Source organism: Carcharhinus amblyrhynchos, chromosome 27, assembly GCF_965287045.1.
Source record: "Carcharhinus amblyrhynchos chromosome 27, sCarAmb.v2.hapA, whole genome shotgun sequence".
Taxonomy (NCBI): Eukaryota; Metazoa; Chordata; class Chondrichthyes; order Carcharhiniformes; family Carcharhinidae; genus Carcharhinus; species Carcharhinus amblyrhynchos.
This window is the reverse complement of record NC_137350.1, coordinates 5,442,490-5,586,668: the sequence shown is the minus strand read 5'-3', so window position 1 is coordinate 5,586,668 and position 144,179 is coordinate 5,442,490. Positions and strand designations below refer to the sequence as shown.

The following is a 144,179-nucleotide window of genomic DNA, read 5'->3' as shown; positions in this document are numbered from 1 at the left end:
TTGCCTCTCATCCTTTGTCTCTCCAGGGAGAAAAGACCGAGCTCCCTCAATCTATCCTCATAAGGAATGCCACCCAATCCAGGCAACATCCTTGCAAACCTCCTCTGCACCCTTTCAATACCTTCCACATCCTTCTTGTAGTGAGGCGACCAGAACTGAGCACAGTACTCCAAGTGGGGTCTGACAAGGGTCTTATAAAGGTGCAGCACTATCTCCCAACTCCTAAACTCAATCCCTCGATTAATGAGGGCCAGTACACTATACGCCTTCTCGGCAATGCTGAGAGATGGAAGAGAGCAGTGCTCTGTGAAGGAACTGGTGGCTGAATGTGCAGCATTGTATCTCTCCTCAGATGCACCCTGTGGCCAATGAGCAGGCATCATTAGACATGGCTGGCATGGTGGCCCAGTGGTTAGCACGGCCACCTCACCATGCCAGGGATCCCAAGTTTGATTCCCAACTTGGGTCACTGGCTGTGTGGAGTTTTCACATTCTCCCCGTATCTGTGTGGGTTTCCTCTGGGTGCTCCAGATTCCTTCCTCAGTCTAAAGGTGTGCCGGTTAGGTGGTTTGGCCATGCTAAATTGCCACTCAGTGTCAAAGGGACAAGTTAAAGTAAATGCATGGGGGTATGAGGATACGGCCTGGGTGGGAATGTGGTCAGTGCAGACTTGATGGGCCAAATGGCCTCCTTCTACTCTGTAGGGATTCTATGATGTCTTCCGGGATTACCCCTTATCCTGAGGATCCAACTCTAAGTATCGAGCTCCCTCAAACATCTCCATCACCTGGGAGTGACTCAAAATGTAAGAGTCATGTGAGATCCCTGACTACTTGGCATAAACATGCTGGATCTGCTCTCTGTGATCATAAATTAGCTGGATGATCAGAGAGTGGATTCCTTTTCTGTCTAATGAACCTGACTGATTGCTGCCGGGGAGTCTCAAGGCTACACGCGTGCACTCGATGGTACTCTGCACTTGCAGGAAGCCTGAGATCGCAGCCGATCCCACAGATCTGCCAGATGGTCTTGTGTCATCCATGTGGAAGTGGATGTAAGGATGAGCTTCACCTCAAAAGGGGGTTGGTCACCTCCCTGTGCATTTGTGTGTTGTATCGTTGATTGTGAGATTGCGCAAAGGGTCAGTGGCAAAAAAGTTCAGTGTAGTTGTCAAAGAAACAGGCACGGGATGTCCTCCCCGCCTGGATAGTGTGAGTGCCTCACTGAGTATGTGGCAAATATGAGCTACCACCTCCCGAGACAAACAAAGGGGTCTACAGGGTTTTACTACAGGCCTCCCAACAGCCAGCAGGAGATACAGGATATGGGCAGATTATGGATACAAATCATTGACAATGTCTTTCATACATATTCATATATGGGCTGAGTGTCCAGGTGCTTGGCCACACCAAACATCTTCATGTGCATCTTGTCCCCTCCTTGCCACCATCTGGCTCTTCCTGGGGTTTCGCTGTCTCTTGTTCCTTGTGGCGATGGCTTTTCCTGAGCTGTACCTATCAGCAAAGGGGCCTTTCTCTCCTCATTCTAACAGAGCTAACAACAAGGGGTATAATGGGTAGTATGAGCGATTTTGGGCCTCATCTCTTAGGAAGGATTGAAGGAGGTCCAGAAGATGATCCCGGGAATGAAAAGCTTGATGTATGAGGAGCGTTTGAGGCGGTGTTGTCTGCAGCTTGCATTCTCCACTCTTCCTTGTACCTGTGAATGGATACAATTAAGGAATCAATAGTGGTTCCCAGTGAATGGGCTCCCTCCATAGGTAAAGCAGGAACGCCATGGATTTTCCATCAGTCTGCACATTGCACACCAAGGCCACCCCTCTACAGGATGAAATAATAGAATCATTAGGGTGGTGATAGCACAGAAGGAGACCATTTGGTCCATTGTTTCCATACTAACTCTTTTCTAGTTTGGTTCACATAGTTCCATACCTGGTGTGCCCTCTAGTTCTGCACTATTTTCAGATAACTGTCCAATTATCTTTCAAAATCCAAGACTAAATCTGCTTAACTGAACTCTCAGACGGTACATTCCAGTTCCTAACCACACGCTGCGTATGGAGTTTTTTCCTCATGTTGCCCTTGTTCCTTTTGCCAATTGGTGCCCCCCCATCACCCCCCCCAATCCTGCCCCCCCACCCCACCAGCTCTCAATCCTTCTGCCAAGATGGGCAGTCTCTCCCTTTCTGTTGAGAACGTGACCAATTTTGAACATCGCTGTCAAATCTCCCCCCTTTGCACCTCATCTGAAAAATGCCAACTCCAGCAGTGCGGTGCTCACTCAGCGCGCGCTGGACTGTCAAAGGTCAGCTTTTGTGGCCAACTCTCGGGAGGGGGATTCGAACCTACAACCTTGTGACTCAGACGTGTGGCTATTACCAACTGCGCCGCAGCTGGCGACAATCCCCAGCATTTTCAGAGGAAAAAGGAAATCAAGAAGTGTTAAATCTCCTTCTCAATCTTTTTAACTGTTTGGTCTTTGAGTAACAAATTGAACACTTTATATACACTGGGTACTGATATTTAAATCATGATGTGGAAAGGATGCACCCAATGGATTAAAAATTGCATAATGTTATTTTGAAATGACTTGGATTCAGAAACTTTTGTTAAATTGATGAGTGGAGTTCCTCAGGAATCAGTGTTGGGACCACAACTCTTTACTTTATACAGCAATGATCTGCATGAAGGGACTGAGGGCAAGTTTGCAGATGATACAAAGATAGATGGAGGGACAGGTAGTATTGAAGAGGCTGGAAGGTTGCAGAAGGACTTGGACAGGTTAGGAGAATGGGCAAAGTCTCTGGTTTTGGGACTTTTTTTCTTTCTTTTGTGACATCTACTCCCTGCAACTTCCATCTATCAGCGTCCAACTTAAAACTAAACTCTTTCTAACTTAGTGTGGTCCCTGGTTGCTATGCAACAACCTAGTTTTTTCTTTAAATCTGTTTACTTTCACATCATAAACCATTTGATTACAATGTAGGAACAGTTTAAAGTGATCAAAATCCACAGATGCACAGGCACCTTTGCTTAACATGAAGCTAACTGAACTTTTAACCCTTTCAAATAAATTAACTTACTTAACGTATCAGGAGCAATTCAGAGAATTTTCATTTGACTGTTTCCTGGATAATCTTCTGAGGAAAGGCTGATCTGTTGGAATTTAAAAGAATGATAGGTGATCTTCCTAAAATATACAAGAGCCTGAGGGGAGGTGACAGCGCAGATATTGAAAGGATGTTTCCCTTATGAAAGAGATGATCCCATTGACTATCATTGGATTGAATGGTGGGGCAGGTTTGAGGGGCTGAATGGCCCACTACAGCTCCTAATATGTATGTCACTCGCATCAACTTTACTTGTGGTTCTGGTGTGATGCCCATTAACTTCTGCATGTTTATAGTGAGATTGACAGGTGAAGACCAGGATTGAGGCTGGGAGAATGCTATTCTTTGAGCTCAGGGATGTATTATGAGGGAGGTAGACGGATCAGTAGGGGAACCAAGAATGCTTCACTTTCTGAAATATACCAAGTTTACCAAGCTGAAGATTGCAAATGTCTGCTGCTCAATCCCTTGTCTTGTGGATAATGTTTAAGAGTTTATTTTAAGTCATGTTCTCTGTAGCTCTCAGCTCTCACTGTGGCACTGGGTTGTCAACTGGGAGCCCTTTTATTGCTCCTTCAGTGGTTTAAATGGGGGCTGTTTACTTTGGGAATGAGTTTTATGACCCTGCATTGTCAGGAGGAAGAGTGTTTGCAGGCCAGATGACAGGAGCTCTATCATTTTCAGCTCTGAGCTGCAGGTTTTGTTTCTCAGAAGAGACATCAAGCAGGAAAGAAGTCTCTCTCTCTCTGGTTTTGGAAAATTCTGCTGGTTAGCTGAGTACCTTCTTGCATTGAGAATCTGCTGTTGGTGGCTTGTTCCTGGTGTTCTGGGAAACTGTTCTGACTTCAAACTGTTCTGAGTGTTTTAACAGAACTGCAGCATTCAACCAAAGGACTCAGTTCCAGTATCACGTGAGCATTAGTCTTTGCTGAGTTAAACCTATGGAAGGGTTTTGTCTAAAAGAACTTTTAGTTCGATTGGAACATTTTAGATAATTTTTTAAGAATTATATATATTGAGGTTGTTTTGGTTTTGTTTGTAATTGATAAAAGTTATTGCTAATTTTCTTTCCATACATGCTAACTGTATTCCTAAATAAGCTTTGTTTGATAAAAGCTCCCTGGTGCATCTTTTGAATCATTCTTGAGATGAAACCGATCATACTTTACCCTAACCAAATTCAAAGTGCAAAAATTATGATCCAAGTGGGTTCCATAAAACAGTTTGGAGTTTCTGACCTGAACTGTAACAATAATGTGAAACAGATAAGATCTTGGATTTAAAGACAACTGGCTCTGAGGCAAGATCGAAGGATGACTATCGGTTACCAAGTACAAATGACAAAGGAGCCAAGTCAGTTGCAGACATGCAATGTTAATCTCTGAGGCTCATTAGTAACGTAAATAGTCTCCCAACTGATGGAGCAGGTTCTGAGCTGATAGATTCCACAGATTGAAAATGCTGAGCGTGCTGGAACAGTTTGCTCCATCTGTGTCTGTCATCAGGAAGCCTTGCAGCAAACCACTCAGCAGCTGATCGAAGAATTCCTTCTCAATGTTCCTGTGCTGACAAACGTCTCCCACCATTCCTCTCTGCTGTGACAAACCTTGTTCACCAACCAACCTGTTCCAAAATCCACTGCTAACAACCCCATTGGCCAACCACTGGTTGCAATCATGATACACCCGAGCAATGACCATTCAGCCCCAGACTGGTACAGTCCCCCACGCTGGTACAGTGCCCCATACTGGTACAGTGCCCCATACTGGTACAGTGCCTCCTGATGGTACAGTGCCCCACAGTGGTATAGTGCCTCCTGATGGTACAGTGCCCCATACTGGTACAGTACCCCATACTGGTACAGTGCCTCCTGATGGTACAGTGCCCCATACTGGTACAGTACCCCTTAGTGGTACAGTGCCTCCTGATGGTACAGTGCCCCATACTGATACAGTGCCCCATACTGGTACAGTACCCCATACTGGTACAGTGCTCCATACTGATACAGTACCCCATACTGGTACAGTGCCCCATACTGATACAGTGCCCCATACTGGTACAGTACCCCATACTGGTACAGTGGTCCATACTGATACAGTACCCCATACTGGTACAGTGCCCCATACTGATACAGTGCCCCATACTGGTACAGTGCCCCATACTGGTACAGTGCTCCATACTGATACAGTACCCCATACTGGTACAGTGCTCCATACTGATACAGTACCCCATACTGGTACAGTGCCCCATACTGATACAGTGCCCCATACTGGTACAGTGCCCCATACTGATACAGTACCCCATACTGGTACAGTGCCCCATACTGGTACAGTGCTCCATGCTGGTACAGTGCCCCATACTGGTACAGTACTCCATACTGGTACAGTGCTCCATGCTGGTACAGTGCCCCATGCTGGTACAGTGCTCCATACTGGTACAGTGCTCCATGCTGGTACAGTGCCCCATACTGGTACAGTGCTCCATGCTGGTACAGTGCCCCATACTGGTACAGTGCCCCATACTGGTACAGTGCTCCATGCTGGTACAGTGCCCCATACTGGTACAGTGCTCCATGCTGGTACAGTGCCCCATACTGGTACAGTGCTCCATGCTGGTACAGTGCCCCATACTGGTACAGTGCTCCATGCTGGTACAGTGCCCCATACTGGTACAGTGCTCCATGCTGGTACAGTGCCCCATACTGGTACAGTGCTCCATGCTGGTACAGTGCTCCATACTGGTACAGTGCTCCATGCTGGTACAGTGCCCCATACTGGTACAGTGCTCCATGCTGGTACAGTGCCCCATACTGGTACAGTGCCCCATACTGATACAGTGCCCCATGCTGGTACAGTGCACCATACTGGTACAGTGCCCCTTGCTGGTACAGTGCCCCATACTGGTACAGTGCCCCATGCTGGTACAGTGCCCCATACTGGTACAGTGCTCCATACTGGTACAGTGCTCCATGCTGGTACAGTGCCCATACTGGTACAGTACCCCATACTGGTACAGTACCCCATACTGGTACAGTGCCCCATACTGGTACAGTGCCCCATGCTGGTACAGTGCTCCATGCTGGTACAGTGCCCCATGCTGGTACAGTGCTCCATACTGGTACAGTGCCCCTTGCTGGTACAGTTGCCATCCAATATGGATCAGACCGGAGTCTGGGAATGAGTTACCTTCCGATACATTGCTTGAATTTCCTGGCTGGTTTTGGTTCAGTGCTGTGGGTGTGGATGCTTGACAATTTGTTGGGCTGCTCAGTGAGACTCACTCCCACACTGGGCAGGATGTGTAGAAAGAGGTCATCACTTTATTAAAACACAATGGGGTGGAACACAGGAACATTAGAATGGGAATAGGCCATTCAGCCCATCGAGCCTGCTCCGCCATTCAATATGATCATGGCTGATCAGACATTCCAATGCCTTTTATCCACAGTAGCCTCATAACCCTTTACATTATTGTTAATCACAAATCTATAAACCTTTGCTTCAAACAATACTCAGTGACTGAGCTCCCAGAGCCCCTGGGGAGAATTACAAAGATTCACAACCCTCTGTGAATAAATGGGGCCAATTTTCCTATTCCAGCAGGGGTGAGGGGCAGATCATGGAAAGGTCCTTTGACCTTGGGCAGGATTTTCTGGCTTTAGGGCAGCGCGGATGGAAAATCCCACCCAATTTCTCCTTATCTCGGCCCTAAGTGGCTTCTCCTTTAATTTGACATGATGCCCCCAGGTTCCAAACTCCCCAACAAATGGAAGCATCCTACTTGCACCTACCCTGTCTATTCCATTAAGGGTTTCAATGGGATCACCTCTCATTCTTTAAAACTCGAGAAAATATATTATCATTTCCTCCCCCTTTCAATGAAACATCCCCAACACATTCAACAATACAAAACGAGCAATCAATTCACAAAAACAGTCAGTAAGTCAGAGGATTTGGAGGGGTCTTCATTCTCTGAATGGTTGTCGGTGATCCTCAGGACCCTAATACTGGCACGGCCACTGGAGGCTCGAAAGAAAGATCCTGAGGCCAACTCAGAATACTGTCCTGCGAGCCTTGCCCAACCCCCTTTCGGGGTGGCTGTGCCCATAATATCAGGGCCCAGCGGGTCTCTTTCTTAGCATTTGACGCAACCTCTGGTGTCTTTGGTTTGGTGTGAATGTTGTGAATGGTTGTTTTTATCCAGAGTTCACATTATGATCTGAGCTTGACTCAGTGCTTGATTTAAAATTGAGCTGCTGTTTGTCTGAATTGGTTCCATTAGTATCAGGTTTACGGGAAAGTCCAACTCGATCTCAACGCAGTTCAGAATCTCTGCAGGGCTGCTCTTGGAGGATTGGTCCTTGTTCCCAACAGTAGATCTGCATGTCTCCTCGGTTTGGATGGCGTATGAGTTGGGTTTGGTCTGTGTTATAATCATGGCAGGAATCCTATTTTTGCCTGTAGTATAGTTTCTCGCCGGAGCTGCCTGTACCTGGCAAAAAGCACAGTAAGAAGTCTCACAACACCAGCTTAAATTCCAACAGGTTTATTTGGTAGCGCAAGTCACTAGCTTTTGGAGCGCTGCCCCTTCATCAGGGGAGTGGGAGTTCTGTTCACAAACAGGGCATATAAAGACACAAACTCAATTAATAATGGTTGGAATGCGAGTCTTTACAGGTAATCAAGTCTTAAAGGTACAGAAAATGTGAGTGAAGAGAGCATTAAGTACAGGTTAAAGAGATGTGAATTGTCTCCAGCCAGGATAGTTAGTGAGATTTTGCAAGCCCAGCCAAGTCATGGGGGTTACAGATAGTGTGACATGAACCCAAGATCCCGGTTGAGGCCATCCTCATGTGTGCGGAACTCAGCTATCAGTCAAGAATCTGCACATCCTGGTAAAAAACATAGTGTTTTGCCTTGTTTTTCCATTGTGTGACTCATTCTGTTGCTTTTTTTGGGAGGGTGTTTCTTTTAAGTTTGGTGAATTTACTAAGCCAAATGCTGTACATAGTTGATGTTTAATCATTAGTAATGGGGAGGTGATAGCCTTGTGGTATTATTGCTAAGACTATTAATCCAGAAACTCAGTAATCATAGTATCATAGAACCCCACAGTGCAGAAAGAGGCCCTTCAGCCCATCAAGTCTGCACCAAACACAATCCCACCCAGGCCCTACCCCCATATCCCTACATACTATACCCACTAATCCCTCTAACCTACACATCCCTGGACACTAAGGGGCAATTTCTTAGCATGGCCAATCAACCTAACCCGCACATCTTTGGACTGTGGGAAGAAACCGGAGCACCCAGAGGAAACCCACGCAGACACGAGGAGAATGTGCAAACTCCACACAGACAGTGACCCGAGCCGGGAATCAAACCCAGGATCCTGGAGCTGTGAAGCAGCAGTGCTAACCACTGTGCTACTGTGCTGCCTCAGTAATGATCTGGAGACCTGGGTTTGAATCCTATCACAGCAGATGGTGAGATTTGAATACAATAAAAAATATCTGAAATCTCAGCATCTAGGGATAGGCAATAAATGCTGGCCAGCCAGCAATGCCCATGTCCCACGAATGAACAAAAAAACACCGGAGAAACTTGTGTTGTTGAGTGAGTAGTATCCTTGTACATGAGCAAGAATTGACTTCAATGAAGATCACTCAGTGGTTACCTTTAACTAGTGCTTCATTATTTGCCCCAAACGCTCTGCAGGATGATATGGTGCGGACCAAATGTGCTGTATTCTGTTTCGAGAAGTTTTCAAACTCTTGAGATGTGAGCTGTGCTCCATTATCACTCACCAATCGCTCAGGGAAACCAAATCTACTGAAGATTTCTCCCAATCTCTGTTTTGATGACGTTGACTTCATGATGGCAACCTCTGCCCATTTTGAATGGGCATCAACTAGAACGAGAAACACATGCCCCTCAAAAGGTCCTCCATAATCTACGTGTACCAGATGCCAAGCCCCGTTTGGCCATTCCCATGGGTGCGATAGTGCTAATTGTGGCAGGTTTCACACTTTGGTCCAAGATGAACACATTCCCGCGTTCTCCTCTACTTTGGCATTGAAACCAGAAAAAAACTTCTCATTACCTCCTTCATTCCCACAATACCACAGCGATCTTTGTGTAATTGCTTTAATACACATTTCCGTAATAATGGTGGAATGATTCCTCTCATTCCTCAGAGGAAACACCCTGCTTGTACGGATAATTCAAGTCTTAGTGTGGGATCTGTCTTTTACTCCTGAGGTCTGGCCTCAAAGCACCATGTCCATTAACTCGGAAGGAACTGGATCACTTTGGTGACAGGTGTATTATCTGCCTGCTCAAATAGAATATGTTTCCACACAAACTATTTATCGATGCACAATTTGGTAAGGGTAGTTGGGAAAACCCATCTGCATTACCTTCAAGTGAAGGATTGATTGACAATATTTGATAGTATCTGTATATTTTTTTAGCCAACAATTTGCTACTAAACGTCCAGTCTTTGCACACCGATGGCAAATATGAATCTGTGTTTATGAAAATATGAAATATGAAAGTCAGATTTCTTTCGGTTAATAACCATTTTTGAATTGCTTTGCTCCTCAAGCCACAGACCAACCTACCCCACATCCTATCATTTAATACATCCTTGAACTTGTAGTGTTCTGCCAGTTTATTCAGTGTAGTCACAAATTGTACAATCGATTCCTCTCCTTGATTGTGCTTATGAAATCTAAACCTTTCTGCAGTGAGGAAAGGTTTTGGTGCATTTCTTTGAATGGCTTTGAGTCAGCTGTACCAGGCTCCCTCCCCAGTGCAATTATGCTCCAGAATGTAGGAACTTTTATACCCTCTGCTCTGTTGTTAACTTGAACAAAATAGCCAAGCCATTTTGTATGCAAGCTTTCTCGCTCTGTATTCTCGTCAAACAGTCCCATAGAACCAAACCTCCTGCCATTTCTCTGTTTATGGGAGGACCTGACTGTGCGCGGCATGCCATGAATTTGTAGCACTATCTTGCTTCCTTTCTCATAAAACAAGACAAACCCTGGCTCATCCTGTTTTCCATTCTGTTTTCTAAACTGCTGACCACCCGTCCCACTCCGACCCAGCTCTAAACCTGTTGTTGCAGGGTACTTGCAACTCACGGCTATTGAGGTCGTTGCAGGCGGAGCACGTGGCGAGCTTCACTCCAAAGTTATTTCCTTTGGAATTTTCGTTGATTCTGTTCTCCTTTGGGTGGCTGTCAGCATTGTCCGACCCCCTTGTCACTAGTTTGTGTATGGTTTTTCACAAAAGTGCAAGGAGGTTTGACAAAACTAAGACTTTTATTCAAATAATATTCGCACTAAAGGCTGTACAATTTGCAGAATTGCACAATTCCCCACACAAACAGTCAATGATATTTAACTTCTGACCACATCATGCTTGCATTCTCATAGAAACCCTACAGTGCAGAAAGAGGCCATTTGGCCCATCAAGTCTGCACCGACCACAATCCCACCCAGGCCCTATCCCCATATCCCTACATATTTACCCGCTAATCCCTCTAACCTACACATCTCAGGACACTAAGGGGCAATTTTAACACGGCCAATCAACCTAACCCGCACATCTTTGGATTGTGGGAGGAAACCCACGCAGACACGAGGAGAATGTGCAAACTCCACACAGACAGTGACCCAAGCCAGGAATCGAACCCAGGTCCCTGGAGCTGTGAAGCAGCAGTGCTAACCACTGTGCTCCCGTGCCGTCCTTAAAGTGCCCCTGTTTGGCTGCAATACTGCTGGTAAGCAATCACTAAACTTATTATAAATATATAACATCACTGACTGGAATAGCCATAAAAAGACTGTAGCTACAAGAGTAGGTCTGAAACTCAGAATACTGTGGTGAGTAACTTGCTTCCTGACTCATAGAATCCCTACAGTGCAGAAGGAGGCCATTTGGCCCATTGAGCCTACACTGACAACAATCCCATCCAGCCCCTCTCCCCATGTATTTATCCTGCTAATCCCCCTAAACTACACACCTTGGGACACTAAATCAATTTAGTATGGGCAAACAACCTAAGAGCACATCTTTGGACTGTGGGAGGAAAACGGAGCACCCAGAAGACACCCATGCAGACACGGGGAGAATGTGCAAACAGTCACCCGAGGCTGGAATTGAACCCGGGTCCCTGGTGAGGCAGCAGTGCTAACCACTCCCCAAAGTCTGTCCACCATCTACAAAGCACAAGTCAGGAGTGTGATGGAATATTCTCCGCTTGCCTGGATGGGTGCAGCTCCAACAACACTTAAGAAGCTTGACACCATCCAGGACAAATCAACCCATTTGATTGGCACACACCACATCCACCTCCTTAAATATTCACTCCCTCCACAACTGATGCACAGTGGCAGCACTGCTGCCAGCAGGATACACTGAAGCAACTTACAAAGCTCCTTTGACATCAGTTTTCAACCCACAATCTCTACCACCTAGGAGGACAAGGACAGCAGTTGCATGGGAATGTTGCCATCTACAAGTTCCCCTTTAAAATCACACACTCTTCTGACTTTGCCGTTCCCCCACTATTCGCTGGGACAAAATCCTGGAACTCCCTCCCTATCAGCACTGTGGGTGTACCTACACCACAAGTTCTGCAGCGGTTCAAGAAGGCAGCTCACCACCATTTTCTAAAGGGCAATTAGGGATGGGCAATAAATGCGGGCCTGGCTTGATGCCCAAATCCTGCAAAATAATAAAACATATTATTTTACATAATAAAACTGGGGCAGCACAGGAGCACAGTGGTTAGCACTGCTGCTTCACAGCTTCAGTGTCCTGGGTTCGATTCCCAGCTCAGGTCACTGTCTGTGTGGAGTTTGCACATTCTCCCCGTGTCTGCATGGGTTTCCTCCCACAGTCCAAAGATGTGTGGGTTAGGTTGGTTGGCTGTGCTAAGAAATTGCCCCTTAGTGCCCAGGGATGTGTAGGTTAGAGGGATTAGTGTGTGTAATATGTAGGGATATGGAGGTAGGGCCTGGGTGGGATTGTGGTCGGTGCAGACTCGATGGGCCGAAGGGCCTCTTTCTGCACTGTAGGGTTCTATGATTCCGTATGTTATCTGATAATAAGAGGCTGAGTAAAGGGCCTGTAGTCTCTGGAGATTAGAAGAATATGAGGTTATCTTTTAAAAACATACACCATTCTGAAGGGGTTTGACAGAATAGACACTGAGAGGTTGTTTCCACTGGCTGGAAGCTCTAAAACATGGGGACACAGTGTTAGGATAAGGAGACAACTACCTACACCTGAGATTAGGATAAAGTTCTTCACTCAAAGGACAGAATTTTCCAATCCTGTATTGGGTGGGACAGAACCTCATAAAGTGAGGCTGAAAAATCCCCACCCAAAGTGTTGCAAATTTTCGGGATTCTGCTGGATGTTTGAAGACATAGATGTTTGGCCTCTTGGGCAATTGAGGGAAATGGGGAATGGTCGGGAAAGTGGAGTTCATGTAGGAGATCAGCCATGATTGTATCCAACAGATGAACAGACTCCAGAGGTGATATAGTCCTGCTCCTATTTTTATGTTCTTACTTTTCTTTACAACATTTTCCACTTAAGATGCTGCTTTTAGTGTCTTGTAAATCTTAACTCTCAAATTCCTCTGCTCCTCCACGTCACCCAGCCTTCTGCTATAAGTATTTATCTTTCTGTGTCAGCTCACACTTGCTGCCATTAAACTCCATCTGCTGCTTTTCACACCCACTCTCTCATTTTATCAATTATTCTTGCTCCTTAATCCTTTGCTCTTCAGAATGATTGATTTTTCTTCCTGTTTTATTATCCACTGTAAATTTGGACTCCACTTCCCCCAAGCCTTGTCACAGAGTCATTAATGTTATTGAAGATGAATGGTCCCCCTCTCAAAATCATTCCTCAACTCTTTCTTTGGTCCACTTTCAAATGAAATTTGCCACCCTCTCCCAAATTTCATCCCCATTAATTTGCTTCAATTGTCCCAGCTCTGGTAACTTGTCCAGAAGTCTAAGGGAACTGTATACACTGCATTTCCACACTGTCACCCGGGACACTGTACCTGATGTAGCATCAAAGAGCTTCACCAAGCTGACTGAGTGAGAGAGTGAGTGAGTGAGAAAGTGAGTGAGCAAATGAGTGATGAGTGAGTGAGTGAGAAAGTGAGTGAGCGAATGAGTGAGCAAATGAGTGATGAGTGAGTGAGTGAGAAAGTATGAGTGAGAGAGAGAGTGAGTGAGTAAATGAGTGAGAGAGTGAGTGAGAAACAGTGAGTAAATGAGTTAGTGAGTGTGTGGGTGTAGATGAGTGAGTGTATGAATGAGTGAGCGAATGAATGAACGAATGAGTGATGAGTGAGTGAGTGAAAGAGAGAGAGTGAGTGAGTGAATGAGTGACAGAGTGAGAGAGTGAGTGAACAAATGAGTGACGAGTGAGTGAGAGAGTGAGTGAGTGAGTAAATGAATGAGTGTGAGTGAGGGAGTGAGTAAATGAGTGAGTGTGTGGGTATGAGTGAATGAATGTATGAATGAATGAGTGGACAAATGAGTGATGAGTGAATGAGTGAGTGAGTGAAAGAGAGTGAGTGAGTGAGTGAGTGAGAGAGAGTAAGTGAGTGAGTGAGTGATAGAGTGAGAGAATGATGAGTGACTGAGTGAGTGAATAAACTCAGCAGGCCTGGTAGCATCTGTGGAGAGAGAAACACAGTTACTGGCCGGAACTTTCCGGCTGTTCACACAGGTGGGATCTTCCAGTCCCGCTGATGGCGCATTCCTGATGTGGGAAACACGTTGTCGTGGTGAGAACAGAAGATTCCGCCATCGGCCGGCCAATGGCCAACTGCCTGCCCTGTCGCAAAACATGTGGTGGTTTGCGTGGAAAAGCCCACCCAGTGTTTTGAGTCCCCCCCGACTCTCCCTCAGAGCCTGAGCCTCGGGAACAGCCGGGGTAAAAGTTGGAAGTGAAACTACGATGAGGTTGGTGATATTTGAAGGGTTAGTGAGTGGCAGGGCTGTTAGGAGGGAGTTGGTGTTGAAGTGACTGCGAGACAGCTCTGTGTTTGTCACCGCGCTGGACAGCCTTCTTGTGCCTTCAGCTGTTTTCTTGGTCTGTCAATGTCCCCCAGTGAACAGAGATTGGAAGAGACAGGGATGAGAAGGAGGAGGGGACGTGCTTTATGCAGCCTGTGATGTTGGGCTTTAATCTTTTACAGTAAAGGATTTTTGCTCTTGGGAACAGCCAAACGTTTGATGCAAAATGAAGTTTAACCCTTTCACTCCCCTGCTTCCAGTCCAACATTCAATAGCTTATCTGTATCACAGTCAGACAAGGAAATGGGAGCAGAAGTAGGCCATTCAGCCACTTGAACCTGCTCCACCATTCAATAAGATTGTTTGCAATGAGTTTCACATTCCCATCTACCCCTGCTAGCCTTCGATTCCCTTCTCCAACAAGAATCTGTCTATCTCTGCTTTAAAAATGTTCAGTGGCCCAACTTCCATTGCTCTGAGGCAGAGAGGTTCCAAAGCCTCGCCACTCTCTGAGAGAATAAAACTCTCCTCATCTCTGTTAACACAGAACATAGAACTCTCTGTTAACATAGAACATAGAACATAGAACTCTCTGCTAACATAGAACATAGAACATAGAACTCTCTGCTAACATAGAACATAGAACTCTCTGCTAACATCGAACATAGAACTCTCTGCTAACATAGAACATAGAACTCTCTGTTAACATAGAACATAGAACTCTCTGTTAACATACAACATAGAACATAGAACTCTCTGTTAACATAGAACATAGAACTCTCTGTTAACATACAACATAGAACATAGAACTCTCTGTTAACATAGAACATAGAACTCTCTGTTAACATAGAACATAGAACTCTCTGTTAACACAAAACATAGAACTCTCTGTTAACATACAACATAGAACATAGAACTCTCTGTTAACATAGAACATAGAACTCTCTGTTAACATAGAACATAGAACATAGAACTCTCTGTTAACATAGAACATAGAACTCTCTGTTAACACAAAACATAGAACTCTCTGTTAACATAGAACATAGAACATAGAACTCTCTGTTAACATAGAACATAGAACTCTCTGTTAACATAGAACATAGAACATAGAACTCTCTGTTAACATAGAACATAGAACATAGAACTCTCTGTTAACATAGAACATAGAACTCTCTGTTAATACAGAACATGGAACTCTATAAGAGTGACCCATAATTTTAAAACAGTTCCCTCTAGTTCTGGGCTCCCCCACCAGAGGAAACATCCTTTCCATGTCTACCTTATTGATACTGTGCAGGATCTTATAGACTTCAATCAAATCACCCCTCACTCTTCTAAACTCCAGTGGAAATGAGTCCCAGTCTGTCTGACCTTTCCTCATAAGACAACCTGTTTAATATTTGATTTGATTTGAGTTGATTTATTATTGTTACATGTATTAGTATATGGTGAAAATTATTGTTTCTTGCATGCTATACAGACAAAGCATACCATTCATAGAGAAGGAAACGGGAGGGTGCAGAATGTAGCATTACAATCTTAGCTAGGGTGTAGAGAAAGATCAACTCAATGCAAGCAAGGCAAATCCATTCAAAAGTCTGATGGCAGCAGGGAAGAAGCTTTTCTTGAGTCAGCTGGTATATTTTTCCTGATGAAGAAGGTGGAAGAGAGAATGTCCGGGGGGCATGGGATTGTTAATTATGCTGGCTGCTTTTGCGAGGCAGTGGGAAGTGTAGACAGGGTCAATGGATGGGAGGCTGGTTTGCTGATGGATTGGGCTACATTCCCGAGCTTTTGTAGTTTCTCGCAGTCTTGGGCAGAGCAGGAGCCCATACCAAACTGCGATACAACCAGAACGAATGCTTTCTATGGTTCATCTGTAAAAGTTGGTGAGAGTTAGTGTCCTGAGATGTGTAGGTTAGAGGGATTTGTGGGTAAAATATGTAGAGATATGGGGATAGGGCTTGGGTGGGATTGTGGTCGGTGCAGACTCGATGGGCCGAATGGCCTCTTTGTGTATTGTAGGGTTTCTATAATTCTCTATGATTCTATGAGTTGGAGCTGACATGTCAAATTTCCTTAGTCTTCTGAGAAAGTAGAGGCGTTGGTGGGGCTTTCTTAACTATAATGTCAGCATGGGGGACCAGGACAGGTTGTTGGCGATCTGGACACCTAAAAACTCGAAGCTCTCGACCCTTTCTACTTCATCCCTGTTGATGTAGACGGGGGCATGTTCTCCTTTATGCTTCCTGAAATCGATGACAATCAATAATACAAGTATTAATAAATTAAACCTCCTCTGAAATGCCACTGACACATTTACGATCGAAACTGTGCACAGTTTGTCAGACATATCCCAGTATTCCCAGCCACATTTTATAGTTGGCCATTCCTTTCCAGGATTTCGGGTCGATTTTGGGTCAAATTGGTCACCGCCAGATATAGAATGTTCTGTCCCCTTCAGGACCTTGTCTGAATTCCTGGTGTCCAGCCGGAACTGGGAGGTTTAGCCCTTTCGTTTCAGGAAACCAAACAGAACAGACTGAAGTGGGATCTGAAAACCGGAAATGATAGTCCAGGATTCACCTCAGAACCTCAGTTTAGTGGGGACCTGGTTTGTATAAGCAGAATGACACACCCATCACAGTTCCAGCAAAGTGCAACCGGTCACAATTTGCCCTCCCCATAGCCCAGGTACAAAGAAAAGAGCAAACACACATTAATAAAGTGTCTTTTCTAACGTCAGGGCATATTAAAGCACTTTTCAGCCAATGAAGTATGTTTGAATTGTAGTCATTGATGCAATGTAGGAAACAAAGTTGTCATTTTTTACACAGCAAGATCCCACAAGTAGCAAAGAGATTAATAACCAGATAATCTGTTTTTTCTGATGGTTTGGTGACGGGTCAATATTGGCCAGCGCGCTAGAGAGAAAAGGTGCAGAGGAGATTTACAAGGATGTTGGGTGGCATGCCTTCTGAGGATAGGTTGAGGGAGCTCAGCCTCTTTTCCTCGGAGAGACGAAGGATGAGGGGTGACCTGATAGAGGTTTATAAGATGTTGAGAGGTATAGATCGAGTGGATTCTCAGAGGCTATTTCCCAGGGCTGAAATGGTCGCTACGAGAGGACACAGGTTTCAGGTGCTGGGGAGCAGATACAGAGGAGATGTCAGGGGTAAGTTTTTCACTCAGAGGGTGGTGACTGAGTGGAATCGGCTGCCGGCAATGGTGGTGGAGGCGGATTCAATAGGGTCTTTTAAGAGACTTTTAGATAAGTACATGGAACTTAGTAAGATAGTGGGTTATGAAATATTTGGCGTGTGTTAAATCTTATTTGTGAGTACATGGTTAGTGAACAAGCCTAGTAATCTCTAAGGTAGGGACATGTTCGGCACAACTTTGTGGGCCGAAGGGCCTGTATTGTGCTGTAGTTTTTCTATGTTTCTAACTCCCCTTGGAAAGGGACCATGGGATCATCTGCATCAGGGCAAAGAATTTAATATCTCATGCAAAAAGACAACACCTCCGACAGTTCAACACTTCCTCAGTACTACGACAGTGATGTGCCAGCCTAGATTGGCGCTGGACAGCCTAGACTAGTGAGTGGCCCTCCTTCATCTCAGTAGGCCCCAAGATTGAAATTGGGCTTGTTCACTAACTGTGAACCCATGAATAAGGTTTAACACACACCAAATATTTCATAACCGGTAACATAAAATACTTCACAACTTATAAATAGAATTATCATCCACTTTAGATAGAAAAACACAAATGAAATATTACACTTTGGACATGCACGATGCACACAGCCCTCACAGTCAATGCTGTGAGCAATCAGCACACGCCTCACTTCACTTGTCCTTGCTTTACATGTGAATCACTTCAGTCATACCAGCAGGAAAAAAATCTCCATGGATGGAAATCAGCAGAATGTGTCAAACCTACATGTGGACAACCATCAATAAAGTGTCTCATGGGGCCTCCAGGCTGCAGGTTGCCCAGCACTGGACTGAGACCATGCGCTCAAGTCTCCGCAGTGAGGTTTGAACCTATGACCTGCTGACTCAGATGCAATTGCTCTACTCTGACACTGGAGCTTACGTTGGTTTGATCAGACCTTTCAATTGACTCGCTCAAAGTTATTATAAACAAACTATTCCGCTGATAAGTCAAACACAAGCATTGACCCATCTTCAGCCCTTTTACATGCTTCTAAGAGCATAAGAAATAGGAGCAGGAGTTGGCCATCTAGCCCTTCGAGCCTGCCCCGCCATTCAATAAGATCATGGCTGATCTGAAGTGGATCAGTTCCACTTTCCCGCTTTCTCCCCATAACCCTTAATTCTCTTGTCTATCAGAATCTATCTACCCGTGACTTAAATATATTCAGCGAGGCAACCTCCACCACTTCAACGGGCAGAGAATTCCAGACACTCACCACTCTTTGAGTGAAGAAGTTCCTTCTCAACTCCGTTCTAAACTGTGCCCTCCCCCCCCTTATTCTGAGACTGTGCCCTCTAGTTCTGTTTTCCTTTTAAGCAGAAAGAATCTCTCTACCTCTACTCTATCCATCCCCTTCATTATCTTATATGTCTCTATAAGATCCTCCCTCAGCCTTCTAAACTCTAATGAGTACAGACCCAGTCTATACAATCTCTCATCTGGACCAGACAAAAATTTCTAGCATTCAGTTATTAATTTTAACCTTGGAATGTTTTGATACATTTGACATTCTGACCTCCAAAAAAAGAACTTTGAAAGTTTAAGTGAAAACTATTAATGATTATCTTAATGATTTGGATGAGAATATAGGAGGCATGGTTAGTAAGTTTGCAGATGACACCAAGATTGGTGGCAGAGTGAAGAGTGAAGAAGGTTATCTCGGATTGCAAAGGGATCTTGATCAATTGGGCCAATGGGCTGATGAATGGCAGATGGAGTTTAATTTAGATAAATGTGAGGTGATGCATTTTGGTAGATTGAACCAGGGCAGAACTTACTCAGTTAATGGTAGGGCACTGGGGAGAGTTACAGAACAAAGAGATCTAGGGGTACAGGTTCATAGCTCCTTGAAAGTGGAGTCACAGGTGGACAGAGTGGTGAAGAAGGCATTCGGCATGCTTGGTTTCATCAGTCAGAACATTGAATACAGGAGTTGGGACGTCTTGTTGAAGTTGTACAAGACATTGGTAAGGCCACTCTTGGAATACTGTGTACAGTTCTAGTCACCCTATTATAGAAAGGATATTATTAAACTAGAAAGAGTGCAGAAAAGATTTACTAGGATGCTACTGGGACTTGATGGATTGAGGTAGTAGTAGAGGTGGGAACAATTTTGTCTTTATATGGGTAAAATGGATAAACGGGGATAATGGCCAAACACGGGTAAGTGGGACAAGCTTAAAAAAAAAATGGGTGGGGGTATGAACAAGTAGGGCCTGTTTGCATGCTGTAAACCTCTGTGACTCTATGGCTCTAAATGCCCTGGTTTCAGCATTACTTGGCAGAAATTAGCATAATATTCAAATAATTACTCCAGAGCTGACAAGGGCTGAGGGAAGGAAGTGAAACTGTTACTTCCTTCCTACTGGCTGACCAGGAATTTCCCAGCGTTTCGAATACAGACGGAGCACAGCTCCATCAGAAGCACCTTCTCCAGGGAATTTCAGAATCCTAAAAAGATCAGAATTCACCGACAAGCAGACTGAAGAGTTGGATTTGTTGCCTAGACTGGCAGTTCAGCATTGTTAATGACAGTGCGTATCAAGTGAGTAGAACTTTGTACAAGTCAGGGCCTACCAGAGATTCCCTCTGCCTCATTTTTATGTTTTGTTTCGTTCAGCTGTAGAATTTATCTTTGCGGAATTGTAGACTTTCAGGAAGACTCATAGAACCAAAGTCCTGCTTTCCTTCTGTCTCTCCATCTTTTCACTCACCTTTTCTGGAGGCTCAGATTCATTTGCTGCCGTGATTAATGGCTGCCGTCTTCACAAAGGAAATCTTGCCTGTACACGGTGATGCATCTCAAGCATCTCTCAAAGGGCTTCCAGTGAAACTACTTATTTTCACACCACTAATCCTTACAATGCAGACAAAATCAGAGCTAATATCACACGTAATAAGATCCCATCAACGGCATTGAGATTAATAGTTACTCAGTCGGTTTTAGTGAGGTTGGTTAAGGATGAGGTGTTGGGTAGGACAATGGAAAAATGAACATAAGGTCAGAAGCGAGGCTGTTCACTGACAGTTGCCTAATATTCAGCTCCAGTCACATTTCTTCAGGATTAGAAGTAATTAATGTCCACATCATCCATCTGGCTTGGGCTCATAGAATCTAAGATTGACAACATCATGAAAGGAGACTATTTGGCCCGTCGGGTCTGTACTAGCTCTCTACAATGTAATTGAACTTCTCCCCTCCCCAGCTCTTTCCCTGTGGCCCTGGAAATATTCCTCTTCAGCTGTTAATTCAACTCCCTTTCCAATGCCTCGATGGAATCTGTCTCGGGCAGTGCATTCCAGAACCTGAACACTCACTGTATAAACATGCTTTCATCATTTCACCTCTGATTCTTTAGGTTAACACTTTAAATTGGTGTCCTCTGCTCCTCCAGTCTTCTGCCAATGGGCACAGTTTCTGTCTCTCTTTCTCCAGAGCCTGCATGATTTTGAACATCTCGATCAAATCTTCCTTCAATCTTCTCTTCTCTAAGGAGAACAGCCCCAGCTTCCCCAATCCATCCTTGTGTCAGAAATTCCTCCTAATCCGGAATCATTTTTGTCAATAATTCATGCGCTCTCACTGATATCTTCACATTTTTCTTAATGTGAGGCACCCAGAGTTGGCCCAAATAAAGCTGGGGAGGGGAGAAGTTCAACTGCATTGTAGAGAAACCAGGGTTTGTACAGGTTCATCATTCCTTCCTTGCTGTGGTATTGTATGTCTCTATTCATAAGACCGTAACAGATTGGAGCAGAAGTAAGCTATTTGGCCCACTGAGCCTGCTCCACCATTCAATAAGATCATCAATAATCCTCAACTCCATTTTCCCGCCTTATCCCCATGACCTTACTGATTAAAAATCTGTTTCTCAGCCTTGAACACACTTAACAACCCACCTCTACAGCCCTCTGCAGTAAAGAATTCCACAGATTCATCACTCTCTGAGAGAAGACCGTCATTGTGTATATCCACTTTCGCAACCAAATTCATTCCAGATTTTTATTGGATTTTACATTTCAACTAGGTCTCCAGAGCATTATCCTGGGCTACTAGACCAGTGACAATAATACTACACCACTGCCTCCTCCTGGTCGATGGGGGTAATGCAGTTGTTGTTTGTATGTGCATATAGCTCAGGTTCCTGCACTCATTTTAGAATTGAACTTTTTATTTTAAATTGTCTCTTTGTTTTCTTCCTACCAAAATGTCCTCTTGAAGCCAGTCATCATTCTCTTCACAAAGACAAATCCTCTCCAAATAACTGGATTGAGCCTTTTTCTGAGGCAATAGAAAGGCTTTTATTTTTATTTATTCGTGGGATGTGGGCATTCTCTTCACAATTTTGTATCACCTACCAGTTTAGAAATTGTGACCTTTTACACCCAAGTCTAAGTCGTTAATGTGTATCAAGAAAAGCTGTGGTCCTGCTACCTCCAGGAACTCTGTAGTTGACATTCGTCCAGTTTGAAAAATAATTATTCACCCTGTGGTGGTATGGCCCCTTTAAGGGGGTGATCCTTCGTGGATCATGTGACCAGGGTGAAGCCAATGGAGCATGAGCTCATGAACCTGGCCAATCAGGAGCGAGAGTGAGCATTCCCAGGGCTGGAGGTCTTCAGTTGGAGTCGAGGCATTGATTGGAGTTGATGGGTATGGAACCATAGAAAATTACAGCTCAGAAACAGGCCTTTTGGCCCTTCTTGTCTCTGCCAAACCATTTTTTGCCTAGTCCCACTGACCTGTATAGTGGTGTGGTCAAACCCTTTGCTGTATTTAGTTCTTCTCATCAATAAATCCTTTAGTTTGGGGCAACACAGTGGGTTAGCACTGCTGTCTCACAGTGCCAGGGACCCGGGTTCAGTTCTGGCTTGGGTCACTGTTGTGTGGAGTCTGCGCATTCTCCCTGTGTCTGTGTGGGTTTCCTTCATGTGCTCCAGTTTCCTCCCACAGTCTGAAAGACGTGCTGGTTGGGTGCATTGGCCATGCTAAGTTCTCCCTCAGTGTACCCGAACGGGCGTCAGGGTGTGGCACCTAGGGGATTTTCGCAGTAACTTCATTGCAGTGTTAATGTATGCCTACTTGAGACAATAATAAATAAACTTTAACGTTTAGTTAGTTATTTGCTATATCGGATCACCTTGAGTTATTACACATCCTTGTTCTGTTTCCTGGCAATACTGTATCCACGTTGCCAGCACCCCTTTTTTCGTTGACTTTACTGGCAAGCCAGTTATATGGCACCTTACATCTTCTGGAGGTCCTTAAACACAACAACAACTGCACTACCCCCGTCAGCCAGGAGGAGGCAGTGGTGTAGTAGTATTGTCACTGGTCTAGTAACCCAGGATAATGCTCTGGAGATTTAGCTAAAATGTGAAATCCAATAAAAACCTGGAATTAAAAACCTAATGATTACGGAACCATTGTCATTGACTTTTAAATGGCCTAGCAAGCTATCCATGGGGTATAAATACTGGCCCAGCCAGCGATACCCACATCCCATGAATAAATAAAAATAAAACCCTTTCTATTACCTCAGGTAAAGACTCAATCCCATTATTCGGACACAATTTGCCTTTAATAAATCCGTTGAATTTTAATTAATGACACTTGCTCAAGCGACTGTTAATTTTGTCTTGGTATATTTGAAGGTCTTATGAGGAAAGGCTGAGGGATTTGAGGTTATTTTCGTTAGAGAGAAGAAGGTTAAGAGGTGACCTAATTGAGGCATACAAGATGATCAGAGGGTTAGATAGGGTGGACAGTGAGAGCCTTTTTCCTCGGATGGTGATGGCTAACACGAGGGGACATAGCTTTAAATTAAGGGGTGATAATTATAGGATGGGTGTCAGAGGTAGGTTCTTTACTCAGAGGGTAGTAAGGGTGTGGAATGCCCTGCCTGCAGCAGCTGTGGACTCGCCAACTGTAAGGGCGTTCAAATGGTCAGTGGATCATCTTGTATGCCTCAATTAAGTCACCTCTCAACCTTCTTCTTTCTAACGAAAACAACCTCAAGTCCCTCAGCCTTTCCTCATAAGACCTCATAATGAGTAATCACCTCATAAGTCCTCATAAACAGGAGGAAGAGTATCCAGCCGAGGCTGTTTCCATAGTGAATAATTCCAGGAACAGGTTGCTAGTCTGTTGGAGTAGCTTGAGGGTGCATTACTCCAGATTAGGAGTCTCTTCTGCTCTTACCACCAGCATGTTTGGAAGGTTTTGCAGGTTGACAACCAGCCTGTTTGACTGTGTTATAAATGCACCTTCCTTGGCCTTGAACCTGGAGCTCCTGTCTCAGAGGCAGGGACTATCCGCTGCACCACTGGTTTTCGTTATAGCACCCCTGCCAAAACCAGTGAACTTTACAGTTGAACACCTTGCTGTAATCGCGACAAGCACGCATGATGTATCTGCTATGTCCCTCTTACTGACTGCAGTTCCCAGAATAAAATTGAGGATTTTTTTTATTGAGTGCTAATAGTTTCTGTGTTAACATGGTTTGGATTCTTAGAGCAGATTTGTCTGCTGTTGACAGCTTACCATTGTGTGATGAGATCACATGCTTCACTCCATATTTATTTATTAATTATAATATTTATTCAGGAACCTCTGTGGCGTGTGCGCAATGAATTTTTGCCCAAGGATGAATCGCATTATGGAGAAGACCTCAGGAAATGGGAGAGTTGTACAGTATCTGACATTTCACATTCCTACGGTGTCACCATCACTTCTAAATAATCTGTGAGGCTCGGGCGCTTGAGGTTTGACTGTTAAAGTGACAAAGAAAAGTTGTGTGTGTTGCTCTGTGACAGGCTGAATGGGAAAGGGAGAGACAGGCAGAGTTACAGATAGACAAAGGTTGAAGATAGTGTGACGGACAGACAGAGGAGGACCCATCAGAGACAGAGTGAGGGATTGAACGCAAACTAATTTGTTTCCACTGGAAATCCTTTGTTGGAAGTGTAGTCAATAACTTCACAAAAACTGTTCAAAGATACACCGATGTTCTAGCACCTTGCAGACAGACTTTGCTGATGTCTGCTCGTTCAGTACTGCCTGTGCTGGTCTCTCAATCTATCTTTGTGCTAACTGGCTTTTGATGGATCTCTCTGACTCCAGTTAATGACAGAAGTAAAGCCTTATTCACGGTGCAATCTCCACTGCCATTACTCTCACCTTTGCATCAGATTGACGAAGTGAAGCCTCACTCTCAGCTAGGTGCTCACAGTGCACTCCAGTGTTGAGGGAGAGCTGCCTTGTTGGATAAGTTGCCAATGAACAGGGGCCCTGCTGCATGTGGAATGAACAAGATTCTTTGGCAGAATTTGAAGAAGAGAGTTCCCCTGGTGACCTGCCCAACTCTCCTTATTTCAGATGTGAACCAGGAAATAAGGAACAATATTGTAATTGATGGAGGGTGACTCACTGCAGAGTAAACTATAAAGGCCAACAGAGTAATTATAGACAAAAACAGTGATGTGAGACTAGACTACAAGTGTGACTGCTCCTCTGGACTCCTGGGGTCCAACTGCTAGCCCCTCCTCTACCCATGGCCCACACCTCCCTGCTGATTGGCTCAGCTTATCACTGGAGTGATCCATAGGGTCTTTGTCAGTCACATGGCCCTGGGAACACACTACCCCGCACCCCACCCCCCCACCCCCCCTCCCGACTCCCCTTCCCCTTCAAGGGTCAAGGTGCTACAAAAATTAATTCTCATTTGATTGCCTTGGTTGAACCTATCCCTACTACACTCTAAAGCAGCGCATTCCAGATCCTAACCACTCGCCATACAAAGAACATTTGCCTCATGGTGCCGTTGCCTTGTTTGCTAATCACCGTAAGTCAATGTTTTCTTGTTCTCAATCCTTTCTCCCTGTCTACTCTGTCCAGACACTGCAGATTTTGAACACTTCCATCAAATCTCCTCTCACCCTTCTCTTCACGAAGGAGAACAGTCCCAGTTTCTCCAATGTATCCGCGTCACTGAAGATGGGCGGCATGATAGCACAATGATTAGCACTGCTGCTTCACATTTCCAGGGTCCTGGGTTCGATTCCTGGCTCGGGTCACTGTCTGTGTGGAGTTTGCACATTCTCCTCGTGTCTGCGTGGGTTTCCTCCGGGTGCTCTGGTTTCCTCCCACAGTCCAAAGATGTGGAGGTTAGGTTGATTGGCCGTGCTAAGAAATTGTCCCTTAGTGTCCTGGGATACGTAGATTAGAGGGATTAATGGGTGTAATATGCAGGGATAGGGGGTTAGGGCCTGGGTGGGATTGTGTTCAGTGCAAACTCGAAGGGCCTCTTTCTTCACTGTAGGATTCTATGGTTGGTTCACTGTATGTAAAATCCCAGTCACTATGAGAGAAGCTATCCCCTTTTGTATAAACTAGTTTAACCCCTTTTCCATTAACAGTATTGTCGCTGTCTATACAGACAGTGACCTATGGAAATTCCAGTCAATTACTCTTGGATTGACAGTAAGGTTGGCCATTCACACGTATTTCTATTGTTATGAGGAAGACTGTTTCTTTCTCATGTAGAAAGCCTACCATTCCTTAAAAGCTGCAAAATGTTCCTTCTCCAGGAAAGGTTTCTCTTTTGGGTAAGTTAGAATATCCCTACTTTAAATCACAGAACTTTTACCATCCATGGGAATCGGAGCAGGCGAGGGGCGGACAATGGAAAAGTCCGGTGACCTCGAGCGGGATTTTACAGTTTCAGGATGAGCGAGGCTGTAAAATCCCTACCATAGAGAATAGGAGCAGGAGGAGGCTATTCAGCCCTTCGAGTCTGCTCCACCATTCATTATGATCATGGCTGATTGTCCAACTCAATGGTCTGTTCCTGCCTTTCCTTCATATCCTTCGCCCCAAGAGCTACATCTATCTCCCTTCTCCCACTGTTCTTATAGTAAGTCTTGCTGTATTTTGTGGGCTCAGCTTTGGTCACACACAGTAAGCCCGTGCTTATATCCCGTTTACATTCGTACAATCCATCTACATCCCGCAATCCTCTTTTCCTGTGGTATATTGTCAGGAAGGCAATCCCCCCAAATTAATATATTGACCACCCCTGGTGCTATAAAACTCAAGTTGTTTCACTCATGGTAAAGGCGCCAGCAATATATCCCCAGATAGTATAATTACTGACCCATTAACTCCAGGCAATTGGAAAGAGGTATGAATGAACTTACCTGTTAGCATATGCAGCAAGATTCAAAAATGCAAGTATTTTCATTGTAACCTCTTCTGAACCAAATGCTGACCTCTACCTTTGATGCCCAAAGCCCTGAATAAAACCAGTTTTGTTGTTACCCTGGTCCACACTCACATCCAAAGGAGCCAGATTGGAAGGGATATACAGGTAGCTTCCTCAGTCACCCATCGCCGGGCCAGGCTGGACCACACCACCTGCCCGTGCTGCTGGTTTCTATGAGACTCTGAGTAGAGTGATCCTGGACAAACAAATAGAAAAACCCTGTTTCAAAGTCATCTCAGGCAGTAAATGAGACTAATGTGTTTTACATCCTGTTATATTTCTTTAATACAGAGGATTTAAGCTTGGGCTTTACACCTGAGACTAAAATCCAGAAGTTTACAACCTTCGATTAGAGTCTTAAAGGTTTGCAACATGGAAATAGGCCCTTCGGCCCAAATTTTCCATGCCACTCCATTTCTAATTTCACAGTACTAGATCGAATATAATCCATTTCCTGGTTGGTTTAACAAGCTATTCTGGAAAACTATATTGTATACATTCCAGGAATTCATCCTGCTCAGCAGGAGTACTGACTTGGTTAACCCAGTCTATATTAAGATTAAAGTTCCCCATGGTTACTGTATTACCCTTGTTGCATACACTGCTAATTCTGTGGTTAAAATCATGTCCCATAGGTGGCCCATAAATAATTCCATCGGTGTTTGCTGCTGGTTGCTGTTTCTTAGTTCCACCCAAACAGATCCTACATCTTAATTTTCCAAACCAAGATCCTCTCTCACAAATAAACTGATCTTATCCATTAATAACAGCACTACCCCATATCCTTTTCCTTTTTGCCGATCCAATCTAAATGTTGAGTATCTTTGAGTATTCGGTTCCCAGCCTTGGTCACCCCCGTCTCCATAATGGGAATTAGACCACACCTGTTTACCTTGTACCTGTGGCATCAACTCATCTATCTTCCTGTGAGTGCCACATGCACCCGGGTAGAGTGTCTTTGTAACATTTTCCTGTATTTTGACTCTATTTAATGCTGGTTTGTGTTTATTACTTTCCTTCCTACTATTGTCAGCTTTGTTTCTCTCCTATCTGAATTCCTGCTATGGCTTCCATCCCCCTGCTAGTTTATCCCTGCCCCAGCTCCACAAGCCAATCTCCCAGTGAGAGTATTGTTTCCTGATCTGCTAAGGTGTAACCCATCTGCCTTTCATAGCTTGTACTTGCCCCAGAGCCAGTCCTCAGAAACTTAAAGCCTGCCTTCATACACCCTCTCTCCAGCCCTCGTACACCATCTCACCAGCCCTCGTACACCCTCTCTCCAGCCCTCGTACACCCTCTCACCAGCCCTCGTACACCCTCTCTCCAGCCCTCGTACACCCTCTCACCAGCCCTCGTACACCATCTCACCAGCCCTCGTACACCCTCTCTCCAGCCCTCGTACACCATCTCACCAGCCCTCGTACACCATCTCACCAGCCCTCGTACACCATCTCTCCAGCCCTCGTACACCCTCTCTCCAGCCCTCGTACACCCTCTCTCCAGCCCTCGTACACCCTCTCTCCAGCCCTCGTACACCCTCTCTCCAGCCCTCGTACACCCTCTCACCAGCCCTCGTACACCCTCTCTCCAGCCCTCGTACACCCTCTCACCAGCCCTCGTACACCATCTCACCAGCCCTCGTACACCATCTCACCAGCCCTCGTACACCATCTCACCAGCCCTCGTACACCCTCTCACCAGCCCTCGTACACCATCTCACCAGCCCTCGTACACCATCTCACCAGCCCTCGTACACCATCTCACCAGCCCTCGTACACCATCTCACCAGCCCTCGTACACCCTCTCACCAGCCCTCGTACACCCTCTCACCAGCCCTCGTACACCCTCTCACCAGCCCTCGTACACCCTCTCACCAGCCCTCGTACACCATCTGACCAGCCCTCGTACACCATCTCACCAGCCCTCATTCACCCTCTCACCAGCCCTCGTACACCCTCTCTCCAGCCCTCGTACACCATCTCACCAGCCCTCGTACACCCTCTCACCAGCCCTCATTCACCCTCTCACCAGCCCTCGTACACCCTCTCACCAGCCCTCGTACACCCTCTCTCCAGCCCTCGTACACCCTCTCACCAGCCCTCGTACACCCTCTCTCCAGCCCTCGTACACCCTCTCTCCAGCCCTCGTACACCCTCTCTCCAGCCCTCGTACACCCTCTCTCCAGCCCTCGTACACCCTCTCTCCAGCCCTCGTACACCATCTCACCAGCCCTCGTACACCCTCTCACCAGCCCTCGTACACCCTCTCTCCAGCCCTCGTACACCCTCTCTCCAGCCCTCGTACACCCTCTCTCCAGCCCTCGTACACCCTCTCACCAGCCCTCGTACACCCTCTCTCCAGCCCTCGTACACCCTCTCTCCAGCCCTCGTACACCATCTCACCAGCCCTCGTACACCATCTCACCAGCCCTCGTACACCCTCTCACCAGCCCTCGTACACCATCTCACCAGCCCTCGTACACCCTCTCACCAGCCCTCGTACACCCTCTCTCCAGCCCTCGTACACCCTCTCTCCAGCCCTCGTACACCCTCTCTCCAGCCCTCGTACACCCTCTCTCCAGCCCTCGTACACCCTCTCACCAGCCTTCTATAAGGTCACCTTCCAGACAGAAGCTGGCAGCACCCAGTTCCAACTCTCCAAACCCCTCCCGGCATTTAGAACCATAGAAAATTCCAGCTCAGAAACAGGCCTTTTGGCCCTTCTTGTTTGTGCCGAACCATTTTTTGCCTAGTCCCACTGACCTGCACCTGGACCATATCCCTCCACACCCCTCTTATCCATGAACCCGTCCAAGTTTTTCTTAAATGTTAAAAGTGAGCCCGCATTTATCCGGCAGCTCATTCCACACTCCCACCACTCTCTGTGTGAAGAATCCCCCCCTAATATTCCCTTTAAACTTTTCTCCTTTCCCCCTTAACCCATTCCCTCTGGTTTTTTTCTCCCCTAGCCTCAGTGGAAAAAGCCTGCTTGCATTCACTCTATCTATACCCATCATAATCTTATACACCTCTATTAAATCTCCCCTCATTCTTCTACGCTCCATGGAATAAAGTCCTAACCTATTCAATCTCTCTCTGTAACTCAGCTTCTCAAGTCCCAGCAACATCCTTGTGAACCTTCTCTGCGTCTTTCAACCTTATTTACATCCTTCCTGTAACTAGGTGACCAAAACTGTACACAATACTCTAAATTCAGTCTCACCAGTGCCTTATACAACCTTACCATAACACTCCAACTTTTATACTCGATACTCCGATTTATAAAGGCCAATGTACCAAAAGCACTCTTTATGACCACTATCCACCTGTGACGTCACTTTTAGGGAATTCTGTACCTGTATTCCCAGATCCCTCTGTTCAACGGCACTCTTCAGAGTCCTACCATTTACCCTGTACGTTCTACTTTGGTTTGTCCTTCCGGTTTCATAGAAAGCGGCCCATCGAGTCTGCACTGACCACAATCCCACCCAGGCCTCTGCCTCCATATCCCTACAAATTTACCCGTTAATCCCTCTAACCTACGCATCTCAGGACACTAAGGGGCAATTTTAGCATGGCCAATGAACCTAACCTGTACATCTTTGGACTGTGGGAGGAAACCGGAGTACCCGGAGGAATCCCATGCAGACACGAGGAGAATGTGTAAACTTCACACTGACAGTGACCCGAGCCGGGAATCGAACCCAGGTCCCTGGCGCTGTGAAGCAGCAGTGCTAACCACCGTGCTGCCCGTTCCTCCCACAGTCTGAAAATGTGTGGGTTAGATGGATTGGCCATGATAAATTGCTCTTTAGTTTCAGAGGGGAGCTAGGTAGGGTAAATGCATGGGGGGATTGGGCATGTACTGTGGTCAGTACAAACGCAAAAGGCTGAATGGCCTCCTTCTGCACTGTAGGATTCTATGATGCGCGGAAATCTCCTGGGGATAACTGGGAATGTTTGACACACGCTTCCTCCCTTTCATTAGAACCCAGGAACTCGTCAAGAACAGGTCCACAGATATTTGGCTTCACTTCAAACCCCACCTTCAGGTACAGTAAGGCAGAGATGGGTCAGATTTCACGAGATGGACCTTGCAATTACTTCTGATTAAAGCATTAATCACGTCCCAATTAATGACATTTATTAGAACTTTTTACAAACATTTTGCCAACTTCAGACAATTGGAAACAATTTATTCTGAGCTGTATCATTAATCAAATCTGATTAAAGATCCTGTAACAAGAACCTTGTCAGGAGCTCAAAATGATAAATGGTGTACTCTGCAGCACTGGATCAATCAGATCTTTTACCGACACACACACACACACACACACACACACACACACACACACACACACACACACACACACACACACACACACACAGAGAGAAGGACATTCATGAATTTGTACTGTTGATATCCAAACTCATCAGTTCTCTTACTCGAGGATGACTAGTAGTCACTTTGCCAGGACATTAGCTTTGTCTGAAAAGCTGGCAAACATTGCATTGTTTCTGATTTCTGGTTGGCGAGATATACCTAACTGAACCCTGTTCCTTTCTTATTTTCTTCCCCTTTACATTCGACGCTAACTTGTCCTGTGTTTACTGAGCTGTGGCGTAATATATACTGAAAAGCCGCACTGTCTTCAGGCCCCGTTTCAGGTTGGGAAAATGTGCGGTCGATTGCAAAACCATGTCATAATCTCTGACAGACAACTTGTCGCAAAACACAAGCTCAGCTCAACAAGCTAAGGAATGGTCCTATAATCCTTTAACACACCTGCCCTGGGAATGATGAATGGGACAGTGCAGAGAAAGAGAGAGAGCTTCACTTTTCATCTGACCTGACTTGTGTTTGTCCTAATTTCCATCCTCCATCAGGTTGGCTGCATGCATCCTACCTCACCCTAAGTCACATTTACCCATCGCTCCTGCGCTCACTGCCCCACATTGGGGATTTTCGCAGTAACTTCATTGCAGTGTGAATGTGATTAATAAATATAATTTGGCCTCCAGCCAGCAATGCCTCAATTTGGAAATCCTCTTTTTGAATTCCTCCCTAATCTTGTACTCTGGGGGCTGGATTTGCCCATTCCAAATCAGGGACACCCTGAATCAGATAGGCTTTTCAAAAGTGCATGGGTCCCGATCCTATTCCCAATTCAAGTTGCCGGTGATTTTCTAAAATGTAGGAAAAGGTGTGTGACACGGACATGCACCCAGCAGTCTTGATGTTGTCAACTTCATTTCAGAGCTTCTGGGCTTATTGTCATTCACATGCGTTCTCTAAGGGTGGCACAGTGGTTAACACTGCTGCCTCACAGCTCCAGGGACCCGGGTTCGATTCCCGGCTTGGGTCACCACCTGTGTGGAGCCTGTGTTTCCTCAGGGTGTTCCAGTTTCATAGAAACCCTACAGTGCAGAAAGAGGCCATTTGGCCCATCGAGTCTGCACCGACCACGATCCCACCCAGGCCCTAACCCTACCCCCTGTATTAATTAAATATGCTTTTAACACATTGGGCTTTGTTCTTAAAGAATAAGTCATCATTAAATTAACCAACATTGCGGCAGTGGAAAAGTCTTCTGATGCATTAGAGTATGTCATCCAATGGATAAAGTACTCTTCTGCATAGAGCACAGAATAATTAGATTAAATGAAATAGAGTCAGGAGTAAGCCATTCAGCCCCTCAATCTTGCTCTGCCATTTATGACAATCATGGCTGATGTGATTATGACCTTAACTCCACATTTTCATTTGTCACCCTTAACCCTTGACTCTCTTGTTCAACGAAACTCAGCCATGAATGTATTCAATAACTCGGCCTCCACTGTCTGCTGGAGAAGAGAACTCCAAAGACTAACCACCCATTGAGAGAAGCCGTTCCTCCTCTGTTGCATCATAAACTGGAAACGGCTGATTTTTAAACTGTGCCCCTAAATTTAGATTCCTCCACGAGGAGACACACTGCTTCCATTTCCTCTGTGGGCCTGCTTTGGCAAAGACAGCCTCAACTCCAGCCTGTCCGCACCTTCCTGCTGTAAAGACGGCATGGATGAATTGCTGGGAAGGAGGTGGGTCAATGAGGTGGGAAGTGGCCTCACTCATGAGTCCTGATTCCAGGATGAAAATCTGACCTCTTGTCTCTGTAACATCTTCTGGCCTTCCTACCCCGTGAGATCTTTGTTCTTATCCAGTACTGGCTTTATCAGCATCCCTGATTTTCAACTCTCCATGACAGCTGTCCCTTCAGCTGCTGAGGTCCCAAGCTTTGGGGGTCCTTTTCTAAAAGATTTAACCTTGCTGTCAAGATGATTCTTAAAAACTACCTCAGTGACTCATGTCCTCATCATCCGTCCGAACGTGTGCTCGATGTCAAGCTGTGTCCTTTGGAATGTTTCATTGCAGGACAGCTGCTATTCAAATGTAATTTTACACACCACCCTCAGTGAGAGACCCCACCTCTGATTCCCCCCTCACTGAGTATTCAAATCTCATCAACCTCATGTTACACCCACGATCTGATGATAGGTTTGGAAAGACAGGAATCATTCAAGATGATCTTCCAGGGAGCGCAAAGGCAAGTATAACCCAGGGGAAGAGGGATACACCTAGCAGTGCCAGACATTGCTCCAGGTTGACACTATGAATGTTTGATGGGGACAGTGTAGGGGGAGCTTTACTCTGTATCTAACACCATGCTGTACCTGCCCTGGGAGCATTTGATGGGTCAGTGTAGAGGGAGCTTTACTCTGTAATCTAACCCCGTGCTGTACCTGTCCTGGGAGTGTTTGATGGGGGACAGTGTAGAGGGAGCTTTACTCTGTATCTAACCCCGTGTTGAACCTGTCCTGGGAGTGTTTGATGGGGACAGTGTAGAGGGAGCTTTACTCTGTATCTAACCCCGTGCTGTACCTGTCCTGGGAGTGTTTGATGGGGGACAGTGTAGAGGGAGCCTTACTCTGTATCTAACCCCGTGCTGTACCTGTCCTGGGAGTGTTTGATGGGGACAGTGTAGAAGGAGCTTTACTTTGTATCTAACACTGTGCTGTACCTGTCCTGGGAGTGTTTGATGGGGACAGTGTAGAGGAAGCTTTACTTTGTATCGAACTCCGTGCTGTACCTGTCCTGGGAGTGTTTGGTGGGGACAGTGTAGAGAGAGCTTTACTTTGTATCTAACCCCGTGCTGTACCTGTCCTGGGAGTGTTTGGTGGGGACAGTGTAGAGAGAGCTTTACTTTGTATCTAACCCCGTGCTGTACCTGTCCTGGGAGTGTTTGGTGGGGACAGTGTAGAGAGAGCTTTATTTTGTATCTAACCCGTGCTGTACCTGTCCTGGGAGTGTTTGATAGGGGACAGTGTTGAGGGAGCTTCACCAGGCAAGACTGTTCCCTTCCTGTTGGCGAACATTTCAGTGGTCACGGGCATTCGGCCTCTGATCTTTGGGTAAACGTTCTCCAAGGCGACCTTCACGACATATGATAGCCAAGTTCCACACACATGAGGACAGCCTCAACCGGGATCTTGGATTCATGTCGCACTCTCTGTAATCCCCATGACTTGCCTGAACTTGCAACATCTCACTTACTGTCCTGTCTGGAGACAACATGCATCTCTTTAACCTGTGCTAATGCCATCTCCACTCACATTGTCTGCATCTTTAAGACTTGAATAGCAGGTTAGCTGTAAAGATTCGCATTCTAATCAGTATTCTGTAAACTGTGTGTGAGTTTATATGCCCTGTTTGTGATCAGAACTCTCCACTCATCTGACAAAGGAACAGCGTTCCGAAAACTAGTGGCGTTTACTACCAAATAAACCTGTTGGACTTTAACCTGGTGTGGTGAGACTTCTTACTGTGTTTGATGGGGACAGTGTAGCGGGAGCTTTGCTTTGTATCAAACCCCGTGCTGTACCTGTCTTGGGAGTGTTTGATGGGGGACAGTATAGAGGGAGCTTTACTCTGTATCTAACCCCATGCTGTACCTGTCCTGGGAGTGTTTGATGGGGGACAGTGTAGAGGGAGCTTCACTCTGTATCTAACCCCGCACTGTACCTGTCCTGGGAGAGTTTGATGGGACAGTTTTCACCTCTAATAAAGGTGAGTGTATGCCCAGGTCTTTTCCTTTCCTGGGAGATTTCTTTGAATATCTTCTTAATATCTTCTTTATACACATTCTTCTGAATGTGGCGGTGCCAAAGTTGACACAGAGGGGACCAATTCTGACATATTAGTGGTTAATCCTGTTGATTATTGGTGTTACCTGGATGTGGGGCTTATCGTGCCTGTGTCACGCCAGTTATTGGAGTGTCTACAGACTGCTTAGTAGCTGTAATGTGTATAGAATCGCACCCAGTTAGTGCTGACACTTGGCTGGCTATGTTAAGGATATTTTTCACATGGCTTGGAGCTGTTGTCTAGGTTTGAGGATTATATTATGGAGAATCTGTGCAATTAAAGGTCCAGCCAAGGGGAGGCCATTTAGTATTCTTACTGTCCTGTCCAGCTGGTTGCTGCTCTGAGACATGCAGGAATGTGGCTTCACGTCAGAATCCCTTGGGAAGCAGAGTGGAGGATGTTTGTTTCCCTCCGGGATCAGTTGCAGATGGGTGCCTCCTTCCTCTACAGGCGATGACTGTCCAAGATCAACTATTTTCATTCTCACTCAGGGTCCAAATGACTTTCCCTTCGAGGCTCAGACTGACCCAGTTTGCCGGTACTGAAAGTGCTGCGCAATCCTTCTCTGTCTGACAAGAACTTTTGCCCATTCCTAACCCCTGCTGCTCCTACCCGGAGAATGTCGGGTGGGAGAAGGCAGCAGGACTTTGGGTCTGTAGCTCAGGTAACAACGATTCTGCCTCTGAGCCCTAAAGATTTTGGCCTTGATCAAGCGTAACAACCTGTGCTGACCCTCCAGCATGGAAACGCTGTGAAAGATACTGTTTCCAGGTGAGACATTGAACTGAGTCTTGCCTGCCCTTCCAAGTGAATGTGAAAGATATCCCGGTAATATTTTGACGGAGAGCAGGGGAATTATTCCTGGCTCCAGGACAACATTTCTGCCAAATCTACAACATTAAATAACTTGCTCGTTTCCAAATTGCTGCTTTTGAGATCTTGCAGCGCGCAAATTGACTCCCACGTCACAGCAGTGACTACATTTCCGAAATTGTGCTTCACTGGCCGCTTTGGGATATCCCGTGGCCACGAGAAGTGGAAAAGCATATCTTTCCTTCCCTGGATCTAAGCAATGCTGTATCTGTTCAGGGATACTTCAGAACAGTGAGCCTGTAGTTTAATTGCCGAGTGCAGTCAGAGAATTAATTCCTAGTTCGAAACACACAACTGGTGTTTAACTTAAGGAACAACTGGATGAATACAGGAATAGGATGGGAATGGAAGGATATGGATTCTGTAAGTGCATACAAAGAACAAAGAACAAAAACAGCCCGGGAAACAGGCCCTTCGGCCCAACGAGCCCGCACCGCCATTTTAACATTACCGTCCCCCCTCCACCCATGACCCTTATCTATTGTTTTATGGCCATCCACATTGAGGGAAACTAACTTAGGGACAATTTATTACTTCCAATCAGCCTAACAGCACATCTTTGGGGTGTGGGAGGAAACCGGAGCACCCGGAGAAAACCCACGCAAGCACGGGGAGAATGCGCAAACTCCCACAGACACCGGCCCAAATCCATGTGTCTGCACAGCAAACAGTGATGGTCACTGAGCTGTCATCTTGCCCAGTATCTGGTCCAGTTTAGGTACACACTAACGACATGAAGCACTAGGCCAATCTCGAACAATCAAGAGCAGCCCCAGTACGACCCATCGCGTGTATGCCCTTCGTTGGACAACAAGGCGGACCGACTTAAAACCTGTGAATGAAAAGGAAAAAAAAATTATTATCATACTATACCCATTTACATTACCAGGGACGTCCCAATGCTAATGAACCTTATTTAAAACAATCTCCTATATCCCTCCATCTCCAACCCAGTCATGTGCCTGTCTAAGTTACTCTTAAACAACTCTAGCGTGCCTGCCTCCACCACCTTACTTGGCAGAGCATTCCATACCCCCACTACCCTCTGTGTGAAAAACCTCCCTCTAATATCTGTGTTGTACCTCTCCCCCCTCACCTTAAGTCCATGGCTCCTCGTCCTACGTGACTCTATTATAGGAAATAGCTTACCTCTGTTTACTCTATCTATACCCTTCATAATCTTATATACCTCTATTAGATCCCCCCTCAGTCGGCGTCTTTCAAGGGAAAAGAGCCCCAATTTCTTCAATCTTTCCTCATAACCCAGTCCTTCCATACCAGGCAACATCCTGGTAAACCTCCTCTGCACTCTCTCCAGAGTCTCCATGTCCTTCCAGTAGTAAGGCGACCAGAACTGGACGCAGTACTCTAAATGTGGCCTAACCAACGTTCTATACAACTGCAACATTAGACTCCAGCTCTTATATTCTATACCCCTTCCTATAAAGGCTAACATACCATAGGCTTTCTTCACAACCTTCTCCACTTGTACTGCCACCTTCAAAGACTTGCACCCCCAGGTCTTGCTGTGATTCCATACTCCTTATGGGCTTACCCTTTATCATATAACTCCCCCCTACATTATTCTGGCCAAAATGCATCACCTCATATTTATCCGGATTAAACTCCATTTGCCATGTATCTGCCCAAAATACCAGCCTATCAATGTCCCGTTGTATTGCCAGACACTGCTCCTCACTGCCCGCCAATCCAGCCACCCCGGTGTCATCAGCAAATTTGCTGATCACACCACCTACTCCCTCTTCCAATCATTTATATATACTACAAAGAGGAGAGGTCCCAGTACTGAGTCCTGCAGCACACCACGAGTGACAGACCTCCAGCTAGAAAAGGACCCCTCCACTACTACTCTCTGTCTCCTCTTTGCAAGCCAGTTCTCAATCCATACAGATACCTGGCCACGTATCCCATGAGCCCTAATCTTTTCTACCAACCTACCATGAGGGACTTTGTCAAACGCCTTACTGAAATCCATATAGACGACATCAACGGCTCGTTCTTCGTCGACCGTTTTTGTCACATGGTCTACTCTTGAGTAGGTTTCAGAATCTCTGTTTTCTATTGACAAACTTTCAAAGCTCCCGCGCTGCCAGATTCCCGCCTGTGAGACGGGACTGTATTGCCGGAATTTCACCTCCTCGCCTGCCCGAGGCTCATTAGATCCCACGGAGAATGCCGCTCTGCGAGGCTCGCTCACCCCGATTCCAGGGCCGGTGTGCCAGTATTCCGGCCTGTGTGTTGTCAGGCTGTCCAAGCGTGGAGCGTTGGAAATCTTTGATCCAGTCTCACCTGGCATACGCTTCCAAAGACATGTGGCACAAATGCTGGAATAGCCACATGCCTGTCACAAACTTGTGGGCACATGGCTACAAACAGAGATGTACGCCCACATAGCCACGTGTCCACACAAACACCCCACAACGATAACCATGCACAGACATGCAAACGTGCAAAGACTACTCACTGCCTTCAGATACTAAGAGGAGGGGTAGGCTTTCCCTGGATGCCAGGACTGGCCATGATTAGTGCCAGTTGTGGCAAGTAGCTCCCATTTACTGACATTTAGGTTACTAGCTCGAGGCAAACAAATATTGCAGTAGGTGCATTAAAGAGACTTCAGGTGAATTGCTTCAGGAGAGAGTAACAGATGCCTGTTGGTTGTCCTTATCCAATATCGTGGTTGGTGCATCTACAGTTGGATGTGTGTGTAGACCTTCCCGTGATAACTAAAACAATTATACATTGACAAAGACTGAGCCTGAAACTAACCTGTTCCTGAAAACAGATATCAGTCAAAGGGAATAAAGTCACAGACTCTCCTGGTTCTCCCTAGACTCCCACATTGAACTACTTTATATACTTTTACCATGATCCCTCTGGACAGCTTGTTTAATTATCAATTTAATTATCAACAGGCGGCACAGTGGTTAGCACTGCTACCTCACAGTGTCAAGGACCCAGTTTTGATTCCTGCCTTGGGTCACTGTCTGCGTGGAGTTTGCGCGTTCTCCCCATGTCTGCGTGGGTTTCCTCCAGGTGCTCCGATTTCCTCCCACAGTCTGTATGACGTGCTGGTTAGATGCATTGGCCGTGCTAAATTCTCCCTCAGTGAATCCAAACAGGGACCGGAGTGTGGCAACTAGGGGATTTTCACAGTAACTTCATTGCAGTGTTAATGAAAGCCTACTTGTGACGAATCATAGAATCATAGAACCCTGCAGTGCAGAAAGAGGCACTTCGGCCCATCGAGTCTGCACCGAACACAATCCCCCCCAGATCCTACCCCCATATCCCTACACATTATACCCACTAATCCCTCTAATGTACACACCTCAGGACACTGAGGGGCAATTTCTTAGCACGGCCAATCAACCTAACCCACACGTCTTTGTACTGTGGGAGGAAACCAGAGCACCCGGAGGAAACCCACGCAGGCACGAGGAGAATGTACGAACTCCACACAGACAGTGACCTGAGCCGGGAATCAAACCCAGGACTCTGGAGCTGTGAAGCAGCAGTGCTAACCCACTGTGCTACCATGCCGCCCACGGTAATACTGTCTGGAATTAAGGGAATGGCGTGGGGTTGGACCTGTGTAAGATGCTTTGTCACAGAGTCAGTGCAGACTCGATGGGCCGAATGGCTTCCTTCAGCACTGTAGAGATTCTATGATTTTAAAGCATGCGTTTTATTGGAGCACAAATTCAATGTTAATATCTGTGCCCCATTTTAAAGCTTAGCTCATGCTTGTCAAACAATATGGCCTGGAGGCCAGCGTGGTTCATGAATGCCCCTAATGTAGCACGCAGAGGGCGATTTAACCGTCATTAAATACAGTGGAAGGCTCCTCCAATCACAGACTATTCCTCTCCTTCATTCTCTGCTAATAGGCTCCTGCGTGGGCTCCCAAAGAGGGGATGGTGAGAGTGGCAGGGGGAGAGACTGCCGTGCCATGCTGAGCTGTGCCATACCAGGTGGGGGATATGGAGACACACCGCTGGGTCAGCCTGAGTGGGAGATAGAGAGGATGGGTGCAATGGTATGTCCGGTGTTGGAGATCAAGACTCATTGTTTAGGGATATGGGAGCAAGAGTGTGAGTATAGAAGGTTATATATTTAATTATACTATATTAAATTACATTTAATTATACATATAAAATTATACCTTATATATTTAAATGATTGCAGATTGCTTGAAAAGTTGATTACATGATTGGATGGTGCTGTCATTAGGGTGTTGCACAGGCTCTGATTTAGTTCTCTGTACAGGCAAAAGCTCTAAAATAAATAAACCTGTAGTGTGTTATTCTGAATCTCCATGTGCAAATCACATCTTTTCTTTTTGTTTAAAACCCATAACCCCAAGGTGGTTAGGATATTACGAAGGAAAATGAGGGAGATTGAGAGAGTAAATGTAAGAGTGAGGGAGAGGGGGAACAGTGTGATGATACTGTGCCTTCAAGAAATGTATTTTAATCATGTTTCTTTGCAGGTTTTTTTCAAGCAGCTCCTAGCATTTCATTTTGGCACCAAGATGTCTGCATCAGTGTCTCTAATTGTTACTGGAGCATTATAGTTACACGTACCCACCCTCACCCCCATACACCCACAGACAGTTATATGCACAGTGGGCCCGATTTTGCCATTGCGTCATTCTAGTTTTTGGACACAAAATCTTAGTGAAATTGGTGGTGTGGAGAGGAGGGATACCCAGGTGGTCCTTTGGTGAGTTGGGGAGGTGGCGAGGGGGGGGGGGGTGGTGGTGGAGGGGAGGGAGGGCCAGATCATTCTCTGGTGAGGGTGGAGGAGGAGGAGGGCCTGATTGCTCTCTGATGGGGTGGAGGGGGGAGGAGGGAGGCCAGATTATTCTCTGGTGGGAGGGTGGGGGAAGGCCTGATCGTTCCCTGGTGGGGGGAGGGGAAGGCCCGATCGTTCTCTGGTGGGGCGGGGAAGGCCCAATCATTCTCATGCAGGGTGAACGATAGAACCATAGAATCCTACAGTGTAGAAAGAGGCCCTTCGGCCCATCAAGTCTGCACCAAACACAATCCCACCCAGGCCCTATCCCCACATCCCTACATATTTTACCCACTAATCCCTCTAACCTAAGCACCTCAGGATACTAAGGGACAATTTTAGCACGGCCAATCAACCTAACCCACACATCTTTGGACTGTGGGAGGAAACCGGAGCACCCGGAGGAATCCCACACAGACACGAGGAGAATGTGCAAACTCCACACAGACAGCGACCCGAGCCGGGAATCGAACCCAGGTCCCTGGAGCTGTGAAGCAGCAGTGCTAACCACTGTGCTACCGTACTGGGTGGGGGGAAGAGGCCTAATCATTCTCTGGCAGGATAGGGGGGAGGAGGCCCGACCATTCTCTAGGGAGGAGGAGGGAGGCCTGATCATTCTCTGGTAGGTGGGGTGGAGGCCAGATGGATCTGTGGTGGGGAGTCGAGGGGCAGACGGACTACTGCCACTCTGCGGGCAATCGGTGGGGGGGGAAGTGAGGCGGGGGTTACGATCTCGCTGAGTAACAGGGGTGGGGGGCTGGGTGAATGTGGGGGACAGTTATGTTGTGGGGGTGGGGAGATGCTTGTGGGGGCCATCATTCCCGCTTTTTGCTCCCAGGAGTGATGGAGATCAAGAGACTTATTGTTTAGGGATACGGGAGCGAGAGTGTGAGTGTAGAAGGTAGAGCATTATATATTTAAATGATTGCAGATTGCTTGAAAAGCTGATCACATGATTAGATGATGCTGCCATTAGGGTGTTGTACAGGCTCTGATTTAGTTTCATTTACTTCCCTGTGCAGGCAAAAGCTCCTAAAATAAATAAACCTGTGGTGTGGTTACTCTGAATCTCCGTGTGCAAATCATATCTTTTTAGTAGCGCATCTTTTCAAACTTTTTCTCACTGCGTATGTGCCGTTGAAGGCACTGATCGGGCCAGCAATGTTTCAGACGCAATAACCCCACGCACAGCGTGATTCAGACTCGCGATCTTTTCAGGCTGAGTGCGTATGGGGGGTGCCTGAGAGCAGATCCCCAAGTTGGATCTGAATTGCGCCCAGATTCAGCATTTAGAATGAAGATGGTAAAATCGGGCCCAGTGAGTGAGGGTGAGTAAGCCAATCCATAATTTAACACTCACTTTAATTCATTCCTTTTTTAAACTATCAATTTCTTGCCGTGACGTTGCTTTGTTTTTCTACTCAGCAAGTCGTTTCTTTCCTTCGTACCTTAACTCGGTTTGGAAATCCACATTTAGTTTTATCTTTCAGAAATTTGCTGGCTGAAACTGGAAGTGTGGCCCCTGAGTGTGAATGGTGGACACGCCGAGCTTCCCTGCTCGGCTGCTTCTCAGACACGGCAGGCCCCAGTGTAACCCCTTCCCTGTCGCCCTCTCTGCCGTTCACCTATTCCAATGTTGCGGCCCGGATTTTCTCAGACGGGGCCAGCTCCTCCCCTGGAGCCCACGTGTGGATCCTGAGCCGTCTGGGCGGGCAGCAAGATCACGGAGGCAGACTGAGAATGGTCGCTGCCGGTAGAACGAGAGAACGTCTCCATCCATCGCAGGAGAGCTACAAGGATCCTTTCGCTGCCCCAATGAGGCAGGATGTGCGGATTGAAGGAAAAGCTCTGGAAAGCTGCTGGCAAGACTGCCTCCGTGGCAGGGGTGGGCAGCTGCTCTGCCCCCAGCAAGGTGCTGGTGGCCTGAGAAGATGTCACTCAACTGGGTTATTAATTGGTCTGCTGATGTTGCCCAGCGGGTGATTGAGCCGGTGCCATTCCCAACGGTGCAGTGACAGAGAGAACCCTTCTGACGTGGTCCCCCGGTACTCACCTCATCTCCGAACCCACCTCCCCTCTCTTTGATCCTTTTCCCTATCCGTCTCTGACTCTTTCCACTCTCTCTCTCTCTCTGTTCTTTTCTTCCCGTCACTCTGTCTGCTCTTTCTCACTCTGTCGCTCTCTCCCTCCTCCTCTCTGTCAGGCTGATTATCACACAGTGATGGTTCTGGCAGAGGCCTTGTGTCATAAGCCAGTGAGTGGGCAAGATCTAAGTGCGACTTCCAGTGAGGTTAACACGAAGGGTCGCTCCAGGAGCCTGCGTGTCCAGGAATCGGGTTCTGAAAGATTTTGTACCCTTACCTTGCGGGAATCTAGGACACATTCCCTGTTGGTCGAGTTGAGCAGGCATTAATCTGGAAGGCTGAGGTGTGGGGGCCGAAAGGGTTACAGATGTAAACAAGGGTTCAGCTGTGATCAAGCATGACTGCTCCTAATTAAAGTCTTCACTTTGACTCTGACATTTCAAGCATGCCTTCCAGATGACTGAAGCCAGTTTGTGCAGCATGTAAGCTTTGGAAATGACTGACAGTGAGGCTACTGGGGAAGTGAGAGCCATTCACTTGGAGAGCTTGAATTTAAAAAAGCCATTTCCCTGTTAGTGTACAAGAACATGACAGGGTGATCTCACAGTGCATACCCTTAATCTCTGCGCTTGGAAAACAAGGTTATGTAAGCAGCATGAATTCCCGAAACCAAATTAATTTCCTTATCAGCTTCAGGGCCACTGCTTAACGCAGAGTGATATTCCAAGGTTGAATTTAGCCACTTGGGCTAAGTCCAGATCGAAGGTCTCAAGCAAACTCGTAGGGATGAGATTCGCTCACTTGCGATCAATCCTGGTTAATGCTGAACGGAGTATTCAACTGTTCTGTGCTTGATTACACAGTGAGTCTGTTTATTATTTGACGCTCACTGTGCTTGTTCAGCTAAGCCTGCCTGAGGACTCTAGGGAAGCTGAACAAAACTGCAGTTAAAGCTGAAACACGGAGCAGGAATTTTAAAACACTATCAATAAAAGCAACACGAGCCTCATCTCTGCCGAGGAATGAAACATACAATACCGAACATTTATTCTCCCTGCCGCTGGCAAACTGCTGGCAGTTTTTAGATCTTCACTCTTGTTAGGGATTGTCTTTGCCTGGCACTTGACCAGCACAAATGGTAGTTGACGTAGTTGCCACCAGAGTCCTGAGTACTGTCCGTGTCTTTCAGCGTGGGGGCCAGAGCCTGTTTCAGCAAATGCGGCTGGTACTGAACACTGCAAATATCAGCAAACATCCCCAGCTCTGACCTTATAATGGAGGCTAGGACATGAATTGATGGAGTGGCTGAAGTTGGTTGGGTCTAGGACACTATCCTGAGGAACTCCTGCAGTGATGTTCTGCAGTTGAGAATAGTGCCTTATGATAAGCAGAATTCTCTTTCCCTGCACTCATTGTGACTGTAACCAGTGAAGAATTTCCTCATTCCCATTGCCTTCCATTCTTTCTAGGGCCCCTTGCCTCCACTCTGAGTAAAATGTAAGAGATCAGTGGATAGGTTTATGGATGGAAAGGGTTTGGTTTAGGTTAGAGGATCATTGTCTTTTAACTGGTCGGTGCAACATTGTGGGCCGAAGGGCCTGTTCTGCGCTGTAATGTTCTATGTTCTATGTTCTATGATGTCAACAAAATAAATTGAGTAAATAAAGGGAAATTGATTCCAGTGCTGAAGGGTGGATAAGCAGAGAGTACAGATTACAGGTGATGGCAAAAATGTCAGCGATGACAGAAGAAAGCATTTTTCCAGAAGGAGTGAAATAGAACCAGAGAACCCTACAGTGTAGAAACAGGCCCTTCAACCTGTCGAGTCTGCACCCACCACAATCCCAACCAGGCCCTACCCGCATATCCCTACATATTTTACCGGCTAATCCCTCTAAACTAAACATCCTAGTACACCAAGGGGCAATTTTAACACAGCCAATCAACCTAACCCGCACATAGGGTACTAGATATAGATTTATTAGCAGCCGTCAAAAGAGAATTGGAGAATTACACAAAGAAGGAAGAATTTTTGGCACAGTGTTTAGTTAGCACTGCCGCCTCACAGTGCCAGGGACACAGGTTCGATTCTCGCCTTGGGTCACTGTCTGTGTGGAGTTTGCACATCCTCCCCGTGTCTGTGTGGGTTTCCTCTGGGTGCCTCGGTTTCCTCCCACAGTCCAAAGATGTGCGGGTTAGGAGGATTGGACTTGCTTCAATGGCCTTTGGTTCTACCGTTGAGGGCAACAGGACTGTTCTCTGTTTGTGGGGAGCAGGTGTTTTGCTTACCAGAGGCAACCTCTCCTGGCAAGGCCATTCAGGCAAGTGAGGCCAAACGGTTATGGCCTGGGTTCAGCAAAGACACGTAAAATAGCATTTAAATAAATCATTCAACCTCATGCTGGAAATGGGCGAGAGGCTGACTGTGGATATCCAGTGCCGGTAAAATCGCAAAAAGTCGGGATATCGGACGTGACCCTGATTTCTCGGCTCTTGCCCGATTTTACCTGCTTGCTCTGCCCATCGATGGATGGGAGTGAGCCAGTAAAACTGTGGCCATAGCCTGTAGGTCAGCAGTGAGTGAGTTCATGGCACAGGAGAAAACTCTTCCCCCTTTCTGCTCAGGAACAATATTGCTCTAACCATGAATTACCAAAAGTTACTGTGTGAATTTTACTGCTTGATGGTGACCCTTGTGGAAGGAACAGCTTGCTGTCTCCCTCACCATTGAAATCCGTTGCATTACAGGATGTAGTTTTTCTTACATAGTTCGCACAAACTAAACTCAGCACAGTGCTACTTATAACAAAAACAGAAAATGCTGGAAAATCTCAGCAGGTTTGATAGCCTGTGTAGGGAGAGAGAACAGAGCCAACGCTTCGAGTCTGAGCTTTTCAAGTCTGGATGACCCTCACCCTGACTCGAAGCATTGGTTCTATTCTCTCTCCCTACAGAGGCTGTCAGACCTGCTGGGATTTTCCAGCATTTTCTGTTTTTGTTTCAGTTTCCAGCATCCGCAGTATTTTGCTTTTATCACAGTTCTAGTTATTCTCATTTCACTCTTAAGCACCTTTTAAATGTTATGTTGTTAGTGGTTAATTAACTTAATGACACTGAAAATTAATGATTACAAATAGAGAGACTTATTCCTCCAGGTTTTAATTATTGCTGGGGATTTTAAAATATCAATTTTATATTTTTTTAAACTTTTTTTTCCCCTCTTCATCCAATCTTCTTTTCCCTCTCTTTATTCCTCATTCTGTCTCTGATTTGACATCCCATCAGCTCACTAGAATTTAAGTTTCCTCCACAGATCTTGATCAGTTGGGCCAGTGGGCTGACAAATGGCAAATGGAGTTTAATTTAGATAAATGCGAGGTGATACATTTTGGTAGATTGAACCAGGACAGGACTTACTCAGTTAACAGTAGGGCATTGGGGAGAGTTACAGAACAAAGAGATCTAGGGGCACAGGTTCATAGCTCCTTGGAAGTGGAGTCACAGGTGGACAGAGTGGTGAAGAAGGCATTCGGCATGCTTGGTTTCATTGGTCACAACATTGAATGCAGGAGTTGTGATGTCTTGTTGATGTTGTACAAGACATTGGTAAGGCCACAGTTGGAATACTGTGCGCAGTTCTGGTCGCCCTATTATAGAAGGGATATTATTAAACTAGACAGAGTATAGAAAAGATTTACTAGAATGCTACCAGGACTTGATGGATTGAGTTATAAGGAGAGGCTGGATAGACTGGGGTTTTTTTCCCTGGAGAGTACGAGGCTGAGGACTGATCTCATAGAGGTCTATAGAATAATTAGAGGCATAGATAAGATAGATAGTCAACATCTTTTCCCAATGGGAGGGGTGTCTAAAACTAGAGGACATAGGTTTAAGGTGAGAGGGGAGAGATACAAAAGAGTCCATGGGGCAATTTTTTCATATAGAACGTGGAACGAGCTTTCAGACGTAATAGTAGAGGCGGGTATAATTTTGTCTTTTAAAAAAGTTTAGACAGTTACTTGGGTATGATTGATATTGAGGGATATGGGCCAAATGTGGGCAATTGGTAATAGCTTAGTGGTAAAAACTGGGTGGCATGGACAAGTTGTGCTAAAGGGCCTGTTTTCATGCTGTAAACATCTTTGACTCTGTGACTCCTTCACATGGTAAGAAGTCTCTCACAACACTAAGTTAAAGTCCAACAAGTTTATTTGATAGTAAATAGGCAAGACTGTTCCCTTCCTGTTGGGGAACGCTTCAGCGGTCACGGGCATTCGGCCTCTGATCTTCGGGTAAGCGTTCTCCAAGTCTGCCTTCACAACACACGACAGCGCAGAGTCACTGAGCAGAGACTGATAGCCAAGTTCCGCACACATGAGGACGGCCTCAACAGGGATCTTGGGTTCATGTCACACTATCTGTAACCCCCATGACTTGCCTGGGCTTGCAAAATCTCACTTACTGTCCTGTCTGAAGACAATACACATCTCTTTAACCTGCGCTTAATGCTATCTCCAGTCACATTGCCTGCACCTTTAAGAATTGATTAGCTGTAAAGACTCACATTCTAATCAGTATTCTGTAAACTGTGTGCGCTGTTATATGCTCTGTTTGGGACCAGAACTCTCCACTCACCTAACAAAGGGGCAAACCCCGAAAGCTTGTGAGTTTACTATCAAATAAACTTGTTGAATTTTAACCTGGTGTTGTGAGACTTACTGTGTTTACCCCAGTCCAACACCGGCATCTTCACATCATGACTCCTTCACATGCTCAGTGTGTTGAATAAATCTGTTGGACTGCAGGGAGATTTAGCATTGAACAATGAGCTCTAACTGACTCTCCATAGCCGCCAGCCTTGGCAGAATGCTTCAGATTTCAGATAGCCATTATGTTAATCTTTGAATTTCATTACTAAATGGCTGAATTCCAATTTGAAGATTACGCCCCCTCAATCTGAGCTCCCCAATTGGGGGCAATAGGTTCTTGCGATCAACTCCATAGAATGTCTTCAAATATTTAAACGCTCAGTGGGACCACCCAACGTATTTTCTATTCCAAGGTTATAGAATCCAACTTTATTCAACCAGTCCTCACAACTTAACCCTTTAATCCTTGATATAACTCTGCTGAATCAATGCTGTACCCCCTCCAATGTTAATATACCCCTCCTAGGTGCAGTGACTGGAATTAAATTCAGTGTGGGTTGTGACCAAGGATTTTTACAACTGAAGCATAACTGGCACCTCCCTCCCCCCTTTCTATTCTCACCCCCATCTCAACAGTTTAGAATTATCCCCCATATCTTGTCAATTAGTGGTACACCTTGGATTTATTCAAGGCATCTTGCCTATAAGCATATGTCTAGATTGCTTGATTACTGTGCTGTTCTTCATACTGTATTGTGGTTAATAAAGCTTCATATACACAAATACATCCAGCTATCTGGGTCTCAAAGAGCAAAGAACAAAAACAGCCCGGGAAACAGGCCCTTCGGCCCAACGAGCCCGCGCCGCCATTTTAACATTACCAGTCCCCCCTCCACCCATGACCCTTATCTATGCTTATGGCACTCCACATTGAGGGAAAACTAATTTAGGGACAATTTATTACCACCAATCAGCCTAAGAGCACATCTTTGGGGTGTGAGAGGAAACCGGAGCACCCGGAGAAAACCCACGCAAGCACGGGGAGAATGCGCAAACTCCCACAGACACTGGCCCAAATCCATGTGTCTGCACAGCAAACAGTGATAGTCACTGAGCTGTCGTCTTGCCCAGCATCTGGTCCAGTTTAAGCGTACACTAACGACATGAAGCACTAGGCTATTCTCGAAGATCCAAGAGCAGTCCTTGACAGAAAGGCGACCAGAACACCTCTCTCAGCCCGAGGTCTGTAACATTATGTTTAGCACCCACACATAGAGCAGGAAGGAAAAATACTCAACACCTGACCAACTACTGCGAATCCAATAATACCACCTGTCTCACCCCATCATAATTCAGGAAGGTAAATATGTCTGAAAATGTGATGAGCGTTGATACAGAGGTGGCCACAAAAATAACTGAAAGAGAAAATGAAAAGGATCACATCAATTAATAAGTTGGCGTGGGAAATATGGATGGCCAGCCCGAGGCTAAAGAGAAATATGCCAATAAATGGAGGGTTAATTTGGACAAACCTTTGCTAAAAACAGTTAAGGCGACAAAGATAGTTTGAGGTGTAATTGGTATATAAGAAGATTATGAGGGAAACTATTACATAACAGAGCAGGTGGGGATATATCAGAAGGAAGGCTCGATGAGTATCCATCTAAACTCCCAGAATCTGCAAAAGGCAGAAGAACTAGCAATAAAGAAACTCCTTCAGAGAGAATAACCTGTTCTGGAGGTGGGTGGGGGGTGGGGGGGGGAGGTGGGGCAGGGGGGGTTAGCGGTGGAGTGTTCTGTCAGCAGAGCTGCACATGCACAGTTTGTGCCTCCGATCTGAGCTGCTGGTTGTCTGGTGAGTTAGGCCCTGCCCACTGCTTCTATCGGTTAGAAACAGTCTAGCCCATATTTTCAAAGACTTGAGTGTATACGATTGGGTGTGAAAACTCACCCGAAAAACGGATCAGGAATTCTCCCGTTTACTCGCCAACTGGACACTTAGGAAAAATCTTGTAAAATTCCACATACAATGTACAAACATAAAGAGTTAATGGATGTCACCTATCAATCTTTCATCCATTTCCCTCCATTTCCCCAATCTAATCTGTGTCTGCCTCACTCTCCCCCATCACAGAGACACTGGCCTCTCTGCAACTCGCTCATCGTAAAATCTCCTCTTCCAGCGCATTCACCAGTGTAGATTCAGCACTCCCCCAGCGGCACGGTTTCACTCCAAGGCATTGTGACTCCTTCCCTCCTGTGAGGACAATGTCACATTCATCAGTTCCTCCTCTATCTGTCCAAACAGTGCATCCACCTCTCCAATATCACCCCTTTGAGAGCCCTGTACGTTGCCGGATGTCCCAGACAAGCCTGCCATCCTGTGTAGTCCTGGGCAGCCTTCTTGGGCACAGGAGGACATGCCCACTTTAGCTCACCCATAAGCCTGACCAAATGCAAGCCCACACATTAACATTCATTCAAGGTGAGAAGGGGCTTCGTTACTCCCCTTTCAGGGCAGAGAAGGATTTTTTTGCCATATTCCAACACTTTATCCAGTGTTACACACAACCCCCAGGCTGTTAATTTGTGTTGTTACTTTGGTACAACCCATCTTAGTCAGATACAAAGAAAGAACAACAAAGAACAACACAGCACGGGAAACAGACCCTTCGGCCCAACGAGCCCGCGCCGCCATTTTAACAAAGCATTTTCCTACACCTACCTTGACCCCTGTGTATGTGTATGGTACTCCCATTGGAAACCAGATTCAGGGGAGAACAATTTAGGGATTAATCTGGAAGATACAGGTTATAGAGTAGAGGATTGTCTCCTCTTGCTGTTACAGGGACCTGGGTTGGATCTCCGACTTGGGTCGGTGTCTGTGGGAGTTGGCACATTCTCCCCGTGCTTGCGTGGGTTTTGACCGGGTGCTCCGGTTTCCTCCCACACCCCAAAAACCTGCGTTTAGGCTGACTGGGTGCTAATAAATTGTCCCTAAATTGGATCACCCTTAATCTGGAGTGCATATAATTCTCTAAATTTACACCCCTTTATTGTGGAGTCCATGAGATGTAGACAAAAGGTAGAAGAAGGATTGGAATGAGGCACTTACTGAGTGTTAAAATGGGTGATGCGGGCTTGTGGGGCCAAAGGGCCTGTTTCCTATGCTGTGTTATTCTTTGTTCTTTGTATTTCCCAGTGGTCACTCACTGTACCTAGAGACAGGCATCTGAGAATTAAGAGACTGCTTGGCTACAGGCATTTCCATTCTTTCGGCCATGGCTCCTAGCTCCAGATGACATTGCCCCATTTCTCAAACACTTTCCTCCAGTCTTTCACCCTTCATTGAAAAGCTTTCCCTCCGAGGCCTGCAGCACTCTCTCCCAAGATTGTACTTCATTTCCTTACGACCTTTCCTCTGCTTCTAACCCCCCTGCCCCCACAGCTGATGGCACTGAGGTGCCTGCTTGGTTCCCGCCCTTGGCAGTGTTGGCGTTCTCTCAGTCTCCCTCTGGCCAGCCGTCAAATCGGGCAGCCAGTGTGTGATTGCCGTTGGATGCTGGTCTTGGGCGGGAGCTCACACCCGCCTCTGGGCCCGCCAATCCTGCTGGCACGCTGAGCGAAAAATTCAGGCCATGAGGCTCAATCTCTAGGCCATGATATTTCCAAAGCAGTGAAGGGAATATCATTCTCGCTGATTGTACTGTGTAATTGAATTATTGGTGATGAACAGTAAGTTACTGCAATGGATGCGCTTGTTTACGCACTCCTAACTAACTCAATTCACTTTCTTCACAGACGGGAGAGCAATCCATCGGAGCATCTATCAGATGAGCATTCACAACACACTCCGGCGCACCAATTGCACAGCCATTAAGGCCCAGACCAGATGCAAAACCTCAAAGTATAGAAATATAATGAATTCCTTTTGACTGAAAGTTGTTTCATTCATGTTATTGACTAATTTACCATTTTAAAACCAAAAATCACTTTGAATTGTCAGAATAGTTGTCACGAGAGTGGGAGGACGTGTGTATTATGTGCATGTTTATTGATGTCTTGTCTTTTCCTTCACAGGCGATTCGGTCCGCCTTGTTGGCCAACACGCGGTGGGTCGTGCGAGGGCTGCTCTTGGATGTTCCTTCGAGAGTTGCCTAGTGCTTCACGTCGTTAGTGTACGCTTAAACTGGACCGACTGACGGGCAACACGACAGCTCAGTGACTATCGCTGTTTGCTGTGCAGATACATGGATTTGGGTCGGTGTCTGTGGGAGTTTGCGCATTCTCCCCGTGCTTGCGTGGGTTTTCTCCGGGTGCTCCGGTTTCCTCCCACACCCCAAAGATGTGCTCTTAGGCTGATTGGTGTAACAAATTGTCCCTAAATTAGTCTTCCCTCAATCTTCCCCAATAGGCGTACACAAAGGTCATGGGTAGAGGAGGGCACTCATAATGTTAAAATGGTGGCGCGGGCTCGTTGGGCCGAAGGGCCTGTTTCCCCGTGCTGTGTTGTTCTTTGTATAAATGTTAATGGTGGCTGAGAGGTTGCCAGTTTTGTGGTGGCAATCTTAAGTTAAAGTTTATTAATTAGTGCTACAAGTAGGTTTACATTAACAGTGCAATGAAGTTACTGTGAAAGTCCCCTAGTCGCCACACTCCGGCGCCTGTTCGAATCGAACAGAAAAGCTAGGAATTGAACCCGGATCCCTGGCGCTGTGAGGCAGCAGTGCTAACCCACTGTGTCACCGTGCTGCTGGGAATCGAACCCGGGTCCCTGGCACTGGGAGGCAGCAGTGCTAACCCACTGTGCCACCTTCATGAGCACTGTGACCATTCTGTCCACTGTTGCATTGCTTTCAGACACTGGTTTCCAGCAGAGAACAGGAGAAGATCAGGACTTTATGGAGAAGGTAGTGAACTTCACAGTTAGAATATTGAAGAGGGTTGATAGTGACGGTCTTTTGGTGTAGTACCCCCTGGACCAGAAACTCCAGGTTTGAGTCCGCTGCCAGGACTTGGCCACAGAAGGAGCATTCAATGCAACTCAACATACTGATAGTCGGCTTGGAAATCCTTCCCTCACTTCCCCCTCTATCGTCCACAGGGTAAAATAACAGTATTGGTACAAAGGTATGGCAACAACAGAGGGTTAATGGGCACTTGTTGGCACTGGACACAGCAAGGAATCAGAGGAATCAGTGGGTGGCACGGTAGCACAGTGGTTAGCACTGCTGCTTCACAGCTCCAGGGTCCTGGGTTCAATTCCCGGCTCGGGTCACTGTCTGTGTGGAGTTTGCACATTCTCCTCGTGTCTGCGTGGGTTTCCTCCGGTTTCCTCCCGCAGTCCAAAGATGTGCGGGTTAGGTTGATTGGCCGTGCTAAGAAATTGCCCCTTAGAGTCCAGGGATGTGTAGGTTAGAGGGATTAGTGGGTAAGTATGTAGGGATATGGGGGTAGGGCCTGGGTGGGATTGTGGTTGGTGCAGACTCAATGGGCCTCTTTCTGCACTGTAGGGATTCTATGAAATTCAGCTACTTAACCATCCCAGAGGGGAAAGGGGGCAGGTGGATTGTGAAGCTCTCAGACAGAAACATTGTTTGCATTTGTGCCAATCAATGACAGTTCCCTCCGTCCTGTGTGGTTTGTACAGACCTCTTGGAAGCAGCTCAGATAAAGGATGTACATGGGTTGGGTGTAGGTTATGCCTGCAGACTGAGGCTGGTCTCGCTCAATAGATTAGGTTTTCTTACTAAGATTGGAAAGCCCAAAAACATCTCACAATGTTGGCTTTCATTGCAAAAGAGTGGAAGAGCAGGACAATGAAAAGATTTGGCTCAGATTTGGATTGCTGGATCTGAGTCCCTTTGGCCAATCTGTGAGCTCCCAGCACCTAAAATAACATAGAACACTACAGCACAAACAGGCCCTTCGGCCCACAAGTTGCGCCGATCACATCTATACTTACCAAGCCATAGAACTATCTATAACTCTCAATCCCATTAAATCCCATGTACTCATCCAGAAGTCTCTTAAAAGACCCCAGCGAGTTCGCCTCCACCACCACTGCTGATTCCACTCACTCACCACCCTCTGAGAGAAAAACTTTCCCCTGACATCTCCTCTGTACTTGCTCCCCAGCACCTTAAACCTGTGTCCTCTCGTAGCGACCATTTCAGCCCTGGGAAATAGCCTCCGAGAATCCACCCTACCTATACCTCTCAACATTTTATAAACCTCTATCAGGTCGCCTCTCAACCTTCGTCTCTCCAGGGAGAAGAGACTGAGCTCCCTCAACCTATCTTCATAAGGCATGCCTCCCAATCCAGGCAACATCCTTGTAAATCTCCTCTGCACCCTCTCAATAGCTTCCACATCCTTCCTGTAGTGAGGCCACCAGAACCAGGAACCTTGCCAGAAATAAGCTGAACTTGATTTAATAATTATATTGAAGTCTGTGTCCACTTCAGTCTGCTTAGTCTGACTGAGCTGAGAAGTTGCTTATCACATTGGCAAGGGAAGCTCTGTGAGTGAGAATGTTTTGAAAACACTTTCAGTTCCCGTTTTTTGAGCTTTCCCAGGAGTATTTTCAAAGTGGCTTTAGCTCTTCATGTTTATTATCTTTCTTTCATTCACTCACTGGAAACTTTCTTTCTATTTACTGGAAAATTGACAGGCGATAGAGACTGGTTCTGAAATAACAAAGAACAAACAAAGAGCAAAGAACAACACAGCACAGGAAACAGGCCCTTCGGCCCGACAAGCCCCTGCTGCCCATTTTAACACTCAGTGAGTGCCTCATTCAAGTCTTTCTCCTACCTACGACTTTTGTCTACCTCTAGCGGACTCCACAATAAAGGGAATGCAAATTTAGAGAATTGTATGTACGCCAGATTAAGGGAGATCCAATTTAGGGACGATCTATCGACACCAATCAGCCTAAAAGCACGTTTTTGGGGTGTGGGAGGAAACCGGAGCACCCGGAGAAAAACCCACGCAAGCACGGGGAGAATGTACAAGCTACCACAGACGCCGGCCCAAGTCGGAGATCCAACCCGGGTCCCTGTAACTGCACAGCAGACAGTGATAGTCACTGAGCTTTCGTGTTGCCTGTCAGTTGGTCCAGTTTAAGCGTACACTAACGACGTGAAGCACTAGGCAACTCTCGAAACAACATCCAAGAGCAACGCTCACACGACCCACCGCGTGTATGCCCCTTGTTGGCCAACAAGGCAGACCGAATCGCCTGTGGATGTAAAAAGGAGACATCAATAAAACATACAACATGCTATACAAACATTAATGGAAGATCCCCAGTAGCTCCAACGTAAGTGACAAGGTGAGCCTTAAAATATGTTGGACGGCCGATAGGAATCTATTAATTCCCAGGAACGTCCTGAAGCTCTTGATCTTCGACTAGAACATTCTTTTGTATCCCTCCATCTACAGTCTGCTCGTGTGCCTATCCAGGTAAGTCTTAAATAACCCTAGTGTGTCTGCCTCCACCACCCTACTTGGCAGTGCATTCCAGGCTCCCACAACCCTCTGTGTAAAAAACCTCCCTCTAACATCTGAGTTATACCTCGCCCCTCTAACCCAAAGTCCGTGGCCCCTCGTGATTTTTGCATCCAACCTGGGAAAAAGCTTCCCTCTGTTTACTCTATCTATACCCTTCGTAATCTTATACACCTCTATTAGGTCTCCCCTCATTCTCTGTCTTTCCAGGGAGAACAACCCCAATTTGCCCAATCTCTCCTCATAGCTAAGACCCTCCATACCAGGCAGCATCCTGGTAAACCTCCTCTGCACTCTCTCCAGGGTCTCCACATCCTTCCGGTAGTGCGGCGACCAGAACTGGACACAGTACTCCAAATGTGGTCTAACCAACGTTCTACACAACTGCAACATTAGACGCCAGCTTTTATACTCTATACCCCTTCCTATAAAGGCAAGCATACCATCAGCTTTCTTCACCACCTTCTCCACCTGTGTTGCCAATGTCCCAATTTTCAAATTACCTGCTTTTCTAAGGCTTTTAGACGATTTTGCTCTCAGCTGCTAACTCGAAGAACACGGTTCCTTTTCTCTATCTCAGAAATGAGTTACTGTGAATTCCTGGATTTTGATTGGATGTCTGAACTCTCAAATTCAAAAAGGAAATGGCAACCAAATGCAAACTGACCAATCACAGTTGTGTAGAGTTGAAACCAATGTGTTTGATTGTCTCTCAGCAGCTGGAGACCCATCAGAGCAAATTCTATCAGGAGACAGTCATTCAGAAAGTCCTCGCTTAGTGTTCTGGTTGCATCCCTGAAAATCACAACCTTAAGTGAATCGTAGGTTCCTGTAGGAATCAATGTTAAAGTCAGTGTTAGGTCCCTGTCTCCTGTTATCTTTTCCCACTCTGTCTCTCTGTTTCCAGAGCTTGCTCCCGACAGTCCGCAGGATCAAGTTCCTGCATTGGGGTTGCCGCAGAAGGAACCCAGGGGCTGGTGAAGATGGGAGGGCCACATGTGAAGACAAGAAGGTCACACAAAGACCACCACATAGGCTGGGCTGGGGAAGGGGGTTGTTGGGAGCACTCCTTTCCACCTGGGCTACTCACAGTTCCTCACCCGATTGGAGGCGAGCAGTTTCCTATCCAGACTGGCCTACTCCTGAACCTTAGGCCTTGCTCTCTCCCCACAGCCTGGGCCTCTGGTGACTGCTGCATTGAAAATGTTGATGTAAATCGAAGGAAGGGCGGTAAACAGTAAACAGTGTTAAAGCAAAACATCTTAGAGTGAGGACCGACTGCCCAAGAATTTGCCATTAGCTGGTAGTCAAAGTCCTCACAAATCCATTTAAGGACCACACCCCAAACTTACACCTAAATAAAAAGATGTTAGATTTTCAGTAATCTGAACACTAATAACTTGATCCAAGTATAAAGAAGATGAGAAATATTAGAAGAACTCTGAATGAGGACTGAAACAAAACCTTCTGATGGTACTAAAGTGTTTCACGAAGATGAACTGAGAATATTACTTCCTGATATATCAAATCAATGAGGACACAGAAGGTGAAATTAAATAATATAATGTACCTTGGAAGAAAAATTTGCTTTACCCAAAGTCAACTAGATATTTGGTATAATCTGAATGAGAAGAGAATCAGCAGGGTTAGGGGTCATCGAGATGCATTTATACACTGCCTTTCACAACTTAGGAAATCCTAAAGCATTTTACAACCAATGAAACGCTATTTTTTGAACTATAGTCAGGAGTGTGATGTAATACTCTCCACATTTGGGTGTGGTTGAGGTGTGGAATGGACTGCCTGCTGTGATAGTGGAGTCGGACACTTTAGGAACTTTCAAGCGGTTATTGGATAGGCACATGGAGCACTCCAGAATGATAGGGAGTGGGATAGCTTGGACATAGCTCGGCACAACATTGAGGGCCGAATGGCCTGTACTATGCTGTACAGTATGTTTCTATGTTTCTACATATCTGGATAGGTACAGCTTCATCAATACTCAGGAAGCCCGACACCATCCAGGACAAAGCAGCCTGCTTAATCGGAACCCCTTCCACAAGCATTCAATCCCTCCATCACCAACAAACAGTAGCTGATGTGTGTACCATCTTCAAACAACTCACTCAGGTTCCTTCAAGCAACGTCTTCCAAACCCATGACTTCTACCATCTAGAAGGACAGGAGCAGGAGAAACCTGGGAGCACCACCACCGGGAGTTTCCCCTCTAAGTCATTCACCATCCTGACTTGGAAATATATCGCCGTTCCTTCATTGTCAATGGGTCAAAATCCTGAAACACCCTCCCTGACAGCACTGTGGGTGGATCTACAACTCAGGGACTTGCAGCGATTCAAGAAGGCAGCTCACCGTCACCTTCTCAAGGGCGACTCGAGGTGGGTAATAAACGCTGATCTGGCCAGCAACACCCACACCCTGCAAATTAATGAAAAAACAAGGAGATGACGTGACTGGAGCAGGATTGACTGGCTACTTTGCAGCGCTGTCGGATGAGGGTGAATGTCAACAACTCCTAGCTTTTCTTTGTAGTAGTCGTCTTTTACATTCAGCTAAGCAAGCAGAGAGGTCCTCATTTTAACGCATCGTCCAAAGGTTGGCATTGCTGGCACTGCAGCAGCTGCTCAGTACTGCACTGTGAGGGCGATGTACTTTATACACTCTGGCATTCACTGGCCGTACACCTACAGCTTATTTATTAGTGTCACAAGTAGGCTTACATTAACGCTGCACTGAAGTTAGTGTGGACATTCCTTGGCGCCAGACTCTGGCTCCTGCTCGGGTACACTGAGGGAGAATTTGGCGTGGCCAATGCACCTAACCAGCACGCCTTGGGAGAAAGCTGGAGCACCCCGGAGGAAACCCACGCAGGCACGGGGAGAATGTGCAAACTCCACATATGCAGTGACCCAAGCCCAGGAATTGAACCCAGGTTCCCGGCGCTGTGTGGCAGCAATGCTAGCTGCTGTGCCACCATGCCACCCCCAGCTCCTGCCCAGCCTGGTGTCACACCCTAATACTCTTAGAGTGCCTTCTTTGACCTACATTGGTCATTTTTTTTTTCTGAATACAAATCTTCATCTCTGGCTGCCAAGGAACAGGTTTTTCTTACATATTAGACCCTGCAGGAATGAGACAATTTTCTCGGCATGGCAATTATTTCAGCTCTTGTTAATACAATGTTAACAAGCTATTAAAAAGCCTGGAAGTGCAGTTCTCTGGGGATCCTTCTCTTTCCCACACATTTACATTTTAACTCCTCTCAGCTGCAGCTGGATTTCACATCTGAGGAGTGGGGCAGCGAAAATCATCTTAATGCTGCAATAAAGGTCAGAGGGCACGACTTTGAAATTGACGGGATTACCCTTGCACCACCAATGATCCCCTGGCCTTCAATCTTACTTTGCCAGAACACTACCTCTGTCTTGACTTCTCACAGGGGAGATTGGTTAATAAAATGTTAAACGATGAAGGTAAGGCAGGGCCAGAGGAAATAAAATCATCGCGTAGTAAATTCAAACAGATTATTAGTGTTTTATTACTTTTCACCATGTTTTCCTATTTATCGAATCATGTAGCGGCTGCAAGTGGCTGTTCAGCCCATCAGATCCTTACTGGCCCTCTGTAGAGCAATCCCGTCACATTTCCCTGCTTGCTCCAACTCCCTGAACATTTATTTCCGTCAAGTGCTCATCCAACTTCCTTTTGGATTGATTGGTCATGTTCACTTCCACCACCTTCTCAGTCAGTGAGTTCTAGGTCGTTACTACCCACTGTGTAAAACACATTCTACCTCACACCATGCAGCACCCCCCCATCTCTGGCTCCCCAAATCTGTGTCCTGGGCCATCAGCTACTGGGAAAAGTTGTCTTTGTTTATCTTCTCTAAACCGGTCATTCACTTGTACACCGCTGTCAGCTCTTTCTTCTGCTCGAATGTACAGGGCACTGGTGAGGCCGCAGCTGGAGTACTGTGTGCAGTTTTGGTCGCCGCACTTGCGCAAGGATATTTTGGCCTTGGAGGGAGTGCAGAGGAAGTTCACTAGGCTGATACCGGAGATGAGGGGGTTAGACTATGAAGAGAGACTAAATAGACTGGGTCTGTACTCACTGGAGTTTAGAAGGATGAGGGGGGATCTTATAGAGATGTATAAGATAATGAAGGCGATGGATAGGGTAGAGGTAGAGAGATTCTTCCCGCTTAGAAAGGATAGCAGGACTAGAGGGCACAGCCTCAAGATAAGGCGGGGCAGTTTAGATCAGAGTTGAGGCGGAATTTCTTCACTCAAAGGGTGGTGAATCTCTGGAATTCTCTGCCCGTTGAAGTGGTGGAGGCTACCTTGTTGAATATATTTAAGTCACAGGTAGATAGATTTCTGATCGATAAGGGAATTAAGGGTTATGGGGAGAAAGCGGGAAAGTGGAACTGATCCACTTCAGATCAGCCATGATCTTATTGAATGGCGGGGCAGGCTCGAAGGGCTAGATGGCCTACTCCTGCTCCTATTTCTTATGTTCTTATGAATTGCTTGAACTTTTTAACTTTAAGCCTTCATCCCTGGAAACATTCTGGTAAACCCTCCTCTCTACCCTGTCCTCACACCCTCCCCAATGTGTGTTGGCTGCAACTTGGATGCAAGACTCTGGAAAGAATAGTCCAAGCATTGACCCTTGGGGGAGATCATTGTCCCAACATCCTCCGAGCTGAAAAACAATCAGTTACCAGCTTTCTGTCTTTAGCCAATTTGTTTTTTTAATCCAAGCTGATATGGACTTCCCCAGCAATGAGCCTCAGTTTTGTTAACCTGCCTTTTATATGATACTTTGTCAAAGCTTGTCTTAAAACTCACTCTGCAGTTCCTTCATCAACCTTCTCTGTTTCTTCTAGCAACCATTCAGTTAGATTAGTCAAGCACGATCTTCCTTTTACAAATCTGCGCTGACTCTCCTTAATTAAAAACAAAGAACAACACAGCCGATAAGAGCCCTCCACCTCATCCACTACTCCACCAATCTTGGTGTCATCAGCAAATTTACTAACCCACCCTTCAGCCTCCTCTTCCAAGTCATTGATAAATATTTACAAATATTTGAATTGTTTAGTAAATGGAAAAGGAATGTTTTGTTGAAGCTTTACCTCTTGGCTTTCATTGGCACTCATCAGGACAAATGCAAGAATTGCAAATTTCAAAGAATCACAGCAATTTATACTACGGGGAAAAAGATGTGATTGGTCAGTAAGTTGACTCTGATTGGCTGAGGTGTTGTCATGGAGAAAGCAATGAGAATTGTAGGCTCCCCAAGCTTCAAAAATTAAATGTCCAAATTTCACACTCTTGTATTGTATTGATGGGTGTAATCATACTTTAGAATCCCTACAGCGCAGAAGGAGGCCATTCGGCCCATTTAGTCTGCGCCGAATCTCCAACAGAGCATCTTACTCAGTTCCAACCCTGCTCCATATTAGCAAACCCATGTATTTACCCAATAATTCCCATTACCTGCACATCTTTGGAGTGTGGGAGGAAACCAGAGCACCCGGTGAAAACCCATCAGACACGGGGAGAATGTGCAAACTCAACACTGACAGTGACCTGAAGCCAGAATTGAACTCAGGTCCCTGGCGCTGTGAGGCAGCAGTGCTAACCATTGTGCCACCGTGTTGCCCAATGAAGAGGTATGACAGCACTCTTTTCAGTAAAATTCAAGTTCTCTACTATACCGAGCGACTTATTATTCAGCGCATTTTTCTATTCTTCTGACTAGTCACGTTGCAACATTAAGTACTTTGTTATAGTCTGAATTGTTCCAGAAGTTGATGCTCTCTGCTTAATAAAGTTTTAAAGTTTATTTATTAGTGTCACGAGCAGGCTTACATTAATCCTGCCAATTAAGTTACTATGAAAATCCCCTAGTTGCCACACACTGAGGCCAGTTCAGGTACACTGAGGGAGAATTAAGCATGGCCAGTGCACCTAATGTGGGAGGAAACTGGAGTACCCAGAGGAAACCCATACAGACACAGAGAGAATGTGCAGACTCTGCACAGAGAGTGACCCAAGTGGGATCCCTGGTGCTATGAGGCAGCAGGTGCTATCCGCTGTGCCACCGTTCATACTAAGGGTGAACGTTCAATCTCAGCCAGGACAGTGGCAGTTTTGGTTGCCATGCTGAGGATTAAGGATGGGAACATCAAGCAGTGTTCCTGCTCCAGGTCACCACTGGCAACCCTTCCTGGAATATGCCTGCATGAGGCTATTGGGCGAGAACAGAATGGGAGTTAAGAATGGATGTGAGGGATGGGCGCTGGGGAGTGACTTGGAGGTGTAGGTCCATGAACTGCCAATGCCTTCAGCAGGGAAAGGAAGGAACAGGTTTGCTTGAGGTAAGAGATTTTGGGGGTACATTGAGTGGCATCAGTTTTCCAGGACAGATTGTTGACCAGTGGGATATTAACAAGGAAGTTGCAGTTGCCCTCGGAATGTTCAAAGTTGACAAAGTTGAAACCAAACAAGCGAAAGAAAGAGGAGGAATATGATAGGTGGGGAATGAGGCAATGATAATGAAAGCAGATCGTTAATGTTTTGACCGTGTGGACTCAAACAGCCAGGGAACTCATTGCATCTCATTTCAGACAAGGTCCTTGTATTCAGACATCAGCGCGTATTAGTATGCAGCATGCCAACTGTGTTTAATCTCCATCACAGGCCTCTGGTCACTCCACAGCAATAAATAATATGAAAATCAATGGGGAAAGGATGGGCTAAAGGATGTTGATAAATGGACAAAAGGATTGGCCTTGTGCTGAGCTGATCCCCGAGGGACTAGGTCCAGTAAAATGGTATGAGCGAGACAGACAGAGAAAGAAAGCGGGCAGGTGATGGGTAGAAGTGACAGTGATAAATCACCAGGTCACACAGAAACCTTCCTTACTACAGTAAAACCCTATGATATTCCTTGGTGCATTACAGGTAGTTGGAAACAGTTGCCTGTCTTACGTTGGGAAATGGGACATCAGCATTCCTCCTGAGTCATGTCGATATTGAGAGGTTAACCATTAAGGTCTCTGCCTAACCCTCAAGGTGGAGCCTGTGGAAATGTGCTGGGTACTAATTGGCTGCCACATTTCCTGCTTTACAACAATGACTGCGTTTCAAAACTAGTTGATTAGTACGTCGTACTTTGCAATGTCTTAAGCCTCTGAAAGGCACCACGTAGTCAGTCATATACATTCTCCTGTTGATCCCTAATTGTCATTATCCCTAATTGTCATTATCCCCCCATGGATGACCTTCAGCTCCTAGGCCCTAATCTCTGAAATTCCCTCCCTAATCCACTCCATCTCCCTTTCCTCCTGTAAAATATTCCTTCAAACTGATCACTTTGAACAAGATATCCTTGTACTGTTTGAATGCCAGACACTGTCTGTGACACTCCTGTGAATTACCTTAGGGATTCTTTACAATGTTAAATACAACTTCTTGCTGCTGTGTAATTTCTTGACATTCTCCACCCACCCCCCATTACATTAACAAAACTATTAAGAATATAAAAACTAGGAGCAGCTGTAGCCATCTGGCCCATCGAGCCTGCTCCATCATTCAATAAGATCATGGCTGATCTTCTCGTGGACTCAGTTCCACTTATCCACCCGTTCATCATAACCCTTAATTCCTTTACTGTTCAAAAATCAATCTATCTTTGCTTTAAAAACTTCCAATGAGGAAACCTCAACTGTTTCGCTGGCAGGGAATTCCACGGATTCACAACCCTTTGTGTGAAGAAATTCCTCCTCAACTCAATCCTAAATCAGCTCTCTCTTATTTTGAGGCCATACCCTCTAGTTCTCGTTTCACCTGCCAGTGGAAACAATTTCCCTGCTTCTGTCTTATCTATTCCCTTCATCATCTTATCTGTTTCTATAAGATCTCCCCTCGTTCTTCTGAATTCCAATGAGTATAGCCCCAGTTTACTCGGTCTCTCCTCATAATCCAACCCACTCAACTCCGGAATCAACCTAGTGAATCTCCTCTGCACCCCCTCCAGTGCCAGTATATCCTTTCTCAAGTAAGGAGACCAAAACTGCACACAGTACTCCAGGTGTGGCCTCACCAGCACCTTATACAGCTGCAACATAACCTCTCTCTTTTCAAATCCATCCCTCTAGCAATGAAGGACAAAATTCCATTTGTCTTCTTGATTACCTGCCACACCTGCAAATCAACATTTCGTGATTCATGCACAAGGACACCCAGGTCCCTCTGCACAGCAGCAAGCTGCAATTTTGCACCATTTAAATAATAGTCTATTTTGCTGGTATTCTTATCAAAATGGATGACCTCACATTTACTTCCATCTGCCAGACCCTTGCCCACTCACTTAGACTATCTATATCCCTTTGCAGTCTTTCAGCATCCTCTGCACACTTTGCTCTATCACTCATCTTAGTATCATCTATGATCTTTGACATGCTACACTTGGTCCCCAACTCCAAATCATCTCTGTAAATCATAAACAATTGCGGTCCCAACACTGATGGCTGAGGGACACCACTAGTCACTATATGAAGGCTCAGAAATAATTTCCCAACACATTAAACAAAGCAAGCTGAGAGTGACTGCCCTTGACATCAAGGCAGTATTTGACTGAGTGTGGCATCAAGGAGCCCTAACAAAACTGGGGTCAATGGGAATGGTGGGGGGGGAGAAGTTCTCCATTGGTTGGAAATCAATCATCTCAGCTCCAGGACATCATTGCAGGAGTTCCTCAGGGTAGTGTCCAACTATCTTCAACTGCTTCATCAATGATCTTCCTTCTATCATAAGGTCAAATCTGGAGGATGTTCACTGATAGTTGCACAATGTTCAGCACCATTCATGATTCCTCAGGTACTGACATAGTCCGTTCCCACTGTAAACAGCCCCTCTGGGTTCCGTGGCGTAATGATGAGCACTCTGGATTCTGAATCCAGCGATCCGAGTCCAAAGGTGTGCGGGTTAGGTTGATTGGCCATGCTAAGAAATTGCCCCTTAGTGTCCAGGAATGCGTAGGTTAGAGGGATTAATGGGTATAATATGTAGGGGTATGGGGCTAGGGCCTGAGTGGGATTGTGTTCGTTGCAGACTCAATGGGCCGAAGGGCCTCTTTCTGCACTGTAGGGTTCTACGGTTCTATGATTCTATGATTCAAATCTTGACGAAACCTTGCTTTGGGCGGCACGGTGGTTAGCACTGCCACCTCAAAGCACCAGGGACCTGGGTTCAATTCCTGGCTTGGGTCTGTGTGGAGTTTGCACATTCTCCCCTTGTCTATGTGGGTTTCCTCCGGGTGCCTCGGTTTGCTCCCACAGTCCAAAAAAAACGTGCTGGTTAGGTACATCGGCCGTGCTAAATTCTCCTTCAGTGTACTCAAACAGGTGGCGACTCGGAGATTTTCACAGTAACTTCGTTGCAGTGTCAATGTAAACCTACTTGTGATGCTGACAAAAAGAATCAACTTTGGATAACTTTCAGGCTTGAATCAATAAAGTTTTAAAGATTTCCTTGTGCAGTTGAATGCCAGACACTGTCTGTGACACTCCTGTGAATTACCTTAGGGATTCTTTACAATGTTAAATACAATTTCTTGCTGTTGTGTTATTTCTTGACATTCTCCCCCCCCCCATTATATTAACGAAACTATCAAGAACGTAAGAACTAAGAGCAGGAGTAGGCCATCTGGCCCCCTCGAGCCTTCTCCGCCATCCAATAAGATCATGGTTGATCTTCTCGTGGACTCAGCTCCACTTACCCACTGCTCACCATAACCCTTAATTCCTTTACTGTTCAAAAATCAATCTATCTTTGCCTTAAAAAGATTCAGGGAGGTAGCCTCAACTGCTTCACTGGGCAGGGAATTCCACAGATTCACAGCCCTTTGTGTTAAGAAGTTTATTTATTAGTCACAAGTAGGCTTACATTAACACAGTAATTAAAATCCCCTAGGATATATTGGCCTTGGAGGGAGTGCAGAGAAGTTTCACCAGGCTGATACCGGAGATGAGGGGGTTAGCCTATGAGGAGAGATAGAATAGACTGGGTCTGTACTCGTTGGAGTTTAGAAGGCTGAGGGGGGATCTTATAGAGACATATAAGATAATGAAGGGACTAGATAGGGTAGAGGTAGAGAGATTCTTCCTGCTTAGAAAGGACAGCAGGACTAGAGGGCACAGCCTCAAGATAAGGGGGGGGGGCAGATTAGATTGGAGTTGAGGAGGAACTTCTTCACTCAAAGGGTGGTGAATCTCTGGGATTCTCTGCCCATTGAAGTGGTGGAGGCTACCTCGTTGAATATATTTAAGTCGCAGGTAGATAGGTTTCTGATAGACAAGGGAATTAAGGGTTATGAGGAGAAAGTGGGAAAGTGGAACTGATCCACTTCAGATCAGCCATGATCTTATTGAATGGCGGGGCAGGCTCAAAGGGCTAGATGGCCTACTCCTGCTCCTATTTCTTATGTTCTAGTAGCCACACTCCGGCACCTGTTTGGGTACACTGAGAATTTTAGCATGGCCAATCGAGGAACAGATAAAATTTTGTTTTTAAAGAAAATGAAACAGAAGCCAAGCAAGCACGGTAGCACAGCGGTTAGCACTGCTGCTTCATAGCTCCAGGGTCCTGAGTTCGATTCTCGGCTTGGGTCACTGACTGCGTGCAGTTTGCACGTTCTCCCTGTGTCTGTGTGGGTTTCCTCCCACAGTCCAAAGATGTGCGGGTTAGGTTGATTGGCCATGCTAAGAAATTGGCCCTCAGTGACCAGGGATGTGTAGGTTAGAGGGATTAACAAAGAACAACACAGCACAGGAAACGAGCCTGCACCGTCATCTTAACAATGTGTTTTTCCTCCGCCACCCTTGACCCATGTCTATGCTTATGGTACCCCCACAGCGGGTATAATATGGGGGGGTAGGGCCTGGGTGGGATTGTGTTCGGTGCAGACTCGATGGGCCGAAGGGCCTCTTTCTGCACTGTAGGGATTCTATGATTCTACGCAAAACCTCAAGCCATCCAATTAACCAAGTATTCACTATCTAATCAGCCTGAAGTTGTCAGGTCAGGCTGCTGGTCTTGCTGTCTCCTCTGTCTCACTGTTGATCTGGGGGCTGGGGTTTGGGAAGATTGACAGTGAGATGTTTTCTGGTAATCAGAGAATTAGAGACAGAGAGCTCAGGGGATGGGCAACATTCATTTGCAATCCTGGTCAGCTTGAGGGTGTGCTATATAAAGGGAGCAGTCAGCTCCACTTGCAGCTCACAAGCCTGTTGTGTTGTGTTGTGTGTGATTCCAGTGTGAGTGGTGCCTCTTTAAACCAGCAAGATTCCCCCCAGCCGGAGAGCGGCTGAGCGACCCCACTCCGGCTACACCATCAGCCGCAAGTGGCTGCTGGCCGCGGCGGGGGGGGTGGCCATGCTGCTGACCCTGGTGGTCCTCATCCCGGTGCTGGTCAGCTCGCTGGGCACGGCCGCCCACTACGAGATGCTGGGCACCTGCCGGATGGTGTGCGAGCCGAGCTACCTGGGCAGCCAGCCCAGTGCCAGCCCCGGGGCGGAGGCGCTGGCCGAGCCCGAGCTGCCCTCCACCCTGCTGCAGGGACCCCAGGGCAAACCCGGGCGGCCCGGCAAACCGGGGGCGCCCGGGCCGCCCGGCCAGCGGGGTGCCCCCGGCCCCGTGGGTCCGGCCGGGGAGAAGGGCGAGGCGGGCAGCCCCGGGCTCCCGGGCACCGGGGCCATCAGCGCCGCCACCTACAGCACGGTGCCCAGGGTGGCTTTCTACGCCGGCCTCAAGAACCCCCACGAGGGCTACGAGATCCTCAAGTTCGACGACGTGGTGACCAACCTGGGCAACCACTATGACGGTGCCAGCGGCAAGTTCACCTGCTCCATCCCTGGCACCTACTTCTTCACCTACCATGTCCTGATGCGGGGCGGGGATGGCACCAGCATGTGGGCAGACCTCTGCAAGAATGACCAGGTAAGCTCATCAGGGGAAGGGGTGCCAACCTGCCCAAGCTGGCAGAGGGCAGGGGGAACTCTCCAAATCTCTGGGCAATAACATAACTCAGCACCCCACTGAGCCTGGGCACACAGCACCGGGCACATCACCATGAGAGAGAGAGAGGGAGAGGGAGGGTAAGGGAGAGAGGGTGAGGGAGGGAGAGGGAGGGAGGGAGGGGAGAGTGGGTGATTGAGGGAGAGGCGCAGAGTGTGGGTGGGGGAGACAGAGTTTGAGGAAGAGTGTGAGAGAAAGGAGGGGAGAATGAGGGAGTGAGGATTGATCAGAGTTGGAAAGGAGGGGGCTGGAGAGGGCGTTTAGAAACTTTTCTTTGAGGGAGGACCTCAATCCCTTCTCACCGTCACTCTCCCTCTCAATCTCCCCCTCTCACTCTCCCTCTGTCACTCTCCCTCTCTCTGTGTCTATTATACACTCTCCGCTCTGTCTCAGTATCTTTTACCTGGTAAAAGGTTATTCTGCTCTCCCTCACTGTGTACTTGGAGTGTACAGCGATTCTCTGTCTCTGTCTTACACACTCTCTCTGTTGCTCTCTCTCTGATACACATTTTCTCTCTCACTTTGTGTTACACACACACCCTCTCTGTGTGTACACACACACACACTCGCTTTGTTACTCTCTGTTACACACACTCTGTTACACACACACGCTTTGCTTCTCTCTGTTATACTCTGTTATACTATCAAATAAACCTGGTGTTGTCAGACTTTTTACTGTGTTTACCCCAGTCTAACGCCGGCATCTCCACATCACACTCTCTCTGTCACACACACAGACTGGTTTCTCCTCCAGTCTTGGGCTGGGTCAGTGATAGTGTACTGCCGGTACTCTCTCTCTCTCTTCCTCTGTGTGTGCGTGTTTGTGTGTGTGTGTTACCCTGTGTTACACTGTGTGTGTGTGTGTGTGTGTTACCCTCTCTCTGTGTTACACTGTGTGTGTGTGTGTTACTCTCTCTCGCTGAGTGCTGTCCCGGGCTGGGTCAGTGACAGTGTACAGCCGTACTCTCTCTCTCTCTTTCTGTTACACTCTGTGTGTGTGTGTGTGTTACCCTCTGTGTTACATTCTGTGTGTGTGTTACTCTCTGTGTTACATTCTGTGTGTGTGTGTGTGTTACTCTCTGTGTTACATTGTGTGTGTGTGTGTGTGTGTTACTCTCTGTGTACACTCTGTGTGTGTGTGTTACTCTCTGTGTTACATTCTGTGTGTGTGTGTGTGTTACTCTCTGTGTTACATTGTGTGTGTGTGTGTGTGTGTGTTACTCTCTGTGTACACTCTGTGTGTGTGTGTGTGTTACCCTCTGTGTTACATTCTGTGTGTGTGTTACCCTCTGTGTTACATTCTGTGTGTGTTACTCTCTCTCTCAGAGTGCTGTCCTGGACTGGGTCAGTGACAGTGACTCCGGGACAGAGCTGAAACCCTGCCTGCTGGTCGCCACTTTCCCCTCTGTCTCTCTCTCAGACTCAGAATAATTTCTCTCTCTGCGCCAATCCCACATGCGGGATCGATTGAGCAAACAGAAGCAATTCTTCAGCACTCCTCCCCCCCTCCCCCTTTATCCATCTTTATCTCTCCCTCTGCCCCTCTCATGGTCTCGGTTTTATTTCTATCTCTCTCCCGGCTCTCTTGTTTCTGAGGGGATATCGGACGCCCTGGCGCTGTATAAATGCATCTGCTTCTAATTTTATTCCTTAGCTCACTTCTCCTCCCTCTTTCTCTCTCTCCATCGGCAATTAGCTTGTTTATACAGTTCTATTTTGTTTGTTTTCTCTATTTCTTTACTTCTCTCCCGCTCTCCCTTGCTCTCTCTATCTCTCATTCTCTTTCAGTCTTCCTCTGACTCATTCCGTCTCTGCCATCCCGTCCTTTGTATTACTGCCTCTCTCCGTCTCTCTGAGCCTCTGCGAGTCTCTCTGCGTCTCTGTCTAGCTCACTCTCTCTCTGTCTCTGTGTATATGTGTATCTATCTATCTCTGCCTGCGTGTGTGCCTCTATCTGCCTGTCTATCTCTCTCTGCCTCTCTCACTGTCTATCTATCTCTCGGTCCCTTCCACTGTCTCTCTCTCTCTGCCTTCCTCTCCCCCCCCCCCCCCCACCCCCGTCTCTGCTTTCTTCTGTGTCTCTAATTCTCTCTCTCTCTCTCCCCCACCCCCGTCTCTGCTTTCCCCTGTGTCTCTATTTCTCCCTCTCCCTCTATGTGCCTATCCTTTTCCATTCTGCCTGTTCCCCACTCTCTCGCCTATTCTCTCTGTCTCCCTCTTTCTGATTCACCCCTCTTTTTCTCTCCCCTTTCAATTTCTTTTACTCTCTCACTCAATCAGGTGTCTGGGTCTGGTTTTCTCTCTCTCTATCCCCCATTCTGTCTCTCTCACACAGTCTACCTCCCCCCCTCATCCATCATGCCTCCTGGCATTCACATTCTCTCACTTTTCTCATCCCCTCTGCCATTCTCCCTCCTGCACCTTCACTATCCCACTTAGTGTCCTCTTTCTCCAGCTGTCCCTCTGTTTTTGTCTTTCTCCCTCTCTACCTTCACTACTTCTCTCCTGCTCCCCTCTCCTCCTCTCTCAATCTCATCCCCCCCTCTCCCACCCCTTTCCCCTGCCTTCCTCTCCCCACTTCCCCCCTCTCTTCGCTCCATTCCCCACTCCCCTGCTCGCTCTCTCTCTCCCCTTCTCCCTTCTCTCTATCTTCACTCTCTCTCTCACTCTTTCTCCCCTGACCCTCTCTCTCTCCCTCTCTCCTCTCTTTCCCACAAAATCCCTACGGTCAAAAGGAAGCCATGCACCCACTCTCCTAGAGAGCATCATACCCAGGCCCAGCCAGCACAACCCTGCACATTTACCATGGCCAATCCACCGCACACCTTTATGGATGTTTTTTTAATAATCTTTTTTCCCATTCTGAAACATTGTCACACATTTTAAATCCATTGTCCTTATGGAAACATATTCAGTAAAGCCTCTTACAGACACATAAAAATGCAAACTCAATGAGACGCAATTTTCCAGCCCTTCTCGGCGAGGGGACCTTCCCAAAGGCAATCCTCCTGTCCCCAGCAGTGGGGCAGGGAAGGCGCACGAATGGGGGAGGCAGATATTGACGGGACAGAATCATCCCACCAGTGGCCAATGGTAAGCTTCTTTCGCCAGCAGAAAACAAGCGGGGGGTGGGGTAGGGGGAGGGGGAGGGAGAGGGGGCAGCAGAATGGTAATCCTGCCCATCACTGACTGAATATTTCCCAGTGATACACTGTGTTAAACTATATACATATCTTCCACTAACTCCCAGTGCAAAGAGAATTCTAACATTATCTTCACTCCCACCCCCTCCCTACCTCTCCTCTCTCTCTCTCCCTTCTTTTTCCCCCCTCTCCCCCTCTCTCCCTCCCTGCCCCCTCTCTTTCTTCCCTCTCCCCCCTCTCTCCCTGAGTGTTGCCTCTAACGGGGTGTCTCTCTCTGAGTGCTGCCTCTAATGGGGTCCCTCTCTCTCTGAGTGTTGCCTCTAATGGGGTCTCTCTCTCTCTGAGTGCTACCTCTAATGGGGTCTCTCTCTCTCTGAGTGCTGCCTCTAATGGGGTCCCTCTCTCTCTGAGTGTTGCCTCTAATGGGGTCTCTCTCTCTCTGAGTGCTACCTCTAATGGGGTCTCTCTCTCTCTGAGTGTTGCCTCTAATGGGGTCCCTCTCTCTCTGAGTGTTGCCTCTATTGGGGTCCCTCTCTCTGAGTGTTGCCTCTAATGGGGTCCCTCTCTCTCTGAGTATTGCCTCGAATGGGATCTCTCTCTGAGTGTTGCCTCTAATGGGGTCCCTCTCTCTCTGAGTGTTGCCTCTAATGGATCTCTCTCTCTGAGTGTTGCCTCTAATGGGGTCCCTCTCTCTCTGAGTATTGCCTCGAATGGGATCTCTCTCTGAGTGCTGCCTCTAATGGGGTCTCTCTTGCCCCCTCAGGTTCGTTCCAGTGCCATTGCCCAGGATGCTGACCAGAATTATGACTACGCCAGTAACAGTGTCATTCTGCATCTGGATGCAGGGGATGAGGTTTACATCAAGCTGGACGGCGGCAAGGCTCACGGAGGAAACTACAACAAGTACAGCACTTTCTCGGGATTTATAATCTACACAGACTGAGGCGGCAGTGCCCACACCAGGATTCACTCCGGATCAAGGTGCCCTTTGGCTGGGATCAGGCCAGCCGCTGGAATGGGAGCCAGCGGTTCAGACATTGGGAAAGGCTGGGGGGGGAGGGGTCTAACCTCACTAACTCTTAGTCTGTTAAGAATATTTATCTGATCAATTGATTCTTTTATGAGGCTTGGCTGGCAGGGTTGCTGCGCCCACTGCTAGTGGAGAGATTCTTGCAGTGATGTGGATTACGGTGATGCTCAACTCTGAACCTCTACTGATCATTAAAGCCCCCAAAACACACCAGGACCCCGTTCCGAAACCAATTTCAATTCCTATCACCATCAATACCTCTCCTGATTAACAGATTCGCACCCAGGGCAGATAGACTCTCACCCGGGGGAGACAGTCTTTCAGGATAGACAGAATGAGCCAGGATAGACAGGGAGATTCACTGGGAATAAAGAGGGAGACTCTCTATCCTGCCCATTTCCGTTGTATTTTCGTGGAATAAGCTATTCTGGTTTTGACATCTGAAGATTACAATCAGCTTTTCCATCCGATTTCAGAATGAGAGTGAATGTCACGTCACCTTTTCCCATTTGGAATAGAATCAGAGAAATTCCTTCAGTGCAGACCGAGGCCCATTGAACCTGCACCGACAGCAATCCCACCCAAGCCCTATCCCCGTAACCCCATATATTTACCCCACCAATCCTCCTGACACTAAGGGGCAACTCAACATAACCAATCAACCTAAATCTTTGGGAGGAAACTGGAATACCCGGAGGAAACCCACGCAGATACAAGGAGAATGCGCAAACTCCACATAGACAGTGACCTGCGGCTGGAATTGAATCCAGGTCCCCGGCACTGCGAGGCAGCAGTGCTAACAGCCGTGCTATCCTATTTTCCCTGAGTGTCTTAAGGCGATGTCCAAGAAAATTGGTGGGAGCTCCCAGGATTTGTCAATGCATTCATTATGGGCCTCGTGTGGGGTCAAAATGAGATTAATTCAAGGTGACCACCTAATAGAGTCACAGAGATGTACAGCATGGAAACAGGCCCTTTGGCCCAACTCATCCATTCAGTTTCCAAAACTGAACTAATCTCATTTGCCTACGTTTGGCCCATATCCCTTTAAATATTTCCTACCTATTTACCTGTTCAAATGAATTTTAAATATTGTAATTGTAGCCACTTCTACCACCTGCTCTGGCAGCTCATTCCATACACGCATCACCCTCTGTGTGAAAAAGTTGCCCTCAGGTTCCTTTTAAATCTTTCTCCTCCCACCTCAAACCTATGCCCTCTAGTTTTGGACCTCTCTACCCTGGGGAAAAGGCCTTGGCTATGCTTTATCTATGCCCCTCATGGTTTTATCAATGTCTATAAGTAACCCAAGATGAATTTCATTACCTGCTGACGTAATTGTAGAAATCACACATTGGCTCCTGTCTTGTGATAATACTTACAGAGGCAGCTGTACTGATAGGCTGCAGCTATCTGTCTGCATTTCATATCATATTCCTCTTATTGCCCTTTGGATTCTCAGCAGCCTCTGGCCCTTTATTGTGCAACAGGAGTCCTGACGAACATCCACATTGAGGTTACACACGAGAGTCCTGGACTGACGTGCGAAGGAACTGAATGAATGCCTGAGGGATTTGACTGATTGGGAAGAAGCTGGGCTGAACTGTAGTAAAAAAAAAGGACAATTGTGTGAGGGAACTGAAAACATGCAGAATGTTACTGGACTAAAGTGTGAAGGGGTGGAAGTGTGTGACGTTGCACCAATGTGAGTCCAACATTGGTCCCACAAATGGGCCAGCAATGTGCAGACAGGTCCTACTGCACATTCTTTAAGGAGCATTTACACAGCCTGCTGTGTGGGCAGGAATGTCCCAGTGAAAACTACTGCACTTCCAAAAGTTAACAAACTGCTCTCAAGTTATCCCAGTTCCTCAAACACTAGTTCAGTTTGTATAAACTGTAACCAAGTTTCTTCATGTCAATTCCAACATACAACTTTCCAGTTAGAAATATTTTAATTCAGTAAATCCCACGTTGGTAACCCGACAGTGCTGAAGGAGGTTATTTGTTCTATTGAGTTTGATTTGATTTGATTTATTATTGTCACATGTATTAACATACAGTGAAAAGTATTGTTTCTTGCGTGCTACAGAGACAGAGCATACCATACCAAGCCTACACTGATTGTCTGAAAGAGCATGGTACCCAGGCCAACTATTCTATAAACCTGTATTTAGAATGGCCAATTCACCCAACCTGCATATCTTTGGAGTGTGGGAGGAAACCAGAGCACCCAGAAGAAAGCCATGCAGACACAGGGAGAACGTGCAAACTGCACACAGTCACCCGAGGCAGGAATTGAATCCGGGTTACTGAGGCAGCCGTGCTAACCACCGTGCCACCTATTCTGCATATGTTAGTCCAGATGACCACAAATTAGTAATCTACATCAAACGTTAGTCGAGTCCTTCAAAGAATTAAAATTTAGTTATTAGTGTCACAAGTAGACTTTCATTAACACTGCAATGAAGTTACTGTGCAAATCCCCTGTCGCCACACTCCGGTGTCTGTTTGGGTACACCGAGGGAGAATTTAGCATGGTCAATCAGTACATCTTTCGGACTGTGGGAGGAAACCAGAGCACCTGGGGGAAACCCACGCAGACATGGGGAGAACGTGCAGACTCTGCACAGACAGTGACCTGGGTCCTTGGTATTATGAGGTAACTGTGTTAACCGCTGTGTCACCATGTCTCAAATTACTCCAATGTTTCATACCTTTGTCCAGTTCTTCTTACTTTAGCCCAGTTCTTCACAAATTATTGAAGTTCTTTAAGCAGCAGTATAATTTTTCAAACATTAGCCAGACCTCCTCAAATTAGTCACAGTCGGAGGAGAGTCATTATGTTCAGAGAGTAGGGCATTCAGCTCCCTGAGCCATTTCATTGCAAGTTTAGTTCCAATTTACAAGTTGTACTTTAGATCATTCCTTACCATTTTCCATTGTGATGGTCACTTTTCTGTAAGTTCTCTCCCCTGATCACTGGACCCAGATGGTGACCAGCTCCTGGAACATTCAATCCAGAGAACTCTCATCCTCCTGGATGCTCTACACTGCATCCAGTAACCCCCAAGCTCAGAATTCAGCTGGAGAAACTCCCTACACTTGTGGTCTTCTGAGATGCGTAATGTGTTCTGAGGGTCCTACATCCTGATGGACCTCAGCTGCCCACTCATGACCTAAAAGGTTAGTCTAATCCTGCATTCACTCCACAATGTCTACACATTATAGACCAGTTCCTTCAGGGATTAGCTCAATTCCTTCATACGTTAGTCCACTTTTTTTTCACAAATTAGATCAATTCATTCATAATTTTGTCCACTTCCTCACACATTTGTCCAATCCTTCAAGATGTTAGTTCTGTTCCTTCCCACTTCACTACAGACAACCACATTTCAATCCAGTTCCATCAACCCTTGCTCTGTGCCCTTCACACATTTGTTGTGCACTGTCACACATTAGACTGGCTCCTTCACAAACCTGTCCAATCTCCTCACAAACTAGTCCAGTTCCGAGCACTTCAGTGCAGTTATTCACCAACTCATCCAGTTACAGTTTGTCAGAAATTGGGTCAATTCTTCACTCATAAATCCAGTTGCTCATAGATTATTCTAATTTTTTTAAAGTATTTACTCATTGACAGATATGGATTTCACTGGGTAGACCAGCATTTATAGCTCAACCTTAATTGTCCTTGAGAAGGTGGTAGTGAGCTGCCTTCTTGAACCACTGCAGTCCCCGTGGTATAGGTACACTCACAGTGCTATTAGGGAGGGAGTTCCAGTATTTTGACCCAGTGACAACAAAAGAATGGTGATCCTGATTTCCAAATCAGGATAGTGAGTGGCTTGGAGATGGCTGTATTCCCATGTATCTGCTGTCCTTGTCCTACCTAGGTGGTGGAGGTTTGCGGGTTTGGACACTGCTGTCTAAGGAGCCTTGTTGAGTTGCTGCGTTGAATCTTGTCTGATGATACACACTGCTGCACACTTTAGTCCAGATCTTCACACCTTAATCCAACTCTCTCAGTCTTGGTCCTGTTCCTTCGTACACTCATCTGGTTCTTCCAGTTCCCTCACAGGTGTGTTCAGTTTGTTTTCAAATTTACACATTGTCTCAGTTCCTTCAAAGACGATTTAATCTTCTTCACCCATTAATCCAGTTCTTTAAGGATATCTGGATTAGAAAGAGTCATTACAGCGCAGAAGGAGGCTCTTTGGCACTTGAGTGCATGCCAGCTCTCTGTAGAGCAATCAAATCCTGTTCCCCTGTATCATCCTCAGCTCTGTAAGCCTATCCCTTTCAAGTGGCATCAGCATTTGTTCCTTTAGCACTGCCTCTTTTGTTCCACTATATTTTTATTTTAAAGGATATGGGCATCACTTGCTAGGCCAACATTTATTGCCTGTTCCTAACTGCCCCTATTTCAGAGGGCATTTTTGACAGTCAATCACATTGCTGAGGCCCTGGAGTCACATGTAGGCCAGACCAGGTAACGTTGGCAGATTTCCTTCCCTAAAAGACATTAGTGAAGCAGGGGGGGTTTTTCCGACGATTGTTTCGAGGTAGACTTTTAATTCCAAATTTTTACTGAATTCAAATTTCACCTTCTGCTGTGTTTGGATTTGAACGCAGCTCCCCAGATCTTGCTCTGGGTCTCTGAATCGCCAGTCCAGTGTTAATACCATTGCCACACTGCCTCTCCTACATATCTTTATTACTTAATCTCCCCTGCTCTCTCACCTATCCCTGACTTTACCTTTTTGCTCCATTTGTTCCTTCCCCTTTTCCGACATCATAAAACCCATCACATTTCTGCCCTTCTTCAGTTCTGAGAAAGGGTCATACCAACAGAAAACTTCTGCTTCCAAACTGATTGAGTTTTCCAGCCCTTTCTGTTTTTATTTCAGAATTCCAGCATCTACGGTGTTTTATTTTATCAGCCTAACCCATTAGTGCTGTTCAGTCTAGTTCCTTCACAAGACAGCCTACCATCCTATTCCTCACAAATTAGCGCAGCACCTACACAGTCTCTGACAAAGGGTCATCCAGACTTGAAACGTTGGCTCTATTCTCTCTCCACAGATGCTGTCAGACCTGTTGAGATTTTCCAGCATTTTCTGTTTCTGTGCTGACACAGAGTAGTTCCTCAAAGAGATGAGAAAATGCTGGAAAATCTCAGCAGGTCTGACAGCATCTGTAAGGGGAGAGAAAAGACCAGCTATTGTTCCTCATATATCAGTCTAGTTTCTTTATATTCTAGCCCAATCTCTTCCATTCACTTTATTCAGGAGGGGATAGCTTGATCTTGGGATTGGCCTGTACTGTGCTGTAATGTTCTACGTTCTATTGTAGTTCTTTCCCATATTTGTGCAACTCCTAACAATATGCAGCAGTTCATTCACACATTCTGATGCATTAGCACCACATATTTGCTCAATTATTCACATTCAGTTTAGTTCCTCACTTTAGTCCAGTTCCTATTTGGAAATGAAAATTCACAACACAGTTAACATTGATTAAACGTGGACCAGTTCAGACTGGTAACGGCAAATTGTGTTTATCTTATTCAGGCTTGTCCGATCTTTTCCTGTGGGAGGGCCAACATTTAAACCTCTCTCTCAGTCAAGGGACCGAGAAACAGATTTTGGAAAGAAAAGGTTTAGCACATGAAAGCTCTTTTTTTAAAAAAAAATCTTAATGTATGAAAAGAAACAACTTACTGAGCAAAAAAAAAATGTCAAAACAATAAATTGTTAATAAATAATGCTGATGATTAGAGTATGAAGAGTGGATATTTGTGTGTCCAGCTCACTCTCAGTCTTGAGTGCTCACTGACTCTCACTGAGGGTAGGTGTGTCAGGATGAGGGTGAATGGGGACCCTCAGACTGGAAGTGATCCAGACACACAAGTTGGGATTTTATTGTCAGTCCGTCCCAGAATCGGGGCTCACAGGAAAGAATTCTCCATTAGCCTCGAGTGGGATTTTACGAGATTCGTCCAAGCGAAGTCGTAAAATCCCAGTCACATCTCCCCTTCCTCACTCACACACATCACACTCACTCCTCCCTCACAGCCCTCTCGCCTCACACTCTCACACACACCCCTCACATTCAGCTCTCTCACACACACAGACACACACAGAACACACACCCCTCACACTCACCCCTCTCTCCCACATCCTTCACACTCACCACTTTCACCCTCTCACACAAATACTCATTCCTCTAATATACACCCAGTCACCTCTCTCTCTCTCACTCACATGCTAGTCTCTCTCTCACACACACACACTCACCCCTCTCTCATACATACGCTCATCCCGCTTTCACTCTCACTCACACACATACACTCACCCCTCTCTCACTCTCTCACACACACACTCACCCTTCTCATTCTCTCACACACACACATCCCTCTCTCTCATACATACACTCATCCCACTCTCACTCACACGCACACACTCACCCTTCTCTCACTCTCTCTCACACACAAACACTCACCTCTCTCTCTCACATACACACTCACTCCTCTCTCACACACCCACACCTCTCTCTCACACACACACTCCTCTCTCTCACACACACACTCCTCTCTCTCACACACACACTCCTCTCTCTCACACACACACTCCTCTCTCTCACACACACACTCACTCTTCTCCCTCACACACACACTCACCGCTCTCTCTCTCTCTCTCACACACACACACACCCCTCTCTCTCTCACACCTATAAGTAACATGATAAGAATGCTCAATGCAGTATTTGAATGGCCAGTTGGATTAAATGTTCACAGTGAGAGTGATGTCAGTAATTTGTGCGGTTGGTTGTTCAACACTCTATTTTGACAGATTGCATTGTGCAATCATAGTTGAAAGTCTGTCTATCGGCCAAAATCCTCTGTCCTTATTGGAGTCTGGGATTTTCCGGCCCCACTGGCAGTGAATGGAGCTGTGGCTGGAATTCTGCATTCTCCGTTCCCGCTCACAGGGGCGAGACTGGAGACTCAGACCCTCCGCGTGGGGTGGGGGACAATTTCTTAGTGATTGGCGAATGAGCCACTCAGCAGCAAACATGGGAGAGAAACAGGCTGCGATTGGAGGAGAGCCCCTTTGCCGAAATCCTCTGTTTGATCGAGCAGTTTTGCCGATATTGTGCTCAGAGTCTGCAGGAGCTGAGGAGGAGAGATTCACGGCTGGACAAGCATGATCTAACCTGACTGAATTTGAACAGCGAGGGTTGATGAGAGTAATCTGGTTGATGTGATGTACATGGACAATGGGGGAACTCCAGCTATGTATCAGATCTCTGCTTTCCCTGAATCTGTTTCTCTGAACCTGAGTGTGAAGGATACTGTATTATAGGAGAAGATTCCCCTGCATCCACATTGTGTATGGCTAAGGTTGTACATCCTGGTTTGCCCATACGTACTCCTTTCACCATTGTGAGGAGCCTTGTTGAGTCTTCTTGTTGTTCTGCATATGAATATGACAGCATGGTGCCTACAATCCTTAATAGTTCAGTATTAACTAACTGGATAGTAGGAGGTTCCATCTGAGAATGGCTTCACTCTGCCTCATCCTCCCTATCTCCTCCATCCTCCACTATTCTTACTGCCTGACAAACCAGTGTCCTCCCCGTGGTGGTGATATTGCTTCAATATATTGACATGACACAATGCAGTCTTTCCCTGTTATCTGGGGTGTTAATCTAAGAATAAACCAGGACCAATCCTAGTTTATATGATGACTGAACCATGCTTGTGATTACTCGCCCCGTAAAGGCAGTAATGTTACTCAGCAACCCCTGATAGAAAGGTTCCAGTCTTGGCTTGCTTGTCTTTCCATTTCTTTATGCTTCTATGGAACGTTTGAGATATTCCTTCCCCAGCCATCTTACAGAAACTTGTGAGCCACTCCTTGAGCTCAGATACATAAAGCTTGGAATGTTCTGTTCTGAAAACTCTTATTTAATTAATTTCAGAGGATCTCTGTCTTTACGTGTGTAAACTAACTCAAAAGGACTAAAGCCTCCTGGCTCATTAGGTGCATCCCTAGTGGTGAGGAAAAGAAATTCTAAACCTTTGTCCCATGTATGGTGGGTAAGTTGTTAGAAAGTACTCTGAGAGACAGGCATTTAGAAAAGCAAGGAGTGATTAGGGACAGTCAGCATGGCTTTGTGAGTAGAAAACCATGTCTCACAAATTTGATTGAGTTTTCTGAAGGGACAACCAAGAAGGTCGATGAGGGCAGTGCAGTTGATGTTGTCTACATGGACTTTAGCAAGGCCTTTGTCAAAATGCCGCATGGTAGGTTGTTGCAAAAGGTTAAATTTCATGGGATCCAGGGTGAGGTAGCTAAATGGATACAAAATTGGCTTGATAATAGAATCCAAGAGAATGGTTGTAGAGGGTTGTGTTTCAAACTGGAAGCCTGTGACCAGCGATGTGCCTCAGGGATCAGTGCTGGGTCCACTGTTATTTGTCATTTATATTAATAATTTGGATGAGAATATAGAAGGCATGGTTAGTAAGTTTGCCGATGATACCAAGATTGGTGGCATAGTGGATAGTGAAGAAAGTGATCTCGGATTGCAACAGGATCAATTGAGCCAGTGGGCTGACGAATGACAGATGGAGTTTAATTTAGATAATTGCAAGGTGATGCATTTTGGTAGATTGAACAAGGGCAGGACTTACTCAGTTAATGGTAGGGCGTTGGGGAGAGTTACAGAACAAAGAGATCTAGGGGCACAGGCTCATAGCTCCTTGAAAGTGGAGTCACAGGTGGACAGAGTGGTGAAGAAGACATTCGGCATGCTTGGTTTCATTGGTTAGAACATTGAATACAGGAGTTGGGATGTCTTGTTGAAGTTGTACAAGACATTGGTAAGGCTACACTTGGAATACTCTGTACAGTTCTGGTCAACCTATTATAGAAAGGATATTATTAAACTAGAAACAGTGCAGAAAAGATTTACTAGAATGCTACCGGGACTTGATGGTTTGAGTTTCAAGGAGAGGCTGAATAGACTGGGATTTTTTTCTCTGGAATGTAGAAGGCTGATGGGTAATCTTATAGACATCTATAAAATAATGAGGGGCATAGATCAGCTAGATAGTCAATATGTTTTTCCAAAGGTAGGCGAGTCTAAAACTAGAGGGCATAGGTTTAAGGTGAGATGGAAGAGATACAAAAGTGTCCAGAGGGGCAATTTTTTCACACAGAGGGTGGTGAGTGTCTGGAACAAGGTGCCAGAGGTAGTAGTAGAGGTGGGTACAATTTTGTCTTTTAAAAAGCATTTAAATAGTTATTCAACTGGGTAAGATGATTCTAGAGGGGTATGGGCCAAATGCGAGCAATTGGGACTCGCTTTGGGGTTTAAAAAAAGGGATGGCATGGACAAGTTGGGCCGACGGGCCTGTTTCCATGCTGTAAACCTCTATGACTCTAATAAAGGGGGTCGTCTTGACAATATACCCTAATTCTCACTTTGAGGCTTTGATGCTATTGTTCTAATGCTCCTTATGTTTGTGGCTAGTGTGCAGAGGAATGTAACTGCTTTACCTCTAGACTGATCATAAACTCTGGAAGAAAATGCTAGGCGTGATATTGGAACGTTGGAACCATCAATGGGTGATCCATATCAAGCGTACAATTGGGATAATTTCTCTTCCTCTAAGGTACAAAAAATTGTTCTCCAGGGAAGACTTCTAGGAATCAAGTAGCCATATCCAATATAAGTTTAAATTTATTAATTAGTGTCACAAGTAGGTTTACATTAACGCTGCAATGAAGTTACTGTGAAAATTCTCCAGTTGGCCCACTCTGGTACCTGTTTGCGTACATGGAGGAAGAATTTAGCATGGCCAATGCACCTAACCAGCACATCTTTCAGACTGTGGGAGGAAACTGGAGCACTTGGAGGAAAACTGCACACACACGGGGAGAACTTACAAACTCCACACAGACAGTGACCCAAGCCGGGAATCGAACCCAGATTCCTGCGCTGTGAAGCAGCAGTGCTAACCACTGTGCCACCGCTCTGCCCTAGCGAGTATATAGTGAGTATATATTGCTGTCCCACTTTTATTTTTGGTTAAGGTCTCACACAGTCCACAAACAACCCTACTAAATGGTTCTCAAAATACTGACGTTGGAATTAGTTGTCCAGTTTGATCACAATCTGGCAGATATGACTCATTTTACAAAACTGTACCACATCCTTCTGAAGAGCTGGCCAATAAAAATGACGGATTGTACATGTTTGGGTCTTTTGGGTCCCTACATGCCCTGCCATAAGAATTTCGTGAGCTCTCCACATTATCTCCCAATGGTAAGTGGGTGTTACCATTGCCTGAGGAACTACCGTACACTCTTTCTCCACTGGTGTGTAAGGAGGTCTCCACTTCCTCATCAGATTCCCATTTCTAACATCCACCTGTTCCATCTTCCGTTTGAGCTGAGAGTGTGACTTGACTGAGCTCTGGATCGGCTGGCTGAACCTTAGTGAAAACTTCCTGAATATTTCCTTCAGATTATCCAAATCCCCAAAGACAGCTTCAGACAGCCAAATACCATGGTGCCAATTCTACCTCTGATAATGGAACTTGTTTAGCTATTGTTCAGGTCACTAAGAGGGAAAAGTCCCTGGAACCTTTTCCTGTAACTGCTCTGTCTCCTTAACTTCCCCTGGACCCCCTGTAATTCCTGCTGAAGCTACCAACTTCACTCTGGCCAGATCATTCCCAAGGAATAAATCAACTCTATCGGCCAACTATAAACAACTCCTACTGTTACCGTACCGACATTAGGTCACACCGCAGGTGAACCTGATACAAAAGTGCGGGTATAGGCTCCCCGCCAATGCCATTTACCAAAATCTCCATATCTAGTGTGAACTTTGGTGGAAATGCATACCTTTCTCAGCAAAAAGAGTTTGAATAGCCCCTGCTTCCCTAAGTATAACTATAGATTTACTTGCTTCACTTGATAGATAAGGAGTTACTTATCCTTTTGACAAGAATTCCCTGTCATTTTCAGGTACTTTGTTACCCTTCCCCGCACTCATGGCAATGTTTGTTCTTGGTTTTCGAGCTGTAGTCAGAGGTACGGCTCAGCCAGTGGTACCATGGTCTGAGCCCCTTTCTCTGCATCAGCCTTGTGTAGCTGGGAATCGGGAGCCAGATTAGCTGCCTTGTCTACTGTTGAAACATTCTGATTCCCTACATGGGATCTCACTAATGAAGGAAGTGGATTTTTAAATTCCTCCAGGATTTGATTTGATTTAATTTTGATTTGATTTATTATTGTCACAATAATAATCTGAGATAAAATGCTTGTAGGAATTACACAGTAAATGGTAGAACCCTTAGGAGTATTGACAGGCAGAAGGATCTGGGCGTACATATCCACTGATCACTGAAGGTGGTAACGCAGGTGGATAAGATAATCAGCAAGGCTTACGGCATGCTTGCCTTCATCGGTCTGCACACTGAGTATAAAAATTGGCAGGTCATGCTGTAGCTGTACAGAACCTTAGTAAGGCCTCATTTAGAATATTATGTACAATTCTGGTCACCATATTAACATACAGTGAAAAGTATTGTTTCTTGTGTGCCATACAAAGCATACTGCTCATAGAGAAGGAAACAAGAGAGGGCAGAGTGTAGTGTTACGGTCATAATTTGGGTGTAGAAAAAGATCAGCTTGATGCAAGATAGATCCATTCAAAAGGTTGACAGCAGCAGGGAAGAAGCTGTTCTTGAGTCGATTGGTACGTGACCTCAGACTTTTGTATGTTTTTCCTGACGGAGGAAGGTGGAAGAGAGACTGTCTGGGATGCGTGGGGTCCTTAATTATGCTGGCTGCTTTTCCAAGGCGGCGGGAAGTGCGGACAGAGTCAATGAATGGGAGGCTGGTTTGTGCGATGGATTGGGCTGCATTCATGACCTTTTGTAGTTCCTTGTGGTCTTGGGCAGAGCAGGAGCCCAGACCAAGCTGTGATACCACCAGAGAGAATGCTTTCGATGGTGCATCTGTAAAATTTGACATGTCAAATATCCTTAGTCTTCTGGGAAAGTAGAGGCATTGAAAAGTAGAGGAGATTTAGTTCCCTAAGGGTCTTATAAATGGTCTCTCCCTTTAGAGCTTGTATCTGGTGATTAAAGTTAATTTGCTTTACTCTCTCAATTTCTGTACAAGTCTGCCCAGGCTGTATCCGGAGATTCTGAAATATCTGCCTGGGAGCTGCAGGGACCAATTCTGGAGCGGTGAGATTAGCCTGTTTTTTAACTGCCACATAATTTGTAGAAGACTCTTAGGAAAACAAAGCTCCGCCAGTCAACCTGCTTATCATCAGTAATGTCCAGTTTCCTTTTTGCTACCTCCATCTGCCTAGTTATCTTTTAAAAGAGGTGAAAATTGCCTCAACATCCCTTTCTTCAAACTTTAGGAGAAATGGCACAAAATGAACCAACACCCCACTTGGGCCTTTGGTTCATCAGAATCTTTCCCATCAACATCTCCCCTAGAGCCTAGTTGTTTTAGTTTCAACATTCTAAGTTGGCATTCCCCGTCTCACTTCTTTACTCTCTCATCTACCTTTCTGCTTGTTCCATTTGAAATGCTCTCTATTTTTCCTTTGCTTGAAATCCTAGTACCAACCTTTTCCATTCTAACTGAATCTCTGTCTGTGTAAACTTGTCTCTTTCCAAGTCCACAGCTTCCTTTGGTTCTTTTACTTCCTCACTCAGCTTTTTTGGCCACTAGTTTTCAAAGTTCTTTCTCAGCTCTTGCTCTAACCTTTGTCTGCAACTGCTCTGTCACACTTACTAATCATTAAAGAGTCACAATTTAACCCAGGTTGCTTACAAGACTCTCTTGCATCATAAAAAAGCCATTCCACCAATGTAAACAAAAGAAAAACCTGGCCTTCTTCCTTTTATCCTTGTATCCTTCCCCAATTACACATTTTTAAAGAATAAAGAACAGTACAGCACAAGGTACAGGCCCTTCGGCCCTCCAAGCCTGCACTGATCAGAGTGTCTATCTAAACTAAAATTGACTTACGGAGTCCGTATCCTTCCATTCCCATCCTATTCATGTATTTGTCTAGATTTCCCTTAAATGCGGCTATTGAGCCTGCTCCCAGCACCTCCCTGGAAAGCGCACTCTAGGCATTTACCACCCTCTGTATAAAAACTTGCCCTATACATCACCTCTAAACGCACCTTAAATCTACATCCCCTCATACTTGACTTTTCTACCCTACGAAAGAGCATCTGACTATCCACTCTGTCCATGCCGCTCATAATCTTGTAGACCTCTATCAGGTCGCCCCTCAATCTCCATCGTTCCAGTGAGAATAACCTGAGTTTATTCAATCTCTCCTCAGAGCTAATACCCTCCAGACCAGGCAATATTCTGGTAAACCTCTTCCGTACCCTCTCCAAAGCCTCCACATGCTTCTGATAGCACAGTGACTAGAATTGTGCACAATATTCTAAATTAGGCCTAACTAATGTTCTGTACAGCTGCAGCTTGACTGCCAATTTTTATACTCAGTGCGCTGACCGATGAAGGCAAGCGTGCCAAAAGCCTTCTTGACTACCTTATCCATCTGCATTGCCACTTTCAGTGATCAGTGGACATGTACGCCCAGATCCCTCTGCCTGTCAATACTCCTAAGGGTTCTACCATTTACTGTACAATTCCTACATGCATTTCATCTCAGATTAATTCCCACAAGACCCCCATTATATGTTACAATGGAGATGGGAGGACTGTGCTATCTGTCTCCAGTTCCATTACTCCACGAATCACAACGTACATTTAAATAACTTCTCCAGCTGGCTAAACAGCCAAATATATGCTTTACCTCTCAGAATGACCAATCAATGCCCAGGCTTCTTCAACATACAACAAAATTATTAGTTTATCACTAAACTGGATTTGACAAGAATAGAGACATAGCTTATTAACATAGAGTATGAAACATGAAAGTATAATAATTACGCTAACTTCCCAAACTCACACCAGAAAGATTAATAAAATTGAGAAACTCTGCTCAAAGATTGAAAGGGAAATGGTTGAAGGAAAAAGAGTAGATGATGGAGGTTTTGAAATGGCGACCAGGTTACACAGCTTACTTCCCAGCACTGATCAGTAAACTATCGATGACTCTTACACAACAGTTCAGCTGGACTTGAGGAATATTTCCAGATAGAAGCACAGAAAATAGGAGCAGGAGGAGGCCATTTGGCCCTTCGAGCCTGCCCCGCCATTCATTATGATCCTGGCTGATCACCCTACAAAGTAACCAGTTCCAGTTTCCCCCCCACCACCTCACCGCCCCCATATCCTTTGGTCCCTGCACCCCACGAGCTTTATCTAACTGCCTCTTGAAAACATACAGGGTGAGATTTTATGGCCTCGCTCACCCTGAAGTTGTAAAATCCTGCCGGACGGACCTTTCCATGGTCCGCCCATCGGCTGCTCCGATTCCCATGGTGGGCAGGGCAATAAAATTCCAGCCGCAGTATTTTGGCTTCACCCACTTTCTGCGTGGTAAATTCCACAGGGTGACCACTGTCTGGGTGAAGAAATCTCTCCTCACTTTACTTTACCCCGTATCCTTAGATGATGACGTCTGTTTTTTGGGGGGGTTTTTTTCAAATTTTTATTCAATCCAAATCCAGTTCATGGTTCCCACCGGGGAGACAAGCTGAAAAGATGAGGCATTACACCATGTCTTGGGCCTAATCTGATGCTTGATTTTAGCCAAAAGACCGAGGTTGCTTTGAAAAATTGCATCAGGCCACACCATGGTTAAACCTCATTGGCTATCCGATCATTGACCCTACCCTAGCCTGGGAGATCAACCCTCCTGATCATTGACTCTCTCCTGCCAGGTGGGACACTCATTCCTGGCATGAAGAGCAACTTAGGAGCCACTTCTATTTACTGGCAGTAGACTGTGGGGAATTGAAGTCTTCTTTACCCAATCAGTTGATCTGTTCTTTTCTCCTCCAAAACCAACAACAGCATTTTAAACACAAACTTTTCCAGGCATGTTCTCTCCCAGAATCAGAAACCACCATGTGACGCCTATTGTAAACAGTCCACCAGGGTCAAGAGCTTTCAGCTTCTTTAAAACTGCTTAGTTACCTTTTCTTTTGAAATGCTGTGTTTTCCAGGAACAGCAGTGACCAGAGAACTTTAAGGGATAGCGTATTTTAAAAAACATGAAGGTGGAGTTAACATAACCCCAGCAAGCCCAATGGCCCACTGAATTAGGTGAGAGGCCAAATCAAGATCTTGATTTGATTTATTATTGTTACATGTATTGGGATACAGTGAAAAGTATTGTTCCTTGCACAGTATACAGACAAAACATACAATACAATGAGTAAATAAGGGAGAAGGAAATGAGATGGTGCAGAATGTAGTGTTACTGTCATAGCTAGTGTGTAGAGAAAGATTAACTCGATGCAAAGTAGGACTATTCAAAAATCTGATGGTAGGAGGGAAGAAGTTTTTCTTGAGTCGGTTAGTACATGATGTCAGACTGTGGTATCTTTTTCCCGATGGAAGAAGATGGAAGAGGGAATGTCTGGGGTGCGTGAGGTCCTTAATTATGCTGGCTGCTTTTCCAAGGCAGCGGGAAGTGTAGACAGAATCAATAGATGGGAGGCTGGTTTGTGCGATGGATTGGGCTAATTTGACAACCCCTCGAAGTTTCCTGCAGACTTGGTCAGAGCAGGAACCATACCAAGCTGTGATACATCTGGAAAGAATGCTTCCTATGGTGTATCTGCAAAAATTGGTGAGAGTTGTAGCAGGCATGCTGAATTTCCTGAGAAAGTAGAGGCGTTGCTCGGCTTTCTTAACTATAGTGTCAGCATGGAGGGACCAGGACAGGTTGTCGGTGATCTGAACACCTAGAAGCATGAAGCTCTTGACCACTTTCGCTCCATCACTGTTGACGTGGACAGTAGCATATCCTCCACGATGCCTCCTGAAGTCGATGACAATCTCCTTCATTTTCTTGTCATTGAGGGGGAGATTATTGTTGCCTTACCAGTTCACCAGTTCTCAATCTCATTCCTGTCCTCGTCATTGTTTGAGATCCGACCCACCTCAGTGGTATCGTCAGCAAACTTGAAAATTGAATTGTTGGAGAATTTGGCCATAGGTGTATAAGGAGTATAGTCAGTGGATTTCCACTGGACAACTATCCTGTTCTGAGACTCTCGTCCAGAGCAGGCAAGAACCTGATTGAAATGGATTTAAATTCATTTTAATATAACTAGCACATGGGAAGGCTGATTCTCTTGTCTTCCAGTGCTCTCCTGTGCCCCCCGCCCCTTCCTGGAATTCCGCAGGTACCAAGCAATACAGATCCGGAGTAACATGGGCCAAGTGCCCTGGGACCCTAGGAGCGGCAAGAAGGTAAGTGCAGCCTCCAACTGTGTCTATGGACTCCTGTACCAGGCAGTAGAGGGAGGGTCCCTCAAGGGACCTGGGTAGGGGTGGGAAAGGGTCAAGCTGGGAGCCTCACCTCAGGTATTGTCCCTGGATTGGTTTTCTCATGGCTGGACTTCCCCTTATTGCCCTGGAAAATGTGGAAATCACTTTCAGGATGAGCAGTGCAGACATCATTCCAGTAGAGATCTTAATTATTGTCTGCGTTCTTCAAAACCTTTGAAGTGGCCTGCTCACATTAAAATCCACGCCCATTGAACAACTGGAAGTCTGCAAAACCACAGCAGCACTCCATCCTCCAGTAGGGATTGTTCATTTCATATGCCTGATTTCTTTTGATTGACAGGAGCTGTCAATTTCACTGGGGAGATCCCCTTGATTTCTCTCATAAGACCCAGCTCTCTCAACTACTTTAATTGACAGGAGGCTGTCAGTTTGATTAGCTCCATTAGCTTCCCTCCTGCCATCAGATTTTTAAATAGTCCTACTTTGCATTGAGTTAATCTTTCTCTACACCCTAGCTATGTCTGTAACACTACATTCTGCACCCTCTCATTTCCTTCTGCTCTATTCGGTCTTCATCTACTTGATTGACAAACCAAACCGCATCAAAGAAGGGATTAGCTGGCTTTGTTGACATAAGAAGCAGATGCCGCATTAGCAGCGAAAAGCTTTTTTGACTGGCAGCTCCAGGGGAGATCAAAACCTGCATTGTTGATATAATCATTTCCTGTCTCAGTAACTCTGAAGTATCAAAAGTGAAAATGCTGGAAAGTCTCAGCAGGTCCAGATGACCCTTTGTCAAAGCTAAAAGGCATGGAGGCCTTTATTTTTTTTAGCTTTGACAAAGGGTCAACTGGACTCGAAACGTCAGCTGTTTTGTCTCCTTACAGATGCTGCCAGACCTGCTGAGATTTTCCAGCGTTTTCTCTTTTGGTTTCAGATTCCAGCATCTGTAGTAATTTGTTTTTAACTCTGAAGTGCTTCCTCTTTACGTCTGGCCCCATTCATTAAAAAAGTGTACTTTTTTTCAAGTCTCTGAGCCTTCCTGGAAAGCAGAAAAGCTTCACAGTGTCACTTTTCTTTTACCGTGTTTTTTTTTGTCTTGCCTGCAAAGTTTTTCAATGAACCCAGAAGCTTCATGGTTCTGCTTTTTTCACTTGCTGTAATTTTGCTTTGCCTCTGTCAAGCTTCCAGTTTGGATAGGCTGGGCTTTTTATCTTTGAGTAGAGGAGACAAGAGGGAAGATTTAGTTCAAGTGCATAAAATAATGACGTAGCCTTGACAGACTGGATATGTAAGGACCTACTTCTAATGATGGAGGAAACACCAGGGGAGGCATGGATTAAATGAGATTGGCTAAATGGATAAACAAGAGGAAAGTGTTTCAAGCTGGATGGGTGGTGGGGAGGGGATTATTCAGAGGTAGAAAGCATATGGAACATGCAAGGCTTGCTTATGCATTAGAAGTGCCAAGATCTACAGGCCTACAGCCGAGGGCTGACATCTGATGGGCTGATTGGCCACCTCCTCTGCTAGTATTAAAGACCATTTCAGAAGCTCCAAGGCATGTTATGAAGTTAGACTAGACTCCAACTATTTTTTTGATTTTGGCATTAGTGTGAGGATAAGGCCCTTCTCTCCAGGTGAGATTCTGTTGACATACTAGGAAGCTTTATTCGAAACAAACTTCCCATCCGCTGGGTCCTCCCTTCTTAAACAGCAGTGTTATTCACTACTTTCCAGTCTCTTTTAGAACCCTGGGTGTAGTCCATCTGGTCCAGGTGATTTATCCACCTTCAGTGTAACAAACCATTTCCTCATATTCTTTTGTCAGTCACCTGAAATTAAGAACCATAGAACCCTACAGTGCAGAAAGAGACCCTTCGGCCCATCGAGTCTGCTCCAGCCACTATCCCATCCAGGCCCTACCCCCATATCCCTATATATTATTACCTGCTAATCCCTCTAACCTACACATCCCTGGACACTAAGGGGCAATTTTAACTTGGCCAATCAACCTAACCCACACATCTTTGGACTGTGGGAGGAAACCGGAGCATCCGGAGGAAACCCACACAGACACGAGGAGAATATGCAAACTCCACACAGACAGTGACCCGAGCCGGGAATTGAACCCAGGACCCTGGAGCTGTGAAGCAGCAGTGCTAACCCACTGTGCTACTGTGCCGCCCTCTGTCCTCTATTCCGTGATGGGAACAATCAATGGGAACAATTTCTCTCTCTTTAATCTATCCAGCGCCCTTGTTGCTTTGAGCGGTTCCATCAAATCACCATCTAAGTCTCTTTACATCTGCAAGCTAGCCACATAACTGAAATTCCTCACCCATTCTGTCCTGGATTATCATTTCCAGGAGCTCTCTTAACATCGAGTTTAAACTGGCTGGCCTGTAGACGCTGTGTTTATCCTTGCACCCATTTTTGGACAAGAGTGTAACCGTTGCAATTCTTTCACAGTTTGGTCCGCTTTCTCACATTTTAGCCTACTTCCTCATATCTTGTCAGTTTCTTCATAGTATAGTCCAGTTCCTCACACATTAACCCCAGTTCCTTGAGCATTTAGTCCCGTTTTTCATGAATTCATTCAGCTCACTTCTCAGTTTCTCTGAGGGAAAGTTCCCTGAAGTTTAAGTTTTTATTTATTAGTGTCACAAATAGCCTTACGTTAACACTGCAATGAAGTTACTGTGAAAATCCCCCAGTCACCACACTCTGGTGCCTGTTCAGGGGCACTGAGGGGGAACTTAGCACAGCCAATGCACCCAAAGAGCAATGGGTGCCATAAGCATAGACATGGGTCAAGGGTGTAAGAGGAAAAGCACATTGTTAAAATGGTGGCACGGGCTCGTTGCCATGCTGTGTTGTTCTTTGTTCTTTTGGACTAGGGGAGGAATCTAGAGCATCTGGAGGAAACCCACACAGACATGGAGAGAATGTGCAAACTCCACACAGACAGTGACCCGAGCCGGGAATCGAACCCGTGTCCCTGCCGCTGTGAGGCAGCAGTGCTAACCACTGTGCCACCAAGTCGCCCATAAATGTTAGTCAAATGTCATATGTCAAATGCGCAAGGATATTTTGGCCTTGGAGGGAGTGCAGAGGAGGTTCACTAGGCTGATACCGGAGATGAGGGGGTTGGACTATGAAGAGAGACTAAATAGACTGGGTCTGTACTCGTTGGAGTTTAGAAGACTGAGGGGGGATCTTATAGAGATGTATAAGATAATGAAGGGGGTGGATAGGGTAGAGGTAGAGAGATTCTTCCCGCTTAGAAAGGATAACAAGACTAGAGGGCGCAGCCTCAAGATAAGGGGGGAGCAGTTTAGAACAGTGTTGAGGAGGAACTTCTTCACTCAAAGGGTGGTGAATCTCTGGAATTCTCTGCCCGTTGAAGTGGTGGAGGCTACCTCGCTAAATATATTTAAGTCACGGGTAGATAGGTTTTTGGTAGGCAAGGGGATTAAGGGTTATGGGGAGAAAGCGGGAAAGTGGAACTGATCCACTTCAGATCAGCCATGATCTTATTGAATGGCGGGGCAGGCTCGAAGGGCTAGATGGCCTACTCCTGCTCCTATTTCTTATGTTAGTCATTAATCTCATAATAATCCAGCTCCATCACTGGTTAATCCAGGTTCTCATACTTTGGTCCAGTTCCATCACAGATTATTCTAGTTCCGAACTAATCGTCTCAGTTTGTCCCATTATAGAATCCCTACAGTCCAGAAGGGGGCCATTTGGCCCATTGAGTCTGTACCGATCACAATCCCACTCAGGTCCTATTCCCATAACCTTACATGTTTACCCCGCTAATCCCCCGACACTAAGTGTCAATTTAGCATGGCCAATCAACCTAATCTGCACATCTTTGGACTGTGGAAGGAAACCGGAGCACCTGGAGGAAACCCACGCAGACACGAGGAGAACGTGCAGGCCCCACACAGACAGTGACCTGAGGCCAGAATTGAACTCAGGATCTTAGCGCTGTGAGGCAGCAGTGCTAACCACTGTGCCACTGTGCCGCCTGTTTACAAATTAGTCCATTTTCTTCACACATTAGTCCAATTTCTGATAAATTATTCTACTTCCTCAAAAATTAGTTCAATTCTTCACATGTGAGATATTATTAGTGATTATATTCATCATTATTTTGCTTCGTTAGTCCAGTTCCCTCAGGGATTAATTAGGCTCCTCAAACCTTAGTTAAAAACAACTTTAGTTATTTTGCAAATTAATCCAATTCCTTCACAAATTAGTCTCATTCCTTTTTGCCCTGTTCTTTCAATCAGTGGATAATGTCCTCGAATGTTAAGGTAAATGTTTTTCTCACACATTAGTCCAGTTCCTCATGCCTTAGTAAAATGAGACAGTGCAGATATCTGAAATCAAGACAGAGACAGGTATATCCTCGGTACCTCTGGCAACACTTGCGGAGTGGGAACCAGAGCTAGGAGCCGGGATTGTGTGATTCCCGGCGGGACATCTGGATAGGAAGATATGGAAAGCTGTTGACTTTTAGCCAGCGTCGGGGCTGGAAAATCCCAGCCAACATTTCAGATCAATTAGCCTTCCTCAGAACTGGGAGAAATTCAAAATATCGTAAAATGTGAACCAGTGATAAGGGGAAGGGTGGGAAGAAGAATAAACAGGAAGACCGGTGATAAGCTGGAGAGCAGGAGGGATTACCACTGAATAAAACCATAGAATCAGAGTACAGAAAGAGGCCATTCGGCCCATAAGATATTGTGTACAGTTTTGGTCACCCTGTTATAGGAAAACATTGATAAACTGGAAAGAGTGTAAAGAGGATGTATGAGGATTCTGTCGGGACTACTGGGCCTGAGTTATAGGGAGCGGTGAGCCAGGCTATTTCTTGGGAAGTAGGAGAATGAGGAGGGTGACCTTACTGAGGTGTATACAATCACGAGGGGCAGAGATAGGATGAACACACACAGTCTTTTTCCCAGAGAAGGGGAATTGAAAACTAAAGGGCAGAAAGAGCGGGCAAAGATTTAAAAGGGGCCTGAGGGACAACTTCTACATGCAGAGAGTGGTGTGTATATGGAATGACCTGCCAGAGAAAGTGGTTGAGGCAAGTTCAGTAGCAACATTTAAAAATCACTTGGATAAGTACATGGATGGGTAAGGATTAAAGGGATAGGGGGCAAATTCGGGCAGTTGGGACTAGCTGGGAGCGCACCATGCTTGCCATGGACAGGTTGGGCTGAAGGGTCTGTTTCCGTGCTATATCGCTCTGTGAATCTAAGACTTACTCTTCAGACAGCATCTTTCCCACCCCCAGCTCCATGGCGATGCCCTATCCCCACACCCCTGCCCATTTCCTATGGCTAATCCAGCTAACCTACACATCTTTTGGACACTAAGGGGCAATTTAGCTTCACCAATCCACCTAACCTGCACATCTTTGGAGCGTGGAAGGAAAGTGGAGCACCCGGGGTAGACTCACACAGACATGGGGAGAATGTGCAGACCCCGCACAGTCACTTGAGGCTGGAATTGAATCCGGGTCACTGTGATGCAGCAGGGCTAACCACTGTGTCAAATGACAAAAAGTTACATGTTGCAAGGCCACAGGGAGTGGTAATGTGTCCAGAAAAGAAAATGGTGTGTTTACAAGAGGTGTGAATGGCAGGATAGCTGCTATCTGAATGTAAAGTGAAGAAAATGACTGAGAATCAGGACCTTACTGAAGTCCATGTAGACAACATCCACTGCCCTACCCTCATCAATCGTCTTCGTCACTTCTCGAAAACTCAATCGTGACACACAACCTTCCCTTCCCAAATTCATGTTGCTTCTCACTAATATGTCCACTTATTTCCAGACCAGCAAAGACAAACAAAAAGATCTGGATCTAAAATTGTTGAATTCAGTGTTGAGTCTAAAAGGTTTCAGAGTGCTGGGTCAAAGGATCAGACGCTGTTTCTGGAGTTTGTGTTGGGCTATTGGAACGAGGTCAGAAAAATCGAAGAGAGCAAGGTGAAAATTGAAATGAGGTGGAGATGCCAGCGTTGGACTTGGGTGGGCTTCTTCGCCTGATGGGTCATCACCCGATGAAGGGGCAGCGCTCCGAAAGCTCGTGATTCCAAATAAACCTGTTGGACTTTAACCTGGTGTTGTGAGACTTCTTACTGAGAGTTGAAATGACAAGCGATGGGTGCTGTTTGCAGACTGAACAGAGATATTCAGTAAAGCGGCTGGGGAGGCACGGTTTGGTCTCCCCAGTGTAGAGGGGAGCAGACTGTGAGCAGCAAACACTTTCTATTGCAAGAAATTCAAGTATATTTGCTGTTTCACTTGGCAGGGATGCTAAAGCTGTGATTGTAGATTTGGGTCTTTGATACAAACTGTCTTGACACGCGAAGGCAGTAGGGAATACTTTCTCACACGTTGGAACAGACCGATACACATTAGCCCAGCTCCAACCTGTATAAGTGCAGATCCTCACACATAGGTTGGCATAGTGGTACAGTGGTTAACACTGCTGCCTCACAGCACCAGGGACCTCGGTTTGATTCCCGGCTCGGGTCACTGACTGTGTAGAGACTGCACATTCTCCCCATGTCTGCATGGGTTATCTCCGGTTTCCCCCCACTGTCTAAAGATGTGCAGGTTAGGTGGATTGGTCATACTAAATTGCCCCTTAGTGTCAGGGGGACTAGCTAGGGTAAATGCATGGGGCAATGGGGATAGGGATTGGGTAGGATTCTGGCTGGTGCAGACTCAATGGGCCAAATGGCCTCCTTCTGCACTGTAGGATTCTATGATCGGAAAGTGGGGAGTATAGCATGATGAATGTATCAGGAACTCAGCAGTAAAGTTGGAAATCTGCTGTAAATAGGAATTCAATGTTTTTCATACGTTTTTAGACCTCCAATTACTTGTACCCCAGTAGTGGAAGCTCAGGCAGTAATTGGTTTATTAACTTAGCGCAAGTTAGTGTGTACGAGAAAGTAAAAGCTTACAACAGATTTTTAAAAATGTAACCAACATCAAAGATAGGATAAGATTTGGAAATAAAATTTGGATAAGCTGGAGTACTGTGTGCAGTTTTGGGCGCCGCACCTGCGCAAGGATATTTTGGCCTTGGAGGGAGTGCAGAGGAGGTTTACTAGGCTGATACCGGAGCTGAGGGGGTTGAGCTATGAGGAGAGGCTGAATAAACTAGGCTTGTACTCGTTAGAGTTTAGAAGAATGAGGGGAGATCTCATTGAGACATATAAGATGATGAATGGGATGGATAGGATAGAGGTGGAGAGACTCTTCCCGCTCAAAAAAGACAGTAGGACTAGGGGGCACAGCCTCAAGATAAAGGGGGGGCGGTTTAGAACGGAGTTGAGGAGGAACTTCTTCACTCAAAGGGTGGTGAATATCTGGAATTCTCTGCCCGTTGAAGTGGTGGATGCTGCCTCGCTAAATATTTTTAAGAAGCGGGTTGATGGGTTTTTGATAAGAGAGGGGATTAAGGGTTATGGGGAGAGGGCGGGAAAGTGGAACTGAGCCACGACAGATCAGCCATGATCTTATTGAATGGCGGGGCAGGCTCGAAGGGCCAGATGGCCTACTCCTGCTCCTATTTCTTATGTTCTTATGTTCTTATGAAATCAGGTTGTGTGTCTGGACTGCAGAATGTTGGAGAGTGAGGCCGTTCGAACATATCGGCAGTAAATGTCTTGATCGCGAATCTCTGAGTTGGAGACACTCAGACCCATCAGGGAGGGGGGAAGCAGTCTCTGCACAGTTTCCGTCAGGCTTGGGCATACCTCCACAATATCTGCAACTTCAGACTGTGGTTGGCATGACTGAGGGGAAGCCCAGAGTATGAGGAATCACAGGAACTGACCCAATCCAACAATGTACTTTCCTTCTGTGGGAAAAAGGATACCGGGTGGCACGGTAGCACAGTGGTTAGCACTGCTGCTTCACAGCTCCAGGGTCCTGAGTTCAATTCCCGGCTCGGGTCACTGTCTGTGTGGAGTTTGCACATTCTCCTCGTGTCTGTGTGGGTTTCCTCCGGGTACTCCGGTTTCCTCCCACAGTCACAAAGATGTGCGGGTCAGGTTGATTGGCCATGCTAAGAAATTGCCCCTTAGTGTCCAGGGATGGGTAGATTAGAGGAATTAGTAGGGATATGGGGGTAGGACCTGGGTGGGATTGTGTTCGGTGCAGACTCGATGGGCCGAAGGGCCTCTTTCTGCACTGTAGGGTTCTATGACTGTTGGAAAGTGGCGCTTTGGGGCAGGAGGCAGTCTAAAGATGGAGGGAGGAGGTGGCGTAATGTGATTGTTAGAGGGATTAACTCTCTCTCTCTTTGGCAGTAATTGGAGTTGAAGGTGATTTTCTTCCACACTAAAATGTGTTCTCAGGTGAGTCAGGAGTTCAATGTGAACAACAGGATGATGGTGGTTGGAGGAGCGGGTGTGTGGAGTGCCTGGGTTGCCACGTGCTCCTTTCTCTGTCGACACTTGGCTTCAGTTTGCTCTCAGTGATAAAACACGAGCCCCTTCCAGATGCTTTTCCTCCACTTCAGGCAGTCTTGGACCAGGGATTCCCAGGAGATGTTGTACTTTTCCAAGGAAACTTTGAAGGTGTCCTTGAAGCACGCCCTTTGCCTTCCTGGGGTTCCCTTGCCGTGTCGAAGCTCCGAGCATAACACTTGTTTTGGTGGTCTCGTGTCAGGTAGGTGCCCCCTACACAGCGGAGGTGGTCGAGTGTGGTCCATGCCTCGATGCTGGTCTGAGCGAGAACATTGACTTTGGAGCACTTACCCAGACAATGGGTTTGCAGGATCTTGCGGGGACAGCACTGGGTGGAAATTCTCCAGGGTTTTGAGGTACCTGCTGTGCAGGGTCCCCACCTCCAAGCAATATGGGAGGATGAGTATCATTACTGCTCTGTAGACCATGAGCCTGGTGCTGGGCCTGAGATCCTGATCAGCCTACGCAATTTAGCATGGCCAATACACCTAACCTGGAGTGTGGGAGGAAACCGGCGCACCTCGATGAAACCCACACCGACACAGGGAGAACGTGCAAACTCCACACACACAGCGGCCCGAGGCCAGAAACGAACCGGGGTCCCTGGTACTGTGAGGCCACAGTGCTAACCACTGTGTCACCGTGCCGTCCTCAAGGGATCAAGGGATAGGGGAGGAAGACAGGATCAGGATATCGAGTTTGATGATCAGCCGTGACCGTAATGAATGCTGGAGCAGGCTTGAAGGGCCAAATGGCCTCCTCCTGCTTCTAGTATCCATGATTATGTGATACAGAATGAGTTTATGGTCCATAAGCCAAAAAGTTTTAATTGCCAAATGGCAGCTGTGGACAAAGCAAGAGGCAAGAAACAGCATAAAATGAAAGAAAAATATTCCAAGAAACATTCTGGTGAAAAATATAAAATGTAGCAAAAGATGATCAAACAGCTGAGAAGGATAATAAAATAAAAATATATAAATAATGGGCGATAAAGAGAGCGAATGGGATGCTGGCCTTCATAGCGAGGGGGATTGAATATAAAAGTAGGGAGGTCTTGCTGTGGCTGTATAGGGCATTGGTGAGGCCGCAGCTGGAGTACTGTGTGCAGTTTTGGGCACCGTACTTACGCAAGGATATTTTGGCCTTGGAGGGAGTGCAGAGGAGGTTTACTAGGCTGATACCGGAGTTGAGGGGGTTGAGCTATGAGGAGAGGCTGAATAAACTAGGCTTGTACTCGTTAGAGTTTAGAAGAATGAGGGGAGATCTCATTGAGACATATAAGATGATGAATGGGATGGATAGGATAGAGGTGGAGAGACTCTTCCCGCTCAGAAAGGACAGTAGGACTAGGGGGCACAGCCTCAAGATAAAGGGGGGGCGCGGTTTAGAACGGAGTTGAGGAGGAACTTCTTCACTCAAAGGGTGGTGAATCTCTGGAATTCTCTGCCCGTTGAAGTGGTGGAGGCTGCCTCGCTAAATATTTTTAAGACGTGGGTTGATGGGTTTTTGATAAGAGAGGGGATTAAGGGTTATGGGGAGAGGGCGGGAATGTGGAACTGAGACACGACAGATCAGCCATGATCTTATTGAATGGCGGAGCAGGCTCGAGGGGCTAGATGGCCTACTCCTGCTCCTATTTCTTATGTTCTTATGTTCTGATGTAAAGAAACTTATAAAGGATATTAAAACCAACACAAAATGTTCTTACACTTGTGTTATGAGAAAGTGGTCAGTCAGGAGTAACATGGACCCGATAAAAGCTCCTCACGGTGATAATTTCACAGAAAATAAGGAAACGGGGGACACGCTGAATAATAACTTTGTTACAGTATTTAGAGTAAGGGGTCAGGTGCCTTAGGATGGACAGGCACCTAACAAAATTAAACTGAGCAAGATAACAGTAAGGGCAAAATTAATGTCAATAAAGAGAATTAACTTCCTGGAAGCACATGGTCACCATTCCATGGTCTCAAAAGAAAGAAGTGGGAACATTCCAGCATCTCAACTATAATCTTCTAAAGTTCTCTCATTTGGGACGTTTTCCCATATATCCGAATATTGAACATATTAAAAGTTGTGACAATGTCAAACCAGAGAATTATAGACAAATTAGCCTAACATCTGTTGTTGGGAAATGACTAAAGTCAGTGATTAAGGGAAGGGAGTTTGAACATCTTGCAAATTTCCAGCTGATCAGAGAATTTGCTTTATAAAGAGTAGGCCATGCCTGGCAAACCCAATTGTGGAGGTGACGAAAGAAATGGACAGGGACATAGAACATAGAACACTACAGCACGAACAGGCCCTTTGGTCCACAAGCTGCGCGGCTCATATCCCTACCTACCAGACCTATCTATAACCCTCAATCCCATTAAATCCCATGTACTCATCCAGAAGTCTCTTAAAAGACCCCAGCGAGTTCACCTCCACCACCACCGATGGCAGCCGATTCCACTCAGCGTGACTATCAATGTTGTTTCTACGGACTTCCAGGACACATTTCGTAAAGTCCCTCATGAGAAACTGTTAGTCAGAATTGAAGCCTATAAAGTTGAAGGAAACTTTTTGGTCTGGTTAGAACATTGGCTATATCGCAGGAAGAAGTCTCACAACACCAGGTTAAAGTCCAACAGGTTTATTTGTTAGTTTATTTGATAATTTATTTGATAGTTTACAGGAATCAGTTGAGGGGGGGGGAAGGGAGAGGTGGGCCACTGCCACTCTGCAGAGAACAGTGGGGGGGGGGGAGGGAGGGAGAGGGGGGCACGCTGCTACTCTGCAGGGCGTGGTGAGAGGGGGAGGAAGGGAGAGGGAGCCCGCTGCCTCTCTGCAGAGATTGGTGGGGGACGGCGGCGGGGGCTGTATCTTGGGCCACGGACCCCTGCGATTGCAGTAGGGCGGGGAGTTTCAGGCTGCCTGCAGTAGCAGGGGCCTGACAGCTCTCTCTATCTGTCAGCCTCCTGCTACCGCTAATGCTCATGTGCAGCATCAGAGACCTGCAGAAGCACACTACCTCCCTCAGGTATGTTAATCCCCACCTACAGGCTTCTGCAGTGAGCAACAGGCTTGCTGATATTTTTGCCAGGAGTGTGCATATCGGGGGAGGGGCCTTAGTACACGCTCAAAAAATGGATCTGAAACTCTCCTAGTTTCAAGTCCATCCAGCACTTTGAAAAAAAATGGTAAAATCACCCCTGTGTCTTTACACATAATGAAGGGGACAGTGAAAATGTTAATGAGAGGAGTGTGAAATATTGGATGATGTAAATATATTGAGAAAGGAAATATTAAGATGTTTAGCATGTTCGAAAGTAGGTAAATTACTAAGAACCTGGAAGATGTTTATCAAAGTCTGCAAAGGAAAACAGGGATAGGAAAAGCAGGAGCTCCAACCATTAATCCCCACTGGTTGCTGGTGTGGTTCCAGAGGATTGGAGGACAGCTCAAATTGGACCATTGTTTAAAAAGGGAGGAAGGAATCACCAGTTAGCCTCACACCCAGTGATGAGAAAATCATCGGAAATAGTTCTGACTGATGGTATACATCGACATTTAGCAAAGAACAGATAAAACAAGGATTTGTGCAGGGGGAGTTGTGTCTGACAAATTTGATTTTGAGGAGGTAATGGGAGGGTTATTGAGACACCGTGTTTTATGAATTCAACATGGATTTGCTTTTATCCGTCATTTATATTTAAGTTTGTGAAACACGATCTCCCCTTCGCAAAACCATGCTGCCAATTTCTAATAAACTATTCTCTTTCAGATGTGAGTACATCCTATCCTTAAGAAGTTTCCCCAATGATTTCCCCACCACCGATGTAAGGCACACATTTCCTGTAATTCCCCAGATTGTCTCTTCTGTCCTTTTTAAACAGAGGAACGATGTTCTCGCCAATCCTCAGCTGCCTTGCCCGTGGTTAAAGAGGATACAAAGATTTTGGCCAAGGCCTCAGCAATTTCTTCCCTCCCTCTCTCAGTATTCTGGGATCGACCCTATCTGGCCCTGAGGACTTGTCCACCTTCATGTTTTTCAGAAACTCCAATACCTCCTTTTTTATAACCATAGAAAATTCCAGCTCAGAAACAGGCCTTTTGGCCCTTCTTGTCTGTGCTGAACCATTTTTCTGCCTAGTTCCACTGACCTGCACCTGGACCATATCCCTCCACACCCCTCTCATTCATGAACCCGTCCAAGTTTTTCTTAAATGTTAAAAGAGATCCCACATTTATCCGGCAGCTCATTCCACACTCCCACCACTCTCTGCGTGAAGAATCCCCCCCTAATATTCCCTTTAAACTTTTCTCCTTAACCCATGCCCTCTAGTTATTTTCTCCCCTAACCTCAGTGGAAAAAGCCTGTTTGCATTCACTCTATCGATACCCATCAAAATCTTATACACCTCTATCAAATCTCCCCTCATTCTTCTAATCTCCAGGAAATAAAGTCCTAACCTATTCAATCTCTCTCTGTAACTCAGTTTCTCAAGTCCTGGCAACATCCTTGTGAACCTTCTCTGCACTCTTTCAACCTTATTTACATCCTTCCTTTTATCTCAACATATTCTAGAATGTCAGCATCTTCCTTTCTACCCTCACCATCCACCTTCTCCTTTATGAATACTGATGCAAAGCACTCATTAAGGACCTCATCTACATCATCTGCTTCCACACATAAATTCCCTCCACTGTCATTGAGTGGATCCTTAGTTACCCTCTTCCTTATATATGCATAAAAAACCTTGGGATTCTCCTCAACCCTGCCTGCCAAGGACATATAATGGCCCCTTTTAGTCCTCCTAAGTCCCTGTTTAACTTTTTTCCTGTTATCTTCATATTCCTCAAATCAGTTGAGTTTGAACCATCTTAATCCTTCATTTTTACAGAGACAAACTTGTCCTGAATTGTTAACAACTGACTTTTAAATGGCTCCCGCATATTGGATGTGGATTTACCCTCAAACAGCCACCACCTGTCTACATTCCTTAGTTCCTGTCATAGTTAGCCTTCCCCCAGTTAAGTACTTTCACTCTGGGTCTATTCTATTCTTTTTACAAGAAACTTATAGAATTGTGATCACTGTTCCCAAACTGAAACATTAATCACCTGTCTAGGCTCGTTTCCCAGAACCAGGTCTAAGATAGCCCCATCCTGAGTTGGATTATCTTCATATTGCCTCAAGAAGCTCTCTTGGACACACTGAACAAACTCTGCCTCATCCGAGCCCCTGGCACTAAAGGAATCCCAATCTATGTTGGGGAAGTTAAAATCGCCCATGGCAACAACCCTGCTGTTTTTTCATCCTCCCGTCATCTGCTGACGTATATAGGCAGAATGGTCAAATGGGCAGACAAGTGGAATGTGCAATTTAACCCTGAAGATTGTGAGGTGATGCACTTTGGAAGGAGTGATTGACAAGTAAGTACCCAATGAATGATGAACAACAGGACCTTGGGATTTGTCCACAGATCTCTGAAAGTGGAAGGGCATGTTAGTAGGGTGGTGAAAAAGACACATGGGACACTTGCCTTTATCAATCAGGGTATAGATTACAAAAGCAGGAGATCATGTTGGAGTTGTACAGAACTTCTGTGAGGCTATGGCTAGAATACTGTGTGCCGTTCTGGTCACCACACTATCGGAATGATGTGATTGCACTGGAGAAGATGCAGAGGGGATTCACCAGGATGCTGCCTAGGATGGAACACTTAAGTTATTGGAGCAGAGAAGACTGAGGGGCGACCTGATTCAGGTGAACAAGATTACGACGGACATGGACAGAGTGGATAAGGAGCAGCTGTTCTCCTTAGTTGAAGGGTCAGTCACGAGGTGACATGGGTTCAAGGTGAGGGACAAGACATTTGGGGGGGATGTGAAGAAAAACTTTTTACCCAGAGGGTGTTGAAGGTTTGTAATGTGACACTTGGGAGGGTGGTGGAGGGGGGAAGCCTCACATCCTTTAATTAGCAGCTGGATGAGCACTTGGCACATCATAACATTCAGGGCTATGGGCCAAGTGGTGGGATTAGGTGGCAATTCAGGTGTTTCTAAAGTATTGGTGTGTATTTGATGGGCTGAAGTGCCTCTTCTGCGCTGTATGATTCTATGACACTATAAAAATGTTTGCAGATACTTTAAAAATTGGTTATGTGGTTGATGGTGTGCAGATACAGTGAGTAATTAGGAAAGCTAATAGAATGTAATTGTCTATTGACAGGAAGTTAAATACAAAAGTGAGGAGGTTATGCTTCAGTTATACAGAGCATTAGAGAGGCCACATTTGGAACACTGGACAATATTGGTTCCTCATTTAAGCAAGATGTAAATAAATTATGTAATAACTCGAGGTGACTCAATGTGGCAGGCTATTTATGAAAGGGTTTACTGATACGAAGAATGATATACATTAAGGATTGGGCAACACAACTCATACAGGTCGCCTCACAACACCTTAACTCCAGCCCCAGGACTGCTCACTCTCACTCCCTATTGGCCTAGGTTAACACATTCGCTCTCCATTGGCTCTAACCCTGTCATGTGAATCGCCCTATCATACTCACACACTCTCCCCGCTCCCCCAACCCCAAACATCTTGTGCTACCTATGATAAAACAGAAGTTAACTAATAGGCAGAGAAACAACAAGATTGCAGAGGGGACACCAGGAAAAACTGTTCATAATGAAAGCCGGTCTGGAGATTTCGGGATCCTGCGGAATGCTATAACTTTGTCAGGGGTTCTTCAGCAGCCAAAGGATCCACTGATGGGATGGACGTGCTAGCCACCTTTGGAGATGGGCCCTTTCCGGCTCCTTCCTCTTCCTCAGACACTGAAATGAGAGGCTGGTACATACGAAGTCTTGTTCAGAGGCTGGTACATACGAAGTCTTGTTCAGAGGCTGGTACATACGAAGTCTTGTTCAGAGGCTGGTACATACGAAGTCTTGTTCAGAGGCTGGTACATACAAAGTCTTGTTCAGAGGCTGGTACAGACAAAGTCTTGTTCAGAGGCTGGTACAGACAAAGGTGAGGCAGGGCACATTGGAGTTGGTGCCACTCTCTTGCATAAGTGGTCTTAACTCAATGGCCCTGTGCCTTTACCACACCTGAGACTGGTGCCACCTTCTCTACAGCTCTCCTTGGCACCCAGGGAGCTCCACCAGCATAATTCCATGCCAACATGAGGGGGCATGATCTGTCCCCTTCCTGAGAGCAATGATACTCTTTCTCGGAGCTTTGTCTCATCTCCACCTTCCCTGACTAATTAGGGAACAATAAATCTAAACAGAATCGCAGGCCCCAACCCATTACCAACTCTGCAGGTGCCACCCCAGTGGTGGCGTGAGGTGCAACGTTGTAGGGCAGCTAAAGACTTGCCCATCACAATGGCAATGGCCTATGAGTCTGCTTCTGGATAGAAGCTTTAAAAATTTGCGTGACTCACTCCGCCAAGTCCTTCAAGACAGGAACTTCTTCACATAATGGACCTCAAATCAGTTTTTGATGGTGGAAGAGAATTCCAATTCCAATGACTTGAGAAAGGATATACTGGCACTGGAGGGGGTGCAGAGGAGATTCACTGGGTTGATTCCAGAGTTGTGGGGGTTGGCTTATGAGGAGAGACTGAGTAGACTGGGGCTGTACTCATTAGCATTCAAAAGAATGAGGGGAAATCTTAGAGAAACATATAAGATTATGAAGGGAATAGATAAGATAGAAGCGGGGAAGTTGCTTCCACCAGTGGGTGAAACTAGAACTAGGGGGCATGGCCTCAAAATAAGGGAGAGCAGATTTAGGGCTGAGTTGAGGAGGAACTGAGTTGAGGAGAGGTGGTACAGTGGCACAGTGGTTAGCACTGCTGTCTCATAGTGCCAGGGATGCGGGTTCAATTCATGTCTCGGGTCACTGTCTGCACATTCTCCCCGTGTCTGCATGGGTTTCCTCCGGGTACTCCAGTTTCCTCCCACAGTCACAAAGATGTGCGTGTTAGGTTGACTAGCAATGCTAAATTGACCCTACATTGGTTCAATGTATCTGCAGTTGAGATCCTGGCCTACGTTGGAAGGTTTCCTGACAGTAGCAAGGCCCAGCTCTGGTCGAGGTGCCAGGTGACACTGGTTTATCCTTCTGGAAAAGCCCCAACAATGGCTTATGGTCTGACACAATAGTGAAATTAGACATATTGGTAAGATTTTTTTCACCGTGTAGATAATTGCTAAGCTTTCTTTGTCTATTTGGGAGCATTTTGTTTCAGTGTCTAATAAAGTCCTGGAAGCAAGTGCGATTGGCCGCTCTGTCCCATTCTGTGGGATAGAACTGCTCCAACTCCCCGCACAACTAACTACCAATGGCTTTCTCAGGTCAAAGTGCACGAGCGATGTTGACCATTGTAAATCCTGTTTGACTTTTACAAAAGCTTGTTTTCACATGCTCCCCACTTCCATCGCTGGTGTTTTTTTTAAAGGTTGGTATAGAGGGGCCAGAATTGTTGATACATTCAGCAGGAAGCTTTCGCAGTCACTGACCATTCCCAGGAAAGACTTCAGTTCTGTCATATTCCTCTGGTATTCCTTTAATAGCTTTCACTATAATAGTTTTCCAGAGTGAGAAAGCAAAGGCCCAAAGTCGCAGTATTTAGCCAACTGTCAAAGTCTGGCCACAATCCTGGAAATCATCTCTCCTGGCTGTCTAGTTACAGAATGAAGTTTGTATCTTTGCATGATAATGGAGGATCAGGAGTTATAGTGATCCTGAACTAAACTGACTGACTGGTCAAAGGTTTTTGTGTCTGGCGCTTTGGTTAAGTCAAACTCCTCGCCAGATTTGTGGGTGCAGACTGTGAACAATTTCACCCTCTGTTCCTCCTCAGTTGTTATTTTGCTTGCCATGATACAATAACGTGACCTCTCGATGTACAGACTCCAAGTCTTGATCTTGGGGTCAAATGGTTCTTTGATGAAAGATGGAGTCTTTTACCTTTTTGAAATTTAACTTCAGGTGATCACTCACCTGCGCCTCCATCTCTGCACTGTGATCGTTCAATGACCGATCTGTTTTGTCCTCGTCGCCAGTGTAATAACTCGAGGCAACTCGATGTGACAAACAATTAACTAAAGGGTTTATTGGTGAGAAACTATATGCACAAAGGGTTCAACAGCACAGCTAATATAGGTCTTAACCTATCAATGCCCTGGCTCCAACTGAAAACCCCCAGCCCGGTACTGCTTGCTTCTGATTGGTCCAAGTTCATGTGCTCGTACTCCATTGGCTCTGGCTTGGTCATGTGGCTCTGAAGGATTGCCCCTTAAAGGGGCACATTATCACACATTGGAAGGAGCTCAGAGAAGATTTACAGACTTACTCCTGGTATGGGTGAGTTGCCTTATGGGGAAAGATAAGACAAACTAGGCTTGTATCCATTGGAGTTTAGTAGAGTAAAATATGACTTGACTGAATGATGTAAGATCCTGAGGGGTCTTGACAGGGTGGGGATGTTTCTCTTCTTTGGTTATTAATTTAAGCACTTTCCAAGTATTTCAGTTTAATGAGACAAACAAGAACAGGAGTTGACTCTTAATTAATCCAACAATTTCTCTTTATTCAACATGTTAGGTACCAAATCAAACTCAAACAATTGCAACTGATTAACTCTTTTACTGAATTTTAACTCTTAACTGGACATTAACTTGACTGGACAGCTGTTACCCAGTCAATTATGTAACCAAAAATTCAAACAGCCAGTTAAATTTCTTGTAAACACGTAATTATGCTTGCTTCAGATGAAATGTCCCACACATAATGACAATAAAATTCGATGCCACTGTGTCCACTCGGAAGTAAGCAACTTTCCTTATTTAGTCAACACTGGAAGCTTCAGACTACAATTTCTAGATCAGATCCCTTACTCATAAAGAGTAACTTTACTCCCTGCATCTGGTTTTAATTATAAATTAACCTAAAATCCCAGCATGCTTAGCTCTCAGCCAGAGTAGCCATTTTAAAGCCAATATTGCCATTATTGTTGTTAAATTATTGTGGGAGTTGTTCTTTCTCCACCTACATTTCCTCTGAAGGGAGAATCTAGAACGAGAGGTCACTGTTTTAAAAAAGTGATCGCCCATTTAAAATGGGGAGGAGGCGAAAATATTTCACTCAGAGGTTTATGAGTCTTTGGAACTCTCTTCCTCAAGTTGCAAGCAGCGTCTTTGAATATTTGTAAGGCAGAGGTTGAAAAATTCTTGGTAAGCAAGGGGGTGATGGGTTATCGGGGGAAGGCGGGATACAGATCAGCCATTTTCTTATTAACTGGCGGAGCAGGCTCGAGGGGCTAAATGGCCTACTCTTGCCCCTTGTTTGTATGTTCATACGATAATGGGTGAAGACTTTGCAGGAAAATATCAGGACTGATCAGGTGGGCAGGAAAGTGACAAATAGGGCAAGAAAGTGCACAGTAGATAATAGGATACTGAGAAGTATAGAGGAACAGAGAGTGCATGAGCACATGCTACCTGAAAGCAATAGGATAGATAGGTCGGAATTCTTGCTCCACCCCACCCCAAGTTTAATAGGATTGAGGGTTATAGGTAGGCCTAGTAGGTAGGGATATGATCAGTGCAACTTGTGGGCCGAAGGGTCTGTTTGTGCTGTAGTTTTTCTATGTTCTGTGTTAACATTTACCATGTTATTGGGATGGGGTGGAGGGAAGGACCTGGGTGGGATGCTCATTTGGAGAGTTGGTGCAGATTCGATGGGCTGAATGGCCTCTTTGTGTACCGTAGGGATTCTGTGGTTCCACAAAATTTGGGGAGATCAAACAGGGCAAGAAAGTGCCCAGTAGATAGTAGGATACTGAGAAGTGTAGAGGAACAGAGAGTGCATGAGCACATGCTACCTGAAAGCAATAGGATAGATAGGCCGGAACAGGGAGAAGGCATGTGTAAATTGAAGAACAGGGAGGTTATGCTGGAACTGTATAAACATTCACTGCTATTGAGTTATCCTCTTTAAATGAGATTCTGACAGAAGACAGTCTGTGCAATAAGGCAGAGAGCACCTATCCTGTTGTAGGTATCTGTTCACAGGGGGCCATGATGGAAGGAATCCTTGTTTCAAAGGAATTTTAATTGAGGGATTGTCTTTTTAACAGGGTGGTGTATCTGTGTGACTGCCTTTCTGCACCTTTTATTTGACAGTTTTGTTTAAAGAACACAAGTCCTGCTGGCTCCATCAGTGTTTCTGTTCCCTGGTGTGTGTGATGACTGAAATGGCACAGGACCTAGAACCATAGAACATTCCAGCTCAGAAACAGGCCTTTTGGCCCTTCTTGTCTGTGCTGAACCATTTTTCTGCCTAGTCCCACTGACCTGCACCTGGACCATATCCCTCCACATCCCTCTCATCCATCAACCCATCCAAGTTTTTCTTAAACGTGACCCCGCATTTACCACTTTATCCGGCAGCTCATTCCACACTCCCACCACTCTCTACATGAAGAAGCCCCGCCTAATATTCCCTTTAAACTTTTCTCCTTTCACCCTTAACCCATGCGTTCTGGTTTTTTTCTCCCCTAACCTCAGTTTAAACAATACACACTCTTCTGGAAGAATCTTCACAACTTCAGAAACTCTTAAGCGTTGGGACCATTTGATGTTCCCCAATGGGTGCGATTCTGGTCCACCTTTGCAATGTGCCTGGAGATGCCCAATTCATAGACCACACGCGGGAGGGAGCCTTGTCCAACTGGGGAGAGGCACCAGCAGGGTCATTCTAAGCAACTGGCAATGAACAATTAGCAACTGAGAGAGATGGGTGGTTGCAAATGTAGGTGGGAAACCCTAAGGGCACCTCAAGGTGAAGGGACCCTCTGAAGTGCAAAAAACATTCAAAGTAAGTGTGGCCCCAGCTACAGAAGGGAAACGCCAAACACCTTTGGGATGGGGGACAGGGGATGGGGGGGATGGGGAGATGGGCAGGGGGCTGGTTAAGCGTTAAAGGAAAGCTTGCTGGTCCCCTGACCTGCCACACAGAGGTCACCTCCAACCATCCATCACATGTTTGCTTCAACCTGCTGCCATTGGAAAGATCCCTGTGGTGTCACTAATTTGACCCCAAGTTAAGAATTGATTGCCACTAACTGGCTATCTGCCAATGCCCAGCAGGTAGCTGGTGCCAGTCAGAACCCATCTCTGCCAAGAATGCTCACTGGTGGGAACATACTGGGTTCATGGAATCCTGCAGTGCAGAAGGAGACCTTCTGGCCTATCGAGTCTGCATAATCCTACCCAGGCCCTATCCCCATATCCCCATGCATTTAGCCTAGCTAGTCCCCCTGACACTGAGGGGCAGTTCAGAATGGCCAATCCACCTAACCCGCACATCTTTAGTCGGGGACAGAATGTGCAAACTGCACACAGACAGTGACCCAAACCGGGAATCGAACCCGGGTCCCTGGCGCTGTGAGGCAGAAGTGCTAACCCGCTGTGCCACTGATGCACATCTTTCCAAAGTTTCCTGCCATCCCGCATCCAAAGCTGCCTCTGTACGGCTGATAAGATTCAACCCAATGTGACAGCCCTGTAGCAGATGTAGCACAGCCACATTATCTGTGTCAGAAACTGTTTCAATAAAGCCAGTTCCAAATACACCAGCATTAGTAACCAGTAGTTAAACAACAATACAGGTTTAAAAAAATGTCAGCAGGGACTGATTCGAAAGCAGTAAGGTGTAAAAGGCAATGTTACATTTTGCGTATGTTTTAAACCACTCTTTCTTTCTTTCACACTCGTTCTGAGAATTGTATCGGTATCAGACTGAAATCTTGTCCCACTAGCTAATCATTGGTTCACCTTGGGTTTTCTTTGTTAATTTTTTCTCGTTTTGAGTGGGATTTCCCGGCTGCATTCTGTCTAAAACCGGAAAATCCCGCCCGAGGTTAATGGACCTTTCCATGGTCTGCCACACACCCCCTCCCACATTCCTGTGGCGGAGTAACGGGAAAATTTGCCCCTGTGAGTCTAAAATAATCGCAGCTTTGTTAACCTGATTTGCAATCTCTCCTGAGCCATGTTAGCCCGATTTCTTCCACCCGGAGAGATTTTGGTCTCTTCTCACCCAGAAAGGCACTGACACTTTCTGGGCACTGTTCCCCCCTTCAATATCATAGCCAACTCATCATTCTTCATCTGTGGGTCAAAAGGGGAAAGTTATGTATCCGTTGGGGAACTGCACTCAAATCCAATCCTATTCTCACACAGAAATCACTTGGAAGTAACGAGGAAGAAGAGTTCTGATATCTATCCTTCCAAACTCAAGGGCATTTCGGAAGAAAAGCATTGTGGAAAAGAAGCAGCAACAAAGTGTTCAATGTGGACCTCAAACCTCAACGAACATAAAGGTATCTCAACATGGACTGTGTGCATAGCAAGGGAAGCACTGTTAGACTGGGGAAGGGAAAGGCTGACAATTAGAATACAAGAAGTGGTTTCAGACACTAACCCCTCTAAACCAACAGAAGGACAAATGCCTAACCATTACAGACACAGCACTCTTCATAGAGGGACTATTACCAACTGGTCATCTGTGTACATATGAACTAAATATTCACGAACTGAGAATGAGTTTAATGGATGCAAATGGGTGAGGATAACTTCTTAAGTTGTTACATTTGGAGTTTTCTCTCTGTAGTGCAACTACCCAATGCTTACCTATAAGTACCTACCTGTCCAGTTCTTGTCTGTTCAGTACCTATCTGTCAGTAACCATCTATCTTGTAGTAGTGTAATCAATCTCTATTTTGTACATTAATGCTGGAGTAGAGCTTTGGAAATGTATAGTTAATAATTAAATCAGCTCCTTGGCCTTTCTACGTAACAGGAAATCAAGATGGAGTACAACCAAATTATGCTAACACATTGTTCATTGAGTCTTAAATGTTCTGAAATGATTTTATCATTAAAAAATAATTTATAGTCTTGATGCTTGTGCCACTTATTACAAGATTTTCACATATTTTTATTTTGGTCAATGTAACAATCACACATTGGATAAAAATATGATGCAGAAATGTTGCCAAAGACAAGGGCCCCACGGAAGATTTTATTTTTAATTCATTCATGAGATGGGCCCATCACTGACAAAGCCCTCATTGTCATTCAGAGAGTGGTGAAGATGCATTTTCTTGAAGCTGCAGTCCATTTATCGAGAGGAATGAACATCCCGAGGGAGGGATGAGAACTTGAGATAGGCGGTTAGTCAAAGAGATGATTTTGAAGGAGGGTCTGTAAGGGAGGCTGAGGTTGAGAGGTAGAATTCAGGAACATAATTCCAGAGATAGGAACTAGATAGATGAAGGCAAGGCCATTAATTGAGGTGCTAGCTGGGGGAGAATCACTGAACTGAGATTTCCAAGAGGATGTCAAGGTGCAGGACACGACAGCTGAAGAGGATAAGGATAAAGATTGGAGTGTTATGGTAAGGTTATATAGGGCATTGGTGAGGCCAAATTTCGAGTATTGTGTACAGTTTTGGTCACCTAGTTACAGGAAGGATGTAAATAAGGTTGAAAGAGTGCAGAGAAGGTTCACAAGGATGTTGCCGGGACTTGAGAAGCTGAGTTACAGAGAGAGATTGAATAGGTTAGGACTTTATTCCCTGGAGTTTAGAAGAATGAGGGGAGATTTAATAGAGGTGTATAAGATTTTGATGGGTATAGATAGAGTGAATGCAAGCAGGCTTTTTCCACTGATGCTAGGGGAGAAAAAACCCAGAGGGCATGGGTTAAGGGGGAAAAGTTTAAAGGAATATTAGGGGGGGCTTCTTCACACAGAGAGTGGTGGGAGTGTGGAATGAGCTGCCGGATAAATGCGGGGTCACTTTTAACATTTAAGAAAAACTTGGATGGGTTCATGGATGAGAGGGGTGTGGAGGGATATGGTCCAGGTGCAGGTCAGTGGGACTGGGCAAAAAATGGTTCGGCACAGACAAGAAGGGCCAAAAGGCCTGTTTCTGAGCTGGAATTTTCTATGGTTCTAAATGCCGGAAGGGGGTTGGAGAGTTGGAACTGGGTGCTGCCAGCTTCTGTCTGGAAGGTGACCTTATAGAATTTTAACCAGCGGTAGAAATTTGGGTGGAATTCTGCCATCTGGGGACTAAGTTTTGTTACAGGGGCAGGAATGTGTCCTGCTGTGAAAGCCAGTGGGAAAACATGCCCTATCAACTGACCCCAACCTCAGTAATTATACAACCAGGTATGTGGCACCATATTCTGAGGCAAGCCAAATCTGATGGCACATACCATTGTATCTGGGTGCCATATTGAAAAGGTGCCCAATATCACTGACCCACTATTGAAATAAGAAGATGGATCTCCAGGAACTGAGGCTGGAAGATGAACCTTCTCCTACCCACTGCTGTGGTCTTCCAGGGTCTAGGAATGTGGGAGGCCTTCATTCTTAATTCCAGAGGCAGCCCTTCAGGTAAGTGCCAACATCTGCACCCTAGGCTGTTCCAGACATGTTTGGTGCTGGTGTGTTTTCCTGCTGGCATCACCAGGAATCCACTGTGGGTGGATGATTCTGCCAGACCTTCATCTGCATCCTATCTGCACAGGATTCTCAAGCTGAGATCTGCAGAACTTGTAGTAATGGCAGAGGGTTTGAATAAGAAGGGCACAGTGCCCAAGGAAAAGGAGGTGAAGACACATTTATAATGTCACCTCACATGGGGGCCAATCAGGGAAATTGAGCTGGAAAATGCAGGACAAAAGTCTCTGGATTGGGGTGAACAAGCAGGAGGACAAGGAAAAGCTGTTTTATAAAATATTGGAATTGGGGCTAGAATGAATGTCACGTTGTTACAATCATATTAAAGCACTCATAATGGATTAGATTAAAGTGTTGTGGGTCCATTTATTTAGACTAGATATGTGGGAACATTTATACATAGGTAGAAAGCTTAACGACATCAGAAGCAGAGCTGTGCGTGTCTGTTCTACTCAAAGGCAAAAGTGAAACCAAGACTGAATCACATAACACTCTTCCCTTCTGGTGATGTCATGCTGTTCTATCTTAAAAGCATGTCACGACATTTTTAAAGATACTTCTCCCCCCTTTCAAAGTAGCATAACTAGATACAATACATGTTCATATTTAGTTACCATTACCTATGTGTATAGATCTAATGAATCTATGAGCTTCTAAACTGTAGAGATAATCTGATGGTGCACCCGGATCTTGTAATGATAACTTGTCTGGAAGTTTCATTAATTTCTCACAGTGATCTGTAGGATTGTTCTGGATATTGTTCCTGGTTACATCTGGGATCTTGTCCTTGATGCAATAGGACGGCACTGTGTTCAAGGATCTGGAATGGATCTGATTAGTCCCAAATTACACCTCACCTTTGCGCCTTTGTGCATAACGACTTAGTAGGACCTAGGACCTAAACCAATCCCTGTCACCTCAACTGGTTTCCACGTTCTTTCTGTGGGATTCTGGATATGAACCTGCTCTTCCCACTGTAATCTTGATCATTCTGTCCCTGAATTTTTATCATTCACGTTGGTCATCTTCTCTTGCAATTTAAAGCGTTGCTCTCTAGTTTCTGAGAGAGTAGAATGAGTAATGATGCACTCTAATCTGCCAAATATTACCTCTGATAGTGATGGAGTAATTGTAACGAAAGGTGTCGCTCTCAGGTGTAACATTGCAATGTGTAGATCTTTCTCAGTCTGTGTACAATGGAGAATTAGGAACTTCTCCGACTGAATCATTCATTCAATTTGGCCGTTCGAGCTAGGGTAATGAAGAGAAGAAGTAGTGTGATCGATACTCCACTTCTCACACATATCCTGAAATGGTTTACCAATAAGTTGGAGACTGTTATCCGCAGTGATCTCTGTAGCCTCACCCAATAAACTGAAAATAGCACTGAGAGTGTGTGTGACAGCTGCATTGTGCAATTATTGAATAATTTGGACTTGGTAGTCAGTGATGATGATGAAGTTGGTGTCATGGACATGGACGAGGTCAAATGTGATTTTGGGCCAATGGGTAGGAACCTCATGTGGAATCAGTGATTCTCTTTGTTGACCTGGGGAAATGTTCTTGACAAAGCTCACACTGATGATGATGACATCAATGTCATTGCTCATACCTGACCAACAGGCTGTTTCTCTTGTGAATCTTCTCATTGATCTATCTCCATGTGTGAGTGATGAAGTTATTGAAGAATATCAGGTCACAAAGATTCCAGGATGATGATCTGCCTGCTTTAAAAATGGCTTCCTGGGAGACGCCAAGCTCGCCCCACTAAGGTCAAAATGGTCTCAGGTGTTCATGACCATGCTGAATAGAATCAAAGCAACCTTGAATCTTTATCAAGAGACATTGCAACCTTGGCAGTACACCAAGCAATGCTTTTCACCAAATCACCTCCAGTCGTTTATGGTTGGTCTCTATGACAAATCTTTACCAAATAGAACAGTATGAAGGTGCATGATTCCAACTACCAAAGCGAATGTTTTTCCACTCCGTGCTGGATTGTGTTACAGAGATTTTGAATGTAGTGGGTTTGCCTTTTTGTAGTATGTATTCTCTGGACCGTTCTGTGAGGCATGTATCTCTAGGTTAGTCATGTCCCTTGGATCACTAAACTGCGATGTCGCGCTTCTGATAATAACTGTTCCAGAGCTTTGGTGAGGTGTCCGTTATTATTGTGCCACAGGAAAGCACATCAATCCCCATAGCGAGGACAATTTTTGAGTAAAATTAGGAATATATGGTGACAAGAAATTCAAGAGATTTAGATGTCTTTGAAGATTGTCCTATCTTGAGATAGGATAGAGATTTAATAGACTGGGTCTGTACTCGTTGGAGTTTAGAAGGCTGAGGGGGACTCTTTTAGAGACATATAAGATAATGAAGGGGATGGATAGGGTAGAGGTAGAGAGATTCTTCCCACCTAGAAAGGATAGCAGAACTAGTGGGCACAGCCTCAACATAAGTGGGGGGCAGTTTAGATCGGAGTTGAGGAGGAACTTCTTCAATCAAAGGGTGGTGAGTCTGTGGAATTCTCTGCCCATTGAAGTGGTGGAGGCTACCTCGCTGAATATATTTAAGTCACGGGTAGATAGGTTTCTGATAGACAGGGGAATTAAGGGTTATGGGGAGAAAGCGGGAAAGTGGAACTGATTCACTTCAGATCAGCCATGATCTTATTGAATGGCGGGGCAGGCTCGAAGGGCTAGATGGCCTACTCCTGCTCCTATTTCTTATGTTCTTATGTTGAGGAGTTGGCATGGTTTTCATATCCTGTGCTTTACTTGCGATGGACCATAGAAATAAATACAATGGAAGAAATTGATTTGCTACATGTTGCTGTAATATTCCTGACCGTTGAACACCAGTCCTTGATTACACTGTGCTTGCATCAATAACTGCAAATGACTGGCATGTTCTTTGCTTTTCCCACAATTGTAATATCACCCTGCGCACGTAATGCAGTCCATGTGAGCTCGAAAGCAATCCTGGCTCACAGATAGCCCAGGAGAAAGTCACTGAAAAGAGTATTGTCTGAACAGGCTATGAAATGCAATATGCTGCTCCAACCTCCATTGCTCTTGTACTCTTCTCATCATTCTGTCTTTCTCCAGTCTGTCTCGTTCGACCTTCAGTGGAGGCCGCCCTTACGTAGTTAATCGATTCTCAAACAGATTTCTGAGGTTGCCATGTAAAGTCTGTCTAATTCCATAGATTGTTACTAGTTTGAGGTTACAGCCCTGCTAATAAACTTACAATCACTGGGCCCTCAGTCTCCATGATATACGTGAAACCCAGGAGGATTGAGCGTCACTATTGAGAGGGTACAGAGGAGATTTACAAGGATGTTGCCTGGATTGGGAGGCATGCCTTATGAAGGTAGGTTGAGGGAGCTGGGACTCTTCTCCCTGGAGAGACGAAGGTTGAGAGGTGACCTGATAGAGGTTTATAAAACGTTGAGAGGAATAGATAGGGTGGATTCTCGGAGGCTATTTCCCCGGGTTTAAATGGTCGCTACGAGAGGACACAGGTTTGAGGTGCAGGGAAGCAAGTACAGAGGTGATGTTAGGGGTAAGTTTTTCACTCAGAGGGTGGTGAATGAATGGGATCGGCTGCCGTCAGTGGTGGTGGAGGCGAACTCGCTGGGGTCTTTTAAAAGACTTCTGGATGAGTATATGGGATTTAATGGGATTGGGGGTTATAGATAGGCCTATGGATTGGTAGGTATTGATGTGATCGGTGTAACTTGTGGGCCAAAGGGCCTGTTTGTGCTGTAGTGTTCTAAGTTCTATGTACTTGCACCCCAGACCTATGGATGCTGTATATGGAATGGACAAACCTCTGTACACTAAAGGTTGTGGAGTCTTTGATTTGATTTGATTTATTATTGTCAAATGTATTAACATACAGTAAAAAGTATTGTCTCTTGCGTGCTATACAGACAGAACATACTGTTCATCAAGAAGGAAAGGAGAGAGTGCAGAATGTAGTGTTACAATCATAGCTAGGGTGTAGAGAAAGATCAACTTAACGCGAGGAAGGTCCATTCAAAAGTCTGATGGCAGCAGGGAAGGAGCTGTTCTTGCATCGGTTGGTACGTGACCTTAGACTTGTGAATCTTTTTTCCGATGTGAAGAGGGAATGTCCAGTGTTTGTGGGATCCTTAATTATGCTGTATGCTTTGCCGAAGCAGCGGGAATTGTAGACAGAATCAATGGATGGGAGGCTGGTTTGCTTAATGGATTGGGCTACATTCACGACCGTTTGTAGTTCCTTGCGGTCTTGGGCAGAGCAGGAGCCCATACCAAGCTGTGATACAACCAGAAAGAATGCTTTCTATGGTGCATCTGTAAAGCTGGTGAGAGTTGTAACTGACATGCCAAATTTCCTCAGTCTTCTGAGAAAGTAGAGGCGTTGGTGGGCTTTTTTAACCAGTGTCAGCATGGGAGGACTGGGACAGACTGTTGGTGATCTGGACACCTAAAAACTTGAAGCTCTTGACACTTTCCACTTTGTACCCATTGATGTAGACAGGGACATGTTCTCCTCTACACTTCCTGAAATTGATGACAATCTCCTTTGTTTTGTTGACATTGAGGCAGAGATTATTGTCGCCACACCAGTTCACCAGATTCTCTATCTCATTCCTGTACTCTGTCTTGTCATTGTTTGAGATCCGACCCACTATGGTGGTGTCACCAGCAAACTTGAAAATGGAATTGGAGGGGAATTTAGCCACACAGTCACAGGTGTATAAGGAGTATAGTGAGGGGGCTGAGAACACAGCCTTGTGGGGCACCGGTGTTGAGGATGATCGTGGAGGAGATGTTGTTACCTGTCCTTACTGATTGTGGTCTGTGAGTTAGGAAGCTCAGGATCCAGTCACAGAGGGAGGAGCCGAGGCCAAGGGCATGGAGTTTGGAGATGAGTTTCCTGGAATAATAGTGTTGAAGGATGAGCTGTAGTCAATAAATAGGAATCTGACATAGGTGTCTTTGCTATCCAGGTATTCCAGGGTTGAGTGCAAAGCCAGGGAAATGCCATCTGCTGTGGACCTGTTGCGGCGATAGGCAAACTGTAGTGGATCCAGGTAATCCGGGAGGCTGGGATTAATTTGTGCCATGACGAACCTTTCGAAGCACTTCATAATGATGGATATCGGAGCCACCAGCCAATAGACATTAAGGCACTCTGCTTAGCTTTTCTTAGGTACCGGGATGATGTCTTCTTGAAGCAGATAGGGACCTCAGATTGTTGTAGTGAATGGCTGAAGATATCTGCGAATACCCCCACCAGCTGATCTGCACAGGATCTGAGTGCATGTCCCTGGGTACCCCATCCGGGCTAGTCACTTTCCGTGGGTTTGACCTTCCAGAATGCTGCTCTGACATCTGCAGTGGTGACCCCCAGATACAGGTTCAGGACTTCCAGGGTGGAGAGCATGCTCTCACTGACCTCTTGCTCAAAGTGGACATCGAATGCATTGAGCTCATCCTTTGTAGGTTCCACGATGGCCTTCCATGTCCGTGGAAGTGTGGCTGTTAGAGTTTTCAGTGGTACGTTGGCACATTCCCCTGTTTCAATCCTAACCAACGAGAGTCGTTCCTTACGGCAGATCATTTCAATCTTACTCCAGTGTACGGCTGCTACCAGTGGCTATCTCCGCAGAATTGCTGGAAAACTGGACACTCCCTCGGTGCACACACAAGATCACACCTTCCACATGTCCTATTAGTGTTGGGGAGTCAGTTAGCTCAGACAGTTGGATGGCTGTCTTCCTGGTTCAGAGTGACTCCAACAGCAAGGGTTCAATTCCCATACCAGCTGAGGTTATGTATGAAGGCCCCAGCTTCTCAACCTTGCCCCTCATCTAAGGTATGGTGATCCTCAGGTTAATCACCAGCAGTCAGCTCTGCCCCTCAAAGGGAGAGCAGCATTTGGGACTAAAGCAATTTTACTATCCATTAAAACTGGAACCATATATCATAGCAATTAAGCAGTGTGTCAATAATAGGAACAGCACAATGGTGGGGGAGGATGTGCTGGGTAAGCTGTTTTTTTGAAGACTAATTAGACTTGATAGGACAAATGGTCTCTTTCTGCACTGCAGGGACTCTTTGGCTCTACATAGATCAGCAATGCACAGGGACCATGAAGAAATAAGCGTTGACTGGAACAAGTATTGGACTGGAACACAAAACCCAAACTGGAAAGAGCTATATTGTCTTTTTGTGCTTTCATTTGGATGTACTTCCATATAAAACATCAATAATAGACAACAATCACCTGGAATAGCAATAATAATGCCAAAGGAATGACGCTTAGACACTCGGGGAGATATACTGAGGGTGCTTGCAATGCTACCGCCTGTGGAATGTTCCGGACCAGTTGTATCTCAATATCTCTCCAACTCAAGCTCAATGGATGCTGCAAAATGGAGCATATCTGACCCCTTGTGGATTATATCAGCAAATTAAATTTAAATTCATCTCCCATGTTGTGACCTGAGGATGCAAAGCCAAGGCCAGAATTTTATGCTGCCCTCCCTAATGGGTTCTGAAGTGTGTGTGTGTGTGTGTGTGTTGGGGTGTGGGGGGGTGGGGGGTGCGTGGGGGATGGTGCATTATATTGCATAGATTGGATACCCCTCTGATATCCCAACCGACTGGACCCTGTTTGACATTTCGCTGGAATGGACCAGGCCTCAGATGGGAAGCTCACCCTAGCCCAATTTAAGACCTTTCATTGGCCACCTAACTCACCTAAGGGCCATCTCCCAGCCAGCCTCATTTTTAGGCTTGGGAGCGGTGATAACTGGGGTGGGGGCGGTGCTGGTGGTGCTGGATGGGTGGGGTGGTAACTCAAACTGAACACAATTTGATCTCAGACAGGAGTTGGGGGAGGGTTAGTGCCCCCTACTGACGGGGGCCACCCTTCCATTAGGACCTAGTGACCACCAGGCCTCCCTCCCCCCTCAACCTAACCCTAGGCCTCAAATTGTGTCACCAAAGGTCTTCCCTAGCCCCCTGCTCCCACTCTCCCTCCAGCTCCCAGAACTCTGTTCAGCTGGCTGCAGAACTTCCATTGGTCTGGTGAACCAATCTGTGGGTAAATTGTTGGAAGGTATTTTGAGAGATCGGATCTACAGGCATTTATGGACGCAAGGACTGATTAGGGACAGTCAGCATGGCTTTGTGAGTGGAAAATCATATCTCACAAATTTGAGTGAGTTTTTTGAAGGGGTAACCAAGAAGGTAGATGAGGGCAGTGCAGTTGATGTTGTCTACATGGATTTTAGCAAGGCCTTTGACAAGGTACCGCATGGTAGTTTGTTACATTAGGATAAATCTCACGGGATCCAGGACGAGATATCGAAATGGATACAAAATTGGCTCCTTGACAGATGCCAAAGGGAGGTTGTAGAGAATTGATTTTCAAACTGGAAGCCTGTGACCAGCGGTGTGCCTCAGGGATCAGTGCTGGGTCCACTGTTACTTGTCATTTATATTAATGATTTGGATGAGAATGTAGGGGGCATGGTTAGTAAGTTTGCAGATGACACCAAGATTGGTGGCACAGTGGAAAGTGAAGAGAGTTATCTCCAATTGCAACGGGATCTTGATCAATTGGGCCAGTGGGCTGACGAATGGCAGATGGAGTTTAATTTAGATAAATGCGAGGTGATGCATTTCGATAGATCGAACCAGGGCAGGACTTACTCAGTTAATGGTAGGGTGTTGGGGAGAGTTACAGAACAAAGACATCTAGGGGCACAGGTTCATAGCTCTTTGAAAGTGGAGTCACAGGTGGACAGAGTGGTGAAGAAGGCATTTGGCAAGCTTGGTTTCATTAGTCAGAATATTGAATACAGGAGTTGGGACGTCTTGTTGAAGTTGTACAAGACATTGGTAAGGCCACACTTGGAATACTGATCATCTTATTGTAGAAAGGATATTATTAAACCAGAAAGAGTGCAGAAAAGATTTACAAGGATGCTACCGGGACTTGATGGATTGAGTTATAAGAAGAGGCTGGATAAACTGAATCTTTTGTCTCTGGAACATAGGAGGCTGAGGGGTGATCTTATAGAGGTCTACAAAATAATAACAGACATAGACAAGGTAGATAGTCAATATCTTTTCCCAAAGGTAGGGGAGTCTAAAACTAGAGGGCATAGGTTTAAGGGAGAGGGGAGAGATACAAAAGTGTCCAGAGGGGCAATTTTTTCACACAGAGGGTGGTGAGTGTTTGGAACAAGGTGCCAGAGGTAGTAGTAGTGACGGGTACAATTTTGTCTTTTAAAAAGCATTTAGGTAGTTACATGGGTACGATGGGTATAGAGGGATATGGGCTAAATGCGGACAATTGGGATTAGCTTAGGAGGTTTAAAAAAAAGCGACATGGACAAGTTGGGCCGAAGGGCCTATTTCCATGCTGTCAACCTCGATGACTCTATCACCGACCGGAGAGCACCGATCAATCTGATTGGCTGGCAGCTCTCCAAGACTGGATTTCCTCCCTGTGCCAGGCAGAAGTCCCGGCCTCTGCCAATCAACATTGGTTAGAGTGTGAGATGGCATCAGGCCTGCTGGAGATGGCAGCGATGTGTTGCCCCTGACTCTGATACATGGATTTGGGCCGGTGTCTGTGGGAGTTTGTGCATTCTCCCCGTGCTTGCGTGGGTTTTTCTCCGGGTCCTCCAGTTTCCTCCCACACCCCAGAGATGTGCTCTTAGGCTGATTGGTGTCACAAATTGTCCCTAAATTAGTCTCCCCTCAATCTGGTTTCCCATGTGGAGTGCCATAAGCGTAGACAAGGGTCATGGGTGGAAGAGGGGACTCACAATGTTGAAATGGTGGCGTGGGCTCGTTGGGCCGAAGGGCCTGTTTCCCGTGCTGTGTTGTTCTTTGTTCTTTGCCCGGCAGGGGTCGCGACCTCGCCATCCTGAAAATACTGAATTTTCACATCATCGCTTTTAGCATCATGGCAAAGAAATGAGTAGATGTCTCCAGTTGATGCAGTATATCTGTGATAAAGGCCTCGGTGATGTTTTAATGAGATCCCCCCGGGTGTAATGTGTAACATTAAGAGTGATCCACTTAACCAGGTTGATGGGTTCCCATGATTGGTCTTGGATTCATTTATCCTGACTGCCCTGTTAGTCAAACAATCCTTTATCCACGCTAATACATTGCCCCAAAGCTGTACACTATTATCTTATGTTGCGATCTTTTGTTTGGCACATTAAGGAATATCTTTTGGAACTCTAAATACACAATGGGGATGATATAGATATAGATGTGATCGGTGCAACTTGTGGGCCGAAGGGCCTGTTTGTGCTGTAGTGTTCTATGTTCTATGATCTTACCTTCTCGTCTCATCGGTGGATAGAAGGGGGCAGCCGGTAAACATAGGCAAAAATCCGGGTTCGTGCCCCATTTCCTGCTGATCGCCATCTCACCAGCACCGGATATCCGGTCAGTTCAGACTCAGGCTTGACAAGAGCTGATCAAAGCACAACACAACACAGGAGACAGGCCCTTTCGCCCTACAAGCCCGCACCGCCCATTTCAACATTCAGTGAATGAATCTCAATATTTAAATTACACCCCCCCCCTTTTCCAAACACTCCCCCCTGCAACCGGCGGTCAACCGGTGGGGCGGGGGGGAGACAATTGAGTGGGTGGGAGGGGGGAGCAATCAGCTAGGCTGTTGGGGGGGGGAGGTGAGGTAGAAATCAGCCAGCCCATGCTGGGGGGGGATTACCAGTCGTGGAGGCCAATTATAGCAGGAGGGGTGATCTCCTGTAGAGCTGAACAAAGGGGGGCAGTGGAAGAGGGCAGTGACAGGCCTCTCTGATCAGTGTAACAGCTCTGTGGTGAGCTGGTAGCTTTCAGGTGAGCTTTTGGCACCCCCCCCTCCTCTCCCCCCTCTGCTGACGTGAAACATGCCTTGCTTCACTTTTTGCTCAGAGTGCGGTAAGACTGCATTTTTAACTTGTCCAAAAAAATTGATGCCATTCTCTCCCTTTCCACGGTTATGGAGTTGTAGAGGTTTATAGCATGGAAACAGGCCCTTCGGCCCAACTTGTCCATGCTGCCTTTTATCCTAACCCAGTAAAGAGTCTCACAACACCAGGTTAAAGTCCAACAGGTTTATTTGTAGCAAACGCCACGAGCTTTGGGAGTGCTGCTCCTTTGCCAGGTGGGTGGGAGTTCTGACCTCCAAGCTAGTCCCAATTGCCCGCATTTGGCCCATATCCCTCTGTACCCATGTAACTACCTAAATGCTTTTTAAAAGACAAAATTGGACCCGCCGCTACTCCTATCTCTGGCAGCTTGTTCCAGGCGCTCACCACCCTCTGTGTGAAAAAATTGGCCCTCTGGACGCTTTTGTATTTCGTTTGGTATTTAGAGATATTTTGGCAAAGATCACCACCCTCCACATCTACTGGTTCCCCTTTATCCAACATCCACGCTCAAAAAAATAATACATTTTTCCCTTTTATATAACCTGTTTGATCGTATTATGATTTCCTAAATGATTCCTGCTGTGAAATGCTGTGTTTTGGATTCAACTTTTTCCAGTGACAGATGTCAGGTTAACTAGCCTGCGGTTTCCGTTTCCTGTCCCTTACTTTCTTGAAGAAAGGTATCACATTTTTAGTTTTCCAACTCAGCAAACAATGTTAGAACCATAGAACCCTACAGTACAGGGAAAGGCCCTTCAGCCCATCGAATCTGCACTGACCACAATCCCACCCAGGCCCTACCTCCATATCCCTACATATTTTACCGGCTAATCCCTCTAACCTACACATCTCAGGACACTAAGGGGCAATTTCTTAGCATGGCCAATCAACCTAACCCACACATCTCTGGAGTGTGGGAGGAAACCGGAGCACCCGGAGGAAACCCATGCAGACACGAGGAGAATGTGCAAACTCCACACAGACAGTGACCCGAACTGGGAATTGAACCCAGGTCCCTGGAGCTGTGAAGCAGCAGTGCTAACCCACTGTGCTACTGTGCTGCCCTTGATGAATGCTGAATGTGCTAATAATTACACTAACAGCCAATTTAATATATCACTCGGGTTTTGCAATGTGGCTGACCTCTGCTTGCTGGAAGCAACATATATTCAATTGCAATGACCAGTCCTCTGCAGGAAGAAGGAATCTGCCCAGATGTTGCTCCGTTACGAATTAAACAGAAGCATGGGGAACAATAGTTCCCTGTGCGTTCCCCATGGAAGTACCTGGACCGATTGGGGTTGACTTGCCAAACAATCAGCACTCTTTTTACAAACACTATAAATTGTCGCTCTCTTTGGAATTTTGCATTTTTGGGAGAGTGGGGAGGATTCTCCAGCTATTCATTCTGGTAGGATTCTCCAGTCCTGCTGTCAGTGCACCCCCTCCCACAGGATTCTCCGGTCCCGCTGTCAGTGCACCCCCTCCCACAGGATTCCCCGGTCCCTCTGTCAGTGCAAGCCCTCCTGTGAGTTTTGCGGTGGGTGTAGGGTGACGTCAATGAGAAATCCCACTGACTGCGGTGGAACCAGAGAACCTTGTCACCAGTGACAACCTCCCACCACTGAGAAACACACGCTTCGGAGGCTGGAGAATTCCTCCTTTGGTGGCTGCTCTGATAAGTGCAAAACAAAAAGGTTTGACAGCATGTCTCTTTTTTTCTCTGCAACATTGATTTCCAGTATTTTTCATTTTTTTTTATCTTGTTTACTTCTGTGCGTACTTCTGTTTTCAGAGCTTTGGATAATAGAGCGCTCATTCACTTTCGGATGGATGGCAAATTATCCAATCTCTCTTCTTCAATCCAAAACTAAAGTCTTTGAAGAATTGAACTCAGAGTCCTGGTTTATGAAGGTTATGCCATCATTGCTCAGGTCAAAGTGGCAACTCCAGGTTGCTAATTGTATAAATGATGGTTAAATGTCTACAGGTGGTGGGTTCTCACTGGATAATGATGTGATTGCTGTTACGGAGTCGATCGTAGATTGGTGTTTGTAAAATTGTGAAATGCTCGGGGGGAAAGCATCACATGGTCCCAAGTAAAAAGGTGCTGATTTTTCTGTGCTTAGAGAGTTTTAAAAAATTCGAGTGCGTATGGGGCGGTTCAGGTGCCCAGGCCCTGTGCTCTGACGTGGCCCTATAAGAAGTCTCACAACACCAGGTTAAAACCCAATAGGTTTATTTGGTAGTAAACGCCACTAGCTTTCAAAGTGCTGCTCCTTCGTCAGGTGAGTTCTGGACTTTAACCTGGTGTTGTGAGACTTCTTACTGTGTTTACCCCAGTCCAACACTGGCATCTCCGCATCGTAGCCCTATTATACAGTCCCCTGATTTCTTCCCACATTGTGGTGGCACGCTGTGCCCTTCACAACCTGGCGCTGGTCCTGGAGTTCGAGTGCCCAAGAATTTGATTTGACTTGATTTGATTCATTATTGTCACATGTATTAGCATACAATGAGAAGTGTTGCTTCTGGCGCGCTACGCAGACAAAACATACCATTCGTAGAGAAGGAAATGAGAGAGTGGAGAATGTAGTGTTACAGTCATAGCTCGGGTGTAGAGAAAGATCAGCTTATTGCAAGGTGGGTCCATTCAAAAGTTTGATGGCAACAGGGAGAAGCTGTTCTTGAGTTGGTTGGTTCGTAACCTCAGACTTGTGTATCCTTTTCCTGATGGAAGAAGGTGGAAAAGAGAATGTCCGGGATGTCTGGAGTCCTTAATTATGCTGGCTGCTTTGCCAAGGCAACAGGAAGTGTAGACAGAATCAATGGATGGGAGGCTGGTTTGCGTTATAGATTGGGCACTGACTTTTATGGAGATGGTCTTGCCAACATCTTTCGCCTCAGAAATGCTCATCAATAAACACTGTGTCAGAAGGCCCCGAGTGAAAACCCTGGCTGGGGAGAAACGCGTTATTTTTCAGAAAAAGAGAACCTGCCACCATTTTTTGGGAAAACTCCGACCGTAGCCTCTGGCCGGAATTCTGTGGCTGTCCATGACGGTGGGAAAACCCACGACTGGGTGGCTTCAATGGGAATTCCGACTGATGGCAGTGGATCCCGCAGTCAGTGAGTGGCACACTGACCCGAGCCACCAGAAACACCCTGTGCAGCGGCCAGAGACTCCCACCCTCTCTCTTTGTTACATTGGGTCCCTATCGATGGAACTTGACCCTCATCCACAAATGTCCTGATTGATCCAATACCGCTTTTCAGAGTTCCTGGTTTACGGATTTCTGTGCTTATACCTCAGTTAAGTCGCAGTGAGTGTGGAAACCAGGGCTGGCTGAATTGGCAGCTTGTGAATCCTGAACTTTGCACACTCAGAGTCCCAATTCCATTTGAGCTGATATTCCTCACTCGCCGGTTTATCCACTTAAAATCTGGGAATCGGGTGGTTTGTAAAGCACTACTCTTCAAGCTTCTTAGGACTCTGACAAAAATTCACTGATCTGTAATGTTAACTCTTATTATTTTCTCTCTATTATTGCAACCTGACCTGCTGGACACTCCCACCATTTAGAATCATAGAACTCTACAGTGCAGAGAGAGGCCCTTCAGCCCATCGAGTCTGCACCGACCACAATCCCACCCAAGCCCTACCCCCCTATCCGTACATATTTTACCCACTAATCCCTGTAACCTACGCATCCCTGGACACTAAGGGGCAATTTCTTATCATGGCCAATCAACCTAACCCGCACATCTTTGGACTGTGGGAGGAAACCGGAGAACCCGGAGGAAACCCACCCAGACACGAGGAGAATGTGCAAACTCCACACAGACAGTGACCCGAGCCGGGAATCGAACCCAGGTCCCTGGAGCTGCGAAGCAGCAGTGCTAACCCACTGTGCTACCGTGCCGCCCAATGTGGTTTCGTATTCATTTTTCCAGTATCTGCAGCATTTTGCTCTCCTTATTGTTTGTGCTCTTGTCTAAGACAAATCCAAAGTGAATGGAGCAGGATTTGTTTGTGATTTATGGGAATTAATGGAGCGTGAATCTACATTTTGTAAATGGCCCAGAGGAGAGCTAGCTCCCACCTATGCGTGAAGTTTTAATCCTCCGATGGTAGTCAGCGGGTAATGGCTCATCTCCAGCGGAAGTTCTGTTGTCTGACAGTCTCCTGCTCAGGGAAGCGTTCAAACAACTAACATTACAACTCCAGAAAAAGCCAAGGATTGATCCAATTCGAGCCCAGGGCTGAACTTCAGTGCCTGAGCTAATGGCTGACCAGTCATTTTAATGTTCCGTCCAGCTGAAGTCCAGCACTTTTCTTATTACTGAAACAGGACCCCAGGGTTCAGCAAAGCAACAATGTTTTCGACAAAGAAGCTAACAGCAAATTTACCCTCTGTGGAAATGGAATAGGATTCGGAATGAAAACCGACAGCTTCAGCTTAGCTTTTTGCTTGGAGGAGTTTGTATTTATTGTCTATCCCTGGTTGCCCTGTGAGAGTTGGGGAGGGGGAGGGTAACACTTCTTCCTCAGTCTTGGCCAGTTAGCTCAGTTGCTGATGTGGATCGGTGCTTACAGACTGGCCTTCGATTCCCCATTCCGGCTGGACTGCATTTGGCTGTGGTTGAGGCAGATTTATGTAATTTAATATTCATCCTGTGTCTAATCTCTGATTTTTGCTGCCATTTCAGAGCTGAACCCATCACTTCTAATTCCACTGTTCTTTCTCTCCCCTTGCCACAGGACACAGGGGGGAAGGCAGGATCAAGCTGTTGAGTCACGATCATACTGAATGGCAAAGCAAGCTCAAAGGGCCAAATGGCCTCCTTTTGCTCTTAGTTTCCATGTTTTCTTTTATTTACTTAACTCTCATGGGCTTTCGCTCCTGCATCCTTTCATTCCTCCTCTCTCTAGGCATGTCATCCCTCCAAAATCCCAACCCCAACCTTCAACACTCCTCAACATCCCTACGTTCCTCACTCAGGCCTCCTTCAGATAAGTTGACAGCTTTCCTGGGCACTCCTTGTAAAGGATGTCAGTTGACACACTCATCACTCTCTCCTTCATCGCAATAAGTCTGACTGCCCCCCCCTGCTCTCAATGACCTTCCTGCCCATGACTCCGGCTGATAGCTTCCTGTCCTGTCTCTTCCCCGTCTGACTCCTGATCCTGTGGACTCAGTAAAAAGTCTGACAACACCAGGTTTTAGTCCAACCTATTTATTTGATAATATACTCGCAAGCTTTCGAGGGGTTACCCTCTTCGTCAGGTGAATGGAGACTAAAACCTGGTGTTGTCAGACTTTTTACTGTGTTTACGCCAGTCCAACGCCGGCATACCCACATCCTGTGGACTCTACCAGGAACGAGCTCTCATTGCCCTGTCCAAACCTGACAGTAAAGGACACACGAGGTGACAATGCCTGAACTGTAGACAGTGTCAAGTTGGGGATTTGGTTCACGTGGTAAGTTTTTCTGAAGGAGGAAGGAATCATTGTCCCAGAGCTACATTCTATTGGTATTAAATATATACGTATCAACGTGACCACTTCCTAAAGCTTAAAAACTGGGCAAAGACTGGAGACACGTCTGCCTATAACCCTGAACAAAATGGCAGGGGGTGGGATGGGTGGGGGGTGGTGGGGAGGCGGGGGGGTGGTGGGTGGAGTAATGGATTCAAATTCCTGGGATATTAACATAGAACACTACAGCACAAACAGGCCCTTCGGCCCACAAGTTGCGCCGATCACATCTATACCTACCAAGCCATAGAACCATCTGTAACTTCCAATGCCATTAGATCCCATATACTCATCCAGAAGTCTTTTAAAAGACCCCAGCGAGTTCACCTCCACCACCACCGACGGCAGCCGATTCCACTCACTCACCACCCTCTGAGTGAAAAACTTACCCCTGACATCTCCTCTGTACCTGCTCCCCAGCACCTTAAACCTGTGTCCTCTCGTAGCGACCATTTCAGCCCTGGGAAATAGCCTCCGAGAATCCACCCTATCTATACCTCTCAACATTTTATAAACCTCTATCAGGTCACCTCTCAACCTTCGTCTCTCCAGGGAGAAGAGACCCAGCTCCCTCAACCTATCCTCATAAGGCATGCCTCCCAATCCAGGCAACATCCTTGTAAATCTCCTCTGCACCCTCTCAATAGCTTCCACATCCTTCCTGTAGTGAGGCCACCAGAACTGCGCACAGTACTCCAAGTGGGATCAATCCGGGGGGAAGATGGGAACTACACAAGCTAGAGGATTTGCACATCAGTGGAACAAAGACTAATGTCCTTACCGGAAGGTTTGCTGGGAAGGTTAGGTGGATTGGCCGCACTAAATCATAGAATCATCATAGACTCATAGAACCCTACAGTGCAGAAAGAGGCCCTTTGGCCCATCGAGTCTGCACCGACCACAATCCCATCCAGGTCCTACCCCCATATACCTACATATTTTACCCGCTAATCCCTCTAATCTAAGCACCCTAGTACACTAAGGGGCAATTTTAGCATAGCCAATTAACCTAACCTGCACATCTTTGGACTGTGGGAGGAAACCGGAGTACCTGGAGGAAACCCATGCAGACACGAGGAGAATGTGCAAACTCCACACAGGCAGTGACCCAAGCCAGGAATCGGACCCAGGTCCCTGGAGCTGTGAAGGTGTAAATTGCCCCTTAGTGTGCCAATATGTGAAGGTTAGGTAGATAGCAGGGTAAACACTTGGGGTTACATGGATAGGAGCTGGGTGGGATGCTCCTTGGGAGATTCAGTGCAGACTCGATGGGCTGAATGTCCTGCTTTTCCACAATAGGGATTCTATGATCTGAAGCTGTGAGGGATGTTTTTGGCAGGTGGATGGGAACCTGAGAGTGGACTCAGAAATGGTAATGGGGGGCAGAAAAGCAGTGAGCGAGTCTGCCCACCCTGCCCATCACCTCTGGTGTGGCCTCCACATTCACTACCCACGTTCTAACCCATCTACCCTTGCAGACATCCATATATCTGCTATTTGTGTCTTAACTGGCACCAGGTCCTGCTGACCATCTCCTCACTGGCCAATATCAGCTTCCACTCAATCAAAATCTCGACTAGGAAATTCTCAGTCTTGTTTACGAATTCCTCCGTAGCTTCACCCACTCTTAGCTCTCTAATCACCCCTCCCCCATCCCCAGCCATGCCAAACTCCAAACTACCCTTGTCCCTTGAGTATCCCTGATTTATTCACTCCACCACTGGAGATTGTATCTTCACCCTCCTCCATCCTCAGCTCTGAAATTCCCACCTGCAATCTCTCCAGTTCTCTCTCTCACTTCAAGACACCTAGTTCCGTCTCAACTTTTGTCCATCTGCCCTAGTATCTCCTCATGTGACTCAAGTGCCAGAGTTTGTGATTTAGTGTCGCTGTGAAGGAGTTTGGGACAAGGTTCCGAATGAATGCAAGCTATTGTCACTGAGGCACCACACTCCAAGCGTGGGGTAAAACCAAAATTGTATGCAAATTTAACATGACTTATCTATTTTCAAGATTATTAGAATCATAGAATTAAAGAATCCCTGCAGTGTAGGAGGAGACCATTCAGCCCATTGAGCTTGCACTCAGCCAGGCCCTAGCTCTGTAACCCTATGCATTTACCCGGCTAATACCCCTGATTCGAAGGGGCAATTTAGCATGGCCAATCCTCCTAACCCACACATCTTTGGAGGGTGGAAGGAAACTGGAGCAACTAGAGGAAACCCACACCGACACGGTGTGCAAACTCCACTCAGACAGTATCTCTTATTAAACCCCCTGACACTAAGGGGCAATTGTATCCCGGCCAATCAATCTAACCTGCACATCTTTGGACCGTTCCTCTTGAAATGAGCCCAGAGAGAACAGAATTGGCTTTAGTGTGACACCCACCGCAGCTGAATAGTCCAACAATGCTCCCTGCTTGGGTGAGGCGCTAGAAAGTGTCAATCTTCAGTCAACACCTTCAAGGAGCAGGCGACAAAGATGTTTCCTTTCCCCCCGGACTCTGTGCAGCCGAGCGAAACAGTTAAACTATCAACACATGCTGAAATCCTTAAAAATAGATAAAAGCGAAAGGTTTCTTTTCTTTGAAAGATACACAGGATTGAATGTTGCAGGCTTGTACAGTCAAAAGCTGATAAGGGGAAAGTCTGTTGAACTCTGTGACTGACATTTAAAGTTACCTAAGATTGAATGTATAATCAGTGTGTATCTGCAGCAACAGCAGACTCTGCTACAATCTGTTCATCTGTGTGACTCCGGTCAGCGGAGCTCAGATCCTCCTCTGAAAGGAGACAGACTCTTCACGCACTCTTTGGAGCAGTTCCCGGTGGAGGTTATGCATCAGCTTTTGTTGATATTCAGACACAATGTAAGTCACCCAGATAACTGACAATATCTTTACATTTACTTTGTAAAGTTCTGGAGACAGAACAGAACTTTATTTTTTTAAATATATTAGCTCAGTTTAATATATTAGGAGGATTTACTCAGTCCAGAGTAAAGATTTGGTTTGATTTATTATTGTCACAAGTATTAACATACAGTGAAAAGTATTGTTTCTTATGCGCTATACAGACAAAGCATACCATTCATAGAGAAGGAAAGGAGACAGTGCAGAATGCACTGTGTTACAGTCAAAGCTAGGGTATAGAGAAAGATCAACTTACTGCAAGGTAAATCCATCCAAAAGTCTGATGGCAGCCTGGCAGAAGCTGTTCTTGAGTCAGTTCATAAGTGACCTCAGGCTTTTGTATCTTTTTCCCAACAGAAGAAGGTGGAAGAGAGAATGTCCGGGTGCGTGGGGTCCTTAATTATGCTGGCTGCTTTGCCGAGGCAGTGGGAAATGTAGACAGAGTCAATGGATGGGAGGTTGGTTTGCGTGATAGATCTGCGTGTGTCCCTCTGTCTCCCACTCTCTCTCTGGATATATCTGGGCATGTGTTTTGCTGTCTCTCTCTCTCCCTTAGACACTTTCTCTCTCCCTCTCTCTGAATCTCTACCTTCTCTCCTCACTCTCCACCACCCCCACTCTCTGTATGTTGGTCTGTAAATCGACGTGTGTTTATGAGTCTTTCTGTGTATCTATCTGTCTCTCTCTTTCTCTCTCCCTGTGTATTTGTGTGTGCCTGTCTGTGTGTCTTTCTGTATATTTCTGAGTATCTAAGAATATCTGCCTCTGTATATATCGCTGCGTGTGTGTGTGTGTGTGTGTGTGTGTGTGTGTGTGTGTATCTAAGTGTCTGTATGTATAGATGCCGGCACATGGCACAGTTGTTCACACCACTGCGACACAGTGCCAGGGACCTGGGTTCGATTCCCAGCTTCGGTCGCTGTACGAGCGGAGTCTGCACATTCTCCCCATGTCTGCATGGGTTTGCTACATTCATGACATTTTATAATTGAGTAGAGCAGGAGCCATACAAACTGTGATAGAACCAGAAAGAATGCTTTCTATGGTGCATCTGTAAAAGTTGGTGATTGAGACCAGGAAAGTTAAATTCGTTCTCACTCTGCTCTGTGTTAGCACAGGAAGATTCCAGGGTCACGCACAGAGGACAGTGACAATTCAGTCCAGGGAACTGTTCCATTCATCTGTAAACAAGAGGATGTGGAATGAGAATCACCATAACTCACTGCCATCCAATAGAAAGCACTGATTATCATCATGTGTCACAGCATTTTAGTCATATTTTAATTTTACCCACCCATTCTGTAAGGTCCTCTGAAGACCAAAACTTCTTGGGAGGAATTTTCCAGCTGCGCTTTTCCTGGAACCAGAAAATCCCAGCCAAGGATTTCCATGGTCCTCCCCTTGCCCGCTACGATTCCCATGGCAGGCGGAACAGGGAAATTTACCCCCTTGTGGTATTTGATTCTCATCAGTATTAACTAACTCCTCCTCCATCACCATTTGTGGAATATTTGAGACAGCAATCTCATTTTAAACGTGAGGTTAATATTCTAAAGACGTTCCTAGGTCCACTGTGCTACCACAGGGACCACACTGAGGGAATGCTGCACTGTCAAAGGGACCACACTGAGGGAATGCTGCACTGTCAAAGGGACCACACTGAGGGAATGCTGCACTGTCACAGGGACCACACTGAGGGAATGCTGCACTGTCAAAGGGACCACACTGAGGGAACTCTGCACTGTCACAGGGACCACACTGAGGGAATGCTGCACTGTCACAGGGACCACACTGAGGGAATGCTGCACTGTCAAAGGGACCACACTGAGGGAATGCTGCACTGTCACAGGGTCCACACTGAGGGAATGCTGCACTGTCAAAGGGACCACACTGAGGGAATGCTGCACTGTCAAAGGGACCACACTGAGGGAATGCTGCACTGTCACAGGGGGCACACTGAGGGAATGCTGCACTGTCACAGGGAGCACACTGAGGGAATGCTGCACTGTCACAGGGACCACACTGAGGGAATGCGGCACTGTCACAGGGAGCACACTGAGGGAATGCTGCACTGTCATAGGATCCACACTGAGGGAAAGCTGCACTGTCAAAGGGACCACACTGAGGGAACGCTGCACTGTCACAGGGACCACACTGAGGGAATGCTGCACTGTCACAGGGACCACACTGAGGGAACGCTGCACTATCACAGGGACCACACTGAGGGAATGCTGCACTGTCACAGGGACCACATTGAGGGAACGCTGCACTGTCACAAGTACCACACTGAGGGAACGTTGCACTGTCACAGGGACCACACTGAGGGAACGCTGCACTGTCACAGGGACCACACTGAGGGAATGCTGCACTGTCACAGGGACCACACTGAGGAAATGCTGCACTGTCACAGGGACCACACTGAGGGAATGCTGCACTGTCAAAGGGACCACACTGAGGGAATGCTGCACTGTCACAGGGTCCACACTGAGGGAATGCTGCACTGTCACAGGGACCACACTGAGGGAATGCTGCACTGTCAAAGGGACCACACTGAAGGAATGCTGCACTGTCACAGGGACCACACTGAGGGAATGCTGCACTGTCACACGGAGCACACTGAGGGAATGCTGCACTGTCACAGGGAAAACATTGAGGGAACGCTGCACTGTCACAGGGACCACACTGAGGGAATGCTGCACTGTCACAGGGACCACGCTGAGGGAATGCTGCACTGTCACAGGGTCCACACTGAGGGAATGCTGCACTGTCAAAGGGACCACACTGAGGGAATGCTGCACTGTCACAGGTACCACACTGAGGGAATGCTGCACTGTCACAGGTACCACACTGAGGGAACGCTGCACTGCCACAGGGACCACACTGAGGGAATGCTGCACTGTCACAGGGACCACACTGAGGGAACGCTGCACTGCCACAGGGACCACACTGAGGGAATGCTGCACTGTCACAGGGACCACACTGAGGGAACGCTGCACTGTCACAGGGACCACACTGAGGGAACGCTGCACTGTCACAGGGACCACGCTGAGGGAATGCTGCACTGTCACAGGGACCACACTGAGGGAATGCTGCACTGTCACAGGGACCACACTGAGGGAATGCTGCACTGTCACAAGTACCACACTGAGGGAACGTTGCACTGTCACAGGGACCACACTGAGGGAATGCTGCACTGTCACAGGGACCACACTGAGGGAACGCTGCACTGTCACAGGGACCACACTGAGGGAATGCTGCACTGTCACAGGGACCACACTGAGGGAATGCTGCACTGTCACAGGGACCACACTGAGGGAATGCTGCACTGTCAAAGGGCCCACACTGAGGGAATGCTGCACTGTCACAGGGTCCACACTGAGGGAATGCTGCACTGTCAAAGGGACCACACTGAGGGAATGCTGCACTGTCACAGGGACCACACTGAGGGAATGCTGCACTGTCACACGGAGCACACTGAGGGAATGCTGCACTGTCACAGGGAACACATTGAGGGAACGCTGCACTGTCACAGGGACCACACTGAGGGAATGCTGCACTGTCACAGAGTCCACACTGAGGGAATGCTGCACTGTCAAAGGGACCACACTGAGGGAATGCTGCACCGTCACAGGTACCACACTGAGGGAATGCTGCACTGTCACAGGTACCACACTGAGGGAACGCTGCACTGTCACAGGGACCACACTGAGGGAATGCTGCACTGTCACAGGTACCACACTGAGGGAATGCTGCACTGTCACAGGTACCACACTGAGGGAACGCTGCACTGTCACAGGGACCACACTGAGGGAACGCTGCACTGTCACAGGGACCACACTGAGGGAATGCTGCACTGTCACAGGGACCACACTGAGGGAATGCTGCACTGTCACAGGGACCACACTGAGGGAATGCTGCACTGTCACAGGGACCACACTGAGGGAACGCTGCACTGTCACAGGGACCACACTGAGGGAACGCTGCACTGTCACAGGGACCATACTGAGGGAATGCTGCACTGTCACAAGTACCACACTGAGGGAATGCTGCACTGTCACAGGGACCACACTGAGGGAATGCTGCACTGTCACAGGGACCACACTGAGGGAACGCTGCACTGTCACAGGGACCACACTGAGGGAACGCTGCACTGTCACAAGTACCACACTGAGGGAACGTTGCACTGTCACAGGGAACACACTGAGGGAATGCTGCACTGTCACAGGGTCCACGCTGAGGGAATGCTGCACTGTCAAAGGGACCACACTGAGGGAACCCTGCACTGTCACAGGGAGCACACTGAGGGAATGCTGCACTGTCACAGGGACCACACTGAGGGAATGCTGCACTGTCACAGGGACCACACTGAGGGAATGCTGCACTGTCACAGGGACCACACTGAGGGAACGCCGCACTGTCACAGGGACCACACTGAGGGAATGCTGCACTGTCACAGGGACCACACTGAGGGAATGCTGCACTGTCACAGGGACCACACTGAGGGAACGCTGCACTGTCACAGGGACCACGCTGAGGGAACGCCGCACTGTCACAGGGACCACACTGACGGAATGCTGCACTGTCACAGGGACCACACTGAGGGAATGCTGCACTGTCACAGGGACCACACTGAGGGAATGCTGCACTGTCACAGGGACCACACTGAGGGAATGCTGCACTGTCACAGGGACCACACTGAGGGAATGCTTCACTGTCACAGGTACCACACTGAGGGAATGCTGCACTGTCACAGGTACCACACTGAGGGAACGCTGCACTGCCACAGGGACCACACTGAGGGAATGCTGCACTGTCACAGGGACCACACTGAGGGAACGCTGCACTGCCACAGGGACCACACTGAGGGAATGCTGCACTGTCACAGGGACCATACTGAGGGAACGCTGCACTGTCACAGGGACCACACTGAGGGAACGCTGCACTGTCACAGGGACCACGCTGAGGGAATGCTGCACTGTCACAGGGACCACACTGAGGGAATGCTGCACTGTCACAGGGACCACACTGAGGGAATGCTGCACTGTCACAAGTACCACACTGAGGGAACGTTGCACTGTCACAGGGACCACACTGAGGGAATGCTGCACTGTCACAGGGACCACACTGAGGGAACGCTGCACTGTCACAGGGACCACACTGAGGGAATGCTGCACTGTCACAGGGACCACACTGAGGGAATGCTGCACTGTCACAGGGACCACACTGAGGGAATGCTGCACTGTCAAAGGGCCCACACTGAGGGAATGCTGCACTGTCACAGGGTCCACACTGAGGGAATGCTGCACTGCCAAAGGGACCACACTGAGGGAATGCTGCACTGTCACAGGGACCACACTGAGGGAATGCTGCACTGTCACACGGAGCACACTGAGGGAATGCTGCACTGTCACAGGGAACACATTGAGGGAACGCTGCACTGTCACAGGGACCACACTGAGGGAATGCTGCACTGTCACAGAGTCCACACTGAGGGAATGCTGCACTGTCAAAGGGACCACACTGAGGGAATGCTGCACCGTCACAGGTACCACACTGAGGGAATGCTGCACTGTCACAGGTACCACACTGAGGGAACGCTGCACTGTCACAGGGACCACACTGAGGGAATGCTGCACTGTCACAGGTACCACACTGAGGGAATGCTGCACTGTCACAGGTACCACACTGAGGGAACGCTGCACTGTCACAGGGACCACACTGAGGGAACGCTGCACTGTCACAGGGACCACACTGAGGGAATGCTGCACTGTCACAGGGACCACACTGAGGGAATGCTGCACTGTCACAGGGACCACACTGAGGGAATGCTGCACTGTCACAGGGACCACACTGAGGGAACGCTGCACTGTCACAGGGACCACACTGAGGGAACGCTGCACTGTCACAGGGACCATACTGAGGGAATGCTGCACTGTCACAAGTACCACACTGAGGGAATGCTGCACTGTCACAGGGACCACACTGAGGGAATGCTGCACTGTCACAGGGACCACACTGAGGGAACGCTGCACTGTCACAGGGACCACACTGAGGGAACGCTGCACTGTCACAAGTACCACACTGAGGGAACGTTGCACTGTCACAGGGAACACACTGAGGGAATGCTGCACTGTCACAGGGTCCACGCTGAGGTAATGCTGCACTGTCAAAGGGACCACACTGAGGGAACCCTGCACTGTCACAGGGAGCACACTGAGGGAATGCTGCACTGTCACAGGGACCACACTGAGGGAATGCTGCACTGTCACAGGGACCACACTGAGGGAATGCTGCACTGTCACAGGGACCACACTGAGGGAACGCCGCACTGTCACAGGGACCACACTGAGGGAATGCTGCACTGTCACAGGGACCACACTGAGGGAATGCTGCACTGTCACAGGGACCACACTGAGGGAACGCTGCACTGTCACAGGGACCACGCTGAGGGAACGCCGCACTGTCACAGGGACCACACTGACGGAATGCTGCACTGTCACAGGGACCACACTGAGGGAATGCTGCACTGTCACAGGGACCACACTGAGGGAATGCTGCACTGTCACAGGGACCACACTGAGGGAATGCTGCACTGTCACAGGGACCACACTGAGGGAATGCTGCACTGTCAAAGGGACCACACTGAGGGAATGTTGCACTGTCACAGGGACCACACTGAGGGAATGCTGCACTGTCACAGGGACCACACTGAGGGAACGCTGCACTGTCAAAGGGACCACACTGAGGGAATGCTGCACTGTCACAGGGACCACACTGAGGGAATGCTGCACTGTCACAGGGACCACACTGAGGGAATGCTGCACTGTCAAAGGGACCACACTGAGGGAATGCTGCACTGTCACAGGGACCACACTGAGGGAACGCCGCACTGTCACAGGGACCACACTGAGGGAATGCTGCACTGTCACAGGGACCACACTGAGGGAATGCTGCACTGTCACAGGGACCACACTGAGGGAATGCTGCACTGTCACAGGGACCACACTGAGGGAATGCTGCACTGTCACAGGGACCACACTGAGGGAATGCTGCACTGTCACAGGGACGACACTGAGGGAATGCTGCACTGTCACAGGGACCACACTGAGGGAACGCTGCACTGTCACAGGGACCACACTGAGGGAACGCTGCACTGTCACAGGGACCACACTGAGGGAACACTGCACTGTCAAAGGGACCACACTGAGGGAACGCTGCACTGTCACAAGTACCACACTGAGGGAACGTTGCACTGTCACAGGGAACACACTGAGGGAATGCTGCACTGTCACAGGGTCCACGCTGAGGGAATGCTGCACTGTCAAAGGGACCACACTGAGGGAACCCTGCACTGTCACAGGGAGCACACTGAGGGAATGCTGCACTGTCACAGGGACCACACTGAGGGAACGCTGCACTGTCACAGGGACCACACTGAGGGAATGCTGCACTGTCACAGGGACCACACTGAGGGAACGCCGCACTGTCACAGGGACCACACTGAGGGAATGCTGCACTGTCACAGGGACCACACTGAGGGAATGCTGCACTGTCACAGGGACCACACTGAGGGAACGCTGCACTGTCACAGGGACCACGCTGAGGGAACGCCGCACTGTCACAGGGACCACACAGAGGGAATGCTGCACTGTCACAGGGACCACACTGAGGGAATGCTGCACTGTCACAGGGACCACACTGAGGGAATGCTGCACTGTCACAGGGACCACACTGAGGGAATGCTGCACTGTCACAGGGACCACACTGAGGGAATGCTGCACTGTCAAAGGGACCACACTGAGGGAATGCTGCACTGTCACAGGGACCACACTGAGGGAATGCTGCACTGTCACAGGGACCACACTGAGGGAACGCTGCACTGTCAAAGGGACCACACTGAGGGAATGCTGCACTGTCACAGGGACCACACTGAGGGAATGCTGCACTGTCACAGGGACCACACTGAGGGAATGCTGCACTGTCAAAGGGACCACACTGAGGGAATGCTGCACTGTCACAGGGACCACACTGAGGGAACGCCGCACTGTCACAGGGACCACACTGAGGGAATGCTGCACTGTCACAGGGACCACACTGAGGGAGTGCTGCACTGTCACAGGGACCACACTGAGGGAATGCTGCACTGTCACAGGGACCACACTGAGGGAACGCTGCACTGTCACAGGGACCACACTGAGGGAATGCTGCACTGTCACAGGGACGACACTGAGGGAATGCTGCACTGTCACAGGGAGCACACTGAGGGAACACTGCACTGTCAAAGGGACCACACTGAGGGAACGCTGCACTGTCAAAGGGACCACACTGAGGGAACGCTGCACTGTCACAGGGACCACACTGAGGGAATGCTGCACTGTCACAGGGACCACACTGAGGGAATGCTGCACTGTCACAGGGTCCACACTGAGGGAATGCTGCACTGTCACAGGGACCACACTGAGGGAATGCTGCACTGTCACAGGGACCACACTGAGGGAATGCTGCACTGTCACCGGGACCATACTGAGGGAATGCTGCACTGTCTCAGGGACCACACTGAGGGAATGCTGCACTGTCACAGGGACCACACTGAGGGAACGCTGTACTGTCACAGGGACCACACTGAGGGAATGCTGCACTGTCACAGGGACCACACTGAGGGAATGCTGCACTGTCACAAGTACCACACTGAGGGAACGTTGCACTGTCACAGGGACCACACTGAGGGAATGCTGCACTGTCACAGGGACCACACTGAGGGAACGCTGCACTGTCACAGGGACCACACTGAGGGAATGCTGCACTGTCACAGGGACCACACTGAGGGAATGCTGCACTGTCACAGGGACCACACTGAGGGAATGCTGCACTGTCACTAGTACCACACTGAGGGAACGTTGCACTCTCACAGGGACCACACTGAGGGAATGCTGCACTGTCACAGGGACCACACTGAGGGAACGCTGCACTGTCACAGGGACCACACTGAGGGAATGCTGCACTGTCACAGGGACCACACTGAGGGAATGCTGCACTGTCACAGGGACCACACTGAGGGAATGCTGCACTGTCACAGGGACCACACTGAGGGAATGCTGCACTGTCACAGGGACCACACTGAGGGAACGCTGCACTGTCACAGGGACCACACTGAGGGAATGCTGCACTGTCACAGGGACCACACTGAGGGAATGCTGCACTGTCACAGGGACCACACTGAGGGAACGCTGCACTGTCACAGGGACCACACTGAGGGAATGCTGCACTGTCACAGGGACCACACTGAGGGAATGCTGCACTGTCAAAGGGACCACACTGAGGGAATGCTGCACTGTCACAGGGACCAGACTGAGGGAATGCTGCACTGTCACAGGGACCACACTGAGGGAACGCTGCACTGTCACAGGGACCACACTGAGGGAACGCTGCACTTTCACAGGTACCACACTGAGGGAACGCTGCACTGTCACAGGGTCCACACTGAGGGAATGCTGCACTGTCAAAGGGACCACACTGAGCGAATGCTGCACTGTCACAGGGACCACACTGAGGGAATGCTGCACTGTCACAGGGACCACACTGAGGGAATGCTGCACTGTAACAGGGAACACACTGAGGGAACGCTGCACTGTCACAGGGACCACACTGAGGGAATGCTGCACTGTCACAGGGACCACGCTGAGGGAATGCTGCACTGTCACAGGGTCCGCACTGAGGGAATGCTGCACTGTCAAAGGGACCACACTGAGGGAATGCTGCACTGTCACAGGGACCACACTGAGGGAATGCTGCACTGTCACAGGTACCACACTGAGGGAACGCAGCACTGTCACAGGGACCACACTGAGGGAATGCTGCACTGTCACAGGTACCACACTGAGGGAATGCTGCACTGTCACAGGTACCACACTGAGGGAATGCTGCACTGTCACAGGGACCACACTGAGGGAACGCTGCACTGTCACAGGGACCCCACTGAGGGAATGCTGCACTGTCACAGGGACCACACTGAGGGAACGCTGCACTGTCACAGGGACCACACTGAGGGAACGCTGCACTGTCAAAGGGACCACACTGAGGGAATGCTGCACTGTCACAGGGAGCACATTGAGGGAATGCTGCACTGTCACAGGTACCACACTGAGGGAATGCTGCACTGTCACAGGGACCACACTGAGGGAATGCTGCACTGTCACAGGGACCACACTGAGGGAATGCTGCACTGTCACAGGGACCACACTGAGGGAATGCTGCACTGTCACAGGGACCACACTGAGGGAATGCTGCACTGTCACAGGGACCACACTGAGGGAATGCTGCACTGTCACAGGGACCACACTGAGGGAATGCTGCACTGTCACAGGGAGCACACTGAGGGAATGCTGCACTGTCACAGGGACCACACTGAGGGAACGCTGCACTGTCACAGGGACCACACTGAGGGAACGCTGCACTGTCACAGGGACCACGCTGAGGGAACGCCGCACTGTCACAGGGACCACACTGAGGGAATGCTGCACTGTCACAGGGACCACACTGAGGGAATGCTGCACTGTCACAGGGACCACACTGAGGGAATGCTGCACTGTCACAGGGACCACACGGAGGGAATGCTGCACTGTCACAGGGACCACACTGAGGGAACGCCGCACTGTCACAGGGACCACACTGAGGGAATGCTGCACTGTCACAGGGACCACACTGAGGGAATGCTGCACTGTCACAGGGACCACACTGAGGGAATGCTGCACTGTCACAGGGACCACACTGAGGGAATGCTGCACTGTCACAGGGACCACACGGAGGGAATGCTGCACTGTCACAGGGACCACACTGAGGGAATGCTGCACTGTCACAGGGACCACACTGAGGGAACGCTGCACTGTCAAAGGGACCACACTGAGGGAATGCTCCACTGTCACAGGGACCACACTGAGGGAATGCTGCACTGTCAAAGGGACCACACTGAGGGAATGCTGCACTGTCACAGGGAGCACATTGAGGGAATGCTGCACTGTCACAGGTACCACACTGAGGGAATGCTGCACTGTCACAGGGACCACACTGAGGGAATGCTGCACTGTCACAGGGACCACACTGAGGGAATGCTGCACTGTCACAGGGTCCACACTGAGGGAATGCTGCACTGTCACAGGGACCACACTGAGGGAATGCTGCACTGTCACAGGGACCACACTGAGGGAATGCTGCACTGTCACCGGGACCATACTGAGGGAATGCTGCACTGTCTCAGGGACCACACTGAGGGAATGCTGCACTGTCACGGGGACCACACTGAGGGAACGCTGTACTGTCACAGGGACCACACTGAGGGAATGCTGCACTGTCACAGGGACCACACTGAGGGAATGCTGCACTGTCACAAGTACCACACTGAGGGAACGTTGCACTGTCACAGGGACCACACTGAGGGAATGCTGCACTGTCACAGGGACCACACTGAGGGAACGCTGCACTGTCACAGGGACCACACTGAGGGAATGCTGCACTGTCACAGGGACCACACTGAGGGAATGCTGCACTGTCACCGGGACCACACTGAGGGAATGCTGCACTGTCACAAGTACCACACTGAGGGAACGTTGCACTCTCACAGGGACCACACTGAGGGAATGCTGCACTGTCACAGGGACCACACTGAGGGAACGCTGCACTGTCACAGGGACCACACTGAGGGAATGCTGCACTGTCACAGGGACCACACTGAGGGAATGCTGCACTGTCACAGGGACCACACTGAGGGAATGCTGCACTGTCAAAGGGACCACACTGAGGGAATGCTGCACTGTCACAGGGACCAGACTGAGGGAATGCTGCACTGTCACAGGGACCACACTGAGGGAACGCTGCACTGTCACAGGGACCACACTGAGGGAACGCTGCACTGTCACAGGTACCACACTGAGGGAACGCTGCACTGTCACAGGGTCCACACTGAGGGAATGCTGCACTGTCAAAGGGACCACACTGAGGGAATGCTGCACTGTCACAGGGACCACACTGAGGGAATGCTGCACTGTCACAGGGACCACACTGAGGGAATGCTGCACTGTCACAGGGACCACACTGAGGGAATGCTGCACTGTCACAGGGACCACACTGAGGGAATGCTGCACTGTCTCAGGGACCACACTGAGGGAATGCTGCACTGTCACAGGGACCACACTGAGGGAATGCTGCACTGTCACAGGGAGCACACTGAGGGAATGCTGCACTGTCACAGGGACCACACTGAGGGAACGCTGCACTGTCACAGGGACCACACTGAGGGAACGCTGCACTGTCACAGGGACCACGCTGAGGGAACGCCGCACTGTCACAGGGACCACACTGAGGGAATGCTGCACTGTCACAGGGACCACACTGAGGGAATGCTGCACTGTCACAGGGACCACACTGAGGGAATGCTGCACTGTCACAGGGACCACACTGAGGGAATGCTGCACTGTCACAGGGACCACACTGAGGGAACGCTGCACTGTCAAAGGGACCACACTGAGGGAATGCTCCACTGTCACAGGGACCACACTGAGGGAATGCTGCACTGTCAAAGGGACCACACTGAGGGAATGCTGCACTGTCAAAGGGACCACACTGAGGGAATGCTGCACTGTCACAGGGAGCACATTGAGGGAATGCTGCACTGTCACAGGTACCACACTGAGGGAATGCTGCACTGTCACAGGGTCCACACTGAGGGAATGCTGCACTGTCACAGGGACCACACTGAGGGAATGCTGCACTGTCACAGGGACCACACTGAGGGAATGCTGCACTGTCACCGGGACCATACTGAGGGAATGCTGCACTGTCTCAGGGACCACACTGAGGGAATGCTGCACTGTCACAGGGACCACACTGAGGGAACGCTGTACTGTCACAGGGACCACACTGAGGGAATGCTGCACTGTCACAGGGACCACACTGAGGGAATGCTGCACTGTCACAAGTACCACACTGAGGGAACGTTGCACTGTCACAGGGACCACACTGAGGGAATGCTGCACTGTCACAGGGACCACACTGAGGGAACGCTGCACTGTCACAGGGACCACACTGAGGGAATGCTGCACTGTCACAGGGACCACACTGAGGGAATGCTGCACTGTCACAGGGACCACACTGAGGGAATGCTGCACTGTCACAAGTACCACACTGAGGGAACGTTGCACTCTCACAGGGACCACACTGAGGGAATGCTGCACTGTCACAGGGACCACACTGAGGGAACGCTGCACTGTCACAGGGACCACACTGAGGGAATGCTGCACTGTCACAGGGACCACACTGAGGGAATGCTGCACTGTCACAGGGACCACACTGAGGGAATGCTGCACTGTCAAAGGGACCACACTGAGGGAATGCTGCACTGTCACAGGGACCAGACTGAGGGAATGCTGCACTGTCACAGGGACCACACTGAGGGAACGCTGCACTGTCACAGGGACCACACTGAGGGAACGCTGCACTGTCACAGGTACCACACTGAGGAAACGCTGCACTGTCACAGGGTCCACACTGAGGGAATGCTGCACTGTCAAAGGGACCACACTGAGGGAATGCTGCACTGTCACAGGGACCACACTGAGGGAATGCTGCACTGTCACAGGGACCACACTGAGGGAATGCTGCACTGTAACAGGGAACACACTGAGGGAACGCTGCACTGTCACAGGGACCACACTGAGGGAATGCTGCACTGTCACAGGGACCACGCTGAGGGAATGCTGCACTGTCACAGGGTCCACACTGAGGGAATGCTGCACTGTCAAAGGGACCACACTGAGGGAATGCTGCACTGTCACAGGGACCACACTGAGGGAATGCTGCACTGTCAAAGGCACCACACTGAGGGAACGCTGCACTGTCACCGGGACCACACTGAGGGAATGCTGCACTGTCACAGGTACCACACTGAGGGAACGCTGCACTGTCACAGGGACCACACTGAGGGAATGCTGCACTGTCACAGGTACCACACTGAGGGAACGCTGCACTGTCACAGGGACCACACTGAGGGAATGCTGCACTGTCACAGGGACCACACTGAGGGAATGCTGCACTGTCACAGGGACCACACTGAGGGAATGCTGCACTGTCACAGGTACCACACTGAGGGAACGCTGCAC

At 47.0% G+C, this 144,179-nt stretch overlaps 1 protein-coding gene across 2 annotated transcripts; it reads left to right on the top strand.

The window, feature by feature from the left end:
* The first annotated feature begins 66,118 nt into the window (after positions 1-66,118).
* LOC145359292 (C1q-related factor-like) lies at positions 66,119-109,971 on the top strand. 2 transcript variants are annotated; one of them, XM_080213849.1, is made up of 3 exons: positions 66,119-66,817; positions 70,802-71,019; positions 109,323-109,971. In XM_080213849.1, the coding sequence occupies exons 1-2, from the start codon at positions 66,254-66,256 to the stop codon at positions 70,979-70,981; spliced, it is 744 nt and encodes a 247-aa protein (XP_080069975.1). In that variant the 5' UTR covers positions 66,119-66,253; the 3' UTR covers positions 70,982-71,019; positions 109,323-109,971. The 2 variants fall into 2 exon arrangements, with proteins under 2 accessions (XP_080069975.1, XP_080069974.1); XM_080213848.1 differs by lacking the exon at positions 109,323-109,971 and having other exon boundaries at positions 70,802-78,812.
* Positions 109,972-144,179: the final 34,208 nt, after the last annotated feature.

Excerpts from the sequence above, each read along its gene's own strand:
- LOC145359292 (XM_080213849.1), top strand. The coding sequence starts at position 66,254 with ATGCTGCTGACCCTGGTGGTCCTCATCCCGGTGCTGGTCAGCTCGCTG. Across the intron at positions 66,818-70,801 it reads ACCTCTGCAAGAATGACCAG|GTTCGTTCCAGTGCCATTGC; the intron begins GTAAGCTCATCA and ends TTGCCCCCTCAG.